The 144,179-nt window shown below is 41.4% G+C and overlaps 1 protein-coding gene and 1 pseudogene across 4 annotated transcripts; both read right to left on the reverse strand.

The window, feature by feature from the left end:
• Window positions 1-7,153: 7,153 nt before the first annotated feature.
• MARK1 (microtubule affinity regulating kinase 1) lies at window positions 7,154-109,578 on the reverse strand. Of its 4 annotated transcripts, none has more exons than XM_045010381.1 (18): window positions 109,213-109,578; window positions 67,454-67,657; window positions 66,719-66,772; window positions 51,942-51,990; window positions 50,729-50,794; window positions 49,445-49,515; window positions 47,184-47,240; window positions 41,644-41,880; window positions 41,447-41,566; window positions 35,038-35,137; window positions 34,484-34,596; window positions 30,877-31,051; window positions 29,066-29,259; window positions 25,456-25,556; window positions 18,134-18,295; window positions 17,180-17,434; window positions 11,164-11,208; window positions 7,154-7,802 (listed from the first exon to the last, which is right to left on the reverse strand). In XM_045010381.1, exons 1-18 carry the CDS (start codon window positions 109,261-109,263, stop codon window positions 7,448-7,450), a joined length of 2,409 nt encoding a protein of 802 aa, XP_044866316.1. In that variant the 5' UTR covers window positions 109,264-109,578; the 3' UTR covers window positions 7,154-7,447. The 4 variants fall into 4 exon arrangements, with proteins under 4 accessions (XP_044866316.1, XP_044866318.1, XP_044866317.1 ...); XM_045010383.1 differs by having other exon boundaries at window positions 17,180-17,431; window positions 30,898-31,051; window positions 109,213-109,576; XM_045010382.1 differs by having other exon boundaries at window positions 30,898-31,051; window positions 109,213-109,576.
• On the reverse strand, window positions 28,726-28,898 carry LOC123367707 (annotated as a pseudogene).
• Window positions 109,579-144,179: the final 34,601 nt, after the last annotated feature.

Consider the following 144,179-nt stretch of genomic DNA (forward strand, 5'->3'; position numbering starts at 1 on the left):
TTGATAAACAAGAGTCCACTATGGGAAAATGTTTCTTTACATATTACTGTCATCTAAGCATTGTAAAGTGACACCATTCTCACTTGTTCTTGGGCATATTTTCATTCGGAGAAGAAAAAAATCAAAATTGAGAAAATTTTTCATTGTCCTGGATGCTTTCAATCAGACTCTGTGAAGGGTTAACTGGGTTTGGAAATGACAGCATATGTTCTTACAGTGGAGGTATGCTGGTTCTGAGTTTGACTTTATGCACCTAGAAATGCAGTCAATGGAATCACCATCAAGAATGTAAGGCGATCTGAAGACAGACATCTTTGTCACTTCCTGGAGCTGTAGAATTTGATACAGCATTTATCCCTGCATGTCAGATTTTCTCCATGTTTAAGAAAGTCAAGCACAAATGAACGTACTGATATTATGGTACATGATACCTTCCCATAGAAAAGTCACATTGTGTCTTGGATCAGAACGTTCTTATCCCTCTCCACTCAAATTGTAAGGTGTAGAGCTATAACAGGGCTGCTTTAAAGTGACTATACAATAGGCATTGATGGTTCAGTACTCTGTCCTACTAAATTTCCATATGAAGTTTGTTCAGTTTGCACGTACAAATGAATTTTTAAACTGCCAACCCTGCAAGTTCGCTCTGGGATCTTTCTATCTCATGCACTCCTTCCAGTGACAGAAGTTCTGAACGTCAAATGACATCCTCAGGTACACTTGTGCTTCCCCACTATCTCCAGATTATTTCTTCAGCAAGTCCTGCGGTGTCTAGTTGCTGCTGAGAACATAATTTGGTCCACGTGATAACTATTAATGGTGGCAATGCACAAGATAGAAAGTACAAATCCTGACTTGGAAACAAGGATAAGTTTGCTGTGCTGGCAATTAGAGGAAAGATTTTATTTGAAAGTTAATCAAGTCTGATATAGAAATCAGACACACAATGAATATGGAACCCAGTGAAATAAATTGATTAAAAACAGTAACCATATAGGACAAAAGTTAACTGTTCAAAACAAAATCTGTGAAAGGTAGGAGAAATATCAGAAGGATTTAATATATTCCATCAACATGACAATGTCATGATTTTATGCAGAATTTTCCAAAAAAATGATAGAATTTTATTTCATTACTAAATTCAAATATAGTCTCAGACTATTACTATTCATTCTCGTCGTGTATTTTCACATGGAAGGGATCAGTCCAAACAAACGAATAAAAAAACAAAACACACAGCCATCATCTCTCACTATAACAGAGGAGATATAAGCTTCCCCCCATGGACTTGATATGTGAGTTTTGGGCATTTTACAAGGGAGTGCTTCAGGTGAAGGAGCAGCAATTACGTGGCCCCTGGGATGAGTTTGTTGTTGTGTGCTTGCTTGGTGTGTGTCTGCTTGGTTGAAGTTTATAGTGTGATCTTTTTGGGAGGCTGTGTGCCAAGCCTAGAGGCCTGCTAGGCAAGGCTGAGTGCTTCCTAACAAGAATCTAGCCTGCCATCCTTTGGCTCCTAATCCCTTTAGGATCCCTTGATAGCTAGTTGGTTTGTGATGAGTGGGAGAACTGCACGATGAATTGTCCGACGGGTGGAAAGATTGCAGACCTCTCAAGACATCTAGCCAGACTTATGTGCAGTGCTGGGGAGAGCTGGTGGTCATGGTACACATAGGTACCAATGACATAGGGAAAGGTGGGAGAGGTCCTGGGAGGGAGGTCAAATTTAGGCTGCTAGGTAAGAGATTAAAGTCCAGGACCTCCATGGTAGCATTCTCTGAAATGCTCCCAGTTCCATGTCAGGGCCACCTAGACAGGCAGAACAGCAGGGTCTTAACGCATGGATGAGAGGATGGTATTCAGAGGAGGGGTTTAGGTTTATTAGGAATTGGGGACCTTTTGGGAAGGAAGGGCCTAATACAGGAAGGATGGGCTCCACCTAAACCAAAGCAAAACCAGATTGCTGGCATGTAAAATTAGAAAGGTCATAGAGGATAAAAGCCAGCAGGGGAAATGTGACAAGTAGGGAGGAGCACATGGTTCAGACCGATACAGGATTTATTAAAGGGGGCACTATCAACTTATAGCCTCTCCTCTTTATTAGGACATACAGTACAGGTGGGAAAAGAAGAGAAACAGTCAAACAAAAAAGAGTCCCGTTCAATTACATCACATGAAGCCAGATGAGTAAATATTGACAAATTTTAATAAGTGCTTGTATACCAACCCTAGAAGCCTAAATATGGGTGAACTTGAGTGCTTGGTATTAAATGAAGATATTGCTATAACAGGCATCACAGAAACTTGCTGAAATGATGATAGTCAATGGGACAAGGTAATACTAGGGTACAAAATACACAGGAATGACAGAGTAGGTTGTGCTGATAGGGGAGTGGCACTATATGTGAAAGAAAGCATAGAGTCAAACATAGTAACAATCTTAAATGAAGCAAGTTGTACCATAGAATTTCTATGGATAGAAATTTCATGCTTGAATAATAAAGAGTGTAGCAGTAGGAATGGAGAACCGACCACCTGACCAGGACGGTGATGATGATTGTGAAATGTTCAAGGAGTTTAGAGAGGGTACAAAAACAGAAAAAACAATAAAAATGGGGGGGGGGGGGAGAATTCAACTATCCCCCCATTGACTGGGAATGTCAGCACAGGATATGATGCAGAGATAAAATTTCTAGACACCATTGCTGACTGCTTCTTGGAGCAGGTATTCCTGGAACCCACAAGTGGAGAGGTGATTCTTGACTTAGTCCTCAGTGGCACACAGGATCTGGTCCAGGAGGTGAATATAGCTAAACCACTCAGTAAATTTAATTACATCGTGGCCACTATTAACATCCTTCAGAGGGGGAATACAAAAGAAGCCCATCACAGCAGCATTTACCTTAAAAAAGGGGAACTACACAAAAATGAGGAAGCTAGTTAAATGGAAATTAAAAGGAACAGTCACAAGAATGAAATGCCTGTGAGCTGCATGGAAACAATTTAAAAACACCATAATAGAGGTTCAAATGGAATGTTTTACCTCTCCCCCCTCAAATTAAAAAAAGGAACCCCACACCAGTAAAAGGAACAAAAAAGGCCACAATAGCTAAATAGAGTAAAAGGTGGTTAAACATCCTTTAAAACCTGTCATTCAAATCCTACTGAGGAAAATAGAAAGGAGCATAAACTCAGGCAAGTCAAGTGTAAAAGTATGATTAGGCAGGCCAAAATAGAAATTGAAGAGCAACTAGCATAAGACACAAAAACTAGCAGCAAATATTTTTAAGTACATCAGAAGGAGGAATCCTGCCAAACAATCAGTGAAGCCACTGGGTGGTCCAAAGGGCTAAAGGAGCACTCAAGGAAGGCAAGGCCATTCTGGAGAAGCTAAATGAATTATGTGATTCAGTCTTCACTTCAGAGGATATGAGGGAGATTCCCACACTTGAGCCATTCTTTTTAGGTGACAGATTTGAGGAACTGTCCCAGACTGAGGTGTGGAGAGGGGAGGTTTTGGAACATATTTATAAGTTTAACAGTAGTAAGTCACCAGGACCAGATAGCATTCACCCAGGAGTTCTGAAGAAACTCAAATATGAAATTGCAGAACTACTAACTGTGGTATGTAACCTATTGCTTAAATCAGCCTCTCTATCAGATGACTAGTGGATAGCTAATGTGACACTGATTGTTAAAAAAGGCTCTAGAGGTGATCCCAGCAATTACAGACCAGTAAGTCTAATGTCAGTACCAGTCAAATTGGTTGAAAGTATTAAAAAAAAAGACCAGACTTATCAGACACATAGATGAACACAATATGTTGCGGGAAGAGTCAACATAGTTTTGGTGAGGCATGATTTCCCTTTACAAATTTATTGGAGACACAACGTGGGTCAGGTAATATTTTTTATTGGACCAGCTTCCGTTGGTGAGAGAGATGAGCTTACAGAGTTCCCAGACCTGAAGAAGAGCTCTGTGTAAGCTTGTCTCTCTCACCAACAGAAGCTGGTCTAATACAAGATATTACCTCACCCACCTTGTCTAATATTGTGGTACCAACATGGCTACAACAACATTGTATTCAACAATCTATTAGAATTCTTTGATGATACAACAAATAAGAGGACAAAGGTGATCCAGTGGATATAGTGTGCTTGGACTTTCAGAAAGTCTTTGACAAGGTTGCTCACCAAGAGCTCTTAAGTAAAGTAAGGACTCCTGGGATAAGAGGGAAGATCATTCCATGGATCAGTAAATGGTTGAATAATAGGAAACAAAGGATAGGAATAAATGGTCAATTTTCACAATGGAGAGAGGTAAATAGTGAGATCCCACAAGGATCTGTACTGGGACGAGTGCTGTTCAACATATTCAGAAGTGATCTGGGAAAAAGGGGTAAACAGTGAGGTGGCAAAGTTTGCAGATGATACAAAATTACTCAACATAATTAAGTCCAAAGCAAACTGCAAAGAGATATGAAGAGATCTCACAAAACTGAATGACTTGGCAAGAAAATGGCAGATGAAATTCAATGTTGGTAAGTGCAAAATTATGCACACTGGAAAACAATCCTGACTACACGTACAAAATGATGCTTACCACTCAAGAAAGAGATTTTGGAGTCATTGCAGATAGTTCTCTGAAAACGTCTGCTCAATGTGCAGCGGCAGTCAAAAAAATCTAACAGAATGTTAGGAACTATTAGGAAAGGGATAGATAAGACAGAAAATACCACAATGCCACTATACAGCTCCATGGTACACCCACGCCTTGAATACTGGGTGCAGTTCTGGTTGTCCCATCTCAAAAAAGTTGCATTAGAACTGGAAAAAGTCCAGAGAAGGCCAATAAAAATGATTAGGAGTATGGAACAGCTTCCATATCAGAAGAGATTAAAAAGACTGTTCAGCTTGGAAAAGAGAGAACTGAGAGGGGATATGAATGGTGTGGAAAAAGTGAATAAGGAAGTTTTATTTACCCCTTTCCATATCATATGAACCAGGGGTCACCCAATGAAATTAGTAAACTGCAGGGTTAACACAAATAAAAGGAAGTATTTCTTCACACAACACACAGTCAACCTGTGGAACTCCTTGTCAGAGGATGCTGTGAAGGCCAAAAGTATAACTGTGTTAAAAAAAATTTTTTTTTAAAATAAGTTCATGGAGTATAGGTCCATCAATGACTATTAGCCAAGGTGGTCAGGGACGAAACCCTGTGTTTTGGTTGTCCCTATATCTCTAACTGCTAGAAGCTGGGATTGGATGCCAGGGAATGGATCACTCAATAAATTGTCCTGTTCTGTTCACTCTGAAGCATCTGGCATCAGCCACTGTCAGAAGACATGAAACTGGGCTAGATGGCCCATTGGTCTGACCCAGTATGGTCGTTCTTATGATTCATGGATAAATTGCAGAGAGATCTAAATAATTCCTGAAGCAGATTGGTGGTGAACATATGAAGGAGCTCCTTGGGAAACTAAAAGATCACTTCCAAAAATTGGGATATGGATCTAGATGTGTCCCAGTGACCCAATTCTATGAGATGCAAAGCACCCTGAACCTCCACTGGCACCTTCTAGAAGATGCTCAGCACTTTGATGAGTGGGACCATAAAAATTATGCAGGGACTGATTTTGCACAACACAGAATTTGTAGCCCAAAAGGAACAAATGAAATACATAACTGCAAGAAGAGACCTCTAGGGCTGTTGCATAATAAAAATATCTCCTTGGAATAGATTTTCATTTTGATTAAGGGCAAACAACAAGCACTTTAGTATGAGAACTGTTCAAGTAAGTTTTAATAGAGTGCACCAGTGAAAGTGAATTAAGATGACTTGCATCAAAATTTGTTTGAATAAACACCAGGTAAAAAGGGGCTACAGTTGTTTCTTTCCAAACACCACCCTTTTTCTAAGGCAACAATACACGTTCATTTCAGAATATAACTGTTACAGAAAGCTACATCACAGTATAGTACAGCATGTAAAATCCACCTCTGTCAAGAAGCCATTATTGAATGGCACATTAGCTACACTTACAGCCTTCTAATTTAGAGTTACAGAGTTTACCACAGCTTTTAATTTTTTTTAAAGTGACAGATTTTCAATGAACTTTCTATTCTCCACAAGAGTGTGCATATGGGGGGATATTACAGTAATTACGACATTAAATAACATTGCACAACCAACCTCTATGGTTAATTCAGTACAAAATAACAAGTATTAAAAGGTACCATTACTAGTGGTTTTACATAGTTTATATTACTAATTATGGAAGGAATTTTTTTTTCCCATAGGCAAATGCCTAAATTACAAAGCTGCACATTACAGGCATAATGATGTGGTATAAATACAAGAAATCTAGTAAAATATTAAACACAAACAAGTTACATGGGAACAAATTGTACAACCACATAAGATAAATCAACCATTATTGTTTAGCAGTAAAGTATCATAAGGAATTGCATGTTGTCTTTGGGGGCAAATATTCCAAAAGCCAGTAAATTCCTGAGGTGGTATTATTAACTCATACAATTGGTCAACACTTCAAATTATTTTGTGCTATGAAACAGTCCCAACATTAATATATTTCCACACGCTAGAATTTGCAATATATTGAAGGCAGCAAACAAGTGATATTTTACATCATATTATTTAAATGAAATAATTTACTCTTCTCCATTTTGATGCTACATTTTCAAGAGCAGAGTAAGCATTATAATTTGCACACAAAACATTACCTAGAGGTGATTTCTGTTCCCCAGCAGCTCTCAGCTGGCCCAAGGCAAAATAATCTTTTTAAATCTGTAAGTGCCAACACTGTAAACATGTTTGTATTTTTCAGCTAAATACTGTCCAATACCAAGGATAAGAACCAAACATAAGCAGGAACAGTCTTGTGTACCACAAAAGCCGATTTATCGACTTCTGATTCAAATTCACATATGATTTTTAAATAACTAAAAATGGTCATGCTACAGTTGTGAAAACTATTTTTGTGCATTTTGAGTCTGGACACAGTTTTAAAAAATGCATGATAGAAGAATTATTAAAACCACCAAAAATGTAAATAGTGATAGGGAAGAACTTTTTCAACTCAAAGCATCAAACATACACTTTTGTGCAGAAATCTAGACAACTATACAAGATCTGTATTTAAGCAATCATCTTTTTTATTATACAACTATGAACATAAAATGAACAGAATGCTCTATATACTTACCTGTACATGTGAACATAACTTCTTTAGCTACAGTTATTTAGTATAGGTCATACTGAATTTAATCTTACAATTCAGAATAACTATGTATAACCTTATTGCAATAGGGACAATTTCTACATGGGGAGTTTCACAGGCCAATCACACTAGCCGTAACCAGTACATTCAAAACGTAAGTGTAGTTCACGTATGAATTTTCCCTGATCCCATAAATTTAGTTTCTCTTTACAGCTTAAGCTCATTTGCAATTTTGGATGCAATGTTCTTAAATGCAATAGAAGTCCCAGATATTCTCTTGAAGCGGACTCCATTGAGTGACAATCGTGGCAATTTGCAGACTTCCATCTCCCATTGAACAAGACTATCCTGTCGTGCGTCACCATGAACACAGAAGAGCAAAAACCTCTCTTTTTGTTCATAGTCACAGTTATTAGCATCTAACACTTTTCGAATCTCTCTCATCATATCATTCGGGTCCATGGAGCTAGTGGTCTTCATACTCCATGTGAATCGCAAAGAACGTGGTTTGGAATCTTTGCTATCCTCTTTTTCTCGGTCTTTTGGTTCCCCAGAAGCACTCCTGGAGAGAGAAACATGATGCATGCTCAAAAGTAAAATCCAGAAAATAGATTTAAGTGCTAGAAGGTAATAAAGTTTAAGAAAATCCTAACTGTAATACAATAAAGCTGTGTTATCCGGCACTTTATCAACTGGAAAGCTCTAGAAACTGGCATTTCAGGACAGGGTTAGGGGTGTGGGCTCTGTGAGGGAGTGTGGATGCGGGAGGAAGCTCAGGGCAGAAGGTTGGGGCATGGGAAGTGTCTTGGGATGCCAGATCCAGGTGGCACTCACCTTGGGAGGCACTCCGCAAGCAGCAACCTGTCCCTGCTGTTCCTAGGCAGAGATGTGGCCCTGGGGGGCTCTGTGCATTGTCCCTACCCCATCCTGAGTGCTGGCTCCGCAGCTCCCATTGGCCAGGGACTGTGGCCAATGGGAGCGGAACCTGCGGATAGAGGCAGTGTGCTGAGCCGCCTGCCTGTGCATCCGCCTAGGAGCAGGAGGGACATGTTGCCACTTCCAGGGAACCGCCCGAGGTGAGCACTTCCCGGATCCGGCACCCCGAACTCCCTCCTGTGCCCCAAGCCCCTGCCCCAAGCCCCCTCCTGCACCCAAACTCCCTCCCTCTTAGTTAACCGGAATTTTTGACTTACCGGCACCCTCCATTCCCCCAGTATGCCAGATAACAAAGCTGTATATGCAATGGTAACAACAGATACACATCCCTTTGCACTGCTGTAGCAGGAGACAGTGAAATCTATATTTTAAAAAGTATCTTTTGATTTCTATTGAGCTCATCATTTGGAGCACACCATACAGCAACAAAAAAGTATTAATTTGTGGGACACATGGTCTGGATGTGTAAACATACTGTAAAAGCAGCAAAGGAAGGAAACCCACCCTGCATTCCACACAAAAGCTTTTGCTTTCATGCTTGTGCATGAAGAGAAACTCATTTCCTATATTTACAAATTGGGGAGCATTATGCTCACAATTAACCCAATTTGTTTTTATAGATTCTTTAGGGACTTTTGACCCCCCCCTTTCTCCTCTTTTTTAAAGTGACCTTATATTTTGGCAACATCCTATTTTAACTGATGCAGTAGAATTTTATATTATAATTACTCAACTGAGTGGTCAAACAGCTTCTTTGTCTCTCATAACAATACAAAGCCAGAAGACACATAACAGAATAGTGAGGAAGAGAGACAAAAATGTCATTTTAGGTGATAAAATTACAGATAAAATCCCAAGTAATTATCTTCTAATGAACACAAACAGTGGGACTATAAAGCTTCTTTACCCATCAGCTCACTCAGCATAGGTAAGTTTGGAATGCAGTTTTGTAAAATAGTACTCATTTTAAATTTAAAAAGTTCCAGATTCTGCTGTTTCTTTTCCCAGATGCCTGAGAGCTGCTGATGCTACCACCCACTATTGAGGAGGGGGTGTTTCCTTGGCAGGGGCTGTTAAATAAAGAGTGGAGGTCAATTTCAGACCAGATTTTTCTCACCCTCATTTTCCCCCATTTCCTTTCTTTGCATCCCTGCTGTTTTCCCTTCATCTCCCACCTCCTGCCCACTTGTACTTCTTGGGCAAGCAACTTAGTTCCCAAAATACTACCTCACTCAATCACCCTAAGGCCACCACTGCTGGGCAAGGCCCTTTACGACAGCCGTTACCGGTATTATTTTTACTTAAAATGTGCCAGTTGTTACACAAACACATAGGAGAACAGTCTCTGCCCCTATATTTGAAGTGCTATATTCAACAATGAGGTTCTCCCTCCCGTCCCCTCCCCGAACGATAACCTGCCACTTCATTTAATAAACTTTTCACTATTCAGAAGGGAGCAGAACCACTCTCAACAGCTTTTTTAAAAGTATGCTTTTTAAACATTAAAAATTGATGGTTTATTTTCATTGCTGCCACCACACCACATCAGTATTAGAAGACGTGGCACAGCAGCACAGTCGAGATTTGGACTCATGTAGCATTTCAGGAAGTGGCTTGATGCCCAAAACATACTAGGCTGGAGGATAACCATGAGGCAGCAGAGAAAGTTAGAGAACAGGAATGAGTGGTGAGATCAGAGCTGAAATCCACTGCTATGATTAATTAAATTAACAGACTTATAGATTCATAGATTCATAGATTTTAAGGTCAGAAGGGACCATTATGATCATCTAGTCTGACCTCCTGCACAATGCAGGCCACAGAATCTCACCCACCCACTCCTGTATCAAACCTGTGTCTGAGCCACTGAAGTCCTCAAATCATAGTTTAAAGACTTCAAGGTGCAGAGAATCTTCCAGCAAGTGACCCGTGCCCCATGCTCCAGAGGAAGGAAAAAATCTCAGGGCTTCTGCCAATCTGCCCTGGAGGAAAATTCCTTCCCGTTTACACAATGCTGTGCTTGACTACTATAGTGTCAGAAGCACAGCAGCTTAAGGACATAGGGGGAAGAAATGCTGAAACAGGTAATTCAGAAACATACACAGAATATTAGTTATACTAAGGAACGTATACGGTTTAAAGAGCTGCTGCTCTTTTAAATACAGATGCTTATTAAATGTTCTCAGAAATAAGCCATTCTTTTTTTTGTAATTTAACCATTTTAGAGTATAATGATAATTGCAGTGTGTGTTCATTGTTTATTCATTAGATACTTCATGAATGTACACGTGCTTTACCAAGCACATTAAAAAGGCAGTCGACATACTGAGACATGCTAGAAGAGAACATATACTGAAAGGCAAACACACTGAAGAGTATGTTATGGCTTATGTTACAGCTACAGTTTTGTTTGTGTGTGTAGTGGTTGCCACACAAAGTCAGTATTTACAATTACCGCCCAACAATATCTGAATACCACTGTTATTTTGAAGTGTAAAGAAAACACTGATACCTCAGACATTGCAGGGTGCTCACTGTTGGTGAACAGTGACTTTTAAATATTTGACTATATTAATATTTTTACTCTACATGTAAACATTAAGTATTAACCTATATATTTGCTACTTAAACCTATACTATATTAAACAACATTAAACATCAGAAGATGTTTAAAGAAGAGCCCTATGATTTGGTTTAATCTTGTAGCTGGGATTGCTTTCATAGTACTGTGTTAACTTATCAAGTTTGTTTCTTTACACAATGTACAATACAAAACACAGTTTTGAACAAGTATTTAAAAATCAAAAAATGAATTTCCAGGGAATTAAGAGGGATGGGCAGGGACCCACAGCAAAACATAACATTTTTAAAAATACATGTTATTTAGGCACTATTCTATTTTAAATCCTGGTTAAAAATCTTTCAGAAATCACTTAAACTTTTAACACAAAGGACCTAGCAGGGAAGTATTAATTGTGGCTCCTCACCTTGAGGTGTCAGTTCTGCCACTGGCTTCGCCTTCACTTGGATCCCTCAAAACAAAGTTAAGGTTGAGATTCAACGATAAAGACGAAAAATAAAAGTCAAGAGAACCCATATCTATAACAGAGTTAAAGTAACCACCGAGCAAAGATTCAGCATAAAAATGTCATATTTACTAATTTTTGTTAAGTACTATTTTTCACAGCTGCAAGTTTGACTTCCCTTTAGGACACCTCAATTTATTGCAACCCTGATATGTAATTTTTTTTTTTTTTTAAAACTCTTGGCAAGATTAGCAAAAGTTACAGAGTTCTGGCCTACTACAGACTGAAAAATGGCCATATATGATTCCAATAAGTATAGTTATAGCATTTTGGTCAACGAGGACCTGAACCAGAGAGGTGCAATGAGCCCTCAAGTACTACTGAAGCCAAATATAGCCAGCTGCAAGTGCTCAGCTCCTCTCTGGGTCAGGCCCTTGGGCTCGACTCCTGGAAACATTAGGCATCTGCTTAGCTTTAAGCATGGTCACATATTTATAGCTAAGCATGTGCCCATGAGTTTCTTGGATCAGCCCGAGACCCTAATTCAAAAGGTTACATATGATCTGTTTAACTTTAAGCCAACAAATTATCCCATTGAATTCAACAGCACTATGGATGGGCTTTAAGTTAGGCAGCTGCTTAGGTCCTTTGCTGAACTGGCATCATGATTTGTAAAATAATTACTTAACAATATGCTTTAGTAGCCTCTGGCTGTTTGGGGGAAAAAAAAAACGTACAATGCACATTATATAAGCCAAGGTATCACAATCTGATAAGTGGGTACATTCCCAGTGCTGCAGTACAAGCATTTTAGTAAATATTTTTTTAAAAATTATTTAATCCAGCACATAACACCCTTCAAAATTATTCTATATGAACATCTAGTTAACTGACCATCTAGAAAGTATCATTTGGCACAAATTATTAATACATGTTTCAACAAAATGCCTCTATACCCTAAGCAAGATGCATTTTTAACTAATGTATAAAAGCATTTACTGTAGAAATATAATATAAATATATACTGTATAAATACCCTACATACCTACCAGAAAAACACATACAACTGCCAGAAATAAAATAAAATAAAAACAATCCTTCTGGAGATCTTTGTAAACAATATACATATAAAACTATTGCTCACTAGGGTAACGTTTCATATTATTCAAGGACATTAAGAAATAAATTATTAACATCAAGACTGAGACAATCCAAACACAGTCAAAACAGTTAATTTAAGATTGGTAGAATACATCTCTACCCTGATATAACGCGACCTGATATAACATTAATTCAGATATAACACGGTAAAGCAGCGCTCCGTGGAGGCGGCTAGGGCTGCGCACTCTGGCAGATCAAAGCAAGGTCAATATAACATGGTTTCACCTATAATGCAGTAAGATTACAAGCGTTATATCAGGGTAGAGGTGTATAACAAAATATCTTTGAGGCAAGCACCCTTTTCCCCCCTTCCCCCCCCCCCAAATCAATGATCCGAGAGACAGGGAATGTCAAGCTTTTTTTGTTTGATGAAATGATTAACACTACTGAGAAACAATTCTAACCACCTGTTTTTGGAGTGTTTGTTTTTTTAAAAAAAAAGGGTTAAAACTGCAAAAGTGTCTGAGGTTTGAAATTTAGGACTTGTAGTCACTGATACCAAGAAAACACCAGAAGTTAATTATCAGATCTAAAACAAAAACAACCCTCCATCATGCATAGAAGCAATTTTTTGTTACAGTTTGATTTCTTTAGGAGACAACACTGTCAGTGTGTCCTATATAAATCTATCATTAATTGCATATGATGAAAAAGTTCAAGTCTAAAACTGGCTATAAAAAAAAAATCACCATTCTTCGCAATGTTACATGCATACCATTTTATTCAATGTAGTCTCAGAATGACATTTATAATATCCTCCTGAAATGATTAATTAATTAGTGGAAAATGCACTTCACCCCATTTGGAATTTTGTCGCACAAATGGAATGACAGAGCACTTAGCAGTGGGTTGTAATGTTCAGAAAGGGAACAAAAAACCCGAAAATGTTTCCATTTTATTTATATATACATATATATATGCGCTACTAATGCCATTAACGTAGGTTCAAAGTTCTGTATCCTCAAGTTTGGAAGAAATTCTGGCAAAGGTAGAGAATACATCTTATTTAGATAATTAACCATACATTGTCAGCATCTTAGATTAATCTTATTTTAAGAGGATCAGACTGATTTTTATTCTGAACCTATCATGCTATTTAATTCCATCTCCCCCTTCACATTTTGTTCATGAGATTAGCGTGTACACTGCAAGAAACTATTCTTGTCACCTTGTAACTATTCTTTTACTAAAATGGCAAGTTTCACTTATGAAAGGATTTAAGACTAGAAAGCATATCTGTGGAATTTAATATAGGATATTATGATTCTCCAAAGACAGCAAAGATCTATGGGATTTAATTCTGTTGTGAAATTGACAGTTGTGCAGTAGAGAGCTATTTGTAACCTCTGTAACTTGCCTACTACATGAAAACTGTAGGTAAATCTCTGCAGTGGTTTCAAACGAAAATCAATTGATCAGCTACTGCCGGACATAAGTGAAATGTGAAAATTAAATATTCTTGTGAGAAAGCTTTTAAGGTAATCATGTAAACAGTCAATAGATCAAATTATTTGATCTATATATCTTCTGTTTTTCTACGGCATCCATCATGGTTATATGTAAACATTGATGTGCATCCTTGACTTTCAGATTCTTTATGAACTGCTTAAAAATAAGTTTAAATGAAAGAAAAAAGGTTACTTAATGTTCACACAAATGAGGATTTCCAGATGCTAGCAGTTAGTGTACACTTTTACATGTCATTTTTACTGTCCTCAATGAGAAACCAAAATTCTCTACAATAACCTGTGAATAGGGAAAACACTGTTTTTGTTTCAATAGAGAAAGTTCTCTAGTGATTAATAATCTTGCTATTGTAGGAATGGGCTTTGTAATTAATTACATCTATATCACTTGATTATAATTAATCACTGAAATGTAAATGTTCTCTTTAATGTTACATGATAATTTGTTTAATGAGAGCACATCAATTTTGCAGATGGAGATATTAAATTTTTCATGTATACATCAAACTACCCTTTCAGTTGTTCAAATCAAACTCCATTTTTTTCCCCTCATAGTGATGTAAATAGGAAACCACTGTAGTTACTGCATGATATATGTGACTATTTTGTTTAGGGCTGTTGATTAATTGCAGTTAGATCAGGCGATTACCTCAAAACATTAAATTGCAATTAAAAAAGTTAATTGTGATTAACTGCACTGTTAAACAACATAATACGAATTGAAATTTATTAAATATTTTGGATGTTTTTCTACATTTTCAAATGTATTGATTTCTATTACAAAAGAATACAAAGTGTATAGTGCTCACTTTATATTTTTTATTACAAATATTTGCACTGTAAAAATGATTAATAAAAATAGTATTTTTCAATTCACCTCATAAAAGTACTTGTAGGGCAATCTCTTTAGCATGAAAGTGTAATTTACAAACGTAGATTTTTTTTTTGGTTATATAACTGAACTCAAAAACAAAAAAGGTAAAACTGCAGAGCCTACAAGTCCACTCAGTCCTACTTCTTGTTCAGTCAATCATTAAGAGAAACAAGTTTGTTTACATTTACGGAAGGTACCGCTGCCTGCTTCTTATTTACAATGTCACCTGAAAGTGAGAACAGGTATTTGCATGGCACTTTTGTAGCCGGTGTTGCAAGGCATTTATGTGCCAGATATGCTAAACACTCATATGCCCTTTCATGCTTTCACCACCATTCTAGAGGACATACTTCCACGCTGATGATGCTTGTCAAAAAAATAATGTGTTAATTAAATTTGTGACTGAACTCCTTGGGGGATAATTGTATGTCTCCTGTTCTGTTTTACCCGCATACTGCCATATATTTCATGTTATAGCAGTCTTGGATGACGACCCAGCACATGTTCGTTTTAAGAACACTTCCACAGCAGCTTTGACAAAACGCAAAGAAGGTACCAATGTGAGATTTCTAAAAACAGTTACAGAACTCGACCGAAGGTTTAAAGAATCTGAAGTGCTGTCCAAGATCTGAGAGGGACGAGGTGTGAAGCGTGCTTTCAGAAGTCTTAAAAGAGCAACACTCCAATGTGGAAACTACAGAACCCGAACCCCAAAAAGAAAATCAACCTTCTGCTGGTGGCATCTGACTCTGCTTTGGATTGTTATTGAGCAGAACCAGTCATCAGCATGGACACATGTCCTCTGGAGTAGTGGTTGAAGCATGAAGTGACACATGGATCTTTAGTGCATCTGACATATGAATCTTTGTGACGCCGGCTACAACAGTGCCATGTGAATGCCTGTTCTCACTTTCAGGTGATATTGTAAACAAAAAGCGGGCAGTGTTATCGCCTGCAAATTTTAATCAAACTTGTTTGTCTGAGCAATTGGCTGAACAAGAAATAGGACTGAATGGACTTGTAGGCTCTAGAGTTTTACATTGTGTGATGGGGCAAGGCCAGATGGCTATAGAAAAGTAGTGGGAGATAGATATATTAGCCCCAGGTTAAACAAATCCCTGGTACCAGGATAAGTAAAATGGTAGCTGCTCCAGGTCAATTAAGATACCTGGGGCCAATTAAGATCTTCCCAGAAGGCAGTGGAGATTACTAGGTTGCTTGGGACACCTGAAGCCAATCAGGGGCTGGCTGAAACTAGTTAAAAAGCCTCCCAGTTAGTCAGGTGGGCATGCGTGCGAGGAGCTGGGAGCAAGAGGCGCAAGGAGCTGAGAGTGAGAGGGTGTGCTGCTGGAGGACTGAGGAGTACAAGCATTATCAGACACCAGGAGGAAGGTCCTATGGTGAGGATAAAGAAGGTATTTGGAGAAGGCCATGGGGAAGTAGCCCAGTGAGTTGTAGCTGTCATGCAGCTGTTACAGGAGACACTATAGACAGCTGCAATCCACAGAGCCCTGGGTTGGAACCCGGAGTACAGGGCGGGCCCGTGTTCCCCCTCAAAACCTCCCAACTCCTGATCAGACACAGGAGGAGTTGACCCGGACTGTGGGTTCCACCAGAGGGGAAGATCTCTGAAGCAAGCAAATCTGCCAATAAGCGCAGGACCCACCAAGGTAGAGGAGGAACTTTGTCACAACTGTTTTACTTTTGAACGCAGTTTTTTTTTTGTACACAATTCTACATTTGTAAGTTCAACTTTCATGATAAAGAGATCGTACTACAGTACTTGTATTAGGTGAACTGAAAAATTTCTATTTCTTTTGTTTTTCACAGTGAAAATATTTGTAAATAAAAAATATATATAAGTGAGCATTGCACACTTTGTATTCTGTCAAGTATCAGAGGGGTAGCCGTGTCAGTCTGGATCTGTAAAAAGCAACAATAAGTCCTGTGGCACCTTAAAGACTAAGGGATGTATTGGAGCATAAGCTTTTGTGGGTGAATACCCACTTCGTCAGACGCATGACAAATTTTCAAATATATTGATTTCAATTACAACACGTAATTGTGTTGTAACTGAATTCTAGATTTTCAAATATATTGATAATCTAGAAAACATCCAAAAATATTTAAATAAATGGTATTCTATTATGGTTTAATCGTGCGATTAAATTTTTTAATCTCTTGATAGTCCTAATTTTCGTTCTTTTAAGATAAAGAAGCAAGAGAATGGCTGGCCAAATTTGGATTGATATAATACAGAGAAAAGCAAAGCAAGACGGGTTCTGAAAGGGTAAAACAAAGCAAAAAGATAATCCTATTCTAATTAAAATTTACATTTATGCTAGATTGTCACATTGGCAATCCTCTAAAAGAATTAAGAATTTGAAAAATAAATCTCATTTATTCTCTTAGAAGAAGTGAAAACTATCCAGGAAATAAAGCAAACACAAAAAATTCACAGAAGTATGGTACTAACCTGCGAACAAACTTGGAAGTTATCTTGCTAATAATACCAGTAGAAGTGCCCCTTCTAGCGTGTGCAAATGCACCAGTTTCATGTGAAGGTGAGGCAGGAGGTCCATTGTAAGTGGCATTACGCCGCTCCCGTAGCTGCTCACCATGGAAAGTGCTTCGACTTGAACTCCCACGAGGAAAGCGGGTTCGGTCTGGAGTAGTAGTGCTAATACTATGAGCTGATGGGGAAGCAGCAGGCACTCTCTGAGTTGCACTGCTGGGAAAACAGAAGAATGCTTAACACAAGACAACCTCCTATATATATATATAAATAAAAGTAACATTTGGGAGACTGTTCACTCCTCCTATGGAAAAAAAATGCTGACTGATTTCAAACTCTAATACACACAAGTCAGGTGGTCCGAGCTGAAATCTTTCCAGAATTCTTCTTGAGGAACACAGTTGAAAAAAGCCACATACACCCCCCGGCCCTTCCCCCCCCTCAAATATATATATGATATTGTGATACCAGCTTTAAGCTCTTGACACTGAAAGAGGAGATTTTTATAGTGCCTTTCCTGACACCAATAGGTGCAAAGTAATCTTCAGTGCTAACAGGTTTAAAATTTATAATTCAGTTTAAACGTGTCAGCATATATATTCTATGGACTGAGTCTGCATCAGATAAACATGTAGCTATTGCTGTTTTCCAGGAATTATCTAATGACTGAGATCTAGTTCAGAGACATGTTTATTGTGTGATATAAGCAAAAACTGATGTGTCCTGGACAAAACTGAACCTGAACCATATGTAGCACTGTTACTCAAATGAATGAATTTTAAAACTATACCAGAGTACTGTATGACGTAATACATTAAGACTATATACACTATATTAATATAATTTATGTTACCAATAGTTTGTACAGAATTTTGAAGATGTAAAACACTATGCAAACGCAAAGTATTATATTACCTTGGTCGATAAGCTTCAGTGCCATCTTTTATGGTTGGTAGCGTAACTTTTATAGGATGACCAGAGGCAGACATAGATTTCTGGTGTCGAGGTCGTGTTGATACAGCAGATGCAACAGCAGAGCCTGCAGAAGATGTGCTACTCGCAGACATTTCTGTTAGGCTTTTATCACAAGAAAGGCAGGAGAGCCACAACAATAAGAAAACACACATTAGATGTGCTTAAAAGTCAATGCCAACAACAGAAAGTTTGTCAAACCCTGAATAAAAAGTTTATGTCAAACCCCTAGATAAAAACTCTGCAATAAAATTAAAAAAAAAAAAAACCAACAAAACAACTGACTTACAATGATTAGTCACAAAAATAATACTATTCTTGGTAAAAATGCACGTTTTTATAATCAGTTTTCATGGAAAAAAATCTCATTCAAGGATACTGCAGGATGGCTTTTTATTGCTTACATTCATATAGGTAAGACTATTTTCCTTTAAATATACAAGAAGCAAAACAATAACTTTTTTTCAGTAAGATTGCCAGCATATTTTCCATTATAACTTTGCCTAACTTTAACTGTTTGGGCTTAAATTTTCCATGCTAGGTATCTGCCTCACCCTGATTTTTTTGTGAGGAAAACTTCAGTCAAAACAGTTTGGTTGTTTCTCAGAATGACACTGGGGAAAAATACCTTCTCTAATTTAGAAACAGTCTGCCACCACTTTAAAAAAAAAAAATTAAAATTAAAACTCCAGTACCCTCATGCTTTCCTGCAGGGACTTGAAATTGGTCAGAGATGTGCCTTCTACGGTTCTTGTGAAAATCTGCCCAAATCTGGCCAAGTTAACAGCCTCTGAAATATCCCAGTTCACACACACTCATTAGAGACTTGTTAGAGTTTAGCATCTAAAGTCTCCAAAGGCAGTATGTGATCACGTAATTAAAGACTGTATCATAATACATGTGTACAGAGGGGCCAAATTAAGGCTGAACAGACAACCTTAATTCTGGCATTGCCTAACTTTTCAGAGCTTGACGTTGCATATTATATGCTCTTTTAATACAGTTTTTCTTCAGTATCTCTCTGTCTCTCTCACACACACATACAGAATATTTCCATCAGAAGCTGATCATCCTGAGAATATGCCTCATGCATCACATTACTGTCTCAACCTTGCACCTCTGGAGCCATAGGCTCAAATAGTTAGTGTTTTTAGTCACTAGTCCACCTGTCAAAGAGACTACACAATTTTTCATAATTCATAGCCTCTGCTTAATTTGTCACAGGACTGAAATAAGCAAAACCACTGCAAGTTAGGACTGGAGTACAAGATATTGGGGAGAGGTGTACGGAGAAGATGATCCTGTACTGCTTACTACAGTTCCCAGAGATAACTAACTTCAGGATTGACTCACTTTCAAACACTAAATACAAACTGCACATCAAATATATGTAGCTAATAACTGCAATTTCCCTAAATCACACTTCTTACAAGCACTGAATCTACATTCACAATTAGTAAATACTCACTTTTTATATTGCAGGTTCCTAAATTAATGGATGGTAACCAACACATAAAAAGACTGATGTTAACAAAAGCATAAGTATTTTAGCTTTTGGATCAGACAGATTTCTCCTACAAAGAAGCTCATAGGAGTAGACTGCAGTAAGTTAAAAACCCTATTGGATTCTCATGACGTTTTTAGGAAATCTCTCTGTAGTGGGGTGGCTCCCCCACTCCAGCGGAAAAAGGGTTAAAGTCAGCCCTGAGAGAAGGTTGTGGCTGAGAACTGCTAAGCTGGGCCATGCCCCAATGAGGTCACAGCTGGCCTGTATGAAAAGGCTGTGAGCCAGAGGCCCAAGAGGAGTTTCTCTCCAGGCTGGGAGAGAGCAGGGCCTGGCTGCCTGCAGAAAGGGTACTGGGAGCGAAGCAGGGCTGGGGAGAGCCAGAGGAGCAAGGGAGATCCAGGCTGGCAACTCCCCAGGCTGCAGGGCCTGGTCCAAGGCCCATAGAGGTACTGGGAGGCAGAGGAAGGCAGCAGGTCTGAACCCCCTTGCCTAAGATGAGTGGCTTTTACACTGCAATCTGCCCCAGGGAGTGGAGGCTTGGTGATGACTGGCAGTAGCGCAGACTGAGGCAAAGTGGGGATTAGAGGGTTGGGGGTTTCCCAGAGAGGGGAGACCCATTGAAACTGGTGGGGGTATTGCCAGGGGGCAGCCCCAGGATAAAGGGGCACCGGGAGGGACACAGGGCCAGCTACAAGCGGGACACGAGCCCTACAGAGGGCACTCTGGAGGCTGGAAAAGAGCTAATTCCCAATGACCAGCAGGAGGCGCCACAGAGGTGAGTCCCACACCTTTACACTCCCCCTTTAATGGGATGAGTTTTGAAGGTCTCAGAGGGCATAAGGGCAAGGCCTCCTACAGATCCAAGGTATCCACCCGGAAGACAGCAAGAGAATCATAAGACAGGAGCCATCACAAATGGATAGCAGCCCCTCTGCATATATAAGATGGAACTCCTGGCCCACGGCAACATTGCTCACATAGCATGGACCCCAGCAACAGAAGAGTTGGTATTCCACACACATTCAGGAGTAACCAGGGGACCCAGCAGCAGAGACTGGCAGGTTTCCCAAAACTCTTTTGGGGAAAGCACCATGGAGCATCAGCAGAGGGATTCCTTGGAAGGGCAAAAGGGTAATTTCACAAAGGAAGCACCTTTGTGCATACTTGGAGAGTGGCAGGGCCGGCTCTAGCTTTTTTGCCGCCCCAAGCGGTGAAGAGAAGGGGGGGGGAGGGAAGTCGCGATCAGCAGCACTTCGGCGACTGCTCTCCCGCACCGCTTCATCCTTCGGCGGCAATTCGGCGGCCGGTCCTTCCCTCCGAGAGGGACCGAGGGACCCACTCCCAGATTGCCGCCAAAGACATGGACGTGCCGCCCCCTTCCATGGGCCGCCCCAAGCACCAGCTTGCTGCGCTGGTGCCTGGAGCCGGCCCTGGAGAGTGGGGATCTTATGAGAGTCTCTCTACTGGCATAAACCGAGTGGACAGTCCAGGCGTAGTCACCAATAAATATAACCGAGGAAACTAAATTATAAAATGTGGAGGGGAAGGGGGGCAGGGGTTAGACACTTCAGACGTGGAATATACTGATGTATGATCACTGTAATCAAGCATGCTGATTCAAAAGCTTAATATTTTAAGTAAATCCTTCGCCAATTATTTTGAATTGTAGAGAAGAGAGAAATGAGTCAAGGTAATCTACAGAAAATTAACTACTGTCAAACTCAGAGTTCACACAGCAAATATTTAGCAAGCAGAGACCTCCCAATTTCTATATTTTCCCCAGATTTAAATCTCTGTATTTAAGTATTTTAACAATATTGTGTTCCTTCTTGCTGCCTCTCAGTTTGAATGTTTCACACTGATGTAGTGCATATTCTGCAATATAACAAACAGAATTATTCCCAATGAAGATAGCTATTGCATTTAGAAGTACACCTCTACCTCGATATAACGCTGTCCTTGGGAGCCAAAACATCTTACCATGTTATAGGTGAAACCGCGTTATATTGAACTTGCTTTGATCCACCGGAGTGTGCAGCCCCGCCCCCCTGGAGCACTGCTTTATCATGTTATATCCGAATTCATGTTATATCGGGTCACGTTATATCGAGGTAGAGGTGTACTTTACTTCAATTTGTTTGCTTGCTAAGTTTGACAGTGTTACATATTTGCTATTAAATGCCTTCACAGCGATCAATCTTCCAAAAAGAGATCAAATGTTAAACACAGCTTGGAATTCTGACAGATGTGGAAGAAAGCTGACTACTTAAATACTTTGTTTATTCATAAAAATGTGGTGACAATAATACTTTAAAAGCTAGTTAAGATGGATTGCAAGAAGTGCTATTTATGGACCCACTACAAATTACTTCAACCTTCTTGCTATAAAATGCTTTATTGTAACCCTTAACCACCACAAAGTTATACATTAGTTCTTTAAAAGAGCCCATTTTCACTATGGAAAGCATACGACAATAAGGCAGAAAGCACTGTAGTTTTAAGAGGCATTCTATTACTTGAAAAATACCACAGCATCAGAATGCCTGGCTGCTGTGCTGCATAGACTCCAGGAGATGAAGTCCCTGTAGGAAAATTTTACAACTTAAGGGAAAAAAATGTGAATATAAGCATTTTCAAATGAGCTTTGAAACTGAAAAAAAGCTCTAAGAGCAAGCCAGGGGGAGATGCTTCTCAGACAGAAGGAGTCTAATATCACAGACAGGGTTTCAAAGTTTTCACATGACCCCTACAAGAACCCATGTCCTGTCCCATGAGGCCACAGTACTTAAAATGACGACACTGTACATTCAACAAGAGAACATTCTTTCCCGAACTTCCTAGAACAGACACAGTGGTGGGTTTGCCCTTAGGACAGCTGGGGCACCACACCATTCTTTTTTCTTTTTCTTTTCTTTTTTTTAAATTAGAGAAATAAGTTTCCTTTACTTCTCTTCCTTACATCATTCATAGCTGTTCAATTAAACATGCCCCTTCATGATATATTCATGCATGGGAATCTGTGCTAGTGCTTTAGTGCCTTCTGTACACTAAGCAGACTGAAGCAGCAGCAGGACTTCACTGAATTGTCTGTCAGCCACATTGAAGAGCACAAAGAGTCACTGATAAAACTCTCCTACTTATGTACACCTAATGTAAATTACAATGTTCCCCAAAAAATTACGCTCAGGGGTGTCTCTGGATGGAGAACTATGGTGTTATGAATTTTGTAAACCAAATTCAAGTTGTCAAAACTGAACTACTTTGTGTCCAAGAATTTTTAGACCCTTCACGTAAAATGTTTAGCTTCACAAAAGCATGAATGAAATCCATCAAAAATGCAGTAGAAACAATAGTCCCAAAGCTAAATTACACCAGATAGAAATTGTTATAATAATGTGTTGTAGAAAAGCCAAAAAAATAAATAAATAAATAAAAACACATGAAAGGTGAAAGGAAAAAAAATCTTGTTCAGTTACAGTTTCAAAATGCAGTTTCATAAGAAACCAAGCACATGACAAAAAGCCAGCCTTCTCTTAAAAAGAAAATCACAGAAAATTAATAATAAACTGTAAAAAATAAAAGTCACCCAGGGTGGTCTGCCTACCAAATGGATTCCCTGTACAGGGAAGTAATGTGGATCCTGGGGAAGCAAACACTACCAGTGGCAAACTTGCTGCATTTGGAGGTGAGGAAGCCAAGAGAGAATTGGCTTACAAGTACTACAGCACTACAAGGCTTACAAGATAATGGGTCACCCAGATCCAGGATATTTGAACGAAGAGACGGCAGGACACGAGAGCAACGCAGCTGGCAGGGACAAGTGTGACCATAGCTATGAGAGAAGTTCTATAAATGTTGTGCAATTTCAGGAGCAGGGAGGGCCTGTCACCAATGTGGCCCAGTATGGAGGAATAGGTGCTGCAGTATACGGTGCTGTTAGCAACTAGGCAAGTGACATCATCAACCATTTCCACCCATCTGTCGGCCCTTACATTTTTCAATATGCTGAACAGTTACCAAGATCCTTGTAGCAGGTTTTTAGTGGGAGGTTTCTAGCAGGATGGTCTCAAAGCACTGGCCGTAGGGAGGATACACATTGTCCCATCACTGTTAATACACTTAGGGATTTGGTGCAGATCCTAGAGCCCATACATCAATTTGGACAAGAGGCAGCCTCGTTCAGGGCAGCATTTCCGGTAGCATTTTCTGCGACTTTTAGGATCAGCGAACTAGTACCTGAGTCCTGCAGGAACTCTTGTAGGAACGCTCTGGCATTAAGGGATATACATTGGGAGAGGGAGTCTGGGATATTAACTTTGAAGAGGTCAACAATGGATCAAAGAGACCAATGTAAATCCAGTATCTCTTCAAAATCATGGGCAATTAAGAATAATAAATTGTAAAAAATAATAAGTTGCCTATATACTGTACTATATATAGTTAAATCTATTTAAAAGAAAGCATCAATATTTTGTGCAATCAGAAAATTATGATCTATTAGATACTTTAAACTTAAAACTATTTTACCCTATTTTTAACTACCACCTCAGTTTTAAGATGCAGCAAGGAAGCCCATCAGTAACCAAAATATAATTCTTACCATTGGAAATAATGGATGTCTAGTCCTCTATAGATTCAGATGGACATGTGGATCAACTGGTTACACTACTATAACCCAAGAGTTCAAAAACATATTTCTAACCCATCCTTCTGTGCTGCTGTGTTAATTATATAGTAGTGTTAGAAGGTTCTAAGTGTCATAAAAAATATTTAAAAAAAAATCACTCCCCCCCCCTTCATACATTACATGGTCCTTTATATATGCAAATTAACAACCTATCCTTCGGGAATTCAGAGAAAAATACTGCCTGGGCAGTAAAATTGATCGATATGAAACTTCCAACACTATTGATACCATAAGAGTGGATAATGGAAAGATAGTTAGTTTACTGGCTTTACTATGATGGGGCTTTTCCACCCTTTACAACTTTATGGTTTTACATTTAAGTACAGTACTCATATGCATGTAGGTTAGTGCTTTAAAAATACAAAAGAATTCGTATGCCCCTTCAAACAAATCTCAATATAAATTTTATAGGTATACTTTGCACTTAAGGTCAGACACTGCAAATTACAACTCCTATTTTGTGAATATTTTTTAAGCTAAAAGTAATTTTAATGGTCTGTGACCATTAATGTGCAAGATGTTTTGTTAAAAAAATAAAAAATATTTAATACACAGTAATCACCCCAACTACCAATTACAGAAATATTTGGGACAAATGAGATAAGCAAGACTCACAAAACTCTTTTATGTCAATTAAATAGTTACATCTTATTCAGTAGTTATTAGGGAACTTTTAAACACACACACACACTTAGCTATACTGTAAGAAAGAGCCATCCTCTGGATCATCCAGAATATTTTATGTCTGAATTGTTTTGTCTATTTAGATCACAAACTCTTCTGTCTTTCTCTTATACTCTTTGTACAGTGATGGAGGCAACTCCTGACAATATTATTGCATGAGATGGTTAAAGGCAGAATCACAATATTTGTCTAATTTTGTCATAATTTGTCTAACTATGACGAATATTCAGGCACAAACTTTTCTGCAAGATAAAACAAACATGTATAAAGTTTAACTTGCTCCACATCACAGCATCTTTCATAAGCATATTGGCTAAATGTTTGTTTTAACTCCTGTGTCATACCTCAGCACAACCTCTCAGATTTTTGGCTAAGCCAGCTGAGTACCTGTTATCTTTCCCATTCTGTATTGCAGAATAGCGATCTGAAGAGCGCTCACAAACATATGTGTTCCTTCTGGTCATTCCACCAACAGGAAATACGTTGCTCTAGAAGGAGAATAAAAATGAGCAAAGACAGATGCAGGTAATTAATATATACACATTTTAAATGAAGTTATCCAGAAAAACACAAATCAGCACATAAGAATATATTTGATTTAAAAATGTGGCATCTAAATTCCAGACCAGTGGTTTTCAACCTTTTTTCATTCGCAGATCCCTAAAAGATTTCGAATGGTGGTGTGGTTCCCTTTGAAAAATCTTAGGCATAGTCTGTGGACCCCCACAGGTCCACAGACGACAGGTTGAAAACCACTGCTCGATGATGATAACAATCTTTCACAGACATAGTGTATGGACCCCCAGGGTCCGTGGACCACAAGTTGAAAACCACTGTTCTAGATTGTGTGAGAGAAGACATTAAATGTATAGAACAACTTAATTAAACCTGTTGACACAAAGTACTTATTCGATCATCTATCCATTTCTAATGCTCCCATCACCATGCTGTGTAGGCTCCACTGGAATTCACTGACTAAAAGCAAGGAAAAGTGTAGTTAAGGGGAAAACTTGCTTTATTAACATCCAATTCCTGCACACAATAAAGAAGTCCTATAGGACTTGATCATCCAGTGCGACTGGGACACCCACACAGAAGTCACACTGAAGTCAACAGGACTCCATGCAAGTTTAAGGGCTCCCCTGTGTAGATTTAGTTGCCCTCAGCGCTTGAATCCTACAATTTGTTGTCCTTTGTTGATAAGGACAAAAATCTTTCAATCTGCACTGCAATATTCAATGTCAGTATTCAGCTGAAGTCAGGCATTAACAAGAACTAAGGAGGATTTTGTCCTTAGGTACCATAGTGACAGGTGCCAAATAAATGTGTAATATCAATAGTAAGAAAAAAATTCTCATTGATTTTTTTTGCTAGTTAAATGTGCTCCCCTACCTAAAATCTATTTTTAAAATGTTTCTGACAGCTAATTATCTCTTTAGAGCTAATTAGAGCATACACATTTCAAGTAAAATTCTCAATTTTTAGATGGGATTAATTGAATTTTGATTTTTCAAAATGTGTAGTTGACAGGTTGACATTAATTCATAATTACATGTTATCAAAATAATTAGTGTACTGTAAGATAGAATGAAGTTTGTAAACATGCAGTACATCTTATAAAGTGTTTTGGAAAATATACTACACTAATACAGATCATTATATTTCAGCATGGCCAATTAAAACACTCCACAATCTATGTAAATACAAGAAAGCATGTGGAATAGGCTGTGGTCATAAGACAGACAGTTACTTCAGCAAGAACAAGGCACACGAACACTTGGATCCATACTTTCATCCATTCTAAAATTACAAAAGTCTCTCGTACACAATGGGAAATTTGGGATAGCTGCTGTGAATTTTAAATACGTGTATAGTAGAATCATAGACTCGTAGGACTGGAAGGGACCTTGAGAGGTCTTCTAGCCCAGTCCCCTGCACTCAAGGCAGGACTAAGTATTATGACCATCCATGACAGGTGTTTGTCCAACCTCCTCTTAAAAATCTCCAAGTACTACTGTTATGGTTATGTGTCAACATGTTAAAGGCACAAAAACAGGCATATTTATGTGTACAGTGCCATGGCATGCATAGTTTTTACAGCCAAGAAGAGGGCAGGTTCTTCTTTCTTGAATGTTTCATAGGTTTTGCTTATTCTTTTAAAAATGCTTTCAGGCTTATATATTTTTTACTCTTTTAATGGTATATTTGAAGTGTGCTTTTTTTCCCCCAAATTTACAAACAAGGGGGCCTTTGGACCCAGATAATCCTGAAGTATGGATTGTTGTACAGGAGTTTGCATTTTCAAGTCAATGTTTTTTGATGCTCTTTTAAAAGTAAGCTGAGGCTGCTCTTGAAAGAAACTGAAGTTATGTTGTTTTGAATACAGTACATCTGTCTCCTTTATCCCCCCCATCACATCATAGAACAAAAACTGCAAAGAACTACTGAGTAATCTTTACCGTTTCCTCATCTAATATTATTTTATAATATAGATTACCAACTGCAACACTTGGTTTTAAACTAAACTGTTACATAATGGGAATCAATGTGTGTAAGGGATAATAAACATTTTCTAACAAATCTAGTCTTTCCCACCACCATGTTAGCTTTAAAATGATTTGGAAATGGGTGAATTTTTTTTTACCCCATCCCTCTTTGGCAAATTACAGTTAAAAATTAATTTTTTACCAACAAGTTATATAGAAAGAGGGAAATTATAAAGGAAATGGTTGTTCAACCTTAACTACAGCTGTAATATCAGATGCCACTACATTTTAATCTCGCTCATCATGAAACCTCTTTCACAAGTGCTCTAAAATAGTAACAGATTTACAATGAACAATCACTGTAGCACTTATTAGCAAGTAAATCAATTTCTCACCCTACCACTAAGATACTTCATTTAATTAGTTCACCGTAAGCAAAGAAATGTTTTTGACATATCAGCTTACAACACACATCAGCATAATCAGTTTTTGGGAGATGCAGTTTTGGGAAAGCATGGAAGATTAACAATCCAATGAAATCTAATCTCACAAGACAAAAAGTTCCAGTACATGTTCCACACAGCCACCACTTCAAGTTCCCCCAGGGAGAGATTTTTAAATGAAATGAAGGGTTAAAAACAGTTGTGTGATGTATTGCAGACACTGTCTGTGAGAGGAAGGAATCCTTATAATTTAGCGGATTTAAAAGCTGATTTTGTCTGAAGAGAGAATTTCTTTAGCAGCGGCATGGATTCCATGGAATCCAACATGGAGGTCACAGTGTACTAAATCCCAATGGAAAAAGCAAATTCTTACAGTCTATCACATGGATACTTTTCGCCTGACTGCACTGTACAAGCACTACTATCTTGATACTTAATCAGTTTTTGTCTTCTCTTGAAAAAGATAGCACAGGTTTGATTCGTATTACAAAATCTGAGATTTTTGTACTACAAGTAATTTTCTTATTATGAGTTCATGCTTTTAAATGAAGTATCATATTCCTGTAAAGGTAACAAGCAAAAAAATTTGACTGTATGCCCTGAAGACCCATGATACTGCACAAGCCTGCCAACATTTTTAGGTTAGAATATTAAAGCAGAAGAAAAAATGCTTCCTATAACTAGTCCAACAGCTGTCTGGAAACTTTTTTTTTTTTATTCTCCCCAAAAGGAGATGCTCCATTTCTGGAGACACCACAATATCAGGTCGATGCCTGAGGTGGACAGAGCAAGCTCCTATTCCATCCTCCTGTTTCAAAAATCAATTTAATATATAGTCTTCAAATAAAGGACATATCAGATATTAAACTGATAAGAACAGATATAATAGAAGATAATATATTTTATTTTTAAAAAGCATATACAGCATAGCTTCTTATTGGTACACAGGAATAAGCTACCAAAATACATAGTTAACAGACTATTCGCTAATTAATATAAGGCTAATGCCTATATAAGATGCCATGTATACAGTAGATATTGCCCCGGCTGATTTAAAAAAACACTCACACTTGGAATTGCAGCCGCTTTCTTTCTTTCTGGACCTACAAGTGGACTTGCTGCCATTTCTCCTTTGGATCCAACTGTAGTGCTGCTAAGTTTACGCGACACATCTTTGTCCCATTCCTCTTTCTGTTCACTTTCCACACTATTTGCCTGAGCCCTTTTTGTGTATGATACAGCAGGAGGAATTGATGGACCAACTGTCAAATAAAAACAAAATTATACTATCTAAAACCAATCATTGCTTCTCCCTCAGTCAATATACTCTGAAGTATGATTCTCTACACGTGGAAAAAAAACCTTTGGAATGTCTAGGACTGCAAGGTTGGTGTATATGCTACCTGTAAAATGTGATCGTTACAGACATTAAGTTACCTTTAAATAAATTTGTCTCCATTACAAATCTGAAGACATGTAGTGTACGTTCAGTACTTCCTGTTTCATATTAGTATTGATTTATAAGTTTCTACTTATATTTTAGTTCTAATTTTAACGGATTTTAACCATCAATTTGCTAAAAAAACAAAGCAAAGAAAATGGGATGGGCAAAATGATAAAAGGGAAACTGTTCCAAATTATTTAAAGAAAATTTTTTTTTAAACCTTCCCCTACTGTAGGGGTGGCCACTAACGCATCCCCTGAATACTGGACAACCCAATACTTTTGGGAATGGCATGGGCCCATTCCCGCCTGCGTGACCTCATCTCCATCAGCATGACCTTGCAATCACCATCTGTGTGAGGTCATGCTGCATGCAGGATCCCTGTACGCACCTGGTCAAAAGGGGTGGGGTCACACACAGGCAAGACCAGAGCAGCACGCTCTTCAAAATGGTGTCCTCCATGTGTGAGACTGGATAATGCCACATCTGGTTTTACATTAGTGTCAGACGGGACAAACTGGACAAAAGCAGGACTGCTTTGCTTAAAACTGGACATATAGCCTGCCTACCCTATCCTCACTCTCCTCAACCCATGGAGTAAAGCTTTTGTCCACAGAATAAATTAAAACTATTTTATTTACTTTATGCTTATTTTGGGAGAATCACAGCTCTCCCCTCACAGTTCTTTCTGGGCAGATTCTCAGCTGGTATAATATATACAACTCCATTTATTTCAATGGAGTTTGACAGCTTGCACTAGCTGAGGATCTGCCCCAATGTATTATTTACTTCTGTGGAAAAAAAAACCCACTACTGATCTGTACAGGAGGAACAGGACTGGTGAGATGTGGAAGTCAAAGTAGTAGGAGGAAAGGGTCAAGAGTTTTGCAATAAAAAAAAGTTTTAGCCTTTGACTGCCTGTTTTTTTTGTTTTTAAACTTTTCATATTTAAAATGTGAATATTTACTCCATTTTGTATACCTACTACCACCTGAAGATGCTTCCCAATAACTCTGTAAAATGATTATCCCTGGCTAACCTGACAATTTGGCCTTCAGTCTCAGAATACATAAAACACAATAGCCTGCAGTCTTGGAGTTTATTCAGATCAGGAGTTAATGATCTCTCCCACGAACTATGAATTTGCAATATAGTGTTTTTTAAAAAAAAACAAAAAACGTATAGTTTTGAATATAACCGAAAATTAGAACTGGTATTTAATTCCATACAGAATTTAGGTGATAGCTCCACCAAAGTAACAAACCCAAAAGGGTCAATTCTATTAAGCTGGCCCACATTTACCACAGAAGCGCTCGTACGGATAAGAAGCATCATGGTGTGGCGTGATGAGGCACACAAGAAATGCACAGAGAGGTGGAGTGCCAGGCTCACAAAACACTGCACACTCAGATTTAAATTGTGTATGTTACTTTACTTGTTTGAATGTCATCCCCACCATGATCACTGAACCGTCGTTGTTTCTGATTGGTCGATATACTCCGCTGGACTTTCAGGTGAGCAGGAGACTGCGTAGAGCTGTTGTTGAGGTCACTGCTGGGTCGAGACCTTTGACTCAGGTTACTACTGGACAGGGATTCACTTCCTTCAAACTACAAAAACGTAAGAAAGTATTTTAAATATTTTTGAAATGTAGACAAATTAACATTATCAGCACTACCATATCATTATATAGTGAAGGATTCCTATATAAAGCACTTAATTTGGTTGTTAAGGCTTTTTAATTAAATAGGCTAAAATAGAAAATTGCCTATTTTAAAATTTAATTTTCTTCAAGGACTTCATAACTTCAGTTATCATTGTTTAAGCTAATCCTGCCCGTTCAGAATTGTGAAAATCAATAACACCCCTACAAATGTGCTCAAATTACATCTGCCTAAAAATGAACTTGTTTTAAAATGTACAATTAGAGCTCAGAACGATGAGCATTATTTAAAAGAAAAACCATGAGAACCTCAATATTAAGATAATTTATTATCTAGTTTTAAGGCTTTTCCCCCCCGTGGATAACATTTTTAATATCTGAACAATTTCAAAATATTTTCAAACAAACTTGGAATAGTAAGTCCAGAAATTAGGTCAGGAAAGCAAGTAGTAATGATTTAAGGATGTTTCAGTGTCTTTAACACATTCTTTGGGCCTAGGTAATCCAGCCTTTGCCTTCACAGATTCTAACAAGCACTATAAAGAAAACTGTTAGTAATAGCAGTGTGATTGTCTAAATTTAAACGCTAACAAATTTCTTAGATGGAAAGATGTGTCCAGTGGTGAGCTCCAGCCGGTTCGCACGAACCGGTTGTTAAATTTAGAAGCCTTTTTAGAACCGGTTGTTCCAGGACAACCGATTCTAAAAAGCTTTTAAATTTAACAAAGGCTCGGACAGCTGTCTGCCCGGCCCCGGCCCCAGCTCACCTCCCCCTCTCCCCTGAACGCTCTGCCCTCCTTCTCCTCCCCTTCCCCTGCTTCCCACGAATCAAATGTTCGCGGGAAGCCTGAAAAAAGGAGCAGGCAGGTAAGCCGGGCGTGTGGGGGAGGGGGCGGGACGGCTCCTCCTGGCCCTGGCCGAGCCCCCCAGCCCGGTCCCAGCCAAGCACCCCCGGCTGGGGCTGGTCCCGCCTGCGCGGCTCGGACCCGGCCCAGCTCGGGCACCGCGGCTGCGGCTCCGGCCCCGGTGTCAGCCTGGCCCGGGGAGTCGGGCCCCGCGGCTGCGGCTCCGGTCCCGGCCGGAAGAGTCGGGCCCTGCGGCTGCGGCTCCGGCGCCGGTGTCAGCCGGGCCCGGGGAGTTGGGCCCCGCGGCTGCGGCTCCGGCGCCGGTCGCGGTGTCAGCCGGGCCCGGGGAGTCGGGCCCCGCGGCTGCGGCTCCGGCGCCAGTCGCGGTGTTGGCCCGGCCCGGGGAGTCGGGCCCCGCGGCTGCGGCGCTGACCCTGGCCCCGGCAGGGGTAAGAGGCCAGGGATGGGACTGGGGCGGGGGAGGAGGGGTTCGATTGGGCAGAGGTTCTGGGGGGGCAGACAGGGGATGGGGAAGGGGGGGTTGGGTAGGCGCCGCGTGGGAGTTCCTGGGGTCTGTTGGGATGGTGGTGGATGGAGTCGGGGCAGTCAGGGGACAGGGAGCGTGGCAAGTTTGGCAGGGGGTGGGGTCCTGGGGGGGAGTTAGGGTTGGGGGTCTTGGGAAGGAGTGGTCAGGGGACAAGGAGCAGGGCAGGGGGGGTTATGGGTTGTGGTTTCTGAGGGGGGGGCAGGACGTGGGTGGGGGGTGTACTCACTGGGCGGTTCCCTACCGGGTCTTCGGTGGTGGGTCCTTCAGCCGCCGGAGCCGTGCCGCCGAAGACCCAGTAGGGAACCGGTTCCTAAGATTTTGGCAGCTCATCACTGGATGTGTCAGATTCCTCCTCTGTACCAACGTACAGGAGTTCTGGGGTGGGCAGTGACTAGTGAGGGAATGCACTGGAGGATGAGTATATCAAAGCCAGGCTGTCAAAGAGGAGAAGAAGTGCTAGGGGGCAGTGTGGAAACAAAGTTCCTCCATGAGCAAGGTCCCAGCCTGTGGCTGGATCAGTGATCTCAATAGAAGATCTCAAGTTATCTTCAGATTTCTGCTAGTTCCACAAGAGTTAGAGAGAGTTTCCAGTCCCAGTACAGGGTTAACTCACAAAATTATGAAGTGGCTCATCATTCTTTAAGAATACAATAAAATAAATAATGCACCCTTGTTCAGTTAAACTAGTTAACAAAATAGTGTACCCAAACAGTATTTTGTAAGAATTACTGCTATCGTGAAATACTATATTTTGGGTTTGTTAGTTGTATTTCACAGTTACTATTTATTGCACTTAAGTTTAAATGTTATTTTTCCTGTTACTTCCCACCATTTCTGCATAATAAAAGCTAGCCGTTTATAAACAATACATTTACAGAGACAAATTCAAACCTCAGGCCATCTAGCCTTGCATGTGTCAATGAATGAGATACCGTATTAATTTAATCCTTAGAACAGAGTACTCATCTCAACTACTTGTCACTTAGAATTCTACACTGAGGGACAACAGCAGACTGTGTGGGAATATTAATTGTGATTTAAGTCCCTCCTAAAATTTCCAAGTCAAATCACACACCCAGTAACTAGAAATTCTTCCTGCTCCCTGGCGTAGCACTCCTCAGTGGCATCACAAACTGCTAAGAAACGGTCAGATCCCAATGTGTTCATCACATAGGATTAGCCAACCTCTCAAGGTCTGAATAGTCATCTGATGTCCATTAATTCTTGGTGTGGCTGAGGCAGTGCTGCAGAAGAGTTTTATTCAGCCTCTTTCATCCTACATTGCTCTTAGGAGGCCAAGAGAAGCCAAGGGTAGATGATGCTGATTTACAATTAAACAGGTTGCACAGGATTCATCACTTTGCCCAGTGAATATTTCAAAAAAACATTTTATTGGTAATGATTTTTTTTTTAAACTGATGTCTGTTATTTCCATAAAAAACACTTAGGACCAGACCCAAAGCCCATTGAAGTCTACAGAAAGACTCTTGGGAACTTAATGGGTTTTGGATCAGGACCTCAGTAAGTCTCTTCACTTTGAGTAGTGGATTTCTCACCTCTCTCCAATTCCATAATTTTAATGGACAGAACGGACAACAGTGAATAGAGCTAAATTTCCAAGTGCTGTGTAATTTTCCATATACACCACCACCACTGCCAATGGAACTCAATCCTAATAATTCATGCCACAGCTGTTACATTCTTGGACCTCTCCTGAATACCATCAAATCACGTACAATGGCTAACTAACTATCTTGTAATGTGGAAAAATGGAGACAATTACATTTTATTTGTTAGTTAAAACACACTTAATCCAGGTCTGCAAAGCAAGGTCAAAGCATAAATGAACTGTCACCCAACCCAAGCTAAACTAATTTCTGAAAGTCTTATACAAGGTGAATATAAAATAAAAAAACACAAATATAACATGTTCAGTACAACTAGATTTAGAACTCAAACTGGCAGATATAAGTTAGATAAAACTTACTTCAGGTGGTTTTCTGCCTAGAAGCAGGTAAGTAGCCATGACTTCATCATACTTTTGCTTTACTAAAGACTCATGGATCTCTTCTCTTGAAAAACCCATAGTGACCATTATGTCTAAAAATAAAAAAATAAAAAGCAGAGTTTATTCTTAGCAGGACAGGTGTCCTAGAGATTCTTGGCAATTTATATACACTGAAAATGGAAAACACAATATTTGAAGATAACTGATGATTCTACAGTCCAAATGAGTCTACATTGTATTTATTGTTCAGTGATGAAAAGACTACAGCTCCATTGTTTTCATTGTTACTACTTTCTTGAAAACTTTGTGTCTATGCTATTTAAATGAATAAACTAAACTATACCTAACCTGGCAAAGCACAAAGTAGCTCTAGAAAGGGCACCGTGACTAACTTAAAGTTTCTCATTGAAATAAACAGCAAATACATTTTACTTTTGTAATAAACCAATTCCCTTTGTGGCACTTTCTATCAAATTGTTTTATTTGCACTAAAACATTTATCATCTATTTCCATATAATATGAAAATCCTTACCTATTCTTTTGGTGTCATTAAAATCTGGTTCTGGCTCAGTATATGGCTTTAATTCTTCCTCTTCATGGCCAACATTCATCCACCGATCCTTCATAATTTGCTAGGAAATTAAACAAATCTCAGCTAAAGCATTACACTGTTTATTCAATTAGGGCTTTAAAGTAAATTGAAAGCCTCCCATTGATTTGAATGGAAATTGAATCAGCCTCTGTAAGCTCCGGTTTAGAAAACAAGATGTTTCTTAGTTCCAGCATCAACCAATATGTATTTATGTGAACAACACCACCACCACCACCACCACCACTGCTTGGCCAATTAACTAACCAGGAATAGGACCTTCATAAAAGGAGATCTTGTATCACAGCAGTGCTCAAAAGCTACCATTACCTGCATGGTGAAAAGACGGACATAAATTGCCCTTTTATGTAGTTACCATAATAACAAACCACAGTGATTGCTATTAGGACAGATGTTTAAGGAAATTTTTAGGGAATTATCTGCAACTTATAACTTAAGATGGTGCCCTGCTAGCTTAATAGGTTCTTTCTATCTCTATTTTTCTACAAGGCTTTTCAAAATAAAAAATGAAACTATTATGCTCTGTCATTATCTCATAAGAATATTCTATTACTGTACATCTTGACACACACAGGTTACACAGGCTGACTTGCATGTCATATTTGTCTAAGGCAAAAAAGGGTCAAGCAGCAGCATCTAAACAGGGCTCAGTGGCTGCCATAACCCTGCTCAGGAGCAAAGAAAGACTCCCTTAAGCGTGTGTAGCTGGAGCTGCACTAGTGTATCTTTGGTGACGTCCGATTGATGTTTCCAGTTTAGACTCTGGGCATTATATTGTTTTCTGATGAGCTGTTTATTCTGACCTCCTCCCACTCTCTTCTTAACTCCTTGTGCCCTCAATACTCTTCTATATCCTTCGCTTCCCCATCTCTTCTTCCATGTCCTGGTCTTCTGCACTCCTTTGTTCCAATTCATTCATCCCCTCCTTACTTTCTCCCTCACCCCTTAAAATATTTAACATGCATTTAAAAAAAAAACCGAAAAAAATCAGATTAAAAAAAAATCATAACAGTACATTTGCCAATCAGCATTATGGTTGAAGCTCCGTCCTGGTCTCTGCCTCCCCTATTTGTGTCTCTCAGACTCTCTGCTTGGACATTACCTAGTACAAGTACAACAGGACGCAGAGTTTGGTTGAGACTTCTATATGCTACTTCAAAAAAAATAATTTATTCCAAAACAGTTTTTATAACAACAATTTCTTTAAATAATTTACAAAAAGAACAGGAGTACTTGTGGCACCTTAGAGACTAACAAATTTATTTCCGCATAAGCTTTTGTGAGCTATAGCATCTGAAGAAGTGAGCTGTAGCTTACGAAAGCTTATGCTGAAATAAATTTGTTAGTCTCTAAGGTGCCACAAGTACTCCTGTTCTTTTTGCGGATATAACAGGCTGCTACTCTGAAACCTTTAAATAATTTAAGAGCCTGTGTAGAAATGCCACTATGCTCCCAAATGACTGTTGTCCTTTGCAAGATAGGGCAATAATCACTGGCTATGACCATTCATCTTTTCCTGTGGATTGTCTCTCTTCAAAACATATTCACAGTTCATCTCAAGAAAGAACTTTGCATTTAACTATTTCCATGCCATGCAACCATCTTTAATATTATAGACTATATCTATGCATTTTTGGAAGATTTCTTCCTGATACACCTTGCCATTCCTGAACAATTATTCAGAGGGAATCCCAAACCTCCACCAAATTTGCTCTTTAAACACATACCTACTTCCTGCTGAATAGCTAGGAACAATACTTATCCTTCAGCTACGATGACAGGTAGAAAAGCCTTTTTGGAGATTGACACAAATGCCGCTCACCAGGTTGCCAAAAGAGAGATGTGACCACCAATCTATCCTCCCACCCCAGACTCCAAAAATGTCACCGCCAGAAAACACTTCAGTTGAATCCCTCTAAGGCTTTGGCTACACTTACACTTCAAAGCGCTGCCGCGGCAGCGCTGCCGCGGCAGCGCTTTGAAGCGCTAAGTGTAGTCAAAGCACCAGCGCTGGGAGAAAACTCTCCCAGCGCTGTCCGTACTCCACATCCCTGTGGGGAATAACGGACAGCGCTGGGAGCGCTGCTCCCAGCGCTGGGGCTCTGACTACACTGGCGCTTTGTAGCGCCGTAATTTGCAGCGCTGCAGAGGGTGTGTTTTCACACCCTGCTGCAGCGCTGCAAATTTGTAAGTGTAGCCAAGCCCTAAGAGAGAAAGGCTCAATTTTCCTAGGATTTAACCTGGTGTCTTGCACTACTACATGGCTGCCAAACTAAAGACCTATATCTGTCCTACTGCGACTAATAGTACAAAGAATAAAATCTTAAAAACAGCTATTCAGATACATCAGTTCGCTTATTAGCCAACTAATGTTTTGCTGATAGTAAAATCACCAGATATACGATTAAAATTCTGCCTCAGAAATAATCTTCGTAATTATTTTTGCTAATGGACACAAACTGCTGCTGTCTTCTGGCCACAGACTCAGCTGACAATTGACTCTGATTATTTACAAGGAGTCTTATCACATGATCGTCGCCAGGACTATTACTACCCAACTGCAAGGTTCACAACAGACAGAAGATGTTGGAATCCTTCAGTTCATTTGTAGTATTCTCAGCAAATAGAGCAGGAATGCAAAACTATTTCTACAATGATATTTTTGGCAAGAGAAACCACCTTTCTAAGAAGCATCCCATTCCTCTCCTCCATCCCCACAAGATCTTTCAGCAACATGACTGGACCAATACCATTTTTGATGCAGTGCTATTAGTTTTGTCCCTCTCCTTGCTATTCAGATCTATGGTTCAAAGCTTCTCTAATCTAGTCCTCCATCTTTTAAAGATGAGTATGTTTTTAAGCTAAAATTCACTATTTTTTGTCAATTAAGTACATTAATTTAGAGGTATTATCTAGTTATTGTTCAATATCCAAAAAAGCCCAGTTACAGTAAAGCACTTTTAAAGCGTATGGAGATGATCTAGCCTCAGAAGGATCAGAATTACATTTTTAGGGAGTTCAGTCTGGCTTTTGGTCAGCTAATTGTACAGCAACAGCTTTGGTCAGGATATTTTAAAATCTGATTATCAACCCAAACTACATTTGAACTGGCTAGATGCTGTGCAATGCACCATGCCTGAAGTCTTAGGGAAGACGATCTAGTAATGTTCTGGCTTGGTTTGAGACTTGTTAGTCTCAAAAACATCCATTTTGTTATTCTTCGTAACTGTAAATCTGCCCTGTTGCAATTTCCCTACTTCTCATTTCTTTTGAACTTGAAATCTTGTCAGTTTAAAGAAGTCCCAAGTAGTTTCTGGTACTGTACCTGCCCCTAAATCAGGGGTTCTCAGGACAATTTTTTTGGTGGCCTCAGAGTGCAGCCACCAACTCTTGCTGGTGGCCGGTCTCACACTTTTTCCTAAAATACTTGATTAGCTTTAGGAAAACCAAATACATATGCACATGTACATGTCCAAATCATTGTTTGTTTATTTATTGCTAGCTAGTATGTCTGTTGTGAAAAATGATATTAACAAACATACAAGTATCACTTTTCACAGCAGACTTACTCAGCCCTGGCAAGCCTGGGGACAAATTAAGCCCTGGCTACAGGGTTGGGGGAGGCAGTGGGGGCCAGGGGAGATGGGGAGGCAGTGGGGAGCTAGAGCCTGAAGCCCTACAGCCAGAGCCCGAAGCCCCACAGCTGGAGCCCAGGGACGGAGCCTGAAGCCATGTGGCCAGAGCCTGCTGCCCCTCCACCCCAGGGCTGAAGCCCAAAGCCTGAGCCTCACCACCCCTGGGTAGGTGGGGAACTCACTAGCTGCCTGCTCCGCCAGTGTTGTGCCCCAGGTGTCTCCAGAGGGGGGCAGGGCACAACCCTTGCTGCTGGCCCCAGCATCCAGGAGCAACAGAGAGCGGGAGAGGACTCTACTTTGCCCTCCCCCCAGGAGGCTATGGCTGCAAGAAAAGCCCCTGATGGCCACATGAGAGAAACACTGCCCTATATATCCCATCAACATTTGTGATTGTAAAACAACATTTTCCTACTTTTAAAATGTTTCCCTGTTCATATGGAAAAGGCCTACACAAACAAGGTTTATAGTATTTACATAACACATACCAGCCCAAGGGCTAAGCCTACTACTTAAGGTGCTGTTTCTTCAGTTCCAATTTTGCTGCTGCTGTTCCTGGTAAACACCCTCTTGGGGAAAAAACAACAACCACACACTGGATCTCTTACCAGAGCAAGATGAGAGTGTCATGCTAGTGCATGGCTCAGAAATAACAAATGACCAGTAACAAAAGAGTGAAGCTGACTAAGCAAAATACTGTCAAAACACACAAACTAAAAAGAGAAAAATATTCTCGAATCTTTTCCAGTTCCAATAACCATATATATTAATTGTAACAGTAACAAGGGCAGCATTTTCTGATGGAAATGTGAATTTTAAGTTGATTTTGTCCCTATAGCTAACATGCTGAAGAGGACTAGAAGCAACACTCAGGCAGATATATAAAATATTTATTTCCAAACCATGTACCCTAAACTTTTCACCCCAAATAATACTTCATATCTCACTAATAAAATGCATTTTTGTGATGGTGCTCTCCTTCAAATTAGAGGATGGATTCTTGCCCAGTGTTTCATTTCAAGAGTGCCTCAGACTCTGTTTATTCACTCCCTTTTTGCAGATATTTGGCAGTAACCCATTTTCTACCCTAGAAAAGCAGGCTCCTGTATGGCTGCCATCAGCAACACTCTAGAGGGACAATGATGGGTTTCAAAAAGAATAGGAGTAGATGATTGTCATACTCAAACACTGAGGAGCCAAGTTATGCCTCCAGGGTTTCCAAGAATCTTTAGTCTCAAGGGCTAGACCTGAATCTCTTTACAAGAAGAAACTTATAAATGGAAGGCTGGAAGAAGCCATTCATTCTGAAGTCAGTCTTTCAGCTTCTTGCAGTGGACTAAGCTCTTATCAATGTATTCTCTAAGCAGGAATATAATGTAATTTATTACAATCAACCAATCAGAAAACGCCATTACCCAGCTTCCATCCAACTATTGAACACAACAGTTATTCTGAAATGAAAAATACTTGTGACAAATCACAAAGTAAGCCCAGCTTGAAAGAAAAAGCTGTTTACAAGCACAGCTCGCTATGAATATGCTTCCTAGCCAGGCATACAAGAAAGCTCAAACTATTACACTGGAAAGAAAGAACTGCTTAAATGGGATGAATGCTCTGGAACACCATCCCCTGCTAGGAAAGCAAACACATGAAGATAAAATAAAGGTCACTAGTGACTAATGCACCTCCGTTGTACTTTTTATTTCGGATACTGGATGGGCATTATCAAATCTTTCTTTGCCACAGATCTCCAAAAGCAATATAAAACGGCAATTAGATTTGTGGTCTAAATCTATACAAAATATTTGGTGTAATATACTACATCATCTCTGGAGCCAAATCAGCAATCATTTGCTGTTGCAGGAAACAGCATTTTACATTAAACTACTTGACTAAATTGTACATTTTGAAGCACCTTACAAAACTATTAAATAACTGCTTAAAACCAGATTTCCCCACTCCTGGTAAATCTGGCATACATTTTTACAGACAAAACAGTATGAGTCAATTCAGTGTGAATTCTCATCAAATAGATTTTTAGCTGAAGGACAGGACAGAACTAGTAGTATTATTTCTTGGTTACCAAAAAATAAAATTATTAATGCCCAGGAAATTAGGAGAGAAAACAAGATTAAGCAAAACTAGCTAACAACTATCAAGTTTACCATTGTAACAGCTTTCAATATTTGTGTTTATGATACCAGACAAATGAAAGCTCATTTCCCATTATAGTCAGAGCTATTCATCTTGCCTCCACCCTCCAGGCAGTAGGCTGGCAATTTTAAGTCATGGTAAGAACTCTTGGGGCATTGCTTCGCACTGCTTTTTGTTTTACCTCAACCAAAAAAAGTTCCCCAAAACAGCCATTTACAACAACCCTATTCTGCTTTCCACATTTTTTTGAACTAGCTCCATGTTTAACCATTTGCAAGAAGTCAAATGGAAGCAGTTTGCACTTTGTAATGCTCTTAAAGTGACAGTCCTTTGATCGGCCAAAAGTTAAGAAAGGGAAAAGACTCCATGGCCTTGTCTCATATTCAAACTGCACTGCCCTCTGCAATGCTTCCTGACAATCCTAGCAACTGCAGGCCTCTACAACAGAAATAAAGTGGGATCTTTCTTTCAAAAACAATGTCCTGTCTGGTTATTGGAGTAAGTAGTTCATTCTTGCTGTGAAGATAATTTCAGAAATTACTTACTTCTAAGCTCCCTCGTTTTATTGGATTCAGTACCAATAGTTTTTTCAGTAGATTTTCACAGTCTGTGGACATATAGAATGGAATACGGTACTTTCCCCGTAATACTCGCTCCCTCAGTTCCTAAATAGAAAAGAAAAAATATTCTTGACGCTGAAAAGTTAGCAAATTGAAATTGAGATGTCAAATTTCAACTGTACCTTTAAATTCTGACCATCGAATGGCAAGGAGCCACTGACTAGTGTGTAAAGAATAACTCCAAGACTCCATACATCCACCTCTGGGCCATCATATTTCTTTCCTTGAAAAAGTTCAGGAGCAGCATAGGGTGGGCTTCCACAAAAAGTGTCTAGTTTGTTACCAATTGTAAATTCATTACTAAAACCAAAATCTGCAATTTTAATGTTCATGTCTGCATCAAGTAGAAGGTTTTCTGCCTAAGAAAAAAATAGTGAAAGAAAAATGACCAAATGTATACATCACAATAAAGATCAACATATAAGTGTGCATCACTGTTGAGAAGAAAAGTTACATTTTCCAAAATACTCAGTTTGACATTAGAGAACAAAAGGAAACAAACCCTGTTAATTCACTACTTAGAATATTGATATTTAAAATATCTGGAGTCCAATTTTGGAGGTGCAAATAAAGTTAAATTCAAAGGACTTATTGTTCAGACAATAATTTACAGTGTATAAAGCTAGACTGCAGTTAAAACTAGTTGACTGTGGATTCAAAAGCAATCTAGTGCTTCTAAATTGAAAGCTTTGGCCTAGAAGACTTAGCCGGTTTGCTTCCAAAGGATATAAATTGAGTCCCAGGCACGTTGCCATGGGTATGGGCGTACCGGAATGGCTTCCCCAGACAGCAATTTAAAGGGCCTGGGGTGCCCAGTAGTGGCTGGAGCCCCAGGTCCTTTAAATTGCTGCCAGAGCCCCGCTGCTGGAGCCCCTGGGTAGCAGAGGTGGCCAGGACCCCTGAGGCTCTGGCGGCGATTTAAAGGGCCCGGCACTCCCCTGCAGTAGCCGCAGCTGGGAGCCCCATGCCCTTTAAATCACCGCAGGAGCCCCGCTGCTGCTACCCCAGGGCTCCGGGAGCAGGGCTCAGGCAGTGACTTAAAGGGCCCGGGGCGGTAGCGGCAGCCTGAGCCCCACTGCTGGAGCCCTGGGGTAGCAGCAGCGGGGCTCGGGTGGCAATTTAAAAGGCCCATGGCTCCGGCTGCTGCTACCACCCCGGGCCCTTTAAATCGCCGCCTGAGCCCTGCTGCCAGAGCCCTGGGATAGTGGTGGAAGCCGGGACCCCCGGTGCTCCATTGGCAATTTAAAGGGACCAGGGCTCCACTGCAGTAGTGGTGGCCAGAGCCCCAAGGCTCCCAGGCGTCTCTGCAGCTGGTAGCTCCAACAGTAACTTAAAGGGACCGGGGCTACCAGCCGCCGCTACCACACCCTAGGGCCCTCTAAATCTCGATTTAAAGGGCTCGGGGCTCTAAAGGCCCCGCCCCTTCTGGCTGAGGCCCCACCCCTCCAGTTGAGGCCCCACCCCCTGCTCAGGACTCCTGAGTAAGTCCTTTAAGTTACTTTCATCCGTGTGCGCCAGTTCTGGAAGTGTGATTTGCCTAATTACTGTATTGTTATTTCTCAATGAACCGGTTGTTTGATGTTTTTCGTGTTAATCCCACCCCTTTGACTCATTCTCCAGGACCTCAGTATCGCTTGCCCTGAACCCCATGGAGTTCTTTTAAAATCAAAGTGAACCAAGATGTGCCTTCCTCATCATTCCTTCCAACTACAGTCCAGCAAGGCTCTTGGCACATAAATCGGTGTCTATTTGCCTTTACATTATTCACACTGGGAGAATCCCCGACTCTCCCTTCTAATTTGTTTTGAAACCAGTTAAAAATAATACTGAGTTATTTTGGAGAGATGAACCTTTGCTAACCTGTAGGAAGTAATTAGGTGGATTGAAGAGAGATGATGAAAAGTGGGAGTAGGGGAAGGAAATACACAAGGAGAGAAAAAATTCTTGCTTATGTTAACTTTTTTAAAACTATCTTTAAACAATTTGATAGACCATTTTTGTAGCCTTAAACCTGGACTCGTCAAGCAATTTCATTATAACTTGAGGATGCTTCCTGTTAACTTTAACCAACATATCCTCGGTTATAAACAGGTCAGCCTTTGTTTGTTCACCTCAGGCTATGATCATTATATGTTAAAAAGTTACAACAAACTCCTCTCTCTCTTTATTGGATAATCCTTTACTGCTGATTCCTTTAGTTTGTTTTCTTTTTGCACAAGCAAGAGAAAGCCCTATACCAATGACCAACGCATTGCAGTCCTATACTGCAGCATACTGCCATCGTGACTATCCATGTTCACACATGTGGAGATGACGTGCAGCAGATTTATTACCTAGCTCAAAGCTTCTCTTTCTTCCCCCTTCAACAGCTCTTGGTAAATATAGGAATAACTAGAGAGGAGGGCATGTCTCAAGATGTTTTTTTCTCTGGCTTGTAAAGTTTCAATTCCCATGCCATGGAAGTACAGTACAGTTTGCAATAGGAGTCAAGTTTCAGAAAAAAACACATTCAAACTACAAATTAGTCATAAGTTTTGACATTTCTTGTGCAACATCGCTAACAGATCTGTAGACTGTTGATTCCAATTGACAAACAGTTCTTGAATGTGAAGTCCTTCACAGAGTATTCAAGACTGCTTGCAGGTTTTCTCCTAAAGCAATGGGAAAGCACATTTTGTAGGCCTAGAGGGTGGAGCGCCACTAAAGTTATGTTGCAAGTATAAATTCCCAAAGACCTTAGCATTGCATGAGAATATTTTCCAAAGATTAAGGCCTCAGTCTTTGTATTCAACTCAAATCCTTCAAAAGGCCAGTCTTCTCTGGTAACCTGTACCTCCTTAGGAACACCAGACACTTGTAGCTAGGATGACTGTCCATATCAGCTGAGGTTGCCATAGACCTAGCTCCCACATCCAGAGCATCAAGCTCTGCTTGGAGGGAAGTGCATATAACATGCTTTCCTTCAGTAATCAGCTATTTACATTCCTCTCTGCAGTCCTGCAGGATCTTGCCGGTGAATGCTGCAATGTTTTCATAATTCAGAAAGTCATTTTGCCAACAGCAATTGATAGTTGGGGATTCTCATCTGCAAGCTTGCCGATGAGTAGCTTTTACATCCAAAAATATTAATTTTCTGGGCTCCTGTCCCAGGGGATAATTTTCAAAGGGCCCTTGTGTCCATCTTTTGTAGACTGCAGATACCACAAGGGATCCTAGAGTAGTATGTGAGTAAAGCAGCTCAAATCCAGAAGACAGGACCTGGTACCAATGCTCTGCACTTTTTCATGTAGGAACTCTCAAGGCTGGTGTTTGTCAGAGCAGTTTAGCAGGATCCAAAAGGCCTTCAATTAAAGGCATTCCTTAGACAACTTGGCCTAGGGTGTACAGGATTCCCAGGAACTTATGAGACCTCTCCTGGACCACTTCTACCAGTACCTCCAGCATGTTTGTCTCCATTCAGAGCAGTTCTTGGAAGGATTTGTAGTCATCAAGTTTGAGGATGCTTATGGCAGAACCACCTCATCAGGAGATGGTACATTAAGATCCTCCGTCTGAAGCTCTACATCAGAGCCATGATACAGATGCTCACCAGTAATGAAGGTTCTTGAATAGTTTTGGGTGCTACTCTCTGTAACAGCAGAGATGAAGCTTTACACCTGCCCATGATGCAAATGCTGCTCACCTTGTAGACTGAAAACCCCATGTGTCCAGTACTACTAAAGGTGCTGATAAGCATAAGGACCGGGGGAGCCAGGGTGGAGGACACCAGGAATTAGGATCCCTATGTCTTTTGGAGATAAGCTAACAATAATAAACCCTGGATTTCCTTTCAAAGATGTAAGTCATTGATCATGACCCTAGGGAATGAGAAGCCTCTTTGCTACCATCAGAAGCTGAGGGCTGCTGCTCCTGAAGTAGTGGAGCTGAAGCAAGATTCCTAGTAGGCACACTCTCATCACCTGTTCTAGTCAGTACCAGTCTGTGAAGTACTTGGTACCAGAGGGGGCAAACCTTAGTATTAGCTAACAGTGGTGAGTTGGTGCAGATGAGACAGATCTCCCAGTACCATATAATTCCTTGGTACTGAGAACTCAGGTACCAAGAAGAGGTGAATCGATGACACTGGTACCAGGGTGGTTGATACCAAAGATGCCAATACTGTGTGCTTCAGTGCTGTACAAGTAGTTCTTGGTGAAGTTTTTCAGTCTGAGGAGACCAATACTGGGGTTCAGTGACCAGAGTCTAAATGGGTCACAAAGGGACCTTGCGGACAAATGCAGAAGATTTATGCTTCTTAGAGCTGGTTTCCAGTATAGGAGAACTAGATCTCCTCCCTTTAACATCCCTTTAAAGAATGCTCCTTTGCCCCTCTGTCATTAGAGGTGTTACCAGTTGAGAAGGAAGACTGTTCACACCAAAGGAGCAGGAGCAGGCTGATGAGGAGGTGACAGCAGCACTTTCAGATGACAATTGATCAGGATTTTCTGCCCCAGGGATCCTGGGGTCTTAGGAAGGATACATGCATTTTTCCATTAAGAACATTTTTAGATATGCATCACTAGCTTTCTGCATCCTCACTGAGAATGATTTACAAATTGATCACCTGTCAATAACATGTCCTTCCCGAAACACGAAACACATTTGGTGTGTCCAAAGTTAAGAAATATTACTGCCTCGTTGGAGGGGCAATTCTGAAACACTGGCAATTTCTGCTTCACCATAGCAGGCTGATGCTGTGCTGGGTAGATCCTGAGAGAAACAAGTTCCCTACAACAGGTACAGAAAATAAAGAGGGAGGACAAAAAGAGGAAACACTCTCCTAATCACCAACCTAACTATCCTCGCTGACAATAACTATTTACGAAGAGCAATAAAGGCTGCACAGTGAGTGAAAGCAGTCAGACGCTGCAGGGCTCCAACTCTGAATCACCAAATACTTATAGAGTGGAGAAGAACAGATGGAAAAACCCACATTGCTTACAGATTTTTAAAAGACGTGATCAGTTTAAGCATTTTACTATAAATTGTCTTAATCTTGAAACCATGATAGCTGGCAGCATTTATGAGTACAATACATATGCATTAAAATGAGCGTTTTCATTATCAATTTGCAGATATTTGTATATCATTAGTAAGGTTACGATTCTGTCACAAGTATTTTGAGTAAAAATCCCTAAGGAAGGGGAGGACAAGCAGAGCGCTGCTGGGGCTTGCAGCCGCTCCTGCCCCGCCACTGCTCGTGCAGCAGGGGCTGATATAACTCTGGCCAGCTGCTGCTTTGGCAGTCCCGAGGCTGCTAGTTACAGAGGTCCCGGAAAGTCCTCCATGACAGAATCCTATCCTTAATCACTGGCTATATTTTTTGGTCTTGTGGTTAAGGGACTAAACAGGGACTCTGGAGAGCTAGATTCTTGTCGTGTCTCTGTCACAGGCTTCCTTGTGATGTTGGGCAAGCCACTTAATTTCTATGTGCCCCGATTCCTCTAGTATGGAATGAATACAATAATGCTTCCCACCTCCGAGGGGGTGTTGTGAAGCTAAATTCATTAATGTGTTTGAAGCACTCATACTACAGCAACGGCAGCAACATGGAAAGAGAGGTAGGTGAACCTGCTCTAATACTGTCAATTAGTTATGTTACCAAAAAAAAGGAGCACCCTACCTTGAGATCACGATGAACAATGCACTTTTGATGACAGTATTGCACAGCAGATACAATCTGAAACAACAACATTTTCAATAAGAATTAATTTGAATCCCTATATAATTAGGGTTTTTCATAGCTTCTACTTAATTTTGCCTCCTAGTATGCATTAGTGGAGAATGAAGTATTTTCACATACAGGGAGTGTAAAAAACCTTACAGCAACTGATGTTCTCTTAGGTGTTTGTGCATCCCCAGTGCCGGAGATTGGGACTTTTTTTTTTGATTAGCAGTGCTTACCAGCCTGAGCCTGTGCTCCAGCACCTTCGTGCCTCTCTTCAAGGTTATAAAAAGAGTTATAACGATGGAGTCTTCTACCCCCCTTCTGATGTTTTTGGAGCTACAGAACTTTAATACACAGAAACACCCAGCGCTCTTTTTAGTAGAGAAGGAGGTCTGCTCACAAAGAGAAGGATCCTGGGAGCCCAGATCTGAGGCTGGCCTCAAGCATTTATGGGGAAAGTACATTTTCAGTCTGGCCTCTCTGAACTTTTGTATTCACTTTGAAAATGAACAGCAAATTGAACATTTGCTAAATATATGCCCTTCCCCTAAGCAAAATAAACATTTGGTAGTAGGATGGCAATACCACATAAAGGGAAATAGTTGAAATCAGGTGATTTTGGCTTAGCAACGAAGACTAAGAACCCAGTATTAGGCAGTCAAGAAATTAAGAACAAAGCTACCCAAATGAAACCTATACTAAATATAATTCCTAAATTATACATAAATATTTACTAACTAATCCTATGCAAAACACAAACACACAGACAAAATGGACAGCGCTAGTCATTTCATCTCAGCCTACGCCAGTCAGAAGTTACTGAGAGATGGCTGGCCCACATTGAACCTTTTCTACCCTCAGGCAGGGGTTGCACAAGTGCTCTGAGCTGTAAGCACAAGCCAACAAGTTCTGCTAGTCCAAAAAGGTCCAAATCTCCTGTGTTGGGGGCGCACAAACACCTTAAAATGGAATATTTAAAGACAATCACTCAAAGAAGAAATATCCATTTAAAAACTTTTCCACTATGTTCTTATTTTAGTGAACGATATGCCATAACTTTTATATCCTAGGTTATTCAGCTACCACATTATAAATTACTAATTTGTTGATATTAATCTTTTAACCCAGAGGACACACTCCATAAATGGTAAAAGGTATTTTTATGTTATTTATCCTTCTAGGGTTAAGCATCCAAAACTTCAGGGCAAAATATTTCATTACAGAACACAGTCCTCAAAGTAACAGAAAATTATCAACATATGAAGGGAATCACTTTAAATTAATTTAGCCCATTCTAGTCGAATTACTTTATTCAATACAGTACTAGCAAATGCTGTTTGAATGATTGTATATCACAGACGGATGTAATGAAGATTTTTTAAAATTTTAATAAATATAGACTTCCCCCTTTCAGACTCTCTCCTCATATGCTCTCCTGTTACTCAAATGACTGAATGGACTTTGCTCAGTTTCCCAAAAATATTACTTCTAGGAAGAGAGAAAGCATATATTTTCAGCCCAAATGGAGAATTTTAGAGGAAGTTGTGAACATGTGACAAAAAATAAGGCTAAAACATAACTAAGTTTAATTTTTTCTATTACAGAAACTATAATGAAATGAAGAGATTAGCATGAGGAGACTTCAACAAGTCAGTTAATTTGGTATTAAGTTAGTTTCTTTATATGGTTATTTTGCATCTTAATTTTGAAAAAATCAAACACCAAGTTATATAAATAGCTTATTATATCTAAACAAACAAATGTGCACAAGTAAAACCTTCCCCTAATCCTCTTGACAGAGAAGATTAGTACTCGGGAAAGAAGTGAGGATGTTAGATTATTTTAAAAAGTGTACCCCTAATAAAATACATATTATAAATGAGTAAACTAAATGTTTATATAACCATATAACAACCTCACTGAAGAACATCTGTTTATTTCAGGAGACTCAATGAGTTAATAAAATCTGAAGTGAGTCATAGTGAAAGAAATTTGGTTTCTCAAGAATATCTATTAACAAGAGCTTAAACAGTCTGTTTCTATTTTTAAATTATGCTCAGGATCTAGGTATTTTCCTCTTGAGGGATTTTTCCATTCTAGCTTTAATATATATCACTACAAGTATGAACTTTTACCTTTTTTTTTTTTTTTAAAACGTCAAATATTTTTTAGTTCAAGTTCATTAAAGATATTGTAAACAGAAACAAATTTCATACCTGCCTAAATTTTGCACGTGCCTCCTTTTCTTTCATTCTTCCATGTGCAACTAAGTAGTCAAACACCTCTCCTGAACCAGAAAAAGATGAAGCATAAGTTATCTTGCTCAGGTTTTATTATTTATACCAGATTATCAAGAAGAAAAACACCCATATACCATGAATTTGGGCCAGATGCTCAGCTAGTGTTAACAGTTGTAGCTCCATCAACTTCAATAGAGGATCTGATCCTCTATGTACAAAAAACCTCAACGTATATATGTGTAAAAATCCACCCACGCAAGTTACTGACTGGGCTTATCAAGGAAAAACACTGTCTGCAGGTTTCAGAAAACTGACTAGTCTGTTTATTAAAACCATTTCAAATATGCCCACAGTCTTGAGGGGGAAGCAGTCAGGAAAGATTTCTTTTTACTGCTTGTATTTGTGTTCACTGTTCAGACAACAGAGTTATTGCAGACCTACAAGAACAGATTCCTTTCTAGTAAGACTTCAGTTTTTTAAATTCTTATATTAAAATGGGCATTAAATGAAAGACCAATTTAAAGTGCAGTTAGGGTAATAAAGAATAACTATGTAAAAGGGATAAGGTTCTAGGTGTAAGGGGTGGCACCTTCTTAGACACCAGATTTGCACTGCATGTCTTCACATCAGTTTTATTTTGTGAGAAGTTTAAGGCCAAAAAGCTCTTCACCAAATGGCTCTCAGATTCTCATTGCTAGTGGTCTCTCTCTCCCATGGTATATGACAAACAGCCATCTCCAGTTGGTGGAAGCTCCACTCCCTTCCAAACAGCCATTTCAATGGGTACCAATTGTGTTCCCACAATTCACCTGGCTTTCTTTTCAATCTGCCTGGCCAGCTGTCCCATGTTCTTATCCCCAACTCCCAGACCTTCTTGCCTCTGTTGCACTGCTCTGACACAAAGTCAAGATGAGAGGCAGGTGCTCTCTCTATTGCTGATGTAAGTATAAGGATGGGAGACACAAGGCCTGAGCCTCTGCTAGAATGAAAGTCAGATTATCTCCTGGTATATCATCAAAAACAACTACACAAACATTTGTAAATTAAAGTAATCTACTGTGCATAACACTGTTAATTGACAGCAGAACTGTACCTTGAAGTTCTGATTGGGGACTCCATGAGGCAGATAGCCAACATGCAATACACAAGACATAACACAACCCCAGATGTCAAAATTGGTTTCCGTTGTGCATCTCTGCATGAAGATTTACTTTCCACTTTTCAGTTTACCTACAAAACTGGAGTTCAACAACTACTTACCCCCACTGGCATATTCCATTACCAAATACAGTGTTTTTTCTGTTTCAATAACTTCAAATAATTTTACTGAAAGAAAAAGGAATGAAAGATTGCATCAAGCAGCAAAAATTCATCAAAATTTTAAAAACACAGCCCAAACACTTATTCTTTAAATTAATACAATTTATTAACCAGTGATACCACCAAGCCAGAAGATTTAAACAGTTTTGAAAAAAAGGAGAATTAAGTTGTAAGAACATCATGGCTATATAAAATGTTCTACAACTTTCTCCGGAGTATCTCACAAACACTATACAAAAATGAAATCCATGCTGAAATTAGTGTTTAGTTCCACACAGGAATTCTTACCAAAAAACATACAAAAATCCCAAGCAAATTACTTCTCTATTACAAACGCTCCAGGTTAGAGAAACTGTGGAGTTTTGATCAACTTAAAAAGACCCAAAGTTTAGGTGCCAAAGTGAGAGATATTCTAACTGTCACAATCTGAAAGGCTTTCCCAATCAGAATATAACACTAATAAAACTACCACTGTCACAGGTGGGACGGAGGGGGACCAGTAGGAGCTTAGAATGCTGGAAATGCAGCACACTCAGCTCTAAGAGTGGAGATGAGGGAGTACCTAGTATGTAATAACTTGTATACCTTGTCCATACCTTGTATGCAACAAGCCCTCTGGCCGATTCAGGAACATTAACTGTCTCTGGAACAAGACTGTCCAGCCCTCCTCAGCCAGAAGAATTGTCATCACAAAGTAGGGCTCTGAAGGTGGGGGGAACTAAAGCAGAAAGGGAAAATTACATACTTTGTAACTTTGTTTCTCTGAAGATAGCACTTTGCAGGTTTCTCGGTCCTAGGTCCTAGTTTCTTAGTGAGAGTGGCAGAACTCATTAGCTCTAAGGCTTCTTAACCCATTTGAGCAACAGTAAGAGTACAAGTCAGATCCCCTATTGGCCATCAGACACCACCTCCTTGCTGAGCGTTAGCATTTCCTCTGATTGAACAAGTTATCCTCTACGAGCCAAATTTCTGCTTGCCTTACTCATGCATGTATCCCACTGAAGTAAACAGGACAAGAGCAGGATTTGGCTCTGAGTGTTCATCTATCTTAAAGATTTAATGGGTAAATAAAAACAAATATCTAAAACATATTCAAACAAAATAGATAAGAGTATAATAATAAAGTCACCAGAAAAACAAATCCAACTCCTACCTATACTGGGATGATTCAATATCTTCATTATTCGTACTTCTCGAAACAACTGTTAAGAAAACAAAATAGCTTTATTCAAACTGTGCTTACTAGGGAAGAGCTACTTCAGACATGCTGCTTTATACAGGGAATGGAAGGTGAACGGCAATTTAAGATGATATTAACACAGCCTTTTATGTTATAATCCAATACTAGACAATTACATTATTCACTGTATTAGATAGATATCAAACTCATTTTGTGGACAGCACTGTATTACATTTTTATTATAACGTTTGGCTGGGTCTAAAAACCTAAGGTCATTTACTACCTTCAATGCGCAACAAAACTGCATTTGTTTCAAAACAAGGTATGCAAAAAGATATGTAGACTCTTGTATAGTAACAGCTTCTAGAGTTTCCATTGGCTTGAAACAACAAAGGGCATTGCAGGACCTATTGCTATTTCTGCCCTTTTGTTTATTTGGCAATTTGCATATGCAATTAATTACCCGGTCTGTGTACATAACTCGGTGTGTGTGCACAACTTCGTGTTTCTGGTGTTGGAGAAAAAAACTGGACTGTGAAGTATAATTAGGCTTCAGGGGTCAGGGCCGGCTTTATTAACTGTGGGGCCCGATTTGAATACCCGATGGCGGTCCAGGGCTTCGGCGACATTTTGGCGGCGGGGGGTCCACTCCGGGTCTTCCGTGGCACCAAAGGACCCCCCACTGCCGAAATGCTGCCGAAGACCCCCCAGAGTGGACTCCCTGCCGCCGAAATGCCGCAGAAGACCCCCGGAGCGGACCTCTGCCGAGTGAATAAAAAATAAAATTAAAAAGGTGCCTAAGGGGCGGGGCCCAATTCCGGGGAATCGGGCGAATCGGCCTAAAGCCGGCCCTGTCAGGGGTAACACAACATGAATATGAATGGAATCAATTCACACATACACAGCTGAACAATGCCTACATCACATCACATCTGAAAGGGTACACATCCATAAGGGCTACACAATTTTTTAGTTTTAAGAATATATAAAAAGTGTGGCAGGCGTGCAACAGCAGTAACAACTCTGATGATTCTCCCCTCTCCCCCCCTTTACTGAAATTGAGAGATGTCGTGAAAATCTCAGCTCTTCTTTAACAAAAATTCTAGCACTCATGGTTGCAGAGAAAAGCTTGAAAAAGTGAAGTAAGCATACCCTAAAGGCTCAAAAACCAGAAGGTAAATTAAAGGAACTCCAGATTTATTTTTTTACAGTCACAATTTTTGAATGTTTGGGGTTTGGCAATACTGATAACACCTGAGCTTTCCTTCACTGAACAACGAACATACTTCTGTTGTCAAAGGTATTTGCTGTGCTTGACGCTCTCCAGCCTTATGCTTAGGATGGACGTGTTGCAGAAGTCCTGTGCTGAGATACAAGAAAGCCTCACACAGCTTTGGCAAACTGTCCGACTATCTCAGCGACTATGAATGCTATATCATGTCCCTTCTTTGAGAAAAGCTGACTAAATCCACAAGTGAGGTTCAAGAGCAAAGACAGCAGTAACCCCTGGACACCTCTGGGGACTTGGGACTGAGGGAAATTTCCAAAAGAAAGGGCACTGCTGATAGAGAGGAATACTGCTAATCCTCCCAAAAAGATTAACTGCCCTTTTTGTATTCTGCAACTAGCACAAACTAAAAATAGAAACAATCACAATTATTTTCCTTAGACTAGATTGAACATTTTCTACTTAGTGCACATCCTTGTTCCCCTCTTCTTAACTACATTTAATATGATTTTGAAAATTAAGCTTTTGATCAAGCAAAAGTCTCACGAGTAGATATTTTCACTGGTTAAATGTTTCTAGCAGGACGCCATCCTTTCTCCTTATATAAATGTTCAACAACTGCCTTCAAAGGAGAAAAAAAGAATATATGTGAGACTGTCTGGGGAGCGGGGAGAAGAACCAAATGAAAGGCAACATCGTACAGTTTACATTAGTTAATCTGGATCTAAAAATACGGCTGTCTGGTAAATAATAATATTGTGCTAGTATTTGTGTTACAAAGTGTTTTTGCTTTTCCATGAACTCAATTATTCCAATACAAATTTGTCAGGTAGACTCTGTTTTGTGTTTTGGTATTTTGATTTTGTACATTACATCTGAATTGCTCACAATTATGAAAAGCAATCCAATTAAACAAATTTGTCTGAAATGACCGGACGCAAGATAACAAATCTAAAGCAGCAACCTGTAGAGCATGAAAATTTCTGAAGAACTTCTAGGCAGACATCTGAAAAACTGCAATATTGACAGGAAGACAACAAAGACAGGCTGCACAACATAATAGTATTAGTGTCTAAATATAAGTTACTTTTAATGAACTCATGTCTGCCAAAGCAGGATTAAAACACTACACTTCCATAAATAAAAGGATTTAGAATCTGGAAGGAAAATCCTAAAGAAATACAATTTTACATTTAATCTGAAGCATGTAGTAATTGCCAATATTATTATTCTGTTCAAAGATTCCAAAGGGATTAAAAGTTTACTAATTAGTTTAAGACTCAAATGGATTTCACAGTGACTGACAATTTACATCCTATGCAAATATATAACAAGAAAAAGGCAAATTGAAAAGCAGACCAAAAAAATCTGCTTTCCTAAAGCCAGGTCATGAGGGACTAAAGCAGGGGCGAGCAAACTTTTTGGCATAAGGTCCACATCGGGTTTCTGAAATTGTATGGAGGGCTGGTTTGGGGAGGCTGTGCCTCCCTAAACAGCCAGCCGTGGCCCGGCCCTGCCCCCTATCCGAGCCCCCCTGCTTCTCACCCCCTGATGGCCCCCCTGGGACTCCTGCCCCATCCAACACCCCCTGTTCCCTGACGGCACCCCCTGGGACCCCTGCCACATCCACCCCTCCCTGTCCCCTGATGGCCCCCGAATCTCCCGCCCCTGACTCTCCCCCCACACCCCATTCAACCCCTCCTCTCATTCTTGACTGCCCCCCCGGGACCCCTGCCCCATCCAACCACCCCCAGAACCCCTGCTCCCGCCACCCCATCCACCCCCCTCCTTCCTGACTGCCCCCATTCAACCCCCTGTTCCCCGCCCTCTGACTGCCTTGACCACTATCCACACCCCCGGCCCCCTGACCACCACCCCAAACTCCCCTGTCCTCTAGCCAACCCCCCTGCTCTCTGTCCCCTTACTGTGCTGCCTGGAGCACCAGTGGCTGGCGGCGCTACAGCCACGCCTCCCAGAGCGCCAGGACAGGCAGCCCTGCCGCCCAGCTGGAGCCAGCCACGCCGCCCAGCTGGAGCCAGCCACGCCACCGCGCAGCACAGAGCACCGGGTCACGCCGCCCAGCAAGAGCTCGCAGCCCCACCACCCAGAGCATTGCGCCGGCGGTGCAGTGAGCTGAGGCTGCGGGGGATGGGGCAACACCGGGGAGGGGCTGAGGGCTAGCCTCCTGGGCCAGGAGCTCAGGGGCCGGGCAGGAGGGTCCCGTGGGCTGGATGTGGCCTGCGGGCTGTAGTTTGCCCACTAGACTGGACTAGAGCCATAAAGGGATTTAGGCACCTAACTGCTGCTTTAGAAACATAAATCCAAAACTGAAATCCTCAAAAACCCTGCAGGCACTTGTATTCCCTAGATGTCTGAATTTGAACCAGAGGAGATGCACAAAACTGCATCAATCCTGATGCCTGACACTTAGTTCATACCTAAGCACCAGCAGGATCCTCCAACTATGCATTCTTCTGCCTCTCTCACCTGTGAGCTTGAGCTGGTGGGCCTGTTATGATGAGTACACAGCAGCAGCAGGTGATAGTGATACTTCCCCTTTTAACCCTATAGCCCAGTGGTCAGGGCACTCACCCAGAATGTGGGAAACTAGGCAGAACAGGGATTTGAACCCAAATGTGGGGCAGGGATTTGAAGCCATGTCTCCCAGATCCCAGGTGAGTTCCTTATCCACTGGGCTATAAGGTATTCTAGGGTGGGTCTCTCTCAATCTCTCCTGCTGAAGCTGTTCCACTTCCTATGAAATACTCAGTCATTGGAGCAGGGACTGGAACCTGGGTCTTCTGAGTGCGTGCCCTCACCAGAGAACTATAGTCATTTTCACTCTCTCTGACCCACTGATTAAATATTTTATACAAAGTGGAACAGCTTTAACAGAAACGATTGAGAGATCCACTCCACAATATCCTAGAACCCAGTGATTAGGGGACTCACCTGGGATATAGGATACCTGGGTTCAAATCCCCTGCTCTGCCTGATTTGGAGAAGGGAACAGAAAACAGGCTTAGACTCTGCTATACCCCAGTGATGATCAAGTGCGATGGGGCAGTACACTGCATACAGCAAACAGCTGAAGCTGCATACCATTTTTTTATTACAGAAACTTTTCAAACACCAAGTTCCAAACTCTAAAATCTGGAGCTACACACTAAGTAGATGTCTTGGCCTCAGCAACATGGTTATTCAATCTCTTCCCTAAAAAACTTCTCTCCTTACAACTGCCTGGTCATTACTGAAACTACCCGGTATAGGACCAACCTGTTATAGAAACCTTCCTAGGCATACTTTTCTGATAGCTTGTAAGCCTGCAGCTGCTTGTCTCTGCCACATTTCAAGTGGCCTTTTAGCTGGTACCTTGCCCCGTCCCAGCCTGTAGGCATTCCTAGTATGTTTTCTCTTACTATGGAAATTCAGTTTCAAACCTAACTCACAACAGTTAAGTTATACAGACACACCAGGCATATGTACTAAAATTTTTGTTATGATGGGGACTGGGCAATCACACCACCTCATTGCCGCTACTGGGCTTGACCATTTGCCTTCCATTCTGGCTAAATAAGGGAACAATTAAAGCCCCTTTTGTTTAATGGTAGCTGAAACAATGGAAAGTCACTGCCCAAGGAATAGACAGCATGCAAAAATGGGGCATGGCTGGGCCATGTGGTCCTAGGAGGTTGTCAGGGGGTTGATCTGATTGCACGAGAAGATGAAGAAAAAACAGAAAGGCCAAAGGAGCACACAAGAAAGGCAGCTAGGAAGACCAGCAGACAGCCACAGAAACACTTGTTGACCCTGAGAAAAAGCTAAGAGAGCTTTTGAGTAGCACTCTGGCTGGAAAGAGGCTTGGAACTGTGAGCAAACAAGCTATCTCCTGCTGTTTGGTTCTACTGTGTTCAGGGAAACACTATGTACATTCTTTGTAAATAAACAGGCTTGCATCAAATAATTTGATCATTATTTCATCATTAACTTCTCTCCCCATCAGAAGCAATCCATATGACCCCGAATATTGGCTAACAATATTAAGGCATTGTGAACAAGTTAAAAGAAGGAATGCAAGGTGCATGTTTTATCCTGTAGAACAATTCAATAATACAGACAATGCCAGAGAGAGACTATGTCTACACTACAAGCTAAGGGTGCGATTCCCATGCTTGTGTGCACATACACATGGGAATATAAATAGCAGTACAGCCACAGTAGCAGCAGCAGAGGCACTGCTGAGCTGTGTTGGGTACATGCCCACCAGTTTCAGGCAGGTTTGTACTCTGCACGGCTCAGTCCTGCCTCCACTGCCGTTAGCTGTGCTACTGCAGCGACACTGCTACTTACACTCACCCGAGCTCAGTGAGAGGTAGCATGAACGTGTGTCCACAAGCAGGGGAATCACATCCCTCATTCACACTGTAGACACAGCCTGAGAGAGAGAGAGGGAGAACATACGTAGTGTTAATGGCCAAGACATCTGCTCAGTCCTGTATAATTTATGCCACAGGTATCAATATCAAAAAGGTATATGTAAGCTACAATCACTCGAGTCTATCATGTAACTCTTGGGCACACTACCATATGTACATTTTTAAGAGGCATATTTAATCAACAGATCATATTTAGTTTTTTTCAAAAAGCAAATTAACCAAGTTGAAATTTGGCCAGAATATTGGGGTTAATACCCCTTTTCTTGTAAGAAAGGCTATAAAATCTCTAAGAATCACTGGCTCAGAATCTGAGTTTTAAATTTTGTCCTCCCTTCCCTTCCACCCACAATAGCACCTTCAGCATCACAGTATTACCATATTGTTCTCAGACATTTGGTTCACAACTGACCCAAAGGGAAAAGAACTCCCTACTGAATCCCCAACACCACTTCCTGCAGTGCTCAACATTGCTTACTGTAGCTTGTGAGACCTGATGAGATCACAAGGTAGTATGTTTGCAAGCTACTGGTGGCACATTGAGAACACTGATACATTAAAAGTTATACAAAACCAGTAATTAAAGCAAATGTTATTCGATACTAGTTACATGAATATTAGTAATGGCATTTACAGCAGAAAAAAGGTTCTCTAATTATGGGACTATTCCACAGTGTTCTTAAAAGTGCATAGGAAGTGGGGAAAGAATGTGATCAGCTACCCAAAAAATCAGGTCTCTAAGCCTCATGATTTCAAGAGTTCAGATCATATCACACCAAGTAGTTCTGGCCAAGAGTTCCTGTAAAGGTAAAACTACTGAGACACTTTGGTGAGTTTCTAACAAAGTTCCCAAGCCAATACGATTTAAACCTAAGAGAAAAATACTTTAAAGTATTAACATTACTATAACCTAATTCATAAATTTTATTTAGGAAAACTGATTTAAACTACAGGTTGTCATAACCAAAACAAATGGTGTATTTCTCTCTTCTCTTTTGGCATAAAAACAAAATAGGTTAATGTCTTCTTAAAGATGAAGAGCATTCACTTACATTTAACTATGAGTAGTCACTTTTGATGACCTAATTCAAAACTATCTGAGCTAACAAACAAAATAATTATTTAAACAACAGTCTCTCTGCCTTCCACATTGCCCTCGCCAATCTACCCAAAAAAAAAGTGCTCCAAGGTCATCCGTCTCAAACATCAGTATGACAGTATCATTCATCCTTAAATCCTATGTTGGAACCCCCACCTCTACCACACCAAATTCAAGCTTCTTGTCATTTGTTCAAGGCCCTGCATAAAACATAGACCGCCCTTACTTATCTGCCCTTAACCGTTTTTACACTGCCCCTTCTCCCATCACTTCTACTCCAAAAATCAGGCCATTATTGCCTGCTTGTTTATCCGATTCTCACATAAACATCTTCCATACCAACCCTAATGTGTAGTATGCCATTCTTAGCTTATTTGGTAGGCCACTGCTCCCTCCAAATTTAAATTCCCTGTGGAATTCTCACTTGTGTTGTGACTCCACTAAGAAGCTAGCAGATTACACTAAGGAGGAGCTAGATACTTGGAGATATTTTAGGCCGAGCTGGTAGTGCCAGTATCCTTAAGGTTGGCCAAGACACTTCCCAATAAAAAGCCCTGGTTAGCTGTTTTTAAGAATGAGAGAGATTATATTAAAATATATACACCTCTACCTCGATATAACGCTGTCCTTGGGAGCCAAAAAAAAAATCCTACCGCGTTATAGGTGAAACCGCGTTATATCGAATTTGCTTTGATCCGCCACAGTGAGCGGTCCCGCCCTCCCGGAGTGCTGCTTTACCGCATTATATCTGAATTTCTGTTATATTGGGTCGCGTTATATCAGGGTAGAGGTGTATTTAAGCAAAACAGTGCCTTTCCCCTTTGTTCTTGGAAACACTGGCACTGATTTAGCCAAAAATTATTATTATTATTTTGTAAAAACACCACACAGCCTGAGGCAGATACATGGCATGGAAAATTTCCATCTAAACAGTCTGGCAAAGTTACAAGCATCCGATAATAGAATCTTATAATGGATAGCATTTGGCAGTCCAACTATAGGCTTCACGACCAGCTCCACTGCTGCTGCTGCTGCTAATAAAAAATGGACCGCCACTTACTTAAGGTAAAACATTGCAATGAACAATTACAAACTTAACCACCTTTATCATTTCCCATTTGTCTGTTTCTCCAACAGCTTTTAAGCATTTTTGCTCTGTCCACACTGGAGAAAATGTTCCCTACAATTCAAAATCAGTTTTAAAACCAGTTGGAAGCCACAATGTGGACAAACCTCAAGTAGCCAGAACCATTTGTATATCCTGTCTAGCTATGCTTATTGTCAGAAGCCTTCACTCCCCCTATCTTCAGAGGCCTTAACTACACTGGTTATAAAGACAGCTTCAGCTGCTAGAATCTGTTTTTTGCTCAGGCTCCAACTGGTTTTAAAAGCAGCTTGAATTTTTGCGTAAATTTCCCTAGTGCAGGTAAGGCTTTTGTGATAAGGACTGTTAATTTTTTTGAGTTTTGGAAAGCACATAATACACTGTAAGCATTACCTAAAACAGGAACAACAGCAACATCATCATCATCATCATCATGTTCGGCCTGTTGAAAGTTTCTTACGTTATGAATAGGTTTGAAAAGTTCTAGAGAAAACATTCTATCAATTGTCAGACCATCTAACAGGAAACACACACACAGAAATATATAAAGTATGCCAGTATGAAAGAGTGAAATACGTAGGTTAGTCCAAATTATTTTTAAAAAAGCACAAAATATATGGGGTCCTAATTTGCATATCAGTTTAAAATATATAGCCTTCAATTAGGACTTTTCACCATTCACTCCAAAAACAGAAAGCAGATTGAAAAATGAGACTCTCTCAGGTGTAATCATCGTAAACTTCTGATGTTCAGAAAGTAGTAAATACAATCCTAAAGCACATCACAAAAAGTCAAGCACTCTTCCACAAACACCAGCAGCTTCATGGCTGCTTAACAGAAAAAGTCATTGCAATTCAGGAATATTATGTCCATATTTCCAACTTCTTGAAACTTGCATTGAGCACAAGGATGACTGATTAAAATATAGTACACATTTTACTACACAGGACTCTACAGGGAGCTTACAAAAGAAACTGTAAGTAGTTTTGGAAGTTCTTGAGATATTATACGTTACTACTGTTGGATTCTCAGTTGAAATCTTCCTTCATCTAATTAACAAAGAGCTGGAAGCACACAAGAAAAAAAAAACCTGAAAAGTGATTTGGAGATGTTATGGAACCTTTCCATTACTTAGCTAAATAATATGACACTGAGTTTTTCCTTCCCACAATTAATACTGACAATTCAAATTTCTAACACAAATTTTTTTACATCAAAATGCTGAAAACGTGTGGATAAAAAAATTACAGAAAATAGGACAACTGAATTCAGAAATCTGTCAATTTTTTAAAAACATGCACTCCTGTCCAGCCAGCTCAGTTCTCATCAAGCCATAGTTCCGCCACATTCAGATTGGGTATGTCCAAAGCTCTGAAATAGTGCAAGTGCTGAACAAACAAATAAGCTGCCAAACCTGTATTGATCTCTCAGGGCAGACACATATGCTAACTCAGGGTATGGCTACACTGCAATTAAAAACCTGCGGCTTGCCTGGGCCAGCTGACTTGGGCTCATGGGGCTCTGCTAAAGAGCCGTTTAATTGGGCATAGACATTTGGGCTCGAGTTGGAGCCCAGGCGCTGGGTCCCTTCAAGGTAGGAGGGTCCTAGAGCCGGAGCTCCAGATAGCACCACAATTAAGCGGTCCCTTAGTCTGCGAGTCATCTAGCATGGGCCAGCTACGGGTGTCTTATTGCAGTGTAGACATACCCTCAGTTAGTCAAGTTTATCTAGACTGGAGAGACTAGTGTTGTGTTAGTGTGTTTTCCCTATAGGACAACAAGTTTTTCATTTTGGGCAACATGTCTATGTCTGAAGAATAAATATGCTGGTGAAGTTAATCTCTCAGTATATATTTTAGGTTTCATTTTATGAAAATTGAAGTTTCTTCCTCCCCATCCCCAAAAAAGAGTGGATTTAAAAAAAAAACAAAACAAAAAAAAAACCAGGGAGGATAAAAGCCACCAATGAACTAAGATCTGAGCCACAGGAAGTTTATTAGCTTCCAGTGCTGACACCTAGATACTGAGTATGACTGGTCAAACAGGCTTTTAAAGAGTAATTGCATTCAAGTAGGTCACTGCTAGTACACTTCTGGGAGAGACATGATTTTCCCCAAGCAAAATAATCAAGTTTGTTAGTCATCTGCAAACAAGTCAGACTCAAAGGTCTCACATTTGAAGCACAAGAATTAAGAATAAAAAAAAAAATACAAATTCTCTCAGACATCCTAATTTTTGTACCAGGATTTCCTTTGTACACCTACTGTATGTTAATACATAATTAATGTGTATTACATGCAATCTTAAGCAAGCCATTTTGCAACACTATCATAAATCCAGAATCCCCCAATACCAAATCTGAATTTCAGAATATTTTTTATTAATCAAACAGCTTTCCTAATCTTCCTCAGGACATAGTAAAAGTTTTATTGGGAAACAGGCATTGGTAAATATCTGAAGTTTGACCTTTTCACCTTCTTTTAACTTCATCAGGTCTTACTGTACCAGTTGGCCTTACTATGCGAAAAAGCAACAGAAGTGAAACCTTCTAAGGGCTTGATTCTGCAAAGTGCTGAGCACCCTCAACTCCCACAGATTTAAATGGGAATCAAGGGTATTCAGGACCTCTCAGGATTGAACTCCAAAAAAACCAAGAGATTTCTTGGAATGCTATGCTAAACACATTCCAGAAACCAAAATAAATCAATGTGAAACTGTGTAATTTCTTTTGACAGAAGTCTCATGACAATGCTGACTTCCTCCACTATAAATTCTTCTCTTCCTCAATTCCGCCATTTACCCAGCCAAACAAGTCTGCTTCTTTTCCACCCTGACTGGCTCTCACAATTCCAGCCACCTATTTGCTGTGTGACCCCTTGCTCAAATCCTCTCCCTACTTCTTTCTGTAGAAAATTTTGCTGACTTTTTCAAAGAGAAAAATGACAAGATTGGTGTGATCTTCCCACTCTCCTTCCCTTTCCCTCCTAGCACTTTCTCCTCCTCCCCACATCACTGATGCAGAAGACCCTCATATCCACTCTTCCTCTAACTCCTCCACCTATCCCACTGACCCCATTCCAACTTGTCTCCTAATTTCTTACTCTACACTCATCTCTCCCTTAGACTTAACCTCTCCCTCTCCTCAGGTTTCTTCCCATGACAATTCAAGGATGATTTGGGGCATGTCTACACTAGAAACATAAATAGACATCTACACTACCCTCCTTCTGTTTGTGGTGTGTCCTCACCAGGAGTGCCCCCCTTAAGAGGGGCAGTGTGGGCGGCGGAGACCCTAGGTGTGACGTTGCACTCCATATGATTTCTATGAAAATATGCTAATGAGTGTGAATATAATGTAAGTGGAATATGCTTCATGCAAAAGGTCCCTTGTAAAATATCATTACAAAGCTTATAATCTACTAAGTGTGGTCATCCCATTTGTATAAATGTATCATTTTTGTATTTGAAACTAGAAATATTAAATATAACTCTGAGGGCCTATTGTAATTATGCAAAGTGGGGGCCATTAATGGTGGTTTAGAATCTTGATAGCTCCGATAAACTAAGACAATTGGTTGTAAATGGCTCTGTTTACTTGCAAGCCTTCCTGTAAGTCAGACCAAGAAGAATGAAGGCTTGGGGTTCTCCCAGGACATGTGACATTGTCACCTGGTACTAGAATCCATCTTAAACCTGGTGCTTTTCCATTTAGAAGGAGGGGTGGGGACCCAGAGAGACAAAAGATTCCTGCTGTGTGCCAAAGCTATGTAAGGGGGTGGAACAGAACAAAGGCTGCAGTCATGAGAAATCCTCTAGCTACCACCTGAGCTGGAACAAGGGCTGTACCAGGGGAAAGGATTGGGCCTAGACTAGAAAGGAGTCTAGTCTGCAAAAGAAGCTTATTGGAACATCTCTGAGGGTGAGATTTACCAGTATTCAGTTTCTTAATGTATTAGGCTTAGACTTGCGCATTTTGCTTTATTTTGCTTGGTAACTTACTTTGTTCTGTCTGTTATTACTTGGAACCACTTAAATCCTACTTTTTATATTTAATAAAATCACTTTTGCTTATTAATTGACCCAGAGTAAGTAAGTAATGCCTGGGGGAGCAAACAGCTGTGCATCTCTATCAGTGTTATAGAGAGTGGACAATTTATGAGTTTAATATAAACAGATTTATTTGGAGTTTGGATCCCATTGGGAGTTGGGTGTCTGGGTCCTAAAAAATCTCACTCTTGAAACAGGAAGTGGGGTGGTCCATGTGGGATCATCTTGAATTTCATTGAATGTGCTGCCTAAAACTGCCATTTGAAGTTTCTCCAAGACAATTCCATCCTAGACTCTCTCCAAACCATCTTCCACCCCTTGTGCTCTAGCTATCAAAGTATTTAACAATTTCTTCCCAGCCAAAACCCAGAACAAGTACTCTATTTGCATCTTTCTTGACCTATTGGCTGCATCTGATGTCAACTACTATACTGTTCTTTTTAACAACTTGTCATCCCTCTGCTTTAGTTACAGTCCTCTCCTGCCAGCATACATCACTTAAAACTTCAGTGTGTCATTCGGAGCGGGTCCTGCTCACTACCCCCTCCAACTTTGTGGGGATCTCACAGGACTCCATCCCTGGTCTCTTCTTCTTCCTCTACACATTATCTCTGGACAATCTAATCCACAAACACAAATTCAGCTTTCATGTCTATACTGACTGGTAAATCTAACTCTCCACTCCAGACCTGTCTCTGCCTGTCCCAACTAAAAAATCTCAGCCTTTCTGACACCTCCTCATGGATGTCCTGCTGTCAGTTTAAAGTAATCATGACTAAAATAGAGTTATTAAATTCTTAATCTTTTCTGCATAAGCCCTTCCCCATCCTTCCTTTCTCAATCACTGTGGACATCACCAACTTCCCTGAACTCAGACCTATAACCTAGGTTTCCCTCAACTCAGCCTCTTCACATTCAGGTACTGTATAAATCATATCACTTTGTCCTGCATAATATCTTGAAGACCAAGTGTTTTCTCTGTTCACACAGCTAAAATCCACAAGCTACAATAGTCTAACCATCATTTTTCAGCAAGCACCTTTGCATATTCTCTGATGCTGCCCCAATGAATATCCATGTAGCCACCTCACTGTTCTCCTTCAAATCCTTCCTTTAAACTCTTCTTGATGTCATGACTTAAAAGAAAAAAAAAATCTAAAAAATGTATAGGTGGCTGGTTTGCTGAGACCACTGTTTCATTCTGACCAATATAATTTCATTGTTTCCTTGTGCTTCTCTGGTCTATTTTATCTACCTGCTGTGTGCAGTCTTACACTTAGTACATGCCCTGAAGAGATCACAATCTATCTGTTATATGGTTTTACTGTGACTAGCAAAATAGGGCCCTAGCCTCTAGGCACTAGCATAATGGAAAAACAATTGTGGCAACAACAATTATGCAGGACAAAAACAATTGTGGCAATGATCCACAGTTTCAAATTAAAACATCACCATCTCTCTCAAACCAGTTAGAGGTCAACCTCACATAGATAAACTGCATATATTTTCATTATTTGGGTGTATGTCTCATCTATGTTAATATTAACATTAGACAGATTATTTACAGCTCATCACTACCTCTAGAAACCAAATAGCAGTTCCTGGAGTTTTTCGGCTGTAGCGTTAGATAAAATATTTGTTCACCAAGTATCTTACAGGTCAAGAGCCGCAAAGCAGCCCTGTGAGTCTGACTATGGAATTACGAAGGCAAGGATTACCACCCTGATCTTGAGGGAACTAAATGTCTTAATTCATTGCTTCAAGTTCAGGTGCCATCCCCCTTTTTTCCAAAATTTTTTGGCCATACAAATAGAAAGTACAGTCTTGAAAAGTAGAACTAAAGTGAGGAACACAAATATTTCCTCCAAAATGATTGTTAAACAATTGTTTTAATCAAAAAGGGTACTTAATTTTTTTTTTTTGTTAAAACCCTGTGCAAATGCTGTCATTTCAGAATGTAACAACAAACAAGCTATTGGGCAAATTTTCACATGCCTCAGCCACAAATTCTATTTAAAATGACAGGAAGAGAAGACAACTAGAAAAGATTTTGAGTAGGCTGGCATTTTTACAAAACACTAGCTAATCAGCAGAAGTGTTTTCAGAGTGCATCTCTTGCTTTCTACTCATTTTTTAATCTCCTCTTCACACTAAATTCATCCATCCCAACACAAAGGCTAAATAACCAAGCTTTCTATGAGGAACTGAACAAGGATGAGAGAGGTGAATTCAACCCAGCAACAGGCAGTGAGGCACATCCCAAATGGTCTCTTCTTAGCTAGCCTAAGTGGCATTAGCATGAAGATTACCTTTGTGGGGTATAGAAACTCCCCATATGGCTATTCCAATCTACTATGGAACTTAATTAGGAAGGATAGAGGGCTTTTGTATGGATTTTCCATATTTGAGTGAACTTAAACCTTCAAGTATCAGAGGGGTAGCCGTGTTAGTCTGGATCTGTAAAAGCAGCAAAGCTCATGCTCCAATACATCTGTTAGTCTATAAGGACTTTTTGCTGCTTTTAAACCTTAAAGAAACACTGGAAAACGGTCAAAATTTAGGACAAATGATCTGTCATGCACATACTTAAAATCAATCAATCAACTGTTCACTGAAAACCAGAAGCTCTGAGTTGGCCCCTCATGAGCCAATACAGTTATCACAACAATACGGATGGCCTATAGCAGGACACCACTTTATGCCTCAGCAGCATACACGCAATAGTCAGCACAACCAAAGATGTCTGATTTTTTATATAAAGGGGTCAAAAAAATCATCTTTACTTTCCTTGGCAGCACAGTTCAATTGTTTACAAAATTACAAAGGTTAAACTCTTACCTTTTGTAGACTGGTAGGATTTAGCTGGGTTTTATCTATTATTTTCACAGCAACCTAGCGGAAAAACAGGTATTACTAAACTTGTGAAAAGCTCTGACAAAAAATGTGCATGTTAGTAGCTAAACACATTGCATATCTAATGTGCATAAACATAGCTATAAAAGTGTGCGTACAATGGGCACATTTGCCAATCTATCTTCCACTCCATCTAGCAGAATTTCTTAATAAGAATCCAACTGTCCTTTATCACTTTCCATTGCAGCTTCAGTAGCATAGTCAGCTGCTTTACACTCCTGCCAGCACTGTGGAAAATGTAACATTGCATAGAAACACAGATGAGATCCCAACAAGATATTTTAATTTTCTTTTGGAGGTGCCTGAATTTTTTTCCGGGGCGGGGGGGGGAAGAGAAAAGGACAGAAAGAAAATATTTTTTCCTGAAAGGAACACATAAATAAATAAATACATAAATAGGCAACCTAACCTCTGACTTAAAAAACTATACAGCCTCTCCAAAAAAGAAAGTTTTCAGAAAAGAATTTTCAGTACAAAAATGAAAATTCTATCTTCACACATACTGCAACTGGTTCTATTTTCATTGCATTATATATTGCAATATTAAACAAGTCTCAATAATCAAGGATGCAGTTGGAAACAATGTTAGGAACATTTATTAGAAGACTACACATGAAGGCGATACAAAATACTTCATTAGCCATACTCAAAAAAGCATACTTCTCTTCCAGTAAGAACATGTCTTGCTAGCTTCACTTTGGCAAAATTTCCTTTTCCTATTGTTTTTAGTAAGCGATAATTTCCAATGTGAGGGTGTTCTTCATTTGTAGATGTAATTGAGTTTCTACATCGGGGGATGTTTTGTCTGCTACTCGATTTGGTGGGTTGGACATGTGGTTCAGCGTATCCATCCACAGAGGTATGCTATAAGGAAACAAAACAAAACCACACAGGTTTTAAACAGTAACAAAATACTTTAAGAGTAAAAATCTGAGTCCCCAATTTTTAAAAAATTTGATCAATAACTTTCAACTGTAGCTTAAGCAGATTTGTTGCCACTAGGTGAAGTTTGATTTATACATCAAGAAAGAAATTCAGAGGCACACTAGAGCTGCTTCTAAATGTAAGCAAGAGCGATATTTAGACTCAAAAACAATTAAAGCATACACGTTTTTTTCTTCAAATATGAAAGTGTACTATTAAAACAGAACAAATTGTGAGATACTGTATATTTGTTAATTATCAAATCTTGATGTAAGCATCTTTGAGCCCTTAAAAAAATATAAAAGTACTTTCATCTTTAAATAATCACCCTTATTTTCCTGGAAGTTATGAATAAAAAGTATATTTTTGCAAATTGCAAGAAAAATGGATTTATCATTTGTCTGAAAATGTTTCCAGTAAAACTGTGCTTGAGATGGAGAATATAAATCTTAAAAGCCAACTTTGCTCCAAAGAATACTTTTACTTTCATAACTTTTACTTCCACACTTCCTCTAGAAAAAAAATTCTGAAGTTATTAGCACCCTAGTTTTAATAAAATGGACTGTTTTCTATTTAAAAATATTCCCACATCTATCAAGTCCATTGCTAATAAGTCACCAAAACAAAGAAATAAAAAGGCTGTGCTGACCACCAGTAACAGTATCACAGTTCTACTGTGAAAGTCAGTAGCGTGATCCTACAGTGTCTCCATATCTCAGCCTTCAAATGACTACCTCTGCTTCCTGGTGTTGCACATACGACATCACATGTATATAAAACATCACTTCCTCCCGCCTCAAAGCGCTACAAACTGTCCCCTCCCCCAAAAAAACACACAAAAACAAACAAACATGCAAGCGTTTATATCTGTACAAATTACATCTGGGCTGAGGAGGTCCCAGCTTGAAAATATCCCTTGTATTCCCTTTTTGTGTTATAAGCCAGAGTGTTAGCAAGCACTCAACTGGTATTTTACATAGAGGTATATAAAATGCATAGTACTTGTATCATTTTACTTTTTCCTTCCAAACCAGTTATTGTTAAACTCTTCCCACCTCCGCCCACACCCAAATTGTCCAACATCAATGGCAGCTGTACATATGTACTGGAAGGCAGAGTTCTGCCTTTAGTCATTATCTTCACATTGTAGGGAAGCACCTGCTTCCTTCAAGAGTATCCAAATTTACATTTGTAAATTTAAGATGAGGACAAAGCTGAATGCAGTGTTCAAGGTAAGGAACACCATTACATTATTTCTATAGTCTCTGCCCAGGTAGTAAGTTTAGCCCAGAATGTGGGCCTGTATTCTGTACAGCAGAGACTGAAGAGGACCTACAGGTCCTGGTTGATAACCAACTGAAACAAGTTCCCACTGTGATAGGTGATTAACAGGGACAATAAGATCCTTGGATGCATGTGGGACAGATGTGAGACCTTGGAAGCATGGAAACTTAAAATGACAGCTACACTGAGATGCACAAGACAATATGGTCCATAGGCTTATTCATCAACTTGTGCATCTGTAAATGTTATATGTTTACATTTGTGAGCTAGGGATTGTATTCTAGCTGTATGGGGGAGGATTACCAAGCTCCCTCCTGAGCCCAAATCAGTGGGAATGGTAAACAACTGCAGAGAAGTACCACCTCCTTGGCAGAATTGCATATAATGATTTCAACTAGGGTCAAGATGCCCAATGGACAAAGAAAGGGCTTTTATAAAGAATCAATGTAAACAGATGCAGATTCTGCATTGTGATCCAAAAACGGACATGAAATTGTAACCAAAAGGGCAAAACCCTGCTGGAAGGATCTGAAGGACTGGAAACTGCCAGGATCTCCATATGGAAGATGGGTGACACTTGGTAAGTATAACCGGCATGCAAACTGTTTTATTATGTTTTCTCTGTAACCATTTTGTCCTCAACATGTACTATGTTTTGTGAAAGCTGGCTGATCACCAGTAAACAGTGTCAATTGTCCTTCGAGAGAGCACAAGCCGCAGATGCAGGACTAAGGTCAGACCTGCTGTGAGAGTCAAAAAGTACTGAAGGGAGACTCCAAGACTACATCCATCAGTGTGGAGGGAGAGGGATGTGGGTCTCTGCCCCTACCCTGGTAGTGAAGACAAGCTCTAAGTCGACCTAAGTTACACTGCATAGCTTAGGTTGACTTACCCCAGTGTTTTCACTGCGCTGCGTCAATGGGAGATGTTCTCCAGTCAACTTGCCTGGAGTACTGGATAGTGTGAACAGACAGCAACTGTGAAAAATTGGGATGGGAGTGGGGGGTAATAGGAGCCTATATAAGAAAAAGACCCCCAAATCAGGACAGTCCCTATAAAATCAGGACATCTGGTCACCCTAGTACTGGAGTTGACCGGAGACTGCTCTGCTGTCTATTTAGCAGGTCATCACTAGACCTGCTAAATCGACACCTGCTGCATGGATTGCACCAGCATCTATCTCCTGGGTAGTGAAGACAAGCCCTTAGAGAGGTGCCAGCTGGAGGCCTCAGACCTAAATGGGCGCTCTTGGGGAGGATAACAGAGGGGGCAGAGTTGCTGTTAATCCCAGAGATGACAAGTCTGAACAAGGGAGCATTAAGTGAAAGTAGGGAGTTGGTATTACCTCTGTATACTGCATTAGTGAGACTACTAGTGGAAACCTGTGTCCAGTTCTGCTCTCCACACTTTAAAATGGACTTTGAAAAATCTGAACTGACTAAAAAAAGACCTACAAAAATCATTTAAATTACGGAAAAGATGCCTTACAACGAGGGACTTTTAAGAAACTCAATCTGTGATTTGATCACAGTCTAAGTCCCTGTGTTAAGTAAGAGCCTAAGTAAAAATTTTGCACACATCACAAAAAGGCTGCAGAAAGAGGATTATAAGATTTTTCCTTATTATATTACAGTTGTACCCAAGTGCTAGATGCTGTACAAGCAAATTTTTTACTTTTCTTGGCTGGAATCATCTCTTACTAACTCAAGACAAGATGCATGTATAAACAGACTGGGGGAGAAAGGGAGAGCAGTGATTTGAATGTATGGTTACATTCTACATTTACCATCTACAACTAGACAGTGTCAGATCAAAGTTTGTTATAGCTGTAATGTATAAACAGCTGTCAGAAATACGAGTGGCATCCAACTAGACATTATGAGTTAATTTCCATAGGCATAATGGGATAAGTGCACCTTGAGTAGGGATTTAAAGACACCTGCTGGAGTAGTAGATGAACAGACAATACGCAGAGTGGAGATTTCTTCATGAGACATGTCATTTCATCCAGATTTTGCAGGGAAAAAACAGTTACTAATCTTACATCAGCATCATACAAATGATGTAGGACCACAGTCTAAAACAGACAACACATCACTCAATAAGGGTGATTCTAGGAACTTTCAAGGTATGAAAGACAGATAGTGTTTGGTTTTGGGGTTTTTTTTTTGTTTGGTTGGTTGGTTTTTTGGGTTGTTGTTGTTTAATCTGGTTATTAGGGTTTCCATATTTAAATAAATCAGACTACCTTCCCGGATTACAGCTGTTTCATTCTCTCTTTTGCTTTCCTTTGTTGGAGACTTTGCGGCAAAGTTTGAACAAGAAACCTGAAGTGTTCACCAACCTCCTCTAAACAAACAGTATTAAACAATGTGCAGATAAGAAGAAAATCAAGATATGTCTAAAAAGTTAAATCAGTCAAATTAGATCCAAGTAAACGCTTAGACAGTGTAAGCATTGCATATGCATTACTTGGAATTACTGCATCTAACTCTGAATTTGGCATTCTGCAGGAGTTTGTTGTCTCTGTGCTTGTTATTTATGGTTCATTGTACATCAACTAGTTGTGATAATTAAAAAGTGCCATTTCAGGGGCACTAAATACATTTGCAAGCTCTAAATTCTAAAAGCTTTGTCAACCAACCAGGAAGGAAAGAAAAAGGGGGGGGGCAAGAAGTTACTTTCTGAGGACATTTCAAAACCTTCCAGCAGTTTAACAGCATAATTTGTTGATTTTTAGAAACCACGTGATTCTCTTCCCTGCACCCCTGCCAAAGCATCACTATGGGGCAGAGTTAAGGTTGTCAGGAGCCTTATTTGCATTTCTTACCGGTTTGGATTTCTTTTGAAGTGTAACTTTAACTCAAGTTTCCTGGGTTTATAATGCTTGTTTGGAGCTAATTGCAACAGCCTCGACTGTTTTTTAACCTTTAATGTTACTGATATATACACTCCCAATCTTTACTGTATTTTAATGTTGATTTGTTTCTGGGAATTTCCTTACTTTTTAAAAAGTGTACACAATGTCATACACAAATACTAAAGACATCCAAAGAGAATGCTACTATGCAATATTCCTAATGATTTGAAGATAGGCACTGTATTAACATTAATGCTAGTCAGATCTTATGAAAAGAAAGATTTGATATGCAAAGCTCATTAAGGGATTCAGCAGGCAATGCACATTACAGGCACTAGAAAGGAAAGCTGATGGCAGAAGAACAAGAAGCAGAAAAAGGATCTCTTGGATACCATACCATACCATACCTTGGGTCGATCAGAAGGATTGTTTATTCACAAAGTGATTAGCAGGGGATTGTACAAAATGGACTACCACAGTTGCAAACCTCCAGTAATAGAGATGCCACATAAGAAGAATGTACTGCGTTTTTCAAACGAATTAAGGTTAACTTTTAAGGGCAGATAGAAAGGTTACTTGCATTACAGTAACCGGAGTTCTTTGAGACGTGTGGGCCCTATGCGCATTCCACCATGTGCCCGGAACTGGAAATTTTTTACTATCCATGTCTGTTGGTCCATGACTGCTCCCTGTGCCTCCTCATGCACTCAACCAAGGGCATAAGTGGAAGCGCAGCTTGACCACCTCTGCAGTTCGTTCTCTACTGCAAATCACCTTAGGAAAGGATCTGAAGCAGGTAGTGAAATACATATACGGACTGCATATCTCAAAAGAACTCCAATTACTAAGTAACCTTTCTTTCTTTTTCGAGTGATGGTCCCTATGTATATTTCCACTGTAGTCCTAATCAGTATTCATTGAGGAAGAGGGTGCAGTGAATCAAGCTGCACCACCAACTGTAGGATCGCTGTGCCAATGGATGCTTCTGCTAAAGAAGCTTGAACCAGGGTGAAATGCCTAGTAAAGATATGCATAGAGCCCCAATGTTACCACTCTACAGAACTCCAGGAGGTGGAATACCCTGAAAAGAAGCCATTGAGTCAGGCTGGGCTCTGGTCAAGTGGGGCCTCATACTTTGAAGTGAAAGAGTCTCCAAGATCTCACAGCGAAGTATAATGCAACCTGAAATCCATTCAGAAAGTCTGTGAGGAGCCTGCTTGATTCCCTTTTCCTCTGTTCACCAATAAAAACTAAGTCTCAGAGAATTCCGGAAGGGTTTCATCCTTTTCGGATAGAAAGCTATGGCCTGACAGACATTCATAGAATGGAGGCTCCTGTCCTCTCTGGTGGCATGAGGTTTTAGGTAGGCGTATGACCCGATTTAGGTGGAATTCAGAGGGAATCGTCGGAATTAAATTTGGAGTATAACCTCAAAGAAACCTTCTCTGAAAGCCATGTAGGGAGGGTCTAGCAAAAGGGCCCCGAGTTCAATTAGTCTTCTGGCAAAGGTGACAACAGTCAGGAAAGTCACCTTCATAGACAAATGAAGAAGGAAGCAAGGGTCAAGAGTTCAAAGCAGGATTCATGAGCACTGACAAAACTAGATCTGAGTCCCAAGTTGGTGTCAGTTTCCGTTCCAAGGAAAAGGTTCTGGTAGGGCCTTTCAGAAACCTTACAGTCTCAGGATGAATGAAGACTGAACAGTTCTCTACTGGAGGAAGAAAAGTGCTGGTCACTGCCAAATGCACACACAGTGAACTGAGAAATGGCTTGACTTCTTTAGGGAGAGAAGTTAGTCAAAGATGGTAGGGCTCTCTGAATCCTCTGAAGGCACGTGACTATGTTGGCACTACTTAGGAAAATCTCTGAGGAAACTCCTTAAGGAGCAGGCTGGGCATTCTTGAACCCTTGGATCCTGATTTGTCTGCAACCAGCCAGTTCTGCAAAAAACTGAACTTGTGGGGGAAAATCTACTTTATAATATAGTAAAGGTAACTATTAATAAGTGTAGACCCATGTTTTATGTTTTTTATATAGTAACCACTTGTTTCCACCACTCTCTCTTATCTCCAGTTATATCTTTATTCTTAATTACTACTTTTATTTTATCATAAGTGCTCACAAGGGCTATGTGGTTTCCAGGAGTGGCAGTTTAAGGTAAAACTGATAAACTTTGGGTGCAGAGGATCTGGAAATTCTGTGAGTAGGCAGTGTCAGGGGCTAGATATCATAAGAGAGCGATTCAAGTATGCTTGGGGATTGGGGTGCACCAACTGGCGGAGTGAGAGGAGAGTGCCTAAGTGGTTGAAAGGCTGGTGGTGCTAGGGAGCTGACATCCAGCTACCACAAGAAAGACTCCCTCTTGCTGATGCAGGGAGCTAACAGGGTGACTCAGAGTTTGGGGGACCCAAGAACTATCACACTTACTCTTCCCTGTTTATGTAATGAAGTGTGGTCATGCTATCTAACATGACCAGAACGTTATGCGAACGAATGAAGGTCAGAATTATTTTGCAAGCTTTGTGAACTGCAGTTTGAGGAGGTTGGCGCATAGCTTGTACTCATGTTAGGACCGTGAGGTTTGATCCACATGATCATCCAGGTGTGCTCCCCAACACAGTAGGGAGGCATACCTGTGAGGCCAGGGCAGCTCAATATTTCCTCAACTCGCTTCTTCATGGGTGAGTAGGTGGAAGAATGAAGGGAACCACTATACATATGGGGTCTTTGTTCTTCCACCAGATATATGAAGCCAGGAAACTGGGCAGGATCAAGATTCATTTGTCCAGTTTGTTTCTGCTCAGAGCATAAGCTGTCCATTTCAGGTGCCTCCAGGCATGGCTATAAAGTTTTGAAAAATGTACTCCATCGGTGCAGGAGGCCACGTGGCCTAGAAGGACCGGGTTGGATCTAACTGTCATTTGAGGGCTCATTTTGACCGGAGGTCCCTCAGAACATGGAATCTGTCCTCATGTAGATATGTACTACTTGAAATCAAGTTTGTTGTCACTCCAAAAAAGTCTATAATTTGCACTGGTACTAACGTGCACTTTTCTAGGTTCACTTAAGTCCTATGGCTTGAAGGAGGCTGTGAATTATACCGTGAGCAGCCAGTCATAGAGGTGAGGAAATACTGGGCTCTCCTGGCAACACGGGTATGTCACTACCAACGACAGCAGCTTTCACAAAGGTATTCTCCTTTGGGAATTACTCTGTATTGATAATGATCTAGGTCCACCATAAAGCACAGGAGTCTCCTATGGGCTGGATGAATGTCTCTATGGAAAACAGGCATCCAATCAAGAGCTACAAACCAGTCACCTTCATTTAGGGAGGAAATCATAAAGGCCAGGGTGGTCATCCTGAATCTCAAATGCTGTGTGAAGACATTTAGTTGTCTGAGATCCAAGATGAGTCTTTCAAAACCCCCTTCTTTTTGGGAATGAGGAAATACCTTGAGTAAAAACCCTTCTCCTTTGTTGAGGTGGCATACCATTGGTTTAGAGCACAAGGCGGCACAGGCGCAGACCAACAGATATCACTAGTAAAAATTCTCCATTCTCAGGTGCTTGGAGCACGTGCACTCATACTGGAAGAAACATTACCTGAAGAAGCATCACTGATACTCCAAAATATCAGACTAATATCAGCCCAAGCATACTATCTAGATCAGTTAAGATTGCAGCTGCCTTGTATCACCAGGGTGACACAAAACAACTTAAATGTGCTGGTGAATCTGGACTTTAATTTGCAATTGACCTATTAAATTTAGAGGCCTGAGTTAGTTACTATGACTATGAGAAAGGGAGAGGAGAAAGCAGAGTCTCTGAGTCTCAACTTATTTGTGTGTTAAGGGCTTCCCTGCATTCCTACGTCAATTCTATTGACAATGCTGCCTCAGTACATATGTAACAGAAGCTGTTATGCCATGGGGAGCCTTTCAAGCACTGATGCCAAAGCCAGCATGCAGCCACTTAATCTGTAATTAGCAGTGACAGTTGAGCCAAGTAATTTACCAATGAGAATTTGACATGTGTCTAGTCTCCAGTACGCTAGTGAATCATTACAACCAACAGATGTGATGCATGCAAATTAGCTGGAGAGAGAAGTTGGTGATTGGTTGATTTATTTCTGATGTCACAGCAACCCCGCTTGTGATTTACTGAGCTGTTAATCTGAGCCTTGAAAATCTAATCATAATTAAATATAAGAATTATTAATAACTGATTAATTGTAATATATTTACTTCAATTATAGCCTACATACAAGATTTCAATTTAAACTATATGTAAAGTTTAACGTGTCTGTTATTCCATTAAGACAATTCAGGACAAGGAAAAGTTCTACGTTTCTTAAAGGAAATAATTTTTAATTAATTTTAACTCAAAATAACTAGTTTAATTGTGAATTCTTAGAAAATGTATTCTGTATTCAAAAGAGTAAGTGCTGTAAGTTTGGGGATGATAAACTGTATAGTTCCATAAAATAAAGAGGTTGAAATCTTATTTTAAATTCAAAAGGTTGAGTTCTGTTATAGTCTCGCAACTAGTGCCTCCATAACAGAGAAAACAGCAATTGACACTGTTCTATGCAGGGGACCTAAATTCTGGAATTTGCTTTTAGCCCTGATACACCAGAGCCCATATTTGTTAACCTTCCATGAACACTGCAAAGACTTCCTTTTTGAATGCATTCAGAGAGACCGAGGTTCATAGGAAGAGAGGCTGAAGGAGAACAAAAACAATGGCAGGTGGGAAGAGGAGAAGAATTCTGTTTAGTTTTTTTTTTTTTTTTTTTAAAGAATGTACAAATTATTAACTAACCTATTGGAAATATTGATGAACTAACATTTTGTATTGAAGAGTTTGGGTTTGTAATTGGGTATTTAAAATTTTAGGCGGTATGTAGTCTACTGGATATGTGCCAGTTTTTTCAAATATTAAACTGGGTTGATATGGCAGGTGGGATAAAGAGGATGACTATACTCATACAACGATCCTCCTGATTTGCTGAAACAAGTCACACATTTGGGAAGGTTTCTCAAACTGAATGGTTAGAATCCCCCCTACACCAGCCACAAACCGCCATCTTCATGCTACACTAAGCATTGGTCACCTTGAAGGTGTGTCCTGATCCCAGCTCTTTTTGGAGGCAAGAGTGAGTCACAAGCAACTGGTACTTCTAACTAAAACATTCACCAATTTATTCAGTGGAGGAATTTCCCTTTCCTTCTTCAGAACACAGAACAATGTGACCAACCTTGAAGAAATGTACACTAGATGCATGGAATCTAGCCAGTTACTGCTCAGTTTCAAACTGTTCATTTCTGACCTAGTTTATAGAAGCTAGCCAAAGGATACCTACAAGCTCATTTAGTCAAAGCCAATAATCCTAGATTCAGCACAATTTGGTTTTAAGCCAAAACATGTAATGGAAAAAGCATTAGTAGTCCTATTGGATCATCACCCTGCTGTTCTTTGATGGAGGAGACATCCATTCTCACTCTGCTGGTTCTCTCTACAGCATTTGACAGTCTATCATGAGATACAGTAGCACAGAACACGGCTGCACATTCCCTCAGCAACATGGACTACCGTGAGCACATTGAGCCTGTCCTCCATTCACTATGCTGGCTTTCCGTATAATTTTATTTAAAAAATGTTCGTCATAGTCCTTTATCTTCAAAATGCTCAATAGTCTGAAAGCTGCTACACCACACTTATTGTGGCAGTGTGCAGAGTCTGTGTAGCTACACACCGCAGTGTCCACATGTCAGTGAAGAGTTACGCATGTTAATGAAAGACTTTGGCGAAGGGGACGGCAGCAGGGAAAGGCTCCAGCAGAGCTGGACAGTAGGAAACGACTTAGCAGTGTAGACAGGGGAGGTGCTGCTTGGGTGTGTAGAGAGATGTATAGGTAGGGCCCTACCAATTTCAGGGCTGTGAAAAAGTGTCACAGGCCAGGAAATAAGCCCTTCCCCGTGAAATCTGATCTCCCCCTTGCTGCTGGGAATGCCCCAGCCAGGGGGCTCCTAGCTGCAAGTCCCTGCTTGGCTGTGAAGGGAAAGGACTTGTCCTTCCCCTGCACAGCCGCTCTTGCTCTCAGGGGGAGATCAGACCCACCCCTGAATGCCCCTGCTGCAGGAAGCACTGGGAGGTTCCTGCAGCTGAAGGAGACTTGTGGAGGTGGGTCCAATCTCCCCCTGCTCCTGGAAGTGCCCCAGCCAGGGGGTTCCTAGCTGCAAGACGCCACTGGGCTGGGGAGGAACAGGACTTATCCTTCTCTTGCATGGCAGCTCCTGGGGGAGAGGAGACCCACTTTGGATACTTTTTGGGTTGGGACCCCCACGGTTACAATACCATGAAATTTCAGATCTAAACAGCTGAAAACATGAAACTGACCAATATCAAAACCCACTGATCAAAATGGACTGTGAATTTGGTAGGGCCCTATGTATAGGGTACATTCCCACAAGGTCCAGGCCTGTCCTTACTCACCATCTACTACGCTTTATTTATACCGATGCTAGGGAGGCTTGTGATGTATATACTCTACACGCCACCAAGAGAGGCATGCAACGTAGCTGTACGTGGAGAAAGAATTAACCCACATGCAACAGAAATTAAATCACGTAGCTTTTGGGAAGCACTCTGATAACAGTGAAGGGGGTAGTACAAGCTGAACAGAATTTAAACTATTGAAATCAATCATAATATTACAGAAAGGCTAAGAAGATATTATAACATTAGGAATGGTTATATACACGTTCACCTATTCTTGTTTCTCCGCTTTGATGTGACTAAAACATTGCAAATTTGTTAATTTAGCTTTGGTCTTCCTTTCATCTTTAAACCTTATCTTGTGACAGTTAATTAAGAAATTTGACTGTGCAGTACATAAATTTGCATAGCTTGCACAAAGCACTACCTTGAAATGCTAATTGGTTCAGTTTGTCTGATGGGCTATATGGACAATAGTTAATGTGGTCCACTTACGGCTATTAGGATATGTTATGTAAATTATGCTTTGAGCCAAAAAAGCGGGTTTTGAACAAAACATTCTATGAAGATACGTATAAATTATGGATATTTAAAGATGAAACATTTCTGATAAACCACATACTTCTCCTTGAACACATTTCAGGAAACATAGAAATTATTTTGCCTACTGCTTATTTCTTTCATATATTGTATTTTCAAATAGAGTTGTCTTTATTTTCCAGTTCCTTCAGCAAGAAAAGAATGGGTTAAAAGATCAAGAAAAAAATCCATTTCTTATTCTGGGGTTTCATTCCATAAACTGTACTAAGGTGTTACTAACGAACTGTAATACCCTTTGTCAACAGCTTCAATGAAAGAGATTTAATTGAGTATTACTGTCTCTTATCCAACAAATGTCAGTATTCATATTTATATATAACTTGACACAAAATAAGCAGCAAAGAAGATTTAGTATTAGGTGTTTTATAACAAGAGAAAGAAAATAGGTTATATTTGTCATAAAGGATTGTGGTTTGTTTTTATCATCAATGGTAGCATCCTGGGTGTCTTGTTCTTTGTTCTCCTATTTTAGTATATTTTGTATAACTGTTTCTTTGGTGCTAGTGAAGTTACTGATTTCAGAGTGCTAGCCGTGTTAGTCTATATCAGCAAAAAGAAGGAAGAGTTCTTGTGGCACCTTTGATATTAACAAAATTTATTTGAGCATAATCTCTCGTGAGCTAAAATCCACTTCATTGGATGCATGCAGTGGAAAATGCAGTAGGAAGATATATACACAAAGAGGACATGAAAAAATGGGTGTTGCCAGACCAACTCTAATGAGACAAATCAAGGTGGACTATTATCAGCAGGAGGGGGGAAAAAAAAACTTTTGTAGTGATAATCAGGATGGCCCATTTCCAACTGTCAACTGTTTTTTTTTTCTCCTGCTAATAGCTCACCTTACCTAATTACTCTCTTATAGTTAGTATGGCAACACCCATTTTTTCATGTCCTCTGTGTGTATATACACGTATACATCTTCATACTGTATTTTTCACTGCATGCATCCAATGAAGTGGGTTTTAGCTCATGAAAACTTATGCTCAAATAAATTTGTTAGTCTCTAAGGTGCTACAAGTACTCCTCGTTCTTTTTAGTGAAGTTACTGTCAGCCACACAAGCAAAGATTTTTCTTTCACCAAGCTAAAAATAAAACTGAAGCTAACAGAGTCAAAGTTTAGAAGGGTCTTCATGATGCTCAGTCTCGAGATCAACAGCTGTGTCTAGAGATCAACAGCTGTGCCAATGCAACTCCATGAATCATCCACCTGGTGATACTTGGCGCTCAAAGCCAACATGTGCTTCAAATGTCAGTACTCCTCCATGTCACCAAATGCAAACCTCAATCCTTTCTTACTACTTGTATACTGTAGAATACTGTACCATTTACACTGGGCCACATCAGACTTCAGTGAAAGCAAAGCAATGGTCGCTTCCCCCCTATTTTTCACATTCACACTTATGCTTTTATTTGTAGGACTTTTTAATACAATACTTCTGAGACTGATATTTTAAAAATGTCTGGTGCATGATTCTTTTCATAAGTCTTGGGCTTCAACTAATTGTATATAGGAAACAGAATCTCAACACTATTAAAGACTCAATAAATATTAATTTAATTAGTTTCCTTATTCATAACAACCAACACACTCAACTAAGTTTGATCAAAATGCTGAACTCAGTTCTCAAAAGCAGCAAAAGGACTAGCACATCTTAAATATGACACCACACTGACTGGGTCTAGGGTATTCTCAAATACTGAAGATTTTCATTTCTAGTTTGACTACAGATTTAGGATTGTTCAAGTAACGGTTTTCTAGAAGTCGGTCAGTCATATAGGTACAAGCTTTATGTTGACAACAGATTTACGTAATATGTAAGCACTTCAAGCTCCATCAAAAGATCATGACTTGAATTATCAGCAACAAAAATTATTCTGAGAACAGCAAATCTGATGCATGACTGAAAATACAAGAAGGGACTACATCATTAACTGATGCATAATTTATTAACTACAGAAGGATGAAGGAAAATTTTAATATTGAGTCCATATATATTGGCAAGCTGGAGATTAACAAATAACCCTTCTACCTAACCCCTTTTGTACAGCTTTCTTTCCCTTCCATGACGGGTATGAGATTTTATTATATATGATGATTCTGAAGAAACACACATTTCTGCTTCTAGATACGTATAATCCATTTCTTACATATTATACAATACAATTATTCAATAATTATTTCCCAGAAGAATACATATATGTTGTAGATAAGTTTTTATCCTGCACTTGTTAATATGGTATCTAAGCTCCTCAAATTTCTAATATTTTTCATACTTTTCACAGGGCAAATGCCCAGCATTTCCAGATCCCTGCAATTAACAGAATTGCTTTTCTAATCACAAGCTATTCAAGACAAGACATGTTTACAACTCTGTCCCAGGCACTCTGAGACAGAAGGCTGAATGTATCTTGTATACATCAATTACATTATAATATCAGGTCACCTGAACTGCAGTAAAGCATTTATACATTTGAAACACAAAAACGAAAGCAGCAAAAAGAGTCTTGTGGCACCTTATAGACTAACAGACGTTTTGGAGCATGAGGTTTCGTGGGTGTATACCCACTTTGTCGGATGCACGACGAAAGTTACTTAGGACTGTGATTTTCATTTAAAATATTAAGTTAATAAAGAATGAGAGCCTTTTAATTTACATTTCAAGTTATGCTCAATTTCTTTTATTTTGACTGAATGATATAACACATGACCTTGCCATTCCACACCCTGAGTCTCCATTGATTCAAAAGGAATTGTGACACGGACTAAAGGATCAGTGCCTACAAGATTTTGGCTTTGCAACATCAATAAACACATGACAAAAACCCAGTATGGATTAGTCCTGTTAAAAAAAAAACAACAGTCTCTCTCTTTCTTAGAGTTGGAAAAAAAGAATAAGCTGCTCTTACCACAGCATCACTGAAACATTTAAAAAAATCCTTCCCCTGAAGAATTGTGGGTGGGTGGGTTGGTTTTTGTTGTTGTTGTTGTTGTTGTTTTTAAAATACTCCATACCAACAATTGTTCATCTCTTCTCTGTCAGTTAGCTATTTAACCCTGGGAGTTTTGTCTGAATTAGTTTAATTCAAGAGAACTTTAAACATGTAGATACAGAGTTCCAAGTTGAACACTAAGAGAAGAACACAGTAAGAATACCTGAGATGCTGAGTTCTTGCAAACATGATTTGCAATTGCTATGCAATCAAAATTTGCAAAGAGAAATATTAAAAAGAATTAAAAATAAATTCATCTTAAACCAAAAATTCGTGTTAAGAGCAAGCTGAACCAAACAAAAGTAGGGAAGGCTGAAATTCAGGGAAAACATACCACACAAAGGAAATAAGCAGTAATTATTACTACCATAGATAGCTATAGAAAAATAAACAATCAAACTGCATTTAAAAAAAATTAAAGCGTTTCCAAAAATTCATTGCTAAGATTCAGGCAGATGAAGAGTCCCTGAGACTGACACTGGAAAGCCAATTCCAACAGGAAAAACAGCCTGATTATGTCATCATGACAGGCAGGTCAGAGGGCTAGCAGACACATGAAATAGCTAGCATTTCCTACACTTTTTAGAAAAATTCACTATTTTTGTGCATGTATGTGTGCATGTATATTTTATCCTCAGTATGCAGTACATTTCTTTTCATGTCTAGTACTACCAGAAGAGTGTAGATTGCCTCCAAAATCTGTGCACCCTCTAGTTCTGTAAGCCAGTGACAAGCAGCATGTTTGGGACTAAAAACAAGCAGCTGTACAGTAATTGCCACCCTCATCTCCTCTCAACTCGTAAAATACTTCCTCTGGGTTTTAGAGATAGACAACAACACAATCAAATCTTGATCAAAAGCTCACCTTGCCACAGTATACACATCCTGACAATAACTCTGGGTTTTCCCAGACTTCTTCCAAGGTGTCGGCTTCCTGCATCTGCTCTCCAACACCCTCAACTCTCTGGTATCACCACAAAACCTCTCTCTCCCTTCACAAACGCTGACCTTCTGTGGCTTCACCCCAATTTACATTACTCAACTACTTGCTCCTTCAGCTGGGTTACAAATAAAAGGCCTTCAAAATAGTCAAGCAACATCCAATATAGCTTTCACGAAAATTGAACTGCTTGTGCTTCTGGCCTCTCATTTTGTAAGTAGCTATTATTTAAAAATTAGCATAAGTTCTGAATGAAACCAACATTTCGGGATGGGAAGTGGTGTGATGGTTCCATTACTGGAGATGGAAAAGGATTCTGGGCAGCTCACTTCTCCTCTGGTCTGATGAAAAGGTGGAGGATGGGAGGGACAAAAGGAAATAGCCTTTGCAAACTACTGGAAAGATCCATACATCTGACATGATCCTGAACCAGGAGGCAAAACTCAGAAATTCTAGTTCTTAGACTTCAACGAGGGAGGGGGGAAGTCAGAACTTTACCTTTACTGTAAGGTAAGACAAAGATTGTATTTTAAAAGGACTGCTGTTATAACTTGACTGGAGACCAACATACGGAAAAGTTAGGCTTGCCTCTATGGAATAAAGATTGCAACGAAAGAAACAACTTACTCACAGAATGAGTGCCTTGCTGGTGAAAGGACTTCATTCTAATCTTAAGATTTTGGAGATAAAGAATATCCCCAAAACAGTCTCAGGTTCTTGAAAGGACAGGATAAGGAGCATGAGGAGTTTTGATTATGTGTAGGGGCTTACCAAATTCATGGTCCATGCTGGTCAATTTCACAGTCATAGGATTTTAAAAATTGTAAGTGTCACAACTTCAGCTATTTACATCTGAAATTTCACAATGTTATAACTAGGGGGTCCTGACCCAAATGAGGGTTGTGTATGTATGGGCGGGGGGTGGGGGATGGGGCAGTGTCAGAAACCAAATTTTAATTAAACCAAATTAAAGTAGGAGGTTGCGGTATTGCCACTCTTACTTCTGCACTGCTGCTGACAACAGCACTGACTTCAGAGCTGGGCAGCCAGAGAGTAGCAGGCAGCACAGGTGTGAAGATTAGATAGTATGGGGGAGGAGGGAGAGTCATCACTTTTTGGGAGGGAAGGGCTAACTTTACAGGTGGGCAACCATCCAGGGCCCTGTGGTTAGGAGGGCACTTTGGTTCACCCGCACACATATACAGCCAGCCCAAGGCCCCTTTTACCTCCCGAGTGCTGGGCCCAGAGCCAGGGATGGGCAGGACTGAGGGCCAAGGGCACAGGAACCTTTGTAGAAGGGAGGAACCACTGGTGCCAGAACCAGGGGTGCTGGGGGCTATGCCCCCCACCTTTTTAACATGGGCATAGTTTGGGGATGGGGCAGTGTTGACACCCCCCACCAAACTGCAAGTCTACACAGCTACTCCCTGTGCACCGACCCCTATCCCCATGCTGGGAAGGAATGGGGGAAGGAAATAGGCAGGGGTGCGGCGCTTCCTGCAGCCGGAGGAGGTTCTCAGAGGTGGGAATGACCCAGCCCCAGGAGCGGCCCCTCCCCATTCCTCCCAGGAGGAGCAACTGGAGCTGGGCGCATAGTAGGAGCCCCAGCTGGGGCGCCCCCAGCCCTGCCCCTCTTCGGCTGATTTCATAGTCCAGGGTGCATTTCTCATGGTGAATTTGGTAGGGCCCTAATTATGTATCTTCTCCCAAAAGGATGAATCCAAAGGGCATGGTGACTAGACCCAAAAAGTTACCTGAACGCTGGCTTCTAGACAAAACGAATCCTAGTTTATATCATTTATGCTGTGCACTTTCAGGAGACAACTGGAAAGACACATACATACCAGTTTTAGGAGTCTGGCACAGAGAGTCCCGTCTGAGGTTCAGTTAGCCATTGTGTGCCTACTCTAAAAGAATATGTAGATGGCTATAGCTGAATATTCATTAGTTGAAAGATCCACATTACAGCGCCCTCCATCTTCCAGTCAATGGGTCACTGCATAGCGACAACATTTCAGGAAAGGCCAGATTAAATAAGTCACCAGAAACAATGTACTTTTCATTGTCACACAGTTACAGATCTTGGAAAGCTACAATGAGTTTTTAGATTCTCTACAGAATTCTGTGTAATGCAGGTATGTATGGAAAGGAGCAGATCACCTGCAGCTTCCTAAAGACAGATGATGGGAATAAACACCAAGGAGTCCCCTTGCATTTATTTTTTTAAATAAAAAAAGAGGCCTTATATTCTCTTCTGGGCCTCCTGCTAAATTATAACCTTAAAGGTCCCAGATACATGAAACCAAATGGACCCAGCTCCTCAGGGGCAATCTTCTCGGGTTTTCTACATAGCACATATATACCAGGGAAGGAGAACATATGGCAGTCCTCTCTGATAAAGAATCCATTCCCTTTTCCTTGTGAATCTATGAAGTGGAACTTTCTTTTTGCATGCCAGAGACCCAACAAGACAACACAGATGACAATGGACCCTGCACTTGGACCACTTTTTGAGGAATCCAGAGGCAAAGGGAGCAAACAGTAAAACCTCAAACACCAGACTCTTGCTCCCTTCCTGTAAGACAGGAAACAACTGTGGAGCAAAGCCAGGAGGACCGGGCTCCTAAATTCTACCTTATCCAAATTGGCTCCCTGGCTGAATGACAAAAGGAGAAGGAATATGCAATGCATGTACAGGAAGAAGCTACATCTCAGAAACGTATTACATGAATAGACAATTGTCTCAGCCATTAGCAACAGCCCTGCACAAAGGATAATTCAGTTATTCTAACAGGCAAACTGGAAAGTTTGCTGAAAGTCTTTTCAAGACTAAGGGATGAATCCCCATTTAAGTTTGCATATATTACTGTGTATCAAGATTGGATTACACTCTGAAATATTCAACGTATGAAAAAACTGTGCAAAAAACCCTGAAACTTATTAAACGAGACTACAGAGTAAGAGGTCTAAATATAGTATATATCTATTTTTAACTCAAACATGCACTTTAATTACTAAGAAATAGTATATTTCTTAGCAGGTCAAATATTTCAATTTGTTTAGCAGGTCAAATATTTCAATTGATAAACATTATACAACGGAACAGCAGTAGGGGTTAACTGAAGAAATATCCTCTAGCAACAGCCTGCAGAGGAAAGCGTTCCCTTTACTGGAGACAAACTAAAGGCCAAGACTGGTTAGAGTCATATGTCAGGACAGGCCTTAACTATTTGGTTTCTATCTTCTCATTGGGAAAAACTATAACGCAGACATCTGGATTGGTATAGATTTATTTGTACAATCAGGTCTTTTAATCTTACACTAATTCATTGTTAAGATGTATGTGCAATGGAGAAAAGGATCCATAAAAAACAGCAGTATTCCCTCATTTAAGAGTTGTTCTGTCCTTTTGACATATACATAAAGTTATTATAAATTAAATTTAAAAGATTACAAGGTATTGAATGTTAAAATTAAGTCATTTTGATCTAATTTCTCATCTTTATTGCCCAAAATAAAATGAAGTTATTTAAGACAAAGTTAAACTGTCTCCATTATTTTAAAAAAACTCAATTTATATCAAACCTTCAATAGCATCTACAGTACTTTGATGGGTTAAGGTATCCTGACCCAATTAAAAAAATGTATTCCATAATCATAATCCATTGTGAAGCTGCATGATATGCAAGGTTTGTAGGCTAAAACTTGTCTCTAATATTGCCCCATGTATGACTATGAGGAAACCCCAACACTGACACTATTCCACCACAATGGCCCATTGCAGCATAACAATCAAAAGGATTTAAAAGCATTTTACTTGTGCTCAAAGTTATAACAATCAGCTTTTATAAATTATCCAAACTTCCCATAAATTTCAGTGTCTACGTATAAGTGAAATACTATGAATTTAAAAGAAACAAGACAGCTGAGAAACATAATTAGGACTTAAGAACATATGGTAATAAAGCAAAGACTTAAAACAGATCATTTGCCATAGCAATGAACAACTAAATCGTAGAACTCCTTATTTTGTTGTGGATGAGAGAATAGGTGAATAAAAACGCTTAGACTTTCCTAATTTGGTAAAACCTATGACTCAGAAGTTTTCAGTGTATAAACTCCAATTGCGATTGCCAATTCCCATCACACTAATACAGGACAAAATGTTTTTCCTGCATTCTTTATTTACAGAAGTTCCATATATTAAAGGGGGAGGGAGAGAGGAGTATTAAATGGGATCTCCCATTCATCAAAGGTAAAATACCAAAATTATGGGAGAATGTCATCTGAAGAAAACACATATATTTGTATTAATTTTCATATTAAAGTTCACTGTTTGCATATTGAGTAACTGCTAACTAAAATCAATGTAGGCAGAGAGCAGGAACAGAAGCAGTCAGCAGGAGATCTCATCAAGGTTTTAAAGACTGTTTGAGGTTCCCTTGTTTCTTGCTTAAAGACTTAGTGCTTATTAAATTTTATTTCTCTCTCCAACCAGGACCCACAGCAAAAACTATAATCTTAAAATGATGCCTGACTTTGCAGGATTAAAATTGTCTTTAACTAAAACACAAAAACTGTTTATATATCACGAACAAACGAGTGCTTTGGCTGACTATTTTATCTAGCATACTTTTAACTATTACTAACTTATTTTTGCTGTACCTGTTTGAAGCCTTTAGAGACTAGTCTAAGTGCATAAAAACATTGTGTCTGTCAAGTTGAACAAGTACCATAAAACATCAGTTTATACTGTCAAATGTTAGTACTGACCTACAGTAATTCATAGCTATAAGCCATGGTTTTCTGGGGTTACACAATATGCATAATAGAGCAAGTTTCTTGTAGCTCTAGCTCCAATTCTCCCTCCCACATAATCTGTTTTTGCTTGGCATTAGAGTGCACAATTTTCTCTCTTTAAACCTTTTGCTGATGAAGTAACTGGTCAGTGCCCAATATTTGGACCAACAGTAGTAGTACAATGCAGAAGACTCCAAAAGAAATGAAGTAAGGTTTAATAAATAAATTATGCCAAAAGGCTCAGATGCTGCTGGAGATTAACTGCTTAATTTACAGATGGCCAGGGGAACTATAGCAGAAGTCATTAATCTTACAAACAGTTATAGAGTCAAAATTTACCAAAAGGTGGAGAGATAGTGGGAAGGAGTACACATCCCAGACCCAGAACAAAATTACAGAGTCTATTCCAGAGATACCAGGCCCTATAGTGCCCTTCCAGAGACACATTAGTTAAGAGAAGTAAAGCAGCAGCTCTTAAAGGAATAGGAGTGCACCTTCAGAGCCCCCTGAACAATGATGATATCAGACTGACTTCTTCAGTTCTAACACTGGACATCACTTTCTGCTTGCTGATGCTCATTTGTGCCAAGCTCTCTCTTGCTTATTAGCAAGTGCACTTGTCTTCAGATGCAACAGAATGTTTACAGGACACCTTCTATCAAGCAGAGTAGTATTGAGATCTAAACGAAATAAGGATTTATAGGATCCAGCGTCTTCTAGACCAATCTCTAATAGATATAGATATTAAGATTCTGACTTAAACACAGTACAGGTATCCAGATAAGAGACAGTAATGCCTAAATTGGTACTCTATAACCAAACGGGCTTTATAAAAAGGAAGAAGCCCTTAAGTAATATGAGAAAACCTCTACACGTCATACAGCACTCAAGGAGCTCTCTGGATGCAGAAAAGGCTTTTGATTTGGCAGAATGCTAATTTTTATCCATGGGGGGATACTTTTAGAAGTGGATCAAAGTAACCCATACAAATCCTGCATCATGTATCTAGGGAAGAAATCAGACTAGTTAGTGGAATGAGTCTCTATTGGAGACAGTCCATCATGCATACAGACAGAACCGAATCTGGCAAGACAGTCACATTACAAAATTGTGTGCTAGACACATATTCCAAAATTCTGGCATCCATAAAACATCCTGTTACTTAAACGTGCTCCTGACTGAACATATGAGAGGCACTTGATCAAGCAAAAAGAGCAGACTGTGGTGATATATGAAATAAATAATGATGCTTTCATACTTTGGCTGAATGAGAATATATTCACATGTTGGGGCAAAATATAACTGGAAAAAAAAATTCAGGATGGACAACTCAAAACAAATTGATGAAGACAAGATATTAAAAAAGAAAAAGCACAATGAGTTTATAAAGATTGTTTGGGTCTTTTCTTTTATGGAAGTTTTTTTTTTAATAAAGTAAGCAAAGCTATCTATCTGAATTAGAAATGTTCATACAAGGGTTTGAAGTTTCAGCAATCAAGATTGTCCAGAATGTATAATTTCATTACTATGATTTAAAAAGACAAACTAGATTAAGCTATTAAGTTACGGAGTACGGACTGTAAATATTACGCAACAAAAAAAATAGAATACAGACAATTATTGGGTTGTAATGCTAATCAGATAGTACTACACATGCATTATGTGGTTCACAGAATGTATGTTTCTCCACCTCTATCTATAATATGTAATATTGTCCCACATGACAGTATAAAATGTAAGAGAGCCAGATCCTCTTTCATACTCATGATATGGAAATGCTGGACAGTAAAAATATTTTGGAAATCTAGCCTGAAATAAAAAAAGAAAAAATAGAGATAAAACTCAAACAGGACTTAAAGACATGTATTGGGAGTTGGTCTACAAAAAGGATTTAAAGAGGGAACAAGGAAGCTACACTTTTTCTTGCCCTTTACAGCAAAAGAAGAAACCCGTGGATCCAAGGCAACAGGTCATACTGTAGCTCACAGGAGTAAACCATTAGTAGAATATCTACTAATGAAAAATTTACTATGAGAACAGGGAGAGATAAGCTCACAAAAGATGGATAAAAGTAATTTTACAACTTTCACAAAAAAACAGAGAAATTGAAATCATTGAGACACTTCAATATGGGCACAATCTTGTACTTACAGTACAGATAGTCAAGGAGAGCCTACGTAGACAAGAATCAAATTACATCCCTTCTTCCTTTAACTTTCTGTACTTACCTTCTGAGACTCTCTCTCTCTCTCCCACCCCTAGAAAACCATCAGCTTCCCAATAAATGACTTGTTTAAAAGTTGATATCTGTATGTTTAACTATTCATATTAAAGTATGGTTCTGTTTAAATAATTTTAAAAAAAGGAAAAGGCTAATGAAATAACAAATGTACAATTAAATACTGTTAATTTTGTAACAAGATAGGTACTTGTGTCATGGCACCAACTGAAATGTTTTATTGTAAACTACCTGAAATTATCAATGAAATGTTCTTCCCTTAATTTATTGTCCTCTGCCCCTCTTCATCTCAGTCCCCACCTTCACCCCAGAGTGTTTCAAGCCTCGTACTCCTTTGTCCTGCTTGTTCCTTTCCATCCTTCCTTTTCTCTCTTCACTCATGTTCACATTTTTCTCCCCCCTCCCCCTTCCAACTTGGCAGAAACAGCAAGAGTACAAGAGGTCATAGCTGGATAGCCTCTCTCTCTCTCTCTTCTTCACCCTCCCCCCGCCCCCAAGTCAAAAAATGAAACAGACATTGTTCAGGGAATACCATCTGACCTAATAGGGGAACACCACTCTACCATGTCTCCCCACTCCCAACCAATGAACACATAGGGCTGCAGCTAGTGCCCCGAGTGTGTGAGGGGACTAAACCAATAAAAGGAGGCAAGAGGTAGCAGCAGTGGGAATGCATGCATGCAGTGCCTCAGGAACGCCAATATCACCACCAACCACTAACTGCATGTCTTTTTTCTGACTGAGTGGGCTTGACAATTTCAGATAAAATGATATCAACTGGGCATGGGCAGGGTCATATTGTTATTTCGATTATGGGGTTTTGTTTTTTTCCATTTGAAAAACTATTTTAAAAAAACTCTCCTTTCCTTATTATGTTTTGGAAAGATTAATATTAAATCTCTATTTCTATTTCAACCCAGGATAACAAGACATTTGGAAAGCTGAGCGTTTAAGCACCGGCAGAGAATATTTTAAATATTTGTAAAATTAAATTAAATTAAATTAAATTAAATAAATAAATAAAATTAAACTTGTCTTGTCTTAAAATTAAGATTGTAAACTTTTTAGGTAAGGTCCATGTGTAGATATCTGTAAAATACCTAGCACAAGGGGGCCCCAATCCTCACAGAGCACTTAGATTTCATTGTACTGTACTGTAAACAGCATCAACATAATGGAGATGAGCATTACAAGGGAAGAATATAGGAAGCTGTTTCAGAAATGGAAGGACAAAAGTTGTTTGGGGAAGGATATGATGGCATCCTTAATTCCTCTGTTAATTGTGGTGTGGGATCTTCTGAGAGTTCTATATAGTAGATCAGAGGTAAACAACCTATGGCACAGGTGCCAAAGGCGGCCCGTGAGCTGATTTTCAGTGGCACTCACACTGCCCGGGTCCTGGCCACTGGTCCGGGGGGCTCTGCATTTTAATTTAGTTAAATGAAGTTTCTTAAACATTTTAAAAACCTTATTTACTTTACATACAACAATAGTTTCATTATATATTATAGACTTATTGAAAGAGACCTTCTAAAAATGTTTAAAAATGTATTACTGGCACACGAAACCTTAAATTTGAGTGAATAAATGAAGACTCGGCACACCACTTCCGAAAGGTTGCTGACCCCTGTAGTAGATGGTGTTGGAGAGTTGACTATATCAATGAGGCCAAGAGACATCACAATTAAGGACTATGATAGCACCCCCTTTGTCTGCTGGTTGGATTTCAGGACTGTATAGATATTGTCTCGGTGGTAGAGAGATTGTGGTGGATGTAATGTTTATTGAGGATTTCAGTCAATTTTTTTGCTGACGCAATCAACGTAATGATCTACTGTATGGTTTTGTTCTCTGAGGGTGTCCAGGCAGATTATTTCTTATGACAGTCAGTGGGGACATTGGGGTTGGTGTAGTCTTTGTTGTGAAAGAATTCCTTAATGCAGAGTTGGAGGAATTCTTCTAGTTCATGTTAGTATGTTATCATATTCTATGGTGGGGCAGAAGTTCACTCCACTGGAGAATACAGAAACCTACATACTGATCAGAAGAGTTTTTGATGATAGTGGGATATTGTGTAGTGTCCATGTGGTGGGTCATTTGTCTTGGTTTCTCCTGGAGGTTGTGTTCCATTGGTTGTGAAATTGTTGTACTTGGTTCCATGTTTTGTTTTGCGTTGGATGGCTATCAAGCTGCCTTTTTTTTCCTGGGGGCGGGAGAGTTGGGTTTCCTGCATGATCTTCTAGGTAGGATTCCCGATGTGTTTCTGCAAACAACTTGTTAAAATTCAACAATTTTTATGTTGAGAAGTTTTCCAGCTCTAAATATTTTTTAAGTTCCTTATGAACCATTACTATTAGCAGCATGAACCTTTTAATAAGTCATGTAAAACATAGGTTTTCTTAAAGAAACATCATTTATAAAATTATACAGAGTGCTCTATGAAACAAGAATTTATGCTGGTTAGTTAGAATTTCTGTATCTTAATTGAATATTTTATGTCACAAATGGTTAATAATTAGACACATGCACATCTCTCTTAAACAGTCATTTGATTGACAGTCTGGAGAATGCAGTTTTATTGAGAACGTCACGTGTAATTGTTTGGATAAAAAATGTATATAGGCTAAAAGTGAATTTCTAAATACCAAATAAGAACATGATCAATAGGAAGTGTGTGGAAAAATCACTTTATGGTTCTTAATTTGGGCTCAGGATTTACTTTACACAGAGACTAGTCTTGCTACAGTAAGGGTGGAACTAGCTTTTTGTTATAAGTCCAAATGTAGCAACCTTTTCCTGTTTGACATTTTATAAGTAAGGGTAAGTGTAAGATACAGTCACCAATGAAACCACCGCTATAGTTGGGGACTCAGTGACAACACAATAATTCCCTGATAATGTTTAATAGTTTGGTCTTACCATAGGAATGAACTGCATTTTAACTGTCACTTGCTGAAGTAAAAGGGTATTGCACTGTTCAGGAACACTGTTACAATGCAGTCTGGTCCTTTTTAATCTTTCAAGAGAAAACTGTGTTTTAACTGTGAAACAGGATAACTATGTTGTATCCAACTAGTCGGATGTAGCAGTACTTACAGTGTCATTCTTAGCTAAAAGAAAAGGCATCTTCAGATATGGAAAACAATCTTTCCTTCTTCCAATAGGAGTGCACTCTGTCCCGATTTTTAATACAGTTTTTTTAAATAAGAGATTAAGTAGCATGCAATCAGTTGAGACTACCCTAACTCCTTAGGAACAATTCACCTGTGTGTCAAAAATGTTACATTGCTTTAGGATTTAGCAAACATGGCCCCAATCCCACAAAGATTTATGGAGGTCCTTAACTTTATGCCCTCTGAGCACTTACAGGGCACCAAGTCAAGCATGTGCCCCTGTAAGTAGTCCATGTGCCAAGTCTTTCCAAGATCAGAGCTTTAGTTACAAATACCCTATGGTATTGCATTCCTGAGTTGATGATCTCACCTAATTTAATTTTTGAGCTTTAATTTTCTCGCTATCCATGAGCTCAGACTATCCTGAGTTTAACACTAAAATATTTGAGACTCTGAAAGTTAAACCTTTCTAAGACCATATTTTCAGTCACAAGCAGTGTTAAACAACTGAGAAATATATGATACACATTAAAAGTCTTTAAATGATCAGAGGGGACTCATTCATTGATAACGGCTTTTTTGATCCTGCCATTCATATTGAAGTATATTGCACAAAGTTTCACAGACATTTAAAGTCAAACTATGTACAGGAAGCTATGGCAACTATACTCTTGTGACAGAGTTAAAGTGAAGAGAAGGGCCAAGGAATAAGAATTAACAAATATAAGAAGCAGAACTGGATTATTTTATTAGCAAGAGAAGATCAGAAAGTAAGTCTCAGGGACACAGAAAAAAATATTACAGATACGTGACAGTGGGAATAGGACCTACTGTCCACGGAAGTGAGAAAGGAGGGTTGGGTGGAATCTCAAGAAAATTAAAGATGAAATTGAGGTTGAAAAGGAGAACTAAAGAAATTACAGTTACAGGTGAGGAAAGGTCAAAACAAAATGAAACACTTATTCAAAGATACAAAAATTGCCATTACAAACTCTCTAGTTCTTGGAGGGCTGGGATAAACACAACTTCCAACCTGCAGCCTTCTAACAGTCCCATCCAGCAAACCATCACGGTGGTTCACTGGATGAGCCTCTCCGTATCAAACTACAGATGTTTCACTTACTCCAAACTTATGGGGGACAGTGAGGGCATGAGGGGGAAGCATTTTTTGAGCACTACAAGGAGAAGCTATTTTCAAGGCACAGATCATTAACCTGACCTTCTCTGTGTTTGTGGGGACCTGGGAGAGTGGGGGGGGAGAGAGAATGGACAAGATAAACCAATATTGATACAAAGGGCAGAAATGTGCCTCTTTCCCTTTCCCCTCACAATATTCACTAAACTCAGAAGTAGAAGCAGGGCCCTGACTGATGGTAGTGTCACCAACTCCATGGCTGAGTCTCCACACTGACAAAGAGCAGGATCTTGGCAAAGGAAGGAACAGGCTCAGCATCTGAGCTTGTAGTTTCACACTAGAGTCTACATCAACAAATCCACCTCTGTCAAGCATACTTTGATGCAGACATGAACTAAACATGTCATAATGCTTCCTTTGCAATATGCTTCTACTAATTCTATATCTAATTAAAAATTAAGTTAGATATTAAAACAGATAAGTGAAATTTTAGTGTTTTCATGTGAAACTGGTATTTTCTTTCAGATCTGTTTAGAGTCTTCATAACCTATACTCCTCATAACCCTCTCAATTTATTGAGTGCTGCAAAAAAGATGAGAATATTCTCTCAAAGATAAAATAGAAAAGATGTAGCTTATAATGTATATTTCCATATATTCTTCAACTTCTGAAACAACAATTATTTTTTCTAATATGCCTTCACTTTTCTGGAGTAAACTTCCCAGATTTTTTGGGTGTCCATTTTCCCCAAATTGTTAGAATCCACTTAATCATCACCTTGAAGTGAAAGTGAATCTGCCAATCATGAACTGTTCCTGAAGAATAAAGATTATTTTAAATAGAATGGAGGAAATTCAAAGAATGACTTCATCTTCTTGTGCAGAATTTCTTCTAGAGTATCTGGAGAATTGCTAATTAGGAAAGGAATATATGTAATCCTTTGTAAAATTTGTAATCCTTTGTAAATTGAAGAGCTCTATGCTTTCTTCTGGGGAATCCTGTTTTATTCAGTAACTCAGCAAAGAGTTTTCATCCTGAAATTTCTGATGAAATCTTACTTGCAAATTTATTATCCATGGACATAGGTGGCAAATGCAGTTTCCAGAAAGTACCTATCCTGTAGCAAGTCTCAGAACTCATAGGTGAGAAACAACTGAAGATGCTAAAGGTCAAGTGTGTATCCTTTAGAGACGAGTTTTTGGGAAAAAAAACCTCACTAGTTCATGTGAGTATTTTTTTCCCTAGAGCCATACATGTAGCTGTAATATACACTCTAAAATCTTCTGTTGCTTCATAATTCTTCCTCAAGATATTACCCACCTATCAGATAACTCTTTATATCAGGTTTCAGAGGGGTAGCCGTGTTAGTATGTATCAGCAAAAACAACTAGGAGTCCTTGTGGCACCTCAGAGACTAACACATTTATTTGGGCATAAGCTTTCATGGGCTAGAACCCACTTCATCAGATGAATGAAGTGAAAAATACAGGAGCAGGTATAAATACGTGAGAAGATGCGTGTTGCTTTACCAAGTGTGAGATCAGTCTAAGGAGAAATCAGACATTCCCTCTATGAAGATACTTTTAGCTAAGAAAGTTACAGTTAATATACTGCCTTACAGTAACAAAACAATATGCTCTCTCTCAACAGACAACTTCTGAAAATGTTTAATCTCAGTTCATACAAAGGAATTCTCATTACGTATTTATTATATCACCCAGTACAGAACAAAATGTGATAACTTACTTGGGGGAAAAAAACACTGATTAAGGAAAAAACATTCTTGTCATCTGGCTGAGCATTTAAAATTGTAATAGTCTACAGTCTAATAGTCCCTTTTCACCAATAGGTTCAAAACATTCTGCAAAGTGTTTCTTTGGTCTCTTCATCAGAACTTTCTGAGTCAGATTATTTCCCTCTTAAAATGCTATTTAGGATGCACACACACAGCTATCACTTGCCTGACAAAGAGAAGATAACTATGTAACGCTGGTAAAGATACTAAGTATTGTGTACAATTTGGTTCACATCATTAATGAACAAAAAAAATTGGAGGTAGTAAGTACAGTTTGAAGAGAGAGAGAGAGACACACACACACACACACACACACAGTAGGGTATTACTTAATGGTTTGCAGGACTAGCATTTGGAAGAGGGTATCAGGGCGTGGACCACCCACAGGGAAAAATCTGTGGGTGCTCTGCACCCACCGGCAGCCAAGCTCCTCCCCCCGGGGTGCCCCATGTCCTCCTCCACCTCCTCCCTAGAGCGTGCCACATCCCCGCTCCTCCACCTACCTTCCAGTGCTTTCTGCCTTGCCGCCACCAAAAAGCTGTTTGGCGGTGTGCTTGGAGGGAGGAGCAGGAAAGTGGCGCGCTCAGGAGATTTGGGGAAGGAGTCAAAATAGGGGCAGAGTTGGGACCGGGACTTTGGGGAAGGGGTTGGAATGGGGGCGGTCGAGCACCCACTGGCGGGAGCAGAAGTCAGCACCTAAGGAAGAGGGTAACTTATCGTAGCACCATAATGAACAGAAGTAATATGTGTCCCAAGATGATAGATATTAGAAAGGATGTAATAATAAATCTATTCGAATGAATCAGCTGAGGTGGTGGTTGAGATCCTATCACCATGTTTCAAATAGATTATATAAGCAAGGCCTGCTTAGTTTACCATTCAGTAAAACCACAGTTGCCTTGTTTCCACTCTTTTTACAATGGAATAAGTGTTTTTTCCTCTCACCTGTCTATAATCAGCCATCTTTAGCAGAGGCACAGTGCTAACTTCACAGTAAATATTACAAAATGACTTTTTCTAGGATTTTACAGTGAAATAATCCTAATGTGCAAGTTATCTCACTGTAGGAGATTTTATTATTTACTGAACAAACAACAGAAAGCAGAGAGAAGACCTTAGTATGAAGATCTGCACACATGTGCTTCTGGCACCATGAAGAGGTGGTTCTAAGAATACTACTTCTCCCTCTATCATCCATCCGAGAAGGAGACAAGATCAAAGAGCATGGCAGAGCACCTGAGCCTCACGTAGAGAGCACTTCCCAAAGAGACTACTGCCAAACAGACCAAAGCATGCATAATCACATTTTGAACTCTATACAACCTACTGTGAATGCTGGGTCATTATAGCTTTTCAACTGGTCGGATTTGATATGAATGCAGACCAGACTGATTTAAATCAAAGCAATATTCTCTCTATGCCTGCAGAAGAGGCTACTGCTGTCAAAGCCTGGCTTAGCACTTCAACAAACTCTGGTTCCAGGCACTCAGTCAACAGTTCATTGGCTTAACTTTCTTTAAAACTTTGCAGCAAACATAAACTGCTTAGTATTAATGTTTTTCATTTAAATTAATAGAATACAGTAAAGTTTAGGCCTTAACACAGGTGTCATCCTTTTCAAATTTATTTTTAAATAGATTTTTAAAACTTGTTTAATTAAGAAAATCCATTTTAATTATAAAATGTTTTTATTTTTAAAATATCATTGATTTTTATCCCTTCTGCTTGGGAATACCACATTTGTTTTCCCCCTTTCCCAATTCAACCTCTGAAGTTACATAATGAATATTGAACCTTAGACCGCTAGCAGTTTAGAGCTCAATACCTCAGGACCCAGCAAGGCTAGAAACAGGAAACTTATTTTTGGACTGGATACCGCTCTTGCCCTTAACAGGACCAGAGATATTGGATCTTACAAGTCCAACCTTAAATATGGAAAAAAAATATTTTGTATTATTAAAAGTCTAAAATTAGTTATCTTTTCTCCCTCTAAGCCTTGAAAACTGGACTCCCTGGAACTAAGGCAGCATCATTTTATGTGGGGGAAATGTAACATGCTGTAATACCAACAGAAGTGTTTAAAGACAAGAACATTTAAAAAAAAACCACTCTCTATACTACATACAGAGAATACACAATGGTGTTGTGTGGTATAAAGTGTTTATTGGTGGGTGAGTAACAATGTCACCTAAACTCAAGCCAATAAAACCACAATATTCACGGCCATGCAGTCATCATATTTTGTATGCACAAATACATATCTGTGTGCGCTTTTCAGAAGCAGTCCATTTCATTCACTACTGACTTGCAATCACTGTTGGGGAGGAACAATGGAAGCTGTTCAAACAATGCAAGGACATACAAAATAACAGTTTAAGTCACAAAATTAAGAACATGAGATAATTCAAACAGAAATTTAGGATTACAGAATGTAATTACTCAACAGTATTTTTAATGTATTCATCGAGGTTACAAAAAAGTAGTAAAGAGTTATTTTGCTATTAAAATACATCTATTTCTTCAATCCTTTGACATTTCTTATGCTATCTTCAAGTTATTATTTTCAATTATGGGTTTTTTTTGGTAGTTAAGATATTGGACGGGAACTCAGGAGATCTGGGTTTAATTTCCAGCTCTGCTGCAGTCTTCTTCTGTGACCTTGAGCAAGTCACAACCCCTCTATAGATGCGTTCCCGCTCAGTTGCTTGTATGCTGTATCCCTTTTTCACCCTTTGTATGCCTGCTCTGTTTACATCTTGATCCTGTAAACACTTGTGCATGATCTTAACTCTAAGCATGAGTAGTCCCAATTAATTAAATTGGGCTGCTCATGTGCTTAGAGTTCAGCTGTGTTAAAGGTTTGCAGGACTGGTGATTAAACTGTAAGCTCTTCAGGACAGGGACATTACTACTATGTTTTCGTATGGTGCCTCATAGAATGGCCCAGTCTCTGTTGGGCCTCTATGCGCTACTGTAATAATAAATAAGAATTTGTCACCACTAATAACATCGCTTACTCTTGCAAAACAGAACCACAAGATCTTAGGTGGCCACAGATGTTCCACTATATGTACTGCGTGAATTCTTAGTACCAGAGTTGAAATAAGGTCCTTTCTTATAACACTAGTTTCATATCTACAGTCTTATTAGTTGAAAAGACCGGTGTAGAAAAAATTATTATTTTAGGTTCATTTCTATGGATTAACTGGAACATATTACATTATTTTAACATGTTATTTTATGTTTGAATGCTACTTTCTCTTTTCATTAACATCCTTCATTTTGTAACACTCACATATAGCACACAAAGCAAATACAAAACAGAAGTGGATTCTGCAATACCACTCAACCACCTAAGCAGAAAATGCTGTTGACAGTTCTATATTGATCAGTGTTGGTATTTGTCTGCACTTATGAGTAAATTAAATATGCTTGCGTAATAAGCTTTCTACAGTATTTCAATCAACATTATCAATCTTAAGATTTCCCATCTGAAGTACTATGAAATTATTCATTCATTTAGTGGGTTAAACAGATACCTGAAGATTTTCAGAGACTTCCCATACTATTCAGGCAGATTTTGTTTTTAGTTCAAGTTATCTCATAACTTATACTACTTGCTTTTTGAAGAAGTTTGTTTAGGATTTGTATACATCTTTACTGAAGACAGTGAAAATAACTAGAAGTTTACCACAACAGAAGTGAAACTTTTTGATCCTCCCACATTACCACAGCACAGCAAAGCTGGAGTTCTAAACAGTGCAGAAAACACTTGGATGTAAACATAAATGTTTCCACTTTCAAATCAATTTTATTAAGTATTTTTAAAATAACTCAAATCTAAACCATTTTTCACACAAAGGGCTTTGTTCCTGATTAGTACTGAGGAATTACCAATCCTGTTGACTTCAGTAGGAGTTTAGAGTGGTCAACACTCTAAAACTGGGTGAAAGTTTTCAAACTGAACAAGAGCAAGCCATAACACTTGAAAGCTAGTAAAGAAAATGTATTTACTTCAACAAAAATATTAATTTGTTCTACTATTATCTACTGCTTCTCACAATCACAATGATACAGGTGCACATCAAAGTGAAGGCAAATCATCTGTCTTGATAGGACAAATAATTTTAGAACAATGCATATCACTGTAGGATTTACAAGCTGATGCACAGAAAGTCTACTCAATATTTTACATGTAAACAGCCTTCTATTGATTTGCCACTACAGTATGAACCATGCCATTCCTACTTGATTGTGTCTGGTTCATTGCCTTAAAGGTTAATTGTAGCCCGGCTGAATTTAACTGGGCAGAAGCCTATTACAATGAATGTGAACATGTGTCCTTTGACAAAAGTAAATATTTGCTTTTAAAGTTTGCACACAAAAAAACCTTAAGATTCATCTAAAAGAAAAAATATTCCTCATCTGTCTTCTCAGCTTCACAAGGATGCAAAATTAACCTACATATGACATATACCTTTCAATGAAGCAACCTCAGACTTATTTTACAGCTATAATTACTGCATGAGTTTGGTCATATTTATGTAAATTAAGTTGAAAATAGGACAGGAAACCAGACTTGCAAAAAGTACTATTTTAACAATTTGCAGTTTCTTACCTTGGTTTCCCTGGGATACCTGCCAAAATTCTGCCTAATCCGCAATATCCTATCTTGTTCTAAATACTGAGACTGTCTCAAGGTCAGTTTTGAGTTTTGTAAGACCTTTTTGCTAATTATCTAGCCTGAGAAGACATCACACAGTATTATTCTTCATTACATTTAATTACAGGAAAACTACCTACAGTTAAAATTGAAAGTTTTACTTTAATATTGGACTGAGAGACTACCAAAAAAAAGTTCACTTATGAACTGGGGAAGTGAAAATAATGCTATAAATTAACTGTAAATTAAACTTTTTGGGGGAGAAGGAAGATATGGAGAAAAGAATAAAAATTGATTCTGTAGTCAAAACTGAAGAAAAACTGTTAAGCTATTTTATAGCATGTACTTCAAACTTCCACTACAGTGAAGGTTATAGACTAGTTTCCATTTTCAACTTCTTGTTTTCACATGCCCATAACATTCCAAAACATTTACCTTTTGTTCTGAATCTTTTCATGCTTTACCACTGCCCAAAGGTGTATATTATATAGGGCAGAAGACACCAGAGCAATTTTAAGAGTTTTAGCAAAATCCCTCCAGTGATTCTGAAATCTTGGAGAGAAGAAAAACAAAATCTGTACTGTTAAATTATAGCCACACATTTAAAAAATGGTTAAAGGATAAGGGCCAGAATTTGAAACTTGGCATTGGCTACATTGAGGAGCAGTGTTTTTTGGTGAAGGGAGGTGGAGGAAATACATACTATGAATTGAAAGATCACTTCTGAACATTGCCAAAGAAACCACACTCTCTTTGGGACATCATGGTACATTCTACCTGCTTGTCCTGATCACCAAACTGATACTCTGTCCCAGCAGTAACTTAAATCTGCATGAAGGGTATTTTGGGGCTTTGTTTGCACTTGGAAAATTGGAGGGGAGAGAGAGGAATTGTGCTAGCACCAGTGAAACTCCTTCAGTATTACCAGTGGTGGAAACTGTAACAAAAACAAGGCTTACACATTTTCACTCTAATTGAACAGCTCTCAGAGAGGTTGGTAGTAAAATTGCTTTTGCCCTGTCCACACAATAGCTTCTGATTGCAGACATCAACCAGTGCAAAACACAAAAACAAAACAAAAAAACCCACTTGTAACTTATTACAGCATAAACACGCCCTTAAGTTTTACTGAAACTTCAAACTGTTCAAAAAGACTCAACTTCCTTAACTTCGGGGCCAGAAAAAAAAAACCATAAATGCAAATACAAACAGCAGATCAGTCTAATTTTGCCAGATTTTACAATATTTTACAAATGCTGTATTTTCATTTAAAGGGAACGTTAAAGCTCAATCTTTTCTGTTGTTCTATCACCATTAAAAACGTATAGAAAACTGACTCCATCCAAACAGCAGCAGCACAGAGAGGAACTTAACCCATTCACAATGAAGTGTTAACTTCTAATAATTTAACCATTTTAAGGCTCCCAATTTATTCTTTGAAAAGGAAAATTAGTTTTCTCCTTTTTAAAAAAGACAAAAGGTATTAAATTCAAAAAGTTGCATTCATGCAAATTAGGTCTGCAGAATTAAAATCACAATGTAAGAAAAAGTGAAGGTCTCAACAGCAATGATAATTTGGCAACATTGCACATATTTAGTGTTTTTCTGGTTAAATGTTACAAGCAATCCTAATTGGTTACACATTACAATTTTCAGGATGTGGAACACAAGCAAATTAATGTTACTGTTACATATGAACCTTAAAACCCACAGAGTCAGGAAATAAAGTTAAAGTCATGTGTGGAGATTTTTTTCCAACATGCTTTGCTGTAAACATTTTCTTCTACTTAATAAGAAATCAAAATATTGTTTGACAGAAGAATTGCCTGAAAAAACATGAACTCAAGAACAGAATTATGAGATGAATTCCTTTAACAGAGAGGTCAGAAATTAATTTTTTCCCCCATATGTCTGATTAATTTTTCATTTAAAATGTATATGCCTACTAAATTCAAACTGGTTGACATAGTTTTGTAAAAAACAAAGATGCTGACCTACATTTAAAAAGGTATCACACATTTCATCTATATTGTTCTACAATACTACGTCTGGACAACTGGTTTTTCCCCAGAGCACTGAAACCCACTCTGTGGATGCAATAATACTGTGCAACTTTGACAGAAGCAAAAATCATCTCCCACAGAAGGATGACGACATTTTACGTTCCCACCACCTAAGCCATGTACAACCTAGTGGCACACTTACATACAGAGAAAAATAATCTGACATGGAGATGATATGGCCAATATTCACACCACTCCATCAAATTGTGTAGAAAAAAAAATGATACAGTGTACTTTTGAACCCACAAGGCTCAGAAACCAGGCCATGCTGTTGCTTAAGGCACTGAAAGAAAGAATTCTTGTCAGGATATTTTCTCCCACACCCCCCTCTCCCCAAACCAAAACCATATGTTCTTATCATGTAAAGCAAATGCAGGCAATAAAAATATTCTAACTATAGCATAGTTAATACTACCCCAATTAACCCATCCCATGCTGTCCCCTTATCTCCCTCACCACCACTTTCACAGTTTTATCCTTCTCCTCAGGAGAATTTCAGTTCCTTGGTGCAAAATAGCCAGACTTCATGTTAGTACTTTTGTCCAGGTTGCTGCAATTAATTGACTAATCTGCTTATTCCCTGCTAGCCATTTGTACAAGGCGGTCCAATTAACCCCCAAAGAGAAATTAACACTCAGGGAATTATTGGTATCTAATAGGTTAATATCCTTATCTTCATGAACCAGAAAATAGTAAGTCATGGTGGGGGTTCATAATAGTGTCCCATTGCACTTACACTGTTGTACAGGTGACCTTTGAGTATACTTCTCCTGCCACACAATCTTTTCCAATCCAATAACACAAACACAATTTTTCCCATCATAGTATACTTCAAGCTACATACTCTACTCCTGAGGGCATTCTGTGCCAAAAAAAATTAAAATTCTGCACACGTTTTAAAATTCTGCAAATTTTATTTGTCAAATGAATATGGAAGCTCCACCATGGTACTGGGGAGCACAGGCCACTGGCTGCACAGAGGCAGGAGATCACTGTGCAGCTCCCCGCCCCTGCAGCGCTGGTGGAGGCTTTACAGGAGCTGCAACTTAGGGTACGTCCATACTTACGGCCGGGTCGATGGGTAGTGTTCGACTTCTCTGAGTTCGAACTATCTCGTCTCGCGATAGTTCGAACTCCGAACGCGCTCCCGTCGACTCCGGAACTCCACCACCGCGAACGGCGGTGGCGGAGTCGACGGGGGAGCCACGGACTTCGATCCCGCGGCGTCTGGATAGGTAAGAAGTTCGAACTAAGGTAGTTCGACATCATCTACGCTATTCACGTAGCTGAAGTCGCGTACCTTAGTTCGACCCCCCCCACCCTAGTGTAGACCAGGCCTTAGTAACTGTCCACACCTGCAAGGCACATCCAGCGCTGCAACTCCCTGGCTGCAGTGCTGGCTGTACACCTGGTCTGCTTGGGGTATAACGAGTGCAGCACTGGTGATGCAGCGCTGCTCGTCAAGTGTGGCCACACACCAGCACTGTTATTGGCCTCCAGGGTATTAGGAGATATCCCAGAATGCTTTTAACTAAATTACTCTCTTTGTTTTGTTGTGAACTCGGGGCTCCAGAAGCTGTTTATCTAAAAAACAAACACAGCTCCTGTTTGCTGTGATCAATCTGTAACTGACTGTGAACAATCAATTGAGATAACCCACTACCTTGCTGTGAATGAGGCAGGCAGGGGGATGAATGTCTACAGCCTAGTGTTTGCTTGAGGAGAGAAAGGGGGGGAGGGGGGAGAAAAGGAGTCCGTTGGAGCAGCTGCTTATCTGGTCTGCAGGCTATTTGCAGTTAAGAGTGAATGAGGGGTCGAGGAAATGTTCAGTTTTTCAAGGCAGGGAGCTGACACACAGTGTCGGCTCCAAAAATCCACTCTCTCTCTCTCCCCCGCTCCCTGTCACACTCCACCCCACCCTCCTCTTTTGAAAAGCACGTTGCTGCCACTTGAACGCTGGGATAGCTGCCCATAATGCATCACTCCCAACAGCGCTGCAAATGCTGCAAATGTGGCCACACTGCAGCACTGGTAGCTGTGAGTGTGGCCACACACCAGCGCTTTCCCTACACAGCTGTATGAACACAGCTGTAACTCCCAGCACTGCACATCTGCAAGTGTAGCCAAGCTTAGCGGTGAAGCTGCACCCAACCCTCACACAGCGCAAGGACCCGGCCTGCCCCAGGAACACCCCAGGTTCCTGCCCCTCTGTCTGGGCAGGCAGGCTCAGCAAGGCAGGATCCAACTTTGGATGGGCTTAATGTGCGGGGATCCAGGTGTGGGTTGAGAGGGTTCTGTGTGGGGCAATCTGGGTGTAGGTGGCTCAGTGGGGGATCCGGGTATGGGGGGGTGGGGAATCTGGATTCACAGGGGCTTTTGGGGTAGTTCTGGGTGCAACGGTAATGGAATGCTGCAGGGGGGTCCAGGTGAAGGTGGCTGGGGCTCAGCAGCAGGGCAGGGGTTAGGTGTGAGGGGATAGAGCTTGGCAGGGGGGGGGGTCTGGTTGTGGAGAGCTCAGTGGGAGGAGGTTCAGATGCTGGGGGAGTGGGGCAGGGATCCAGTGTAGCTGGCTGGGGCTCAGTGGGGTGGGGATCCGGGTGCACGAGGCTCATCAGGGTGATCCAGGTGCAGGGGAAATGGGGTTCATCAAGGGGGCCGTTCTAAGTGGGGGGGTGAGGCTCAGCGGGAGGGTCTGGATGCACAGGGGTTGGGCAGATGGGGGAGCAGCTCCCTGTACAGGAATCCCTCTCCCTGCAGCTGAGGAGCAATGGGTGCAGGAAGCGGGGGCAGGGAGGTTTGCAGAGCTTCCTGCCACCAGGAGAGAAATCTGGGGGAGGGACTGACCTGGCCCTGGATGCTGTGCAGGGGAAGAGGAAGTCCCATCCTCCCCAGCCCAACCGGGACTAGCAGCTGAGCCCAGCACAGGGAAGGAGCCAACAGCTGGGTCCCCAGTCCTGCCTCTTGCCCCACAGCGATTTACCTCCCTGCGAGCTACCCTGGGAACCCGAAACATACTGCTGGGGAGGGTCACATGATTGTTCTTGTGGCTTCCCTTTGCTTCCCAGCCAGAAAGTCATTTTTCTACGGGAAAGCAAAGAAATATGCAGAGGACATAAATTCTATGCATGTGCAGTGGCACAGCATTCCCTCAGGAGTAATACTCAAGCTTTCACTGTCATCAAAAAGGCATCCCACCTGCCTCTCCAACTACCATGTTCTCTCATTCAACCACCAAGCTTTAGGGGAATCTCTCAAAATTCATAAAGCTACCTTCTTCTCCTCTATATCCCTTCTTAAAACACCTCTCTACAATCAACCTACCATTAGGTCTGCAATTTTTTCTACCTGGCATTAGTTAGACAAGGGGCAAGCTGCAACTTCTATTTTTCTTTTCAACTCTGTTCGTTTTCTTATCTCATCCTTCCACCCCACCCCATCCCCACACAATTTTATGTACTTGTTATATGCTGCTTGACACCTACAATGCAAGTTCTCTGGGGCAGAGACTGATCTCTTTGTTATTTGTCTCTTTAGTACACTGCACAATGGGGCCCTGATCATTGGCTGCATTTCCTAGGTGCTACTATAACACAAAAAACACTAAAAATATCCAAAAAGTTCAGCTGAAGTTGACTATGGAATTCCAAAGAGTTCCCAGACTGGGAGGCTAAGTGGCCTGTGTGTCAGGAAGATGGCTAAAGCCATTACTAGCTTTACCAAAGCAAGCAAGAAAAGGCCAACCTCCACTATCACCCAACATTTTGTCTTCTGCAGGACAAAAAGAACCAACAGACCTGGAACTTTACAATAAATAAGGAAAGGTATTTATAATTACAAAACTTATTTCTCCTCTTTTGCCTTTACCTCAACTAAAGGATTTTCCAACTATACCACGTGATGTGACATGATATGAAGGGGCTCACTTCTCTTTGACATCTGTTACAGATCGGTTGTTCAACAGTAAGGGATAGATTAATTATATTAATGTATATTTTTTACACTTGGGCTACAGCTAGTATGGCTTGTTATGCCAGTTAAGTTTCACTGAATTGTGTACATTAAAAAATTCAGATACAGAACAATTAAGTTATGCTAATTTATGTAACCATATGATCTTATTCCTGTTACCTTTGTCCTCCCTTCCCTACTGCCTGTCTCTTATTTCATATTAGACTGAACTCTTTGGAATAGGCACTATAGGCTGCCTATATGTTTATACACTGTGAAGCACAATGAGGCCCAAATCTTAGTTAGGGACTTCGTATACTACTGCAATATAAATAAAAATGTATCTTGTTCCCACTCACATTCCCTCCAGTTTCCTAATAACCATATCTGCCCACTAGAAACAGTATGTGTAGACATAAGGCCAGTTCTTGTATATTGTCTCCATTCTTCCTCCTACTCCTTCCATTACTTTCCTAATATAGCTATTAATGATAGACACTTTCTAGACTATTTGTTTTAGGTTTGCATCCCTCTATTCCGTACCCCGACAAAAAAAGTTTTATATCTCATATGCCTCCACTGTGTAGATCTATAAAATGTCACCACTGGAAAGGAACATAAAAGATATTTATATACATAAAGTCAAATCTTTTAAAACTTCTCATTTACCCTGCCCTCCCTTTGGTGAGGGATAGCTCAGTGGTTTGAGCATTGGCCTGCTAAACCCAGGGTTGTGAGTTCAATCCTTGAGGGGGCCATTTAGGGATCTGGGGGAAAATCACTACTTGGTCCTGCTAGTAAAGGCAGGGGACTGGACTCGATGACCTTCAAGGTCCCTTCCAGTTCTATGAGATAACATATAGAGATATACCTAATAACAAGCTTAACATTGGAAATATCCACCCTCTTTATGGTGGCCAGTATTATTTTAGGCCTCTGCTCTGTAAGTAGGATTCTACCAAATTCAGGCCATTATGGTCAATTTCACAGCCATAGGATTTGAAAATTGGTAAATTTCACATTTTCAGCTGTTTACATCTGAAATTTCAGTGTTGTAACTGTGGGGGTCCTGACCCAAAACGGGATTGCGGGGAGGGTCGCAAACCTGTGGGGGGGGCAGGGGGCAGGTGTCACAGGATTGCCACCCTCACTTCTGTGCTGCCTTCAGAGTCCAGCTCTGCATAGCTTCCTGCAGTCACAGGAGGTTCCTGGAGGTGGGTCTGAGCTCCCCCCCGCACCGCCCCGAAGCAGCTATGCAGGGGGTGGACAAATCCTGTCCCTCCCCAGCCCAGCCGGAGCTAGGAGCCCCCTGGCTGGGGCACTCCTAGCGACAGAAGGAAATCAGACTTCTTGGGGAAGGGCTTATTTCAGTCCGTGATGCATTTTTCAGAGTCGTGAAATTGGAAGGGCCCTATCTATAAGGCACCACTTCGGCGGTGGAGCAAAGAGACAAGGGTCATGGGATGTTTAAGAAGAGCACAAATGGAGATGCAGCTAAGTAGCCCAGTGGAGTACTAGTCAAGGGAATGCATCTTGTTCCTCTGAGGCTGTATCAGAGGAAGTACAGTAAGGGGAATGCAAAGAATAACCCATCCCCAAAGGGCTACAGAGTGAGAGCAGCTCAACCTAAGGGATGCAAGATGGAGTAGCGTGCCCAGCCCAGGCAGAAAGAGCATAAAAGGTTTCCTTCCTCTGGTGTATGGAGAGGCTGGAGAATATAGAAAGGGTGCAAACCAGCCTCTTGAGAGGAAACGTGCAGCTAGGCCAAGCCTGAGGACTGGTCTACACTAGAAGCCCTACATCAGTGCAGCTGTGCCGATGTAGCGCATCTGGTAAAGACGCTCTATGCCCACAGGAGAGCACTCTTCCATCAGCATAATTAGTCCACCAGAGCGTCTCCCACCAACACAATGGCGGTGAGGACAGCACTTCAGTCGCTGTAACTTGCGTCACTGGGGGGAGTGAGCGGGGGTTTCTTCTCCACATCCCAGAGCGACATAAGTTACATTGACCTAGCGTAGACCTGCCCTGAGTGAAGGACATAACCAAACCTGATTGCTGGTGTGGGGAGATGCAGACTCCAAACCAACCTGAACAAAACAGCCAATGCACAAAAGTAACTGTCCAGCTTGGGTATGTCAGAGGTGGTTGCCCAGCCTAGGGGGTGGGAGAGAGGAGCTCAGTGTGGCTCAGAGGTGTGGGCAGGGGGAGGAAAGGGGCACGGGGGGGGTGCCTGGCTCACGCAGAGACTGCGGGAGGGAGGGAGGGAGAAGCGCAGGACGAGACTGGTGCCTGGTCTAGGGACGAGGGGAGCCGGAGGACTAGGCGATCCAGGCCCTGGGAGGAAGGGCTGAAGAAGGGTGCCTGGCCCGCCCGGAGCGGCCATACGGGGGAGCGGCCCAGCTGGGCTTGGAGGGAGGCGGCGGCCTAACCGGGCGCTGGTACCTGGGCTGGGCGAGCCGCAGAAGGAGGCCGGGGCGGGGTGCCCGGCGGGGGCGGCGCGGGAGCTGGAGGGGGAGCGCGGCGCAGCGCGCCCAGGGCCCGGCCCGCCCGGACTCACGTTCTCAGTGTCCCGCTCGTTCACGGTGGGCAGCGGCGTCCGCGTGGACATCTTGCGGGCGGGCGGCGGGCGGGCCCCGCGCCGAGGACGGGCCGCCCGGGAGTCCTAGGCCGCGGCGGTGCGGGGGCTGCGGGGAGCCCGGCTTCCCCAGCGGGAGGGGGCCCGGGGACGTGCCGCGGCGCCGGCCCCGCTAGGTTCCCGGGGCCATGGCCTCCTCCGCGCCCGGGCCGGATCGGGGCAGCCCGGCCGGCTGCGCCTCCTCCTGCTGCCGCTGCCCGCCCAGGTGAGTGGCCGGCAGCGCAGGGGAGCCGGAGCTGCCTCCTCACAGCATCCGGCGACGGCGGCTCCTCCCCCCGCGGCTCTGCCCCTCCCAGCCCGCGCCGCGGGGCCCGGCCCCAGGCACCGGCTCGCTGGATCCGGCCGCAGCTGCTTTTGGGGGGGAGAGAAGCCAGCGGCTGCTTCCAGCGCGGGCGGGCGCAGCAAACAGGGGCGCCTCAGCAGCGCCGGGTGGGCGGGCGCAGAGCAGCGCTGACGGCGGGGCGGGGGCCGCGCTCCCCCGTTCTTTGCAGGGCCCCTGCCCGCGGCGGCCGCTCGGGGTCCCGCCTGGGCCGAGCCGTGGCAGCGCTCGCGGGCCGGCTGGGGGAGTTCGGGGTTGGGAGCGGAGGGGTTAATCCCCCCCCTCCCCGATCCGTAGGGGGCAGTTCACAGCCGGGGGCAGAGCCGAGGTTCGGGTGCTGGGGGAGCTGGCAAGGCCCTGGGGGGCGGATAAGCGGGGTTGGGAGTGACTCAGGGCCCGCACGGGTAATCGCTGGTTCGGATAACCGGACGGGGGGGCAGGAACTATTAAGAGGGTAAACTGTGCCCTAGGACACGACTGAGGTCGGGTAAATAGGACTTGAGGGAGCGATTTATGTTCGGGGTACAGCCACTGGTGTGGATAAACCGAGGTTCGGGTACCCCCTTCCGTGGGGGACATAACCAAGAGGGAATCTGCACTCTTGGATTGGCTTCCCCGCTGTTAGGAGTCCACACTAACCTGGCTAGGTAAGGAGGAAGGTTTCCCTGAGACATAACCACATGTGGAAAGAAAGAATTTTGAATTTAAGGGATCCAGATGAACACCCTTTTACTGCAGACTCATTAATGTTTCCCCAGGCAAGACTTGCAGCGGAGGAGGTTTGCAGTGCTTATTTAAGGTCCTGGTTCTTTGGGAATGCATACTTAAAGTTAAGCATGCACAGACATTTTTACCTTAATTTTTACCAACACTCATTATTGGCATTAAAGAACAGGCAGATTTCCCCATTTCTTATGGAGTTTATACAGCTTGCACACCCAGACTTTATGGAGACTGGGAAACCCTGGATCAGCATCCTTACAAATTAGGCTAATTATTTATGACCCAAATATACCAGTCTAATTTAGGCACCTAAACAGAAGTCACTGAGACACTGTGCAGGCACAGAGGCTGCCTTGCAGCACACATTGCTGGACAGAGGCCAGTTGTGTGGATTTTGAACCTGAAAGTGACAATTAATTTCATGTTGTTGAAGTTAGAAACATTGTATTTTGTTCTTTGAGAAATTATCAGCTTCTGTGCATCCGAAGAAGTGAGCTGTAGCCCACGAAAGCTTATGCTGAAATAAATTTGTTAGTCTCTAAGGTGCCACAAGTACGCCTGTTCTTTTTGCGAATACAGACTAACACAGCTGCTACTCTGATACTTAACATCAGTTTTTGATACAAAACCAACCTTGTGGATCCAGTCTTCCTCCCTCCGCAAATTCTAAAAATGAACATTCTAAACTAAAGGGGAAAAAAACAACCTTCACTTCCAGGAAACAAAAAAAAAACAAAAAACTTACCCAGTATTCTATTACGTTTCACTAGATTTTAAACCTGAAATTTAATACATAAAATCTCTAAATACTGTTCTTCCTCCAAAGCAGCCTCCTGATGAGCAAAGTTTGTGCTTCTGAAATGTGCCAGATAGACTATGTATGTGAGTGCCCTTCTAGGTTTCCCCACAAAGCAGTCCTCATGCACTGTGATGCAATTAGTGGGTTCACAGGTAGGTACCTCTTTGGTACTTGTCACTTGTAGGTAGATGATACAGGAAGTACTGGATGCATGCTCACCGCCTGCTAGCTACTCACATAACTGTCATTCCCAAATGCCCTGGAATCTGCTGGGTGGGTCCTGTCTCTCTAAAAACAAAAGAATCTAACACAGGGGAAACAACTGTGATCTAACCACTATGCCAAACTAAGTTTGTGGCCCGCCTGGGTTGTTAACCCATTTTGGTCACTCAGCTCATGTCAAAATGCATTGTTTTATTCCAAATAAGAACCTTGATATAAACCCAGATATCTGCATAGGGCCCTTACTTAGGCAAAACTCCCACTGACTGCAAGATCAGGCCCATCGCAGTATGGATTTGTGGTCACACAGCAGAAAGCACCTAAACTAAAATGTTGTATAAATGTATTCAGTGTCACCAGTGAGTCAGGATAGGCTGTCTGACTTCCTGTAATAGCATTTGAGCACGAGCCGGCTAATAATACAGAAGAGTCTTTGCCAGAAAAATGTATAATACTGCCTTACAATTTGTGTCATTGAAAGTGCTATTTTGCATTTGTCTCATCCGTGCTTGTTACCTATTGTTTTAGTAGCTCAAATATATTTTGTTATTAATTAATACGGACACCTCTGCTGCCCCATGCCAAGTGGCATAGAGAGGCGCAATATCACAGAGAAAGCAACTGATGGGCTATGTGGAGCAGGAAAATGATTACAGTGATGCTGCCCTGTTCCCTCGCAAAATGGCCATGGGCAATGGGTTGTGCAAAAAAAGGGCAGGGCCAGGACGGAGGGAGGAACTGCCCCAAGCTGTATGCTCCTCCCTCCCTCCCAGAACCATCAAAGATCTGCAGTAAAATATGTGGAAAGTTATTGCTGCTTCATAGAGTATTAACTCCCACCTTGTGCTCTGTAAGAGTCCCAGAGCACAACCAGATCTCAGAAGCGCAGTGACTACTTGCTCTGCTGTAGCTGGGCAGGACTTGGAGAACAGCATACAGCGAGAATAGTGGCTGGATTTTGGGTCCTTTAAATTCCTATCCACTCTATCTCTGACTAATCTTGGAGGCAAGTAGAGGGGATGCAGAGTACTAGGCTACAGCCATGACATTTTTTTTTTTTTTTTACATTTTCGTTCCCTCTGCATTTTTGCCAGAAATGTCACACATGTATTTGTTGTTTGCAATGTTATTGTAGCCCTGTTGGTCCCAGGATATGGGAGAAACAAGGCTGATGAGGTAATATCTTTTATTGGACCCAACTTCGGTTATTTCTGTGGAAATAACAAGCTTTTGAGCTTCCCAGAGCTCTTCCTCAGGTCTGGAGAAGGTAACCAGAGTGTCCAAGCTAAATATAAGGTGGGACATATTGTTAAGCATAAGGGGTTCACACATGCTGTAGGAGGCCACTTAAAATAAAGAGGGCAATTAAGGGTGAGCAGGCAGTAGGGTGTGTTACAAATTGTTGCACTGAGCCATAAAGCCAGTGTCTCTTTTAAGACCATGGTTTTTAGTCTCCAGCAGAGCTTGCCCACACTGATAGGGTATTTTTCTCTTTTATTATTTTTCCGAATGAGTTCATTCAAGAGTGTAATGATTATCTGGTTTCACCCACATAATTGTTGTTGGGGCATTTGGTGCACTGAATGAGGTACAACACATACTAGGATATGCATGCATAGGACCCATGGATCTTGTATTTGTTAACAGATACCACAATACCCTGTTCCATGAAGAAACTACGGGCTCAGTTGTGCCTTGTAGGCACTGGCCCCTCTATCCAAGGGGAAGCTCCAGGAGTGATTCTGCTTTAGCTTCTAGGCATGCAGGCAAAGTGGATTCACTGTTGTGCCTCTTGCGGAGTCCAGGACACTCTCTCGTGTACATAAAGCCAGCTGGCTGGTGCCTAGGCAGAGCCGGGGGCTCTTCTCTTCCCCTTCCCACTTGGAGGTGCACTAGACAGAAGCAATCTCTGCAGTCAGCAGCAATGGGACTGCAACTGTGTCCAGTCACTGCATAGGGACTGCTTCTTGCAGCTACCTCTCCCTTTACACATATCTGGAGTAACTAGGCACATTCTAATTTTAATTAAAGGATCAGTTTTACCTTCAGTGACAGAAGGGTTGATAGTCCATTATTTTAATAGTGATCTACAAGTTAAACAGGTCCAGTGACAAATTTCAAATGCTAACCTGAATGAAATCTCTTCCACAGTTCTCAAATTTAATTCACAATAATGTAATAGTGGCAGACACTAAGATTGCACAGAAAATATGATCATTTAAATGTGACCAAAATATAGGGTGAAATCCTGGTCCCACTGGAGTCAAAGTCAAAACTATTGACTTCAGTCAGGCCACAATTTCACCCTTATTGTGGAAAATTAAATTTGAACTGTGTCGCAGCTGGCAGAAATGTAAGGAATAATGTATCTCCAGCTGTACATAATAAGACTGCAATACCATTAGGGGGTTCTCTGGGGCCATCATAAACCACAGAGACAGGGCTCCATTGGTTATTTAATTTAATCAGAGTCCCAATTATAATTATAGCTCTGAATTTATGTAGACTTTAGAAGTATACTATTGGCTACAATGAAGGTTGTGATTCTGACATGGCAACAATTAGGAAATGTGGTCAAGGTGAAATGGTCAAAAGGAAAAGATTAAACTAAAACATGTCAAAGGGAGTTGTTTTGTGCCCCAAATAACTTTTACTTTTTAATAGGAACCGTCCATTGTTTGAGGAAATAGTGATCAAGTTTGGAGCATAAGTTTGCATGTGTGTAACAGAGGCCAGAATTTGTCCCAATGTCTCCTTTACCAAAGTGTAGCTAACATGTTTCTCCAAATTTCCCAGATTACTGGACATGCTCACAGCAGGAAGGAACATTGTATAGGATAGTAAAGAAGAATGACCACTGAAAAATTGTTAATCTGGATCCCTAAAAGGAGTGTAAAAATGTATTTAATAACAATACTTTATTATACAAACGCTTATGTAGCTTTCTTTTCATTAGCAGTTCTCAAAGGGCTTTACAAAGGTGGTAAATATCGTTATACCCATTTATAAAAATAGGGCTAGGTTTTGTGCTGCACCTTTCAGGAGTGACCCCACAGACTCCTCTAAATGATGCTGGTTGCCAATGGCTCCAAGAAGCTGATATAGTAGCTAGAGATCACAAGGGATCTCTCTCTCCCTGGCTATACCACTTATGCCAAACCAGGAGGAACAATGATGTAGGAGCTACTACGCACTTCTCCAGCACAGGAGGATCCCCCTGTTGGCCTTTATGTAATTCATAGCTAAAAATAACCAGTTTCAATTGACATTTCCCAGTCTTTACTTTGATATCTGGTCCTCCTTTCCATCTACTTCCTCTCTTCACAGCCATATCGTCCTTCTCCCCACTTCTAAAGCATTTCAAAAAGGAAACTGACAAGGCACCAGAGGGCTGTGGTGGAGCCATACTGAAACTGGGGCAGTGGTAATAGCATGCATTTTAGCACCTGGTTTCCTTTGTTGCTGTCTGTGTTTGGGCTGCTGTGGCTTTCAGCAGTGGTTTCTTACCTGCATCTTGAAAGTTTCATTTTTACAATTCTTTCTTGTACATAATATAACTTGTACTGTTTCAAAGTACATAATATAACTTGAATTTACATTGATTATATTTCTGCAGTATGTACAGTTCAATATCACTTTCATGCACTGACATTGCTGAAGAGCAGCTGTTTATTCTGGAAGCATAATCAACTTTATAAAACATTATGGTACATATCAGAAATTAATGGAAATAAATTTTATGTTTAATATATAGAGTTTGTAAAGTTTTGAGATGTTTATGCATCAGTGATGTGTTTGTGTTTGTTTGGGGGCATTGTTGTGGTTTTTAGTTGTTGTCTCTTTTATTTAAGAATATTCATTGTGGTCGCTGAGCTGCAAACAACAAATTGATACTGAAATGGTACAAGTTTAATACCTGATGAGGGCCCCTGATGTGGGACAAGATTGTGGGAAAAGTAGGGCTCCAGTCTATACCCGCAGCATTCCACTCCTCTCCCCTCACAGTCCAGTACTGTGGACTCCCGCTACCCACTGCACTCACCTATCCCTCTTCAGTTTGGCCCTGCTGAAGTACAGTACAACCCGCTGCATTGTACTTCAAAGGAGAAGGTTGGATATGATCTCTGGACATACACAAATCTTTAGCCATCCCGGGACTCCTCCTGGTACCTTCCTCTCCCCCACACCCCTCCTTGCTGATGTTTTTTGTTTGTTTGACTCCTCTGGTTGTTGTCTTTTAATAAAAGAATTGTGTTGGTTTGAAAGCAATTTTTATTCTATTAATTGAAAGCAAAAAGAGCGCTGCAAAGCAACATACAATTATGTTAAACACCCATATTGCATCATGTGCACCAATCACCTCCTAGCATTACAAGCACTGCAATTCCGAGTACAGCAACAAATATTAGTGGCTTTCAGCTTCAAATTGCTGCCTCAAGACATCCCTGATCCTTATGGCCCCACGCTGTGCCCCTCTAATAGCCCTGGTCTCTGGCTTTTCAAAGTCAGCCTCCAGGCGCTGAGCCTCTGCAGTCCAGCCCTGAGTGAAGCTTTCACCCTTCCCTTCACAAATATTATTGAGTGTACAGCATGCGGCTGTAAGCATAGAGGCAGCACCACCAGGCTTTTAAACAGCCAAAGGCACACTCAACAGTCATTCTGCCCTTGCTCAGCCTGTTGTTGAACCACTCCTTGCTGCTGTCAAGTTGCCCCCCGTATGTCTTCATAAGCCATGGCATTAAGAGGTAGGCGAGGTCTCCCAGGATCACAATGGGCATTTCAACTTTCCCTACAGTGATCTTCTGTTCCAGGAAGAAAGTCCCTGCTTGCAGCTTCCTGAACAGGCTAGTGTTCTGAAAGATGCATGTGTCATGCACCTTTCTAGACTGGCTTGTATTAATGTCTGTGAAACGCCCCAGGTGATACACAAGCACCTGGAGAACCATTGCAAAATCCACCTTGTGATTAATGTACTCGGTGGCTAGGTGGTCTGGTGCCAGAATTGGAATATGCATGCCATCTATCACCCCTCCACAGTTAGGGAAGCCCATTTATGCAAAGCCATCCACAATGTCACACACGTTGCCAAAAGTCATGTCTTTCGGAGCAGGATGTGATTAATGGCCCTGAACACTTCCATCAACATGAGTCCGATGGTTGACTTTCCCACTCCGAACTGGTAACAGTCTGGAGTAGCCAGCTTCCACGGTGCAATTGCCATGTGCTTCTCCAATGACAGGGCAGCCCTCATTCTCATGTCCTTGCACTGCAGGACTGGGGCGAGCTCATCACACAGTCCCACGAATGTGTCCTTGCACTGCAGGACTGGGGCGAGCTCATCACACAGTCCCACGAATGTGGCTTTCCTCATCCGAAAGTTCTGCAGCCATTGCTCGTCATCCCAGACTTGCATGATGTGATCCCACCACTCAGTGCTTGTTTCCTGAGCCCAAAAGCGGTGTTCCACTGTGGTCAGCACCTCCGTGAATGCCACAAGCAATCTTGTATTGTAGCTACTACACGTGGCAAGATCAATGTTGCACTCCTCTTGCCTTTGTAGTTTAAGGAATAACACCACTGCCACCCGTGACATGTTGGTCAGAGCAAGCAGCATACTGGTTAACAGTTCGGGATCCATTCAGCCCAAAGAAATGTGGCATGGCGCACAATACACAAACTGTTGAAAGATGGTGCCAAATGCAGATGGAAGCACGGGGATTGCTGGGATGCGAAGCGATGCATCACAGGGCATTGGGACAGGACCCAGGATGCCCCGCAACCCGCTCCATCTTCCCACAAGTCTAAGCGGCAGAAGAGGAAGAGATGCTCTGTGGGATAGCTGCCCAAAGTGCACCGCTCCGAATACCGCTGCAAGTGCCACAAGTGTGAACACGCTATTGCGCAGGCAGCTGACAGTATGAACACACAACAGCTGTTTCCCTTCAGCGCTCTCTGGGCGGCACTTTTAACTGCTGGCGCTGTAACAGTGCCAATGTAGATGTGCCCTTTGATTGAAGCAGATGTCAGTGTACAGCTGCTCTCCTCAGGGGGGGGATTTCTTTTTCTTATGGTATATCCTCTGCAGCACAAAAGGCTTTGCCAGTGCAGGAAGATAAAAGTACAGTATATTTCTCTGAACTAACTTCAGCTATTCAGGCCAAAATTGCAGCAGCTTTTAGCCTGTAGGTTAATTTCAGTTGTTTTGATTAAGCCAGTATAAGGTTCTGTGACAGGGTGCATAGTGAGTCCGCAGTGAGAAAAGGGTTAATTCCAGCAACACTTTCCCTTCACCTTGCACAGGTGCTCAGGGGAAGGTATATAAAAGACTGCCTGTTTGAAAGATAGAATATGGAAGATGCTTTTAGGAAGATTAAGCTCTGGGACAAGGTCATTTAGGAATAAGTTAAACCCCAGCTTGGGACATTTTCTGTTTTTTTGGAGAGGTTAAAAATATTTGTTAGCTCATTTTCATTTCTTGTTATAAACATTATTTTTACTGAAGATACTTTGCTGATTTGATTGTATTTTTTTCCCCGCTGAGTCATTCCACAGGCTTCTGTTGATTTGTTGGAGAGTTGGTTTTTTTTCCACTAAAATGTATTTAAAAGAAAGAAAAAAATTCCCCTTTTTGTCCCTGACTATATCAAGTTGGCAGGATAATCTTAAAGGCGGTTGAAGAAATGACAGGACAGAGTAAGAAGCTGGAAGGAAAGACTTGGCAAACACATTCATGGGCTTTGTAACACTTCAACTGCATTGGACTATTCAAATGAAGGAAGTAGTCCCACAAGCTAAGGCCATGTCTACATTTACAAACTTGCCACGACATAGTTGTACCAATACAGCTGTACCACTGTAAGATCACTCGTGTAGCCGCGTTATTCCGACAGGAGAGAGCTCGCCCATCAACATAATAAAACCAGCTCAATGAGTGGCTGTAGCTATGTCTGCGGGAAAGCATCTCCTGCTGACATAGCACTGTGCACACAAGTGCTTATGCTGGCAAAACTTGTGTCGCTCAGGGGAGTGTTTTTTTCACTAAGTGCTAGTGTAGACATAACCTTGTTAGTGTTAGACTAAGTGCTAGTGCTAGACATGGCCTTAAGTAAATTTGATCCCCGGCAGGGGATGTAAGTAGAAAAAGCAGGCAACAAACGGGTTACTGCTATGAATTGTACTGTCTGTGTCTTACAGCAGACTGAAGTCTAAACTAAAATTGGTACAGACTTCACTAAGGTTATCAGTGAGCAGGGAAAGGCTATCTGACTTCCTGTAATAGCGACTGAGCTAGTAACCTTGAGTATAATAGCCTGAATGAAGAATTTTAAAGAGGAAAGAATCAAAAGGACTCCTCTAGAGAGCTTACAACATTGCAGACAAATACACTGCTGGAATTGAAACAGTCTTCCTAAGTATTTTTGCTACTAGATACTTATTATAGGCCTGATCCTGCAAGCCCTTTGGGTAAGCAGAACTCCCATTAAAGTCAATAAGATGCCTGCATGTGAAGAGCTTGCTGGATCACGTGCTATCTTAACAAGACAGCCGCAACTGTGTTTTGTTTCAAAAATACCAAACTGGTATTTTCACTGAAGAATACACTATATACTAGTTCAGTGCTGCTTTTAGCGCCAGGGGAGTGCAATGAGGCCAAGATCCAATGGTGCTTGCCTTGTTGTTCACATCCAGCACTGCCTTCACAGAAGGGCTGTGATAGATGGTTGGCCTCCCCCATACCATCCCATTATGCCTCTGGTCTCCAGGGGATGATACAGTAGAGAACCAAAGGGCTGAGAGCTGTGGATCACCTTTACTAACACTTGGTCTAGATTCCTCAGTTTTGTGTAGCCATTTACAACTGTGCAAAATGAATGTAAAACACCCCAAGCTTGGAATGTTAGAAGCTTGCACCTATTTTGTATATATGTAAATGACTACACAAGACTATGAAGAATCAGGCCCAGTGAGGGAAATGTGGGCCTGATGGTGTTCAGTGATCAGTCAGGGTAGGTCTACACTGTGATACAACACCTGCAGCTGGCCCAGGTCAGCTGAGTCAGGTGTATAGGGCTTGAGCTAAGGAGCTGTTTAATTGCAGTATTTGGGCACAGGGGTCTCAGAGGTCTGTACTGCAGTTTTGTAGCCCCGCAGCCTGAGCTCTGTGAGCCTGAGTCAGCTGATATGGGCCAGCCACAAGTGTTTTATTGCAATGTAGACGTATCCTGAGTCAAAGCTTATGGTGCTTACAAGAGATCTGCTTTATGTTCCAACTGGCTGTACTTAACAACAAGGGCTTCACAGCACCCAGTTCTCACACTCTGGGAAGCTCAGCCAGGATAGCGTTGTCTATACTACGGAGACTGTTCTGACATAATCCTGTAGTGTAGACGCAGCCTACACCAACAGAAGGCGTTTTTCTGTCAGTGTAGGAAAGCACCCTCCCCATATGAAGTTAGCTATATCAACAGAAGCATTCTGCCATTGTCATAGCTGCCTCTACACTGGGGAGGAGGTAACTATAACCATGTCAGTCATGGGGTGTGTTTTTCACAGCTCTGACCAACCTAGCTATATCATCTAACGTTTAAGTGTAGTCCAAACCATAGTCCCCAATACCACAGGCCAATATACTGGAACCAAACTTTAGAAGAAGAAATGAAAAGCAAAATTTTTCTCCCTTGGATTCTTAGGCTAGCTTTTAAAAAAATAAAATCAGTATCAAAATAATGTCCAGAATGAGCTAAAACTGTTTTCAGATGTACCAGACTGTCCAATAACAGCTCAGGTTGCTGGAACGTAGGAGCCAGATTTTGATCTTGGTTATAGCAATACTCCATTGACTTTAGCGATAGTCTAGATTTACACTAGCGTACACATGATCACAGTTTGGCCGTAGATCTGTTGCTTGAGGTGATGCACTTATGCATGAATATTAAAGGAAAAATCATGAAGAAAATGGGAATATACGTATCTACCTCACAGGCATACTCTGAAGAATAACTGATGTTAAGCACTTTGAAGATTAAGGGTGCTATATAAATGCTAAGTATACCTCTACTCCAATATAACGCGACCCGATATAACACGAATTCGGATATAACACCGTAAAGCAGTGCTCCGGGGTTGGGGAGGGGCTGCGCACTCCGGCAGATCAAAGCAAGTTTGATATAATGCGGTTTCACCTATAACTCGGTAAGATTTTTTGGCTCCCGAGGATACTGTTATATCGGGGTAGAGGTGTATTATTAAGTGTTACATAAATAAATATTAAGCATGCTGTTTTCATCCTTCCCTCTGCATGAAAGTGATGCATTTTTTAGAGTATGACCATGCAAAAAATATTTAAGACAACTTTAGTTTTCTCTTATTAATGACATTATTTCATATTGTTATGTGATGTGAAGCTTTTTACCTCTAGGTCGCCATTCAAAACTATCTGAGGTTAGTAGTGAGCAAAAGTCGTTACCATCTGATATCTGGTTGGCAGTCTATGTTCACTTCCTATAGGAAAATTGTTCTCATTGCAAAACCACTAACAGTTTGGTCCATCCTGGAAGTTCCTGCAGAGATGCCAATGACTGAACGGGCACGGGGACTGACTTCCAGTCTCAACCCTAGAAGTACTCACTCAAAACTGAGCTGAGGCATTTTGGTGGTGAGGTGTGGAGAAACTTGTACTTTTTCTACCCCTGCTATACACGTATTCAGTGAATAAAGGACATAAGTGTAAGATTCTGTCAAGTTCAGCACTTTCACGAGCACTAAAAATTCATAAAACCAACAAAACTAATAACCATAACAAAAACAATTTTTACAAACTAATAGTTTATCAGAGTTAGTATTTTCATTTTACAGGAGTTCAACACATTTGTAGTGAAGTACATGAGACTACCTCATCAGAGAACTTCACAAAGCACTTTCTGGTGAGATTTGCCGCACCAGCTTTGAGAAGGACAAGAGTGCAAAAGTTTTTTAGTTGCTAAAAATGTATCAAACCCCTTAGATTAATCACTGAAGGTAATCCGTGGTACTGTTTCTCAGCACATATCACATTGTTGACATAGGCTCTGCAGTGGAATACAATTAAAAAGCACTGAGCCAAATTTTGAAATCCCTAATCAGTTTTCACTGGGGTCAGATCCTGAAAGGTATTTAGGCTCCTAATGTCATTTTAAAATCTATGGAAATATCTCTGTGGCCATGGACCTCAGTCCTTACTAAAGAAAAAACTCACTTTGGTCCAAATCCTGACAGGTGCTGAGCACTGAAGCTCCCACTGACTTCACTGGGAGTTTTGGCTGAGTAATGACTGAAGACCTGCTTCTGCTTCCACTGCAATAAATGGTATTTCTGACATTAACTTAAGTGGCAGCAGGATCAAGCCACGGTAAGGTTGAACGTCAGGATTTGGCCTTTTGTTTCTGGCTAGGAGTGGTCACAGCATATTTTCCTCCCTAATCAGCCTCAACAAGATCCTTGCACAACCTAATTATGCTGTTTTAAGCTTTTAACAAGCAGGTAGGAGTTCAGAAAAACCTCCCTTCCCCCAAGAAAAATTTAATTGCAGAGATTCGTTTAGATGCAGCACCTATTGTAAATAGGAATCACTGTGCGATCCCTACATTCATGCAAGTATTTCCCTCTCCTGCATTTTGTTTTATTAGACCTTTTAAGAAAAAAAATACATATGGAAGCTGATTCTGCTCCCCTGGGCAAAATTCCCAGGCCCATATTCTCTGCTGTTGTAAACCTGAGCTGCTCAATAAATCACAGTGGATCTGTGCCAGTTTACACCAGCAGACCATTGGGCCCCCATTGTCTTCAGTGAGAGACCGTTTATGTTCAGAGGTTATACCTAATATCTAGCAATATCATCATCATCATCATCCCTGGAGCCAGATTTTGCTCTCATTGACACCAATTACTATAATTACTTATTGTTTATCTTATAGTATTGCTAATGTGCCCCAAGTGAGATTTGATCCTATTGTACTAGGCACTGTACAAACATGTCCTGATCCTACATTGAGGACTGGTCAGATGAAACCCTGCACCCAAGCAACTGCAGGACCACAGCCATAGAGACTGGCATCATTCTTGTCTGAAAGAACTTACTAAGGGGAACTCTGCTGAGGACAGTGGAGTGAGTTCAAATTTATACTGCTGTAAACGACATCAGAATATGGACCCTGATCATTAATATTATTATCAAGTTTATTGCTATTATTAAAGCACCCAAAAGTGTGCTAAGCACTTTGCAGGACAAATAGATAGACAAAGCCTAGGTCCTAAAGAGCTCGATATCATACAATGACAAGGAGAAGCAAACACCAGGAAAAAGATGGACTACAGAAGGACAAAGGTCCGAAGAATAAGATTATTCAGTTTAGGCAGATACACTTCCAGATGGTTAAGTAAAAAGTATTTTAAAATAATTATCGTTGGCTACTATTATTAAAATACTAGTATAATTACTGTTCAATAATTCTGGTTACTAATAATACAATTACTTTTATGTGGACACAAAAGGTATGTTCATTGCATCCCTTTATACAGACTTGAAGACTTTGTGGCTTCAGGCACTGAATATGGAATTTTCCTTACTAGATGGGTGAGAATTTACTTCTGTTCTGTGTAGATGGCAAACTGAAACACAAAGAGACTAAATGACTTACCCAGAATCACAGAGGAAGTCTGTGGTAGAGCAGGAATCTGAACCCAAGTTTCCCAAGTCCCAGGCTACTGCTCTCACCACTCTAGGGTCCTTTAGAGAAGGATTTCCTATACCTTGTTCTGGGCCACCCCCTTTTTCTTTTTTTAAAGGCACTTTCCCTCCATCAACAATTGGAATATTCAGGAGTGGAGCTGGGCAAAATACTGCAAAAAATAATTCTCTACCATTCAAATAAAAACACTTATTTGTTTCAGGGGTCATTTGAGTGAACAGAATTTTGTCTGCAAATATATTCAGGCAAAGAGAAAGTTTTGTAAATACCTATGCAAGTTCTCACGCAATTCTCAAGAATATTTGTGTGACATGGTCATCCTGAAACCTCCTTGTGGGTTTGAGAATCATGCACTTCGGGAGCAAAAACAACGCCATGTGACAGAGAGCCAATCTCAGATTAACAAATTACAAATGGCAAATATTCAAAGCAACAGTCCTGGTGAATAGTTCATGAGCAAAGCATAGGCTGAAATGTGCCTGCATTAGCTATATTCCGAGAAAACCTGAATGATAAACAAGGGCTAGATTCTACAAAGGGATCCATCCTGCACATCCAGGCAGTGAACTTTACTTTGGGGTCCAAGCTTATAAAAATACAAATCTTTTCCTTCATGACTTACAGACAGCCCAAGGGGGTATCTTCAAGGAATAAATTGTTTGCTATGAATAGTTTGCCCAACTCTAATCAAGAGAAAAGCCATCATCATATTCCCTTAGAACCCTCTCTAAGCAATCTCAAGGAACATGCTACAAATATTAAACGACATAAATAAAACAGACAATGGGTCAAATCCTGATGTCCTCACTCTGTTTTTTAATCAGTTCTTTCTATGGCAAACTTCTATGGAAGCCAAAACTGAGGGCTGGAGGATACAGCCCATTAACAACAAAAATAATGGAACTGACATGTACCTGACTTCACTGCTCAACCACCTGAGTTTTGCTTCCCTTCCCCCTAAAACAGGTTCACTCGTTGGAATGCAAGTTCTTCAGGGCAAGGTCAATGGCAAAAGTATGCTCGGCTATTTTTACCCGGGAAGAGGCTTTTGCCACTGAGGACTCAATCCTGCAAGGTGCTGAGCACTCTGGCTCCAGTCCACCAAAGCACAGACACACGTGCTTAACTTTAAGCATGTGAATAGTCCCTTTGAAGTCAATTATGTGCTTACATGCTTCACTGGATTGGAGCCAGAGTGGTCTGCACATTGCAAGTATGAGTCCATAATAACTAAGAAAATGTCCAATGCCCAGTATACTAGGAAACTAAAGTATTTGGACATAAGGGGTTATATTGTGGATGAAATCTGCCTCAGTATAACAGCCTAGAAAATAACATTTGCCTTTTGCACTATAATTTGTATTATCCCACTATTAAACCCAGGTATGCAAAACTGTTTGGAAAACAAAATACTTTTAAAAGCTTCTGAGGCAGAGATATAACATTTTGGATAAAACATAGCTAAAAGCTATTTTTTTTAAATCTTGCAGCATTAACATTTATAGTGTTTTTAAAGGTCCAATGGCTCCATATGTTAAAAGCAATTCAGAAGTTCAATTAAACAGAAATCTTACTTGAAATATTTATATTATAACCTTAAGTATGTATGCAGACATATATATGAAAGCAATGTATATGTTAATATTCATTACTATACTGTATATGTATAGGTGAATTATATACAGACAGATATTTCAGATATTTTACAAAGACATTTTCAGTTACTGGAATCCTTTTCAGTGGGAGGGTATGTGATCTTTTATAATTAAGCAGTTGTTTATTTTTGACTTCCATTTTGTCAGAGGAATAAGACATTCTGGGCTACTTTATTATGAGATAATCCCTCCTGGTTTGTTGAAGGCATAGGACAAAGCTAAGTGTTTGCTAATTCCCACAAGGCCTGCATTATCTCATGGTAACACACACACTTTGTGGCATGACATTCCTTCTTGATACAGGTAAAATGGACCTTACCCTCATTCAGGATACAGTTATATGCCTTCATTAAAAGCCTCATTTACATTTCTGTTGTGTTGCAAAAAAAATTTAGCAGGCTGTACAGTACATAATAAAGTTCTGTTGTGTGCTTTCATCACTGAAATTCTAATAGAATACAGAGAGAATCTGGAACATAGCGTAACAGCCGTTAAAAAGCCATAAATGATGTTTATGTGAAAGTTACTTTTTTTAGTGATTATGGGCTGTGACTAGTTAACTCAATGACATTTCATTATACATATGAAATAAATTCACACCATGGCCCAGTCCATTTACCCTCTTGTCAAGGCCTCAGTGTAACAAGTTTTCCTAGCTTCTAGCAACTACTCATATTAAAAGGCTTTTGGCGATATTTATTCCCCAGACTAAATCTTTATTTTTCAATACTCTCCCTTAAGGCTTAAATCCAGGGATGCAGGACACAGCTCAAGTATCCCTCTGTGGCCTCAATTCTCCTCCATGAAAAACCGGAGGATTCAGATGCTGAGATCTCATGATGATAAACATGGTATAAAAACCTAGAGAGATCAGACAGGTTTCAGGCAGTGGCCAATCCTCCGGCATCACTCTTGCCTGTTAGTCACTGATCTATTTCCACTCATCCGTTGTACTTCAGTGCAGAGATCCAACATGGTACTGGCCATGTCTCAGTGCAAGGTGGAAAGGGGAAGGCCCTCCCTGTAATAACACCCAAATCCAACCTCCACTCACACAGTGGGCCAGGGCCGCCCAGAGGATTCCGGGGGCCCGGGGTCTTCGGCGGCGGGGGGGCCCTTCCGTTCCGGGACCCGCCGCCAAAGTGCCCCGAAGACCCATGGCGGGAGCCCCCCGCCGCCGAATTACCGCCGAAGCGGGACCCGCCGCCGAAGCGCAGCCCGGTCTTCGGCGGTAATTCGGTGGCGGGGAGGGTCCCCGCCGCGGGCCTTCAGGGCACTTCGGTGGGGGGTCCCGGAACAGAAGGGGCCCCCTGCCGCCGAAGACCGGGCTGCGCTGCGGCGGCGGCGGCGGGTCCCGCTTCCCCCGCCCCGGCCCCAGCCTCAGCCTCTTACCCGAGCACGTCTCCGGCGGGGCCTGAGCTTCGTCCCGCTCAGAGCCGCGTGGTGAGGGGGCGGGGCTGGGAGCTCCACGCCGAGCGGAGGCAGCTGCCCCACCCCCTGACCACGCCGCTCTGAGCGGGGCGGGGCTCAGGGGCTCGGCCGGAGACTCGGCGCTTGATGCGCTGAGGCTCCAGGAGAGGGGCGGAGGCGGGAGCCTCCGCTGTTCTCTTGGGGGCCCCTGCGGAGCCCGGGGCAAATTGCCCCCTTTGCCCCCCCCTCTGGGCGGCCCTGCAGTGGGCCCACACTGGTTTTACTGTCAAGAAAATAGCAGCAGCAGTCGTGGAGATGGGAGGTAGGTTAGTCCCCAAAAGGAAACATTTTCCTCTCAGTTCTACCCAGTATATTGTAACTCCACTACTCTGCTTTCCATCTAAGGGCTAGTCTACACTTACGAGCCGGGTCGACGCGGTGAGTTCGACTTCTCGGAGTTCGAACTATCGCGTCTAATCTGGATGCGATAGTTCGAACTCCGGAAGCGCCGTGGTCGACTCCGGTACTCCACCACTGCAAAAGGCGGTGGCGGAGTCGACCTTGGAGCCGCGGACTTCGATTCCGCGGCGTCTGGACGGGTGAGTAGTTCGAACTAGGGTACTTCGAATTCAGCTACGCTATTCACGTAGCTGAATTTGCGTACCCTAGTTCGACCCCGCTTCTTAGTGTGGACCAGCCCTAAGTGTAAGTTCCACTCAGGTCAATGAAAGCTCCTCACATGTAAGAGAGAGCAACATAATGTTAGAGCTGAGAAGAGAGCAGTAAGGATGGCCTTAATGCCTAGTCTAAAAATACTACTATAAAAACTGAAGTTATAGCGAGCATTACACTGTTATAGAATCATGGATGGGGGAATCTCTCCCTCATGAGCTGTGGCCTTGGAGGTAGGAAATTTCCGTGCGGGGTATTGCTATATACCAGGGGTTCCCAAACCATGGGCCACAGCGCACAGGTAAGCCATGACACAGTCCTGTGTGGTCCATTATAAGCAGAGTTGGGGGGACTTAGGATGGGGGTGTTGCCCCGCCCCCAAACTGCATATGTTGACAGAATGGCAGCCAGCGATGGCCTCTCTCCAGGGCTGGAGCAGCAGAAGGTGAAGCAGAGATGCTGGGTGGTGGGTAAGGAGAAGGGGGCAGCCCAGAGAGGTGGCACCTCCGAGGGAAGCTGGAGGGTTCATGGTTGTAATCAGAGTCACCAAGCACTTCTTGGCCAGCAGCTGGGCTGCCTGCCCTGCTGTGGGGCCTCAGAATCTGACTGGGAGGGGTGACAGGGCTCTGGGAGGGGGAGAGGCCCACAGGGAGGCACTGACTGATGGACAGGCACTGCATCTCGGGCCTGTACCAGCTGCCCCCCTACCACCCTGATAGGGAGTGCAACACTGCCCCCACCTTGAGTGTGGGGCTGCAGGTACCCCCTCCAGCACCAGCCAAATACCCCCCTCCAAAACCCACCCAAATACCCTCTCCCAGTACACAGACACACCTCAAAAACCCCACAACTGTACCCCTCCCCCCAATTCTCCTCTATTTGGGAACTTGAAATACGGTAACCCTACAGCCATTCCCACTCTGAGCCACTGCACTCCGCTATCTGTGGCTGTTGGGCCCCCTGGAGTATCATGCTCCATGATCGGGACAGGCAAGATAACAGCTGGGCCTGGCCCAAACACCTGCCTCTTCCCGGCACTGGCAGCCCCCAAACCCTTCTCCCATTCCCCGGAAGGGAGTGCCTGTGAGGCGCACCAGGGTGCTGAGTGGTTGACTGGGGCAGGGCTGCCTGGTGACCAGCTCAAGTCACTCAGTGGGCTGCTAAGGCGGAGAGTGTTGGCAGGGGCTGGCTGTCGCACCTGCCTGGCCCCTTCACCCTCTTGCTGGCCCTGGTCCCGAGTGAGACAAGAGGCTGTGCAAGCCCCGGGGGGGGTCCCTCTCCCTGACAGATGTGTAATCAGGGCTGGCTCCAGGGGTTTTGCCTCCCCAAGCAGCAAAAAAAAAAAAAAAAAAGCCCCGATCTGCGGCAATTCAGCGGAAGGTCCTTCGCTCCGAGCAGGAGTGAGGGACCCTCCGCCGAATTGCCGCCGAATATCTGAAAGTGCCGTCCCGCTCCCGAGTTGCCGCCCCAAGCACCTGCTTGATAAGCTGGTGCCTGGAGCTGGCCCTGTGTGTAATGGGCCTGAGGGAAAAAACTTTGGGAATCCCTGCTATATACTACAGCAATAGTACAAAACATGCTTATTTCTGAACAAGATAATGCAGCTTCCTACTTGATTCTGTAGCAAAGTCATACAATTTAATTTGGGACATCAGCAGCGATATCTGTGGCAATAGACTGCAGTACCTCAAATGCTTTACTTCAAGACCAAGCAAAAATAACCCAAAAACAAACAGTGCCCTCCCCCCATTTATCTGTGAGGGAGCCAGAGTGGGAGCATCTACTCAAATACAACTACTTACAATAGCAAGACAAACACACAAAATACACTGTTGTGTGCGTTTTTCTTTTCTCCCAAAGTTTTCTCCAGGATTAGTCCACATACAGATATAGTTCTCTAGATGAGAGGTTCTCAAACTAGGGAGCAGGACCCCCTTGGGGGGGGGGCACAGAATGTATTCTGGGGTGGCTGTGAGACGCTTGGGGGGGCAGAATAACTTACCCACAGCAATGAATAACTAGCAACGCTGATTCCTACAGACATATCAGGTCCTCAGATGGCAGAGTGCATTTGATTCTAGATAGGGCTGTGCAGTTTGACGGATTTCTGTTAAGCTTGCATGGCATTATACAAAGTCACTGACATCTGTACGTTAATCTGTTTGCTCTGATGCGGTGTGCACATTTAATTGTAAGCATCAACCACAGTCGCAGCTTTGCTTTTGCTCTTATTACAATGGATCGTTGGTGCCGTTTGAATCAGAGTCTTACTGTTTTTAATATTTAGTGAAAGTTGTGTGTTGATTTTTTTAAATTGCTATATGTACTTGTATGACGGGAGAAGGGCATATAAACTACTACAGACACAGAGAACGGGGGCACGATCAAATAAGTTTGAGAACTATGGCTCTAGGTGATGGCCAGTGTCTTGGGTCAGTTACAAACAGAGATGAGCTGCAAAATTCAATTCTTGAATTCAGAGTTGAAAGGGGGTGTTCAGGCTTGGCTTGGGTTTATTTCTAATTACATGGTGTGAAATCCTGGTTCCACTGAGGAAGTCAAATGGCACAACTCCCACTGGCTACAATGCGTCAAGGATGTCACTCATGGTACTTTAAAGGCCTATTATGCCTATGAAATAACTTTAGGACTCCAGGCATACAGTAATTGTCAGTCAGTGGTCTAATGCCCATGTCTATCATGCTTATGAATGACTTTTCCTTACTATCTATTTATAAAGGCTCCCCTTCCTATCTCTGTCTGTCATTATTGTTAACTATTCAGGTGATATCAAGTGCTCTTCAACTTACATGGGAGCTCTTAATAATATGAGAAAAAACACAAAGGGAGTCCTTTTCTTATGAAGTTTTAAGACACAAAACAATCTGCAACTTAAAGTGCATTTTTTTCTGTGAACAAAAGAAAAAAATAATTTCCAGTCCTTTTCTCAGTTATTGCTGCAATTTAATTTTCAAAATGTTTTCTCTTTGTGCCTCTTGGAATAAGATTCTACTGTACCAGGCAATATCTCTGTATGGCAAAAGAGGTGCTTACAAAGCTGCTGGGCTGGATCCAATGCTTTACAGTTGTGGCAGAGCTCTGACCTTGCTCCTGTGGGTCCTGCGCTTCTAGGCGGTTTATGCTAGCCTCAGTGGCTCACTGTGACCCTCCATGTAGCCCTTCTCTCTCTAGGGCCAGGGTTACAGTCTACTGAGCCCTTTTCATCATAGGCTGCAAGGAGGTTGGTGAGAGAACTCCCACGGTCTCTGTTCAGCCTCCTGTCCTGACAGGGACCTGACTTCCCCTTCCAGGAGCTGTTCCTGTAGTTGTGGGTTGGGGGGAACCCGGGCCCGCCCTCTACTCCGGGTTCCAGCCCAGGGACCCTAATGGTAGCAGTTGTTGGCAGCCAACCTTTCACTGCCAGAGTTGCTACATTTCCCTGGGCCACTTCCCCACAGCTCTCCTGCTTCTCCCTTCTTCACCCTTACCTTAGGGCTCCTTTAACGATGTTTTAGGGTGTCTTCAGTAACCAGCCCTTCAGCCGCACTTCCTCTCCTCCGGCTCCCTGGCTCCCCTGCCTGACTGGAGTGAGCCCTTTTTATAGTATCAGCAGGGCCTTAATTAGAGTCAGGTGGTCACATTAACTGAATGGCCTCAACTGACTCTTTACAGGTTAATTAGAGTCAGGTGTTCTCATTAGCCTGGAGCAGCCCCTGCTCTGGTCAGTCAGGGAACAGAAAACTGTTAATCCAGTGGCCAGTATATCTGCCTTCAGCTATTCTGCTGTACACAACTGGCCTGAGTCTATCACATAATCCTATGTATACATTCTGTTTCATAATATTAAACAGGACAGTATGCAGACAGGGCATTTTGGGTGAAAGTCACTTTTTCTTCAGACTTCTGCTTTATAACAACAATTGGGATGCAACATTCACCAAGAAACGCCTTAACTGTAATAAATTGTTGGTCACACTCTGGCACTTAAGGCCTGTAACGATCCTCACTAGTCAGGAAGCATGGCCTAGTGGTCAGAGCTACAACTCATAACTAGTAGGGGAGCCTAGGCCCTCCCACTCCACTGGGCTCTGACCCAAGGCCTTTTGGGGCTATCAGTGATCGGGCAACTAAGGCTGCCCTCCCCGGGCCACTGCCTATCTCCCCCCGGGCCAGATCAGGCCAAGGTTTTCCCCTATTGGGGTAGTCCAAACCAAGAAAATAAAAAAGGGATTACCAATGTCCATATGCGGGGGAGAGGGGAATGCTTCCCTCTCTGACTGTTGCAGAGTTGGGGCCTCTCTTCCCTCAGGGAGGGCCTTTGGGGGCAATTACCTTAGAGATTTCAGCCTTCCCTCTGTTCTGTGCTGCTGGTGCCACAGGTTGCAGGTCTGCTGTCTTCCAGGTCTGCCCCAAAATGAGCTGTTTCCTTGTCTTTTAATTCTTCCACCAGATAGAGCATTTGCTGCAGGTGTGATGGGGCAGGGCTGTGTGGACCCACAGTAATTCGTTAACCCCTTGTCGCTCAGTGTGGGGTTTGTACACCCCATCACAGAGCCCCATCTAAAGCCCTAGACAGCTCCCATTGATTTTAGAGGGTGCAAGATTGGTCCTGAGAAGCACTTGGAGATCTTCAGATGAAAAATGCTATATAAAGTATTATTAATTATGATTATAGCTATAAATCGATTATTCATGTGTTTATGAGCAAAGCTTCTTTATAAAGTTCCTGGCCATATCTAATTTTTTTTCCTTCATTCATTCAGGGATATTTCTTTCAATTTTCTCTTTTTTAAGGCAGATTGTACTAAGACAACATGAAATTCTGGTGTATGAGACACTCAGATTCATATTTCGTAAACAGATGGCTCTGTGAGCCTCAGGCAATGTAGGAATATCATCACATTTATGGAGTTTAATCAATTACTCAGATAGTTACTCCAAAACATCATATGTTACACCAATATTTTGCATAAACTGAGTAGTGTAAAATGTTCTGCCAAGCTACTCTGGTTTGCTCTTTCACAGCTGTCATGCTGTCAATCCAAAGATGATGCTTACGACAAGGAGCGCAGCCACTCACATAACCTCATCTGTCTTGAGCCTGTATCTCAGCCATAGTGTTCTTAAAACTTTCTCCACAGGTTATATTGTAATGTATAGTTGTATGGTATGTCCAATTCTTTCTGATGGGAAGAAGGTTCACTTGATGATGGCCATGGGGCTAGCTTACAAACCACTCTTTTCAGATAAAACCTTTATAGTATTGTATATACTGAGATCCAAATATTGAGCAATACAGTCCCAGGCAAAATAACAGGAAAGCTTCCCAAGATCCACTAGATGATGTAATAGTCTCCTGATGGAAGAAAAGGAAGCCCCATCTGCTGGAACATTTAAAACTAGATTGAATGTAGCACTAGAAAATACACTCCTGCAGAGAGATGAACAAGGTGACATTATAGTCTTTCCATCTCTAATGACTATGATTGTATGAACAACACTAAGACATTTATCAAGAATGAAGTTATCAAAAGCAGACTTCCTCACCCATCCAACATGTCAGGTACATCATTAAATAAAAAGTCAATCCAAGTCTTTATGGAAATTCACCTTTCGAATCTTTGTGTTCACAAACCTTGCAGGTGGAAAATTGTAATGGAACAGATTACTGAAGAGGGCAGGTCTATAATATATAAATAGAAATTAATACTTTAGTTTAAAGGGAAAAGCATTAACAAAATGTGTACTTCACACTGCAGCTGAAGACTACCTGGCGCTTGTTCAACATGTGGCAGCCCATCTTTTAGGCAGGATAGACCAAGGACAGCAGATTACACAACAATGTTCCACACTCTATGCTGGCTACCACTTAAATTCAAGTTGCAATTCAAGGTCCTGGTCCTTATCGTTAAAGCTCTAACTGGCCTAGAATCCAGCTATCTCTTTGCTTATCCAATGAAACTTCTGCAATTGGCAAGGATGTTTAGGCTGACAGACCCCCGTGATCGGATTTACAGGACGAGGGCAGAGATATCTAGTCAGTGGAGGGCCTTAGCTATGGAATTTTCTCCCACTGGAGATCAGGACTAGCTCTAGGTGTGCTCTAGCCTCTAGCCTGAAAGAGTTACTTCCTAAGAAATATGGAGACTCCAGGCAATGCTTTTCTGAGGGCCAACACCTGGATGTGTTCTCTTTAAGAAAGGGTCTCTGATTATGAAAGTAGAGGGGAGCTTTGCTCTCTTTGTAGAACCCTGGAGTTTATAATCCATCCATGAGACAAGGGACAACAGATGGATACAGACAGACAGATGGGGGAGTACAAGGAAACAATGAGATCATATTAGTCAGCATGGTAGGAGTGGTCTCAACACAATAGCAGCCTAACTTGCCAAGGTGTTTGTGACATTCCCCTCTGGCGATATCTGGACCGGTGATCCGCTAAGGCACTCCAGTCCTTGACTCTGAGAGCCAGCCTTACCCTGCTCTGCTGTGAGAACTCCCACTCCTTGGCTGTTTACACACAACATCTGGCATGTAAGCCACTCCTTGGATTGCGCAACCAAATGACACTAGCCAATATCTCCGGTCCCAGACACAACCCTAGCAACCTCCATCTTGCAGTGTCCAGTTATGCCCGCTGGATGCTACAAGCATATATGAGTTCATCAATTTAACAAAGAAATTGATATGTACCAGGCTTGTTATCCCCAGAGGAGTCTCTGACACGCTTCAAACCAAACGCACGGCTTCAGGTAGAATAAACAAACAGATTCATTAACTATAAATATAGATTTTAAGTGATTATAAGTCAAAGCATAACAAGTCAGATTTGGTCAAATGAAATAAAAGCAAAATGCATTCTAAGCTGATCTTAACACTTTCAATGCCCTTACAAACTTAGATGCTTCTCACCACAGGCTGGCCGGTTGCTCTTCAGCCAGGCTCTCCCCTTTGATAAGCACTTCAGTCACTTGGTGTGGTGGTGTCTGTAGATGGAGGCGGAAGAAAGAGAGCATGGCAAACGTCTCTCCCTTTTATCATGTCCTTTCTTCCCTCTTGGCTTTGCCCCCGCCTTCAGAGTCAGGTGAGCATTACCTCATTGCAGTCCCATACCGACCAAAGGAAGGGGGATGACTCACTCAAACAGATTATTTTGTTGCTGCCCAGGCCAGCATCCTTTGTTCCTGTGAGGCTGGGTTGAGTTTGTTTCATACTTGCCCTGATGTGGTGTGAACTGCCTCTCTGCTCTTGGAGAGTTTTTGCCTGGGCTCATTTTAAGCCACGAGGATACATTTTCAGCCTCGTAACTATATACATGAAATTATAACCCATAACATTACTGTAACAATTACTATAACATTCCTATAACAACAATGCTCAGTGCATCATGAGCCTTCCGAAGACACCCGACATGACAAACTTTGCATTGGATACCACACAATCATGTTACAAGGATGAACATAGGGGTGCTGAGTGTTCCCCCGAGGTACAGAGCATCACAGTGGTTCATTTTGTTTTGTTTTCGTAGGTATCATGGCAAAGGAGTATTTTGAGGAGGGTATTGCAGATGGATAATGAAGACGCTTTGCGGGTGTTTACATGGAGCTCCTCCCAAGTGTGAGGGGCAGCATGAAGGTTCTTGTTTGTAAATTTCATAAGTTGGACATAGAAGCTGGCATTTTGGGCTGATCAGAAGCAAGCATCACCAATGAAATAATGAAAAAGAGATGTTAAGTACAGCAGGAATACATTGTGAAAGGCCTTGAAAGAAAAAGACAAGTAGCTTATATTTGATGTGATAGAGATGGAGGAGTCAGTGGAGGGATGCAAAGAAAGGGGTGAGGTGGTGAAAATGATGGGCTAGGAGAATGATCTTTGCAGCAACACTAAATGGATATGAGTGAGGCAGGACTGAATTTGTTAAGGCCAGCAAGAAGGATGTTACAGAAATCAAGATATGAAACGATGAGACCTGGGACAAGCGTTTCAGCTATGTGGGAAAGGCCATATCTTAGGGTACATCTACACTACGGGATTATTCCGAATTTACATAAACCGGTTTAGTAAAACAGATTGTATAAAATCGAGTGCACGTGGCCACACTAAGCACATTAATTCGGTGGTGTGCGTCCACGGTCCGAGGCTAGCGTCGATTTCTGGAGCGTTGCACTGTGGGTAGCTATTCCGTAGCTATCCCATAGTTCCCACAGTCTCCCCCGCCCCTTGGAATTCTGGGTTGAGATCCCAGTGCCTGATGGGGCAAAAATCATTGTCGCGGGTGGTTCTGGGTAAATGTCATCAGTCATTCCTTCCTCCGGGAAAGCAACGGCAGACAATCATTTCGCGCCGTTTTTCCCTGGATTGCCCTGGCAGACGCCATAGCGTGGCAACCATGGAGCCTGTTTTGCTTTTTGTCACTGTCACCGTATGTGTACTAGATGCCGCGGACAGAGGCGATTCAGCAGCGCTACACAGCAGCATTCATTTGCTTTTGCATGACAGCAGAGATGGTTAGCAGCCGTTCTGTACGGTCTACCATGCCATTGTAAATTGGCAATGAGATGACGGTTACCAGTCCTATTGCACTATACCTTCTGCTGCTGTCATAGATGCCCCTGGCTGAGATCAGCCGGGGGCGCAAAAGACAAAAATGGGAATGACTCCCCGAGTCAATCCCTCCTTTATGGTATCTAAAAATAGAATCAGTCCTGCCTAGAATATGGGGCAAGTGTACTAGAGATCCAGTGTATCAGAGAACTAGAGAGCACAGCCGCTCCGTGTCAGATCATGCAGGAATGATGAGCTGCATGCCATTCACAAGGGGGTGCTCCTGCAACAACCCCACCTCCTGTTGCTTCCCTCCTCCCCCAGCCTTCCTGGGCTACCATTGCAGTGTCCCCCCATTTGTGTGCTGAAGTAATAAAGAATGCAGGAATAAGAAACAATGACTTGTTAGTGAAATGAAATGAGGGGAAGGCAGCCTCCAGCTGCTATGATAGTCCAGACAGGACATTAAGCAGTGTGGGGGAGAGGAGCCCAGCATCCTGCTGCTATGATAGTCCAGGCAGTACAGAATCTTTTCTTTACACATGAAGTGTGGGGGCTGATGGAGCTCAGCCCCCTGTTGCTATGATGAAAACGGTTACCAGCCGTTCTGTATCGTCTACTGGGAATGACCGGGAGGCCAGTCAGGAGCACTCATGGGCTGATGATGAGGACAGATAGCAGTCCTATTGCACTACACCATCTGCCACAAGGCTGATGATGACGACAGATATCAGCCATATTGTACCATCAGCCACCAAGGAGGGGGGGCGAGGATGCTACAGTACAGTGCCGCAGCATCGCGTCTACCAGCAGCATTCAGTACACATAGGGTGACATTTAAAAGAGTCAAGAGACAATTTTTTTCCCTTTTCCTTCTGGGGGTGGGGGTACATTGACGAGCTATGCCCTGAACCACCGCGGACAATGTGTTTGACTCTACAGGTATTGGGAGCTCAGCCAAGAATGCAAATGCTTTTCGGAGACTGCAGGAACTGTGGCATAGCTTGCGTCCTCAGTCCCCCCTCCCTCCCTCCATGAGCATCCATTTGATTCTTTGGCTTTCCGTTACGCTTGTCACGCAGCAGCGTGCTGAGTCTCTGCTATGGCGTCTGTCTGGAGATTTTTTAAAAATACTTTGGACTTTCGTCTTCTGTAACGGAGCTCTGATAGAACAGATTTGCCTGCCCATATAGCGATCACATCCGTACAGTCCATGCTGGAGCTCTTTTTGGATTTTGTTTTCGGACTGCATCACCAGCCGTGCTGATTGGAGCTCCACACTGGGCAAACAGGAAATGATATTCAAAAGTTCGCGGGGCTTTTCCTGTCTACCTGGCCAGTGCATCCGAGTTTAGATTGCTGTCCAGAGCGGTCAGTGGTGCACTGTGGGATACCGCCCGGAGGCCAATACTGTCGATTTGCGGCCACACTAACCCTAATCCGATAGGGCAATACCGATATTAGCGCTACTCCTCTCGTTGGGGAGGAGTACAGAAACCGGTTTAAAGAGCCCTTTATATCGATATAAAGGGCTTCTTAGTGTGGACGGGTGTGGCGTTGAATCGGTTTAATGCTCCTAAAACCGGTTTAAACGTGTAGTGTAGACCAGGCCTTAGAGATGTTATGTAGAAAGAATTAGTAAGATTTAGACATAGCCTGGATGTAAGAACCTAGAGAGAGGTCTGAGTCGAAGACGATGCCCAAGTTATGGGCCTTGGTGACAGGCAGAATGGTGGTTTGGTCCACAGTGATTGAGAACCAAGGTAGTGAGGAGGGCTTGTGGGGGAAGATTAGGAGCTTTGTTTTATCCATGTCAAGCTTGAACTGACAGCTAACATCCATGAGGCAATGGCAGAGAGGCTGAGGTTACAGTTTGGATAGAAGACAGGTCTGGAGCAGAGGAGGATCTATGATTTGTCAGCCTAGACATGGTAGTTGAATTTGTGTTTGCAGATGAGATTACCCAGAGATAAGGTATAAAGGGAGTTTCTATATTGTTAGGTGCTAAAGGAATGTAATAATAATAATACACATTTATCGGTTTCATAGGGTCAAATCCTGCCCCTCCACAGATCTGGAAGACCTTAAATGCAGGGAAACCACCACAGTTCTGGTGCAGAGGGGAAGTCCATAGATAGTCTGTGCAGGGTGTCTGAGTCTCACGTACACTGCGAAGCATTGCTTTGTGATGTCTGACACTGTAAAAATATGGAGCGGGGATTTGGGGACAGACCAGTGAGTGACCATCAATAGGTCTGTGGGTCCACAGCTGTGTGCAGATCGACTAGCCAAAACTCTTGTATAGGTAGATAGCAGTGACAGTGGCCACTATGTCAGGCCATTAACTGTTGCAACAGCTGCAGAGAAATGCAGGGACACCAGATTTAGCCCTATGTATTGTAGATTCTTCAAGGATCACTAAGATTTTGCTTCTTTGGCTAATTATTTGACAGTGTCTTTCACTTACCAGTAAATTTTGCAAGATTCCTACAAAACACCTGATGCACACCACCTTCCCTTGGCCACGCTAATTTCCATTTAACCTCTAAAGAGTGATTGCAAATCCAAAGTCATCACAGAGCAATTAACTTTATTTTTCACACCATGCAAAACTATAGCCTGTTGTTTCATATTGCCGCTTGTGACAGTCACCAACCATACACTGCAATTTTATAGTCAGTGCTTCTGTTAAAATAGCATCTACTTCAGACTCCCTAGGATCGGGTATTTACTGCCTTATAGCTGGCTGCTCCTTGACTCACCATGGGAAAATACACTTTCAGTAATCCTCCCCATTGCTGTTCACATACAGTGTATTTTCCTGACACTTAAAGCCATGTGCTGTCCTCAATCAAAGTACATAGCTCCTATTCAAATCCAAAAGGCAAAAGTTTGCTGTTTTGTTAAAACCCCAAATGCCCCTAAACTTTTTCTTAAAATCTTCTCTCAGTTCAACTCCACTGTTGCCATCGATGATGGGACCATTAGGGTAGGTGGTCGTTGGGTTTTTACCACCATGTTGTCTAGACCTGTCTGTAATTTTAAGTTTCTTACAATATCTGGAAAATACACAATGAAGTTACACAGAATTTGGCTCATTTTGTGTACTCATGTTGAAAATGAAGAGTATATGTACATGGTAATATTTATTTTATTTTTATCATCCTTAAAAGGGATATTTTAATCTCTACTCCAAAGACGAACCCTGGTTGTCATCTGGCAAAGTATTAACCAGTAGTCAGGGAACATCTAGAGTATGATGGGAACAGAGAATCATCTAATGATTATGTCTTGCCTGATGATCAATAAAGCTGGAATGGATTCATTAGAAAGTTAGACATTATCTAAGTTGCCACAGAAATGTGTATTGTTTAACTGTCATTTTCAACTGTGTCATTTTCAACCAGCTTCTTAAAGAGTTCTGCAGCTATCCAACTATTTATATTTCTAAACGATGCTGTTATTACCCACTTTTGACCTTCACAGTTAGCCAGTTTTCAGGATCAGAGAACGGTTTCTGTTAGGAGGAGAAATCAATAATGGAGCCAGGAATTTCTTTCTGTGTATTTACAAAGAACGTACAAAATCCTGTTTCCCCGAAAACTGTAGGATTCAAACAACAGGAGACAGTTTCTTTGTTCACAGTTCCAAGTCTCTTTCAACCAGCACTTAGCCCAAAAGTGCCATCTCTCTCTCTTTTAGTTTTTTTCTCAGGATCACACTACCAGGGATTCTCTGGCTGCTGGGCTTCTTTAATCCTTCTATGTCTGTCTGTGTGTTTCTGTTGATTCTCTCTCACAAACAGAGTGAGACACAGCTCTACTAATCAATGCCCCAGCCCCTGCATTTGCTACATCAGTATTCAAGAAAATCCCTTGGCCACATGGTTCATCTTCTGCTCAAGCTTTGCCCTATGTTTGTGTTTTGGGTAGTGTTTTGGCACATTGTTTCAGCTTTTTGGTCCCATAAAGGAGCTTGATCACTTCTTACATATACATTTCTTTCATATACATATGAAGGGTGGCAGTTACATGGAACAACTTCAATGAGATTGCATCTAATTATGCTCCTTCCCCCACAGCATAACACTGTAATGCATAACACAGGAAATCATGACTGTTGCAAATAAACATGAGTAAAGACAAGCAATGTATCTCATAAAAAGTTCTGACTGACTTTGACCACATTTGGGGAAGCTCAGATCCATATCTAAACTTTGTAGCATTATAAAGGTTTAACTTAAACCACAAATCAGAACTCTGCCAAATCTGAAGAAAGTTCAGTGGTAGATCTAAATTTTGTGGACCAAGTTCATCTCTAGTTATAAACTCCTTGCTCCTTTGTTTCTGTCTCAGACTCAAAGGCATCCTTTGCTTTTTGAAAATAAAAATGACCAAATTTATACAGTAAAGGAAAACAATGCTAGTTAACATTGACTTACTTGCAGATACCAAAACCTGAAGGGAGGTCAGTTCTTAAAATATGTATTTAAAATAATCACCTATGAAATTGTATTAGTAAAGGCAATTGATTTTCATTGCTATAAAAACAGTGAATAGGCAGTTAAAGAAAAGAGCTAGGAAAATAATCTACACCTCTGCCTTGATATAACACTGTCCTCTGGAGCCAAAAAAATCTTACCACGTTATAGGTGAAACCGCGTTATATCGAACTTGCTTTGATCCACCGGAGTGCACAGCCCCGCTCCCCGGAGCACTGCTTTACCACGTTATATCTGAATTCATGTTATATCGGGTCATGTTATATCGAGGTAGAGGTGTATTTATTGCAATTCAACACACCCATAATTCCATAGGATTTATTATGGAGGTTGGGACAAATTCAAGTCCCTTATTACACCTATGAAACCCTACTGAGGTGAAGAAAGCAAATTCACCAGTGTCATAAGCAAGCACAAGTTCATTAGTTTCAAACGGTAGTACATTAGTCCCAATGAGGTTCCACCAGCAGATGTAACAAAGGTCAGAATTAAGCCCATCAATTCTACCATGAAGTCAAAGAGGCTAATATTGTTGGGGGGTTCTTTTTTTGCAGGAACCTCTCCCCATCATCTGAAGTCATAGATTTAAGAGTATAGTCAGGGGCGGCCCTAGGATTTCCGCTGCCCCAAGCACGGCGGCACGCCGCAGGGGGCGCTCTGGCGGTCGCCGGTTCCGCGGCTGCGGTGAACCTCCCGCAGACGTGCCTGCGGAGCGTCCGCTGGTCCCACGGCTCCGGTGGACCTCCCACAGGCATGCTTGCGGATGCTCCACCGGAGCTGCGGGACCAGCGGACCGTCCACAGGCACGTCTGCGGGAGGTCCACCGAAGCCGCCTGCTGCCCTCCCGCGGGACGCTGCCCCAAGCGCACGCTTGGCGCGCTGGGGTCTGGAGCCGGCCCTGGTATAGCGAGGTTCATTCCCTACAGTTCAATGTAGAAGAAAATATATATACTCCAAAGAATAACAAATTCTTAGTGGCGGCACTAGAAAGGTGTTTTAGATTCACAGGGGCATATTGTTACCTGGCCAGCTTTATAAGTGAGTCGCCCAAGCTAACTTTATATTCTAACTAATAGTGAATCCACAGTCCTCTGGATTTGTCATACGCAGGATGATGTTACGTTTCTGCTTTGTGTCTCACTCTACATCACCCATGCCCTCCAGACTGGTGTAATGGATTTGGTTCCATCAGTAAAGAGCAAATATCATCATGGGCAATGTCTGGCATGTCTAGCTTGCAAATGGGTGCACGACATTATCTACAGCATTAGCTGTGACTAGTGGCCTGAGGGAACTAGAAATCCATTGGATTGATTTTATAATAAGACCTATCATGCCAAATTTCATCAGCACTTCAAATAAACACTCTCACTCTCACCATGACAAATGCCTTCTCAACATCTGAGAACACAGTCATGTCCTATATATTCTCCTTTTGGGTGTATGAAATAGTAACAAAGAACCTACATACATAAAGAGAGTGTCTTCCTTAAACAAAACCCATTTAAGCAGGTTTAAGGAGGTAAGCACCTCCACTTGGGGATGGAATATTCAGTCTTCTCACCATTGCTGTTTTTATTTACAATGTTACAGTACCATGTTTACTGATGTTAGTAAGATAGCCTTTTCCAGTATGCTTTAATATGTCTGATAGTGAGAGTGCAATACCAGTTACTGTTTTATTTTACAGAACTCTGTGTTAAAGATGGCCCACAATGTTTCTTTATGATATATGGAGGCCTGAAATGTTCTTTCTTCCCCCATCCCCTCCTAGCCTCTCAAAAAGGCATTTTATGGCTTGATTTTTACATTAGAAATTCAGTCTTGTCTTCCTTAGAAGACTGAATGATGACTGCAGAATTAGGGAAATAAGGAAATTACAGGAGCAAAGCCAATAGACTGAAAGCTAAGCAACTGAGAAGGTAGCAAATTTATACTCAGAATATTAAAACACTCTGTTGGATTGTTTGTATTTTTTTCTTTATTTTGTTACCACCTATATGATTTCAATGACTAGGGCCTGGTCTACACTAGGACTTTAATTCGAATTTAGCAGCGTTAATTCGAATTAACCGTGCACCCGTCCACACCAGGAAGCCATTTAGTTCGACCTAGAGGGCTCTTTAGTTCGAATTCAGTACTCCACCCCGACGAGGGGAGTAGCGCTAAATTCGACATGGCTATGTCGAATTAGGCTAGATGTGGATGCAAATCGAACTTACTAGCTCCGGGAGCTATCCCACACTGCACCACTCTGTTGACGCTCTGGACAGCAGTCCAAGCTTGGATTCTCTGACCAGCCACACAGGAAACGACCCGGGAAAATTTGAATTCCTTTTCCTGTCTGGGCACTTTGAATCTCATGTCCTGGTTGGACATCGGGCGAGCTCAGCAGCACCTGCAACGATGCAGAGCTCTCCAGCAGAGGAGTCCATGCAATCCCAGAATAGAAAGAGGTCCCCAGCATGGACAGACCGTGAAGTCCTGGATCTGATCGCTGTGTGGGGCGATGAGTCTGTGCTTTCGGAGCTGCGCTCCAACAAACGGAATGCAAAGACCTACGAGAAGGTCTCCAAAGCCATGAGAGACAGAGGATACAGCTGGGATACAACGCAGTGCCGCGTGAAAATCAAGGACCTGAGACAAGGCTACCAAAAAGTAAGAGCGGCAAACGGACGCTCCGGAGCACAGCCCCAGACCTGCCGCTTCTACGAGGCACTGCATGCCATTCTAGGTGGGTCTGCCACCACTGCCCCACCAGTGACCGTGGACTCTGAGTATGGGATAGTGTCGAGGGGCAGTTCCTCGGCAATGTTTGCCGATGGGGAAGATGAGGAAGGGTTTGTGGAGGACGACGCAGGCGACAGCGCTTACAATACCGCTTTCCCCGACAGCCAGGATCTCTTCATCACCCTCACAGAGATCCCCTACCAACCCTCCCCGGCCGTTAACCCGGACTCAGAATCAGGGGAAGGATCAGTCGGTAAGTGCTATAAACATGGAAACATTTATTTTTTAAAAAACAGGAATAAAAAATATGTAAAAACTATATAAAACCTTTTGCTTAAAAAAACTATATAAAGAGAAGGTCCACACAGATAGGGATGGAACAGAAATCCTCTTGGGACACTTCCACGAAGCTCTCGGAGAGCAGCTCGAAAAGTCTCCGCAGGAGGTTCCTGGGGAGAGGTGCCTTATTTGGTGCTCCGTGGAAGCACACTCTTCTGCGCCAGGCCATCCTAATGTACAGCGGAATCATTGCCTCCACCAGCATTGCAGCGTACGGTCCTGGTCTGTGCAGGGATTCGAGCAGGATCCTCTCTCTCTCTCTCCGAGTGACCCGCCTCGGGCTAATCTTGTTCGGCGACTGCTGCATCTAATTAGGGCAATTAGTGTACTGTTACTATTGTGAATGCTTGACTTTTACTTTGCATAGCAATGACCTTCGCTTAACAGCCACGTGTTGGAGGCCACAGAGGAAAAGCATACAGTGATCTTTCCCGTGCACAGCCGCGAGGGGCTGGAACAGGGTCAGACTTTATGCTTTACAGATTGCCTTCAGCGGGAGGGCACAGCTATCCATTAACTGTTAAGCAGCCTATAGTGTAGTGCTTACCAGGCCTGGCTGCTACACGGATTCAGCTGTACCGCCCCGCTTGTCCGATCTCCTGTGCAAGACCGCAGCCAATGAAAGCGTATTCCGAAATCTCGAACTTGTCCTGAGAGCTCGTGAGACTAGGTGCCCTGTATGGTCTTGTTCACAGAAACTGACTAGACTGTGTTCAGTGTTCGCAAACATGTATCTTTTCAAGGAAATCACTTCCTTTTTCCCATCACACAGCTGCGGCTCTTTCACGAACTGCCTCGGCATCCCCCTCACAGAGGCTGGCGCAGATTAGGCGGCGAAAGAAAAAGACTAGGGACAACATGTTCTCGGAACTGATGGCTTGCTCCAGAACCGAGGCGGCCGAGCAGAGACAGTGGAGGGAGACCCTATGTCAGCACCAGCGCTCACACAGCGAACGGGAGGACAGGTGGCAGCAGGAAGACCAGCAGGCGACTCAAACGCTGCTTGGGCTAATGAGGGAGCAAACGGACACGCTCCGGCGCCTTGTAGATGTTCTGCAGGACCGCAGGCAGGAGCAGAGAGCCCCCCTGAACTGTATCTGCAACCGCCTTCCCCCGCCACAAAGTCCTGTCCCCCCCTCACCAAAAATCACAAGAAGGAGGGGCGCTAGGGGCCATGAAAACTGTCACTCCACCCCAGCAGAGCGCTCATGTACCAAACAGCTCTCATTCCCTAAAGTGTGAGAAG

The sequence above is a fragment of the Mauremys mutica genome, chromosome 3 (assembly GCF_020497125.1).
Source record: "Mauremys mutica isolate MM-2020 ecotype Southern chromosome 3, ASM2049712v1, whole genome shotgun sequence".
NCBI lineage: Eukaryota > Metazoa > Chordata > Testudines > Geoemydidae > Mauremys > Mauremys mutica.

Excerpts from the sequence above, each read along its gene's own strand:
- MARK1 (XM_045010381.1), bottom strand. The coding sequence starts at position 109,263 with ATGTCCACGCGGACGCCGCTGCCCACCGTGAACGAGCGGGACACTGAG. Across the intron at positions 50,795-51,941 it reads ATTGAATCATCCCAGTATAG|TAAAATTATTTGAAGTTATT; the intron begins GTAGGAGTTGGA and ends TTTTTCTTTCAG. Across the intron at positions 29,260-30,876 it reads TGGGGATGACATTCAAACAA|TTGGTCCATCAATTCCTCCT; the intron begins GTAAAGTAACAT and ends TTTATTTGACAG.